We start from the raw sequence: 144179 nt of genomic DNA on the forward strand, positions 1-144179 counted from the left end.
AAGCAGCTGCAACACTGACTTCCTTTAAATCTCGACTAAAACCCACCTGTTGTATTTGAAACGTAATCAATTACAAATTTAATGATGGCACTTGACGTAATGTAATGTTTTGATTGTTAATTCTATGTTGCATGACTTTGTGTTTTTGTGTTTGTTATGCCTCGCTGCTGAAATGTGCTATACAAATAAAATTTGATTGATTGATAGGTCAAAATCAACCTTTTAGAATCAATATGTTGTCATTTAGGTTCAGAGTAATCAACCGGGCCAGACTTTATAAAAGACATAAGACAGCAGCCCAGGGCTCCAAAGGTTTCCTTCTATTGTCATGGTTAGTTGATATCTACTCATTGGTGCATCCACATCTGCTTTTAATCACCTTATTTTGAAAACACTTGCCATAATCAACCAAGTTTTAATAAAGACCGAAATAAATCCGGTTTTTATTGACGAGAATACATTCAACATTTTTTCAGTTTTCATCAATTTAGCTTTAAACAATAAGCTAACCGGATGGCTTTTGTTTAACAAGGTCTAGTTTATTGTTGAGCAGATTAAAAAAACTACATTTAGCTGATTTTAATTTTTAAAAAATTATATTTTTTCTGGTCCATGATAACTTTTGATTTTGGCTCAAGTGACAAAAAGATTGGACACCCCTGATGTAAACACACTGAACAGACCAACACTACAAAGTCTTTCATCTTCACTCTGCACTCATATCGCAGTCCATTCTGTGCAATATTTATATAAACAATAAGTCGGGTCACACTCTTCACATATTCTGCAATTCAAATTTAGATTTTATATGTAGGTGATTCATTAATATTCAGTTTATGTTGTGTTTAAATATTTTTAAACGATATATACTGGGGTATATTTTAATTACTGAGCTGCTGTACTACTATTCCATTGCATTTTTCAGTTGGATATGTGAGGATTAGGTTATGAAGGCGACTCCTCGGCTCCCAGTACTCCCAGTACTCCCAGTACTCAGCGCTAACGTTCTTACAGAAACATCGCCTCAGCTGTAAAAGTAAATCCAGATCAAATGTATGACATTAGAGAAACTCCCTCAGGGCACGGATGGTGAAATAAACACCCACTCTCTTCAATTTTCATTATGTCTTTTTTCTTTATTGAACAGAACAGAAAAAAAAATATACAAAATGAGAACGTGATATATTCTTTGAGTAGCCAATGAGCAGCCAGAACAGGAAGTAAACGTGTAGAAGAAGTGAAGAAAGGATGTGGCTGGATATGAAGACACACACACACAGAGGGGAGCTAAGCGTTGCTATCTGAAGTCTTCTTGTGTCTGACGAGAGAAAAACAGAGATAATGAAAATTTAAAAAAATAATCAATAAACCTCCTAGAACAGAACTGGGAACGTTATTTTGAAAATTGCTGCAATTTGCTGAAAACTTTTTCTTATTTTTGCTGTTACCCAAAAGAGAAGCGTGATCACCTTTTGGATCAGGCAGTGGTCAGGACGCCATGACTCAACATGTTCTGTGCATTTAACCTGGACCTTATTAAACCTTCAGCTGCCCTCAGATCTGTTTGCACCATCCAATCCAAACCCATGAGGTCAGCCGGCTATCCTCCCTGCGCCCATTAATCCGCCACAGCGCTTCAGCCTCGTGGAGAGACGATACGGTAAGGACCAAGGACCTAATTTGGTCATTGACACCTCATCAGTCTCGCCACACACAGCCGTTCACCCCGATAGAGGGAGACGGGCAGCGGACTGTCCAACACAAACACATCAAGCAGCCAGGAATCCTTATGGCGCTTGAAGACAGATGAGTTCATGAGAAGGTTTCTGCAGGATGAGGAGTTCATGTTCACCGTATTGAGCTTCAGACAGCCTTGATTCCTGTAGCTTTGTCAATATTTGACCAATGTCAAAAAAACATAATTTTGCAAATTACTGCGTGTCCATTAAATAAGAAACTCATTTAAAATCCCAACCCTAATTCCACCCTCGCCTCTTATCCTTTTTCTAGCCATCCTGTGTGCAACACAAGGTTAAAATCTTAAGCTAACCTGTTTTGATAGCAGTTTTCCTAACAAACTAATAATAGATTTCAGTTATTTTTGCTTTTTTTTTTTTTTAACCACAGGTGCCAGTAAATGTGGAAACTTTTTTTGGCCAACAGGAGAAGCAAAAACTGCAAGAAAAACATTCACAAGGCTCACGTGAACATACCATTCCTGTGGAAACATTTCTACTCGTCGATGTACTCGAAAGGCTCGGGAGGCTCAGGCTCCTGCTCTTCCTCTTCTATTTTGGGTCCATGAGCTGAGACGGGTTCCACCAGCTCCTCTTCCTCCTCGCTGGTGTCCTTCAGGATGATGATCCCCCCGGTGTGAAGCTGGTCAGAGAAGGATAAGAGCAATCAGTAACGCAGCGGGCTAACAGGTTAAATACTGAGTGATATTTTAAATCATCGGCGCCTCAGAAAGATGGTGGCTTGAAGCCAGCTCGATATGAACAAAATCAAAAAAGTCAAGCAAGAAAAAAATAATCTCCACCAAATTAAACAGGAAATCTCTTAATAAATGCTGTTACATTCAACAGATTTCAAGATAAGCCTGTAAAACCTCTCCACTTCCTAAACCCGACCGTTAAATCAAAAACAAACCCTTAAAAGGAAGGCGGCACAACTGAACCTCAGACGAGCGCAGACAACCTTTTGGCGCTTGACGCAGCGCTGCGTATAGCGCAATACTCTGAAGCTTTCCCTGCTGGACACAAGAATCAAACAGAGCTTCCTCTTTATGGGACTGGGGTGAGCTCCTATTGGGTGACTGCACGCTGTTCCTGCTATTTACTGCAGAGATGTCAACATTTACAGCAGGAACGCCGGATTCTGCTTTATAGCCACGGAGAGGAAGTTTCTAGACTTTTAGATACGAGTCAAAAGCTTAAGAACCCAACAAACCTAGCAGTTTGTTTTGGAGGATATGTCCTGTCTGAAATGTTTTAGGTAAGAAAATTATATGGGACGCATGTCATTATTAAAGTGAAGAATTGTTTAGATGTTTCTACACATGAACATGGAGGCTGTGGTTACCGGTTTGAAAGGCTGGTAGCGGCAGGTCTCCGGCATCATCAGGACCTTGAGCTGCGCCGGCATCACTCTGGCCGGGTTCTCCAACAGCTGGAAGTTTGGCTCCACCTCTTTCTTCTTCTCTTTTTCCTTCTCCTCATCCTTCTTCTCCTTTTCCTTCTCGCCCTCCTGGACTTCCTGTAACGGGAAAAATAAACAGAAAAATGGACTGACTTATTTCTCACGTAAATGCCTGGAGAGAGTAATGATATCCCTTGAGCTTTTCTAAATCACATTGCAACCACAAATTAAAAGGTTTTTGGGGGATTTTATGTGACAGACAAAAACAAAGTAATGAAAGGAATCCATCGTCTCAAATTAGGAGGTTAATTTGCAAACCTACCAAGACATGGCTACCATTCTTACCATGGAAACATGGCAATCAAGAAAAATGTATTTCTGCACTAAATTTGCCAATTTTTATCACAGATGAAACTCATAGATAATTTGATCCATAGAAATCATATATATTTCCTCGATTTTTGTTTTTTCTGGTGGATATTTTCACCATGGCCACCATGGTTGTAATAGAGAACAGAGAAAATCGTTTGGTTCACTAACCACCAATTCATTTAACAATGCTAAATGGCTAAACACAAAAAAATGACCAGATGCTAAAGTTAAACAACCACAAAAAATTAGTGCGAACTAATGCTAAGCATTAAGACAACTTTCAGTTTGTGTCGCACATCTTCGCCTCCTTCCAGTTGACAACTGATGTGAGATTTGTAAAAAGCAAAGTCCTCAGTGGGCGTCGTATCTTGTGACATTTCATTACTTTAAAGTTGCATGAATAAGATGATCATTGTGGAAAACATACGATGTGACAAAGTTCATTCAATTAAAAATGGGTAACATTTTATGCTATTAAAAGGTCTAAGAGGCTCAGAAATGTCAGCCATCTTGAAAAATGGCCCCATGTGAAGTTAAAACTTGAATTCCGAAATTCAAGTTCAAATCCAGTCAAAACTCATAATTACTTCATAGTTATTTTCCGTTCCAAGTTGATCTATGGCATAAAAAAACAACAAATACATGACATTTCTGGTTGTAACTTGCCAAAATGTGCAACAATTTGGGTGGGATGAAAACTTTTGTGAGCAGAAAGGTCTCTGTTACATTCAGCCCAGCAGGAATTAAAAACCTCATGAGGTTAACGGCCCAGACATTTGCAAGCTTGTCTCTCAGCCCCAGAGCCGAGATTCGGAGTGGCAAAGCGAATCAAACATGCAGCACACACCCAAAGAAAACCCCAGAGTAAGTCTCTACCGGTTCTGGTCCATCTCAAAGATCAAGAAAGGCAGAAGAGAAATGAAGCGAGGTGTGTGTTCGGAGTCGGACTCGGAGAGCTTAAGTGGCTGAAGAATGAATGTGTGCTTCAAATACTCCAATAAAAGACCATTTAACAGTTATTTTATTAGAATACCAGAGGCATTCAGTAAAGGGTGTAATAAAGTTTCCCCATTAGCCAATAAAAACACAGAATACATTTGAACATTTAGTGTGAACCTCCCACAGGGGTAGAAATCTCCCAAAATGTTACAACATCAAAAGTATCCTATAAAACGTAAATGCAATTAGGTTTATTTACATCATGTTTAACCCAAACTGCAATAAAAGAATCCCTCTTTTAAAACCACAGCGATATAAACGCAGGACCAGTGAAAACGAAGGTGCTTATGGAGGCTTCCACTCACCACTTCCATCTTCTCCTCCTCCTTTTCCTTCTTCTCCTTCTCCTTCTTCTTGGCTTTGGCTGTGATGGAGAGAACAGCGGTGGAAACCTGCCACGCAAACAGATGGAGACATTTCCACGAGGTAAGACAACACCACAGACAGTTCAGACCTTCTACAAAAATTGCTTTAAAAGCACAAGAGCTAGCCGACCACAAAATAAACATCTGCCGCTACGTTCTCCACTACGTTCGGAGCAACCGAGAATAAACAGGCCAGAAGATGTTAGGCAAATAAACACTATGGGGGAAGGAAATGATGAGTTCTGCCAGTGGGTGTGTGAAATCATTAACAAATCAATATGAAGCGAGATCGTTTTTCCCGGAGTAAAAATTTCAGAAATGCGCCGTGGCGCCTTCGTTCTCACCTTCTCCTTCTCCTTCTCCTTGGGAACCTCTAGAGCCGGCGGGTAGGCGAAGGTGGAGGGCTTACAGTTGGAGCGGTACTGCACCTTCGGCATCTGAACAGAGGAAGCAGCAAAGATGACTTTTTAAGCGATAACAAGATTTTTATATCCTATAACAAATGTAGCATATCAGACTACTTTGAAATTCTTGTTTTGTTTTTTTTTATTAGTATTTTTATTTCCAAAACATGCCTTGGTGTTTGGAAACCTTTGTTGCCAGGCAGGCTAAGACGCTTCCTGCAGGAGGTCATTAGGATTGAAGACATATCAGGAGGAACTCCGGTCCGTTCCATTTACGTTTCTTTGCTGCTGCTTAAAAACCTGAAGCTTCACCGCAAACCAAAGATTTTCTGCAGGACTGAGATCTGGACACTGTCTGAGCCACTCTGTGACCTGCTATGATATGCTTCTTCTCCATCCACTGTTTTAAGTTACTCTTTACATCCAAGACCAATCTTGAGCAATCTAGCAGAGTGACAGTTCTCACCCAAGATATTAAGTGGTGAAGTCATCCAGACTGAGCAGAGTTACAACCCCAGACCTCAAAAACCTCCCAACTGTCAAGTCAGAATCAATGGGTTCTGTGCCGTTACCTAGCAACCCCACTCAAGTCCAGCCCTGTTACCTAGCAACCCAAGGAGCTCTAGAACATTTGGTCAACAGGTACAATGTCTGCTGGAAAAGTGTTTTGAAATCTCATTATCTAAGAATGATTTTGTGTAAGCAAATGTAATGGATCTGTTCTGTACAGTCCGTTGAACGATTCTAACCTGCCTAAAGAACAGTAGGTACACTGAAATTTGAATTGTTAAATAAATGGTTTTACTTAAAACCAAAAAGGAACAACCATACTAATGCTACAATAATACATTGGTTATTGTACTATGATATTTTAACCTTCATTTAGTGTTATTCTGATCTATTTATTGAGCAGGGATCTAAAATTTCAGTTCTCCAGTGTCTAGATGCATCTCTGGTCAAATGATTGAATGATCTCAGTACGAGTCCTACTAATGACTTAATCATTTAATTCAGATGAGGTGAAGCAGACAGACAGCTAAAAGTCCCAGAGGAATGGAGTTTGAGACCCCAGATATGCCATAATTACGTATAATTAGTAATTAGTCAGGCTATCTGGTCTGGTACAGCCTGCAGTCAGCTGCTCATCTAGAGGCTTAAATCAAGGTTGCTGCATTAGAAGCTCAAAGTGTCAGAAATGCACCAAGTCACCGTGTAGTTCTGTTGAGCTTTGACATAAACAAGTCATATTCAAATATATGTACGCTTTCAAACTGGTTTTCTCATATTATAATCAAAAACAAACGTTAAAAAAAAACAAAACAATCTTTTTTTCAATTATTGTAGCGAGTGTTGACAGGCATATTGTATATAGATTTCTAACCTGGCTTGGCCACCTGATTATTTTTTTAAATCAAATATTTCTTACTAATGCAATGACTAAAATGAAAGAAATAACTTTGCTCAAAAAAACATCTGATCCACTAAAACACTTCAAAATTAGTGAGAATGAAAGAGTATAGTGTGTGGCAAAGAATGACAATAACAGCATTCAGAGGAAAGAAATTTGAAGAAATATATAGATGCAAAAAAAATTTCTGGAAACCATTATTTTAAGTGGCCAAAGACCCAGGGATTTGATTTAGAAACTAATTTACAAAATAAAATCACATTTAAATAAAGATTAAAAATGAAATGCCTAATTTATGAAAAAATAAAGTGACATAAGAGGGATTTAAACTTTGGAGAATTAATATTCATTTCCTATGTTAAGAGCTGAAATTAATAATGGCAAAGTCATCCAAGGGACTGAGGTGAAGCAAAAATGAAGAGTTAAATCCATTTCTAACCAACTTTCTGAGACAATAGCTTAAACCTCAGTTATTCATTTCTTCTAACAGCAGCAGACTTTATCTTCTGTGAAACTGAACCAGGGTTCTGTCATGAAGCTGCAGCTGCTTCTGTTTAGTGTAAACCTCCAGATTAAGACCAGTTCACTAAAGCTAGATGATTTAAGCGACTCCAACAGCAGCGTTCTGCTGCAGTATGTGGAACCAGCAGGTTTTACTTCATCTTTGATGAAGTAAAACAAATCGATGATAACTTCATTTGTTATCGAATCAAAGAAATGATTTGATAACAAATGAAGTTATTTTTCAGTCTACTTGTGAGAGGTTTGTGCTTTGTGATTCAACCAAAACTATGCAGCGAGTTGATCTGACAGCCCAAACCTCCCGGCGTTCCTACATTCCTTCTGTATTATTTAAAGCAGATTCTCGTTCATATGCAGCTCATAAAGTGCCCTGGATATCAGGTGCTCTTGATTGGAGAAGCAAAGAGGAGATAAAGCCTATTTAATGTCAGCTTAAAGCTGCAGGATGTCACACTGATCTGTTGGCACCGCTGTTCGAATGGCTGGAGGCCAGAACAGGTCCACAGAGAGGACCGCCACAGACGTTCTGCACTAAATGCACAACGGGAAACAAAATCACACATAAAATGTTGTCAAAAGCGATTTTTAAAATAATTTTTACACCTTTAGATTGGTCACATTCTGTCAGGCTGTAACCAAAAACATCAACATAAAGCAATGCATAATTGTTAAGAGGGAAGGAAATGACGCATAACTTTTTACATAAAAAAAAAAATATGAAAAAAAATGAAAATGTGGTGAGCTTTGGTCCCTTCACTCCGATGCCCCCAAATTAAATCATATGAACTATGCGCCTTTAGAAATCTGCATAATATTAATATCCACCAAAAGTCCAGAAATTTAGACAATGGATTTTGATGAGGCTTACTGGTCAGACTAAAAGTAGTTTTTGCAGATAACGAAAAAATCCAGAATTAAATATACTTTGCCTTTAGCCCACATTTCTGCATTAAATGTGTGTTTATTGGTCTAATGTTATATTCTAATCTTATATGTCTTGTTTTCATTTTGTGGGAGCAGAAATTTGTCATATTTAACAGTAATAAAGACTTAAAACATCAGTCTGTGTTTAATTCATCTATAAATTGTTTCACTTTATAAATTGAGTTAAATAAATTTCAATAATATTTTAATTTAGTAAATGGGTTTGTATATGTACTAATTAGATACCTCTAACCCCCATAGATTATATTTAGGGACATCAGAGTTAAGGGGCTGACAAGAAATGTGTCACAGTTTTGAAAATCTGTTAAGAAAAGGTTTGTAATTTTTAACTATTTTGTGTTGGTCTATAGCAAAATATCTGAATAAATCATTTTGAATATTTCTCATTTGTATTTAGTTTTTGCTGATTTGCAAGCAGAACAGCAAGTCATGCAGCGGTCAGAGGCAGAGGTCAGAGGTCACTGTTTCAGTACCTTCAGATCCTTGTTGAGGCCGATGATGGCTGTCGGTGTGAAGGCCAACGACAGGAAGTGAGACAGAGGGAACCAGAACCAGAACTGAGTGAAGACCAGCAGGCCGACGACCGACGGCATGTGAGTGTGGCCGGTCCTGGACTGGAGAGAGATGCTCACGTTGCGTCCACCTGGACAAAGGAAGACGAGAGACATTTCAGGCTGAGCAGAGACACAAGTCAATATGACTGAGAATGGAATAAAATATCAGGTTGATTATGTGGAAAAGAATGATGTGAAGGTCTGTGAGAGATAGTCCAACATATCAATGTAATAAAGTCCATATAACAGAAGGATTCTTGTGATGGTCACACCAAATCATTGACTTTGTTATCCTTAAGCCACTTTATAACCACATTATCTTTATGCTGATGACTATTCTCCATTTGAAAAACAATCTGTGCCCAAAGTTTTACTTCTGATGACTTTAGATGTCGCTCCAATATTTCCACATAATGTTCTCATAATGTGCTTTCTCCAGTTGTTTAAAGAGACAGTAATAGTTCAGTATGTAAACTTCTGATTTTGAAGATATTAATAAATAAATCTTTGACATTCTTTCATTATTGTGGGATTTATTTAATGGAAATAATTTTGGAGATTCTAACTGATCAAAAACAAGAGAAATTTAGTCTTATTTGACTTCAGAAGTAGAAAAAAGGTGCATGTGTCTTTTTATTCGGTGCGCGTAAACTTCTGGTTTGAACTGGATATTGAGACTGACAGTCGGTGACCAAAAAAGTTCAACTTTTAAAACAGCTGTCTTCCGTCCTGAACCAGTTTATACCAGTCGTGCTCTAAATGATGAGATGAGGGACTGTGAGGTTAACAAGGGCTCATTCCAGGATGTTCACCACCCAAAGTTAGACGTGTTCTGGCTCCAATTTGGGATGTTTTGGTCATAATTAACAAAGAGGTTGTGTCAAGCCAAGTACACCCAGACAGGCACTGCCTCCTGCATCCTGTGATCAAACCAGATTCATTATCTTTATCTTAGCAAAACAGATTCATAATTCATCTACAAAGCAGTGATTGAGGACAACTGACTACTTTTAATTTTAGTTACATTTCTAGCTAAATAATTTGTCAGTCCAACACCTGGATAAGATGCAGGTGTTGGACTGACAAACCTCTCTGATGGCTGATAGATGATGAGCACTAACGATGCCAATAGGAATATATCTTTACATCCATCGTTACCATTTTTTTATATAATTTGGATTAAATTGAAGGGTGTGTAGCAGCTCAGCTGACCTTATTTGATGTCCATATATAGGAATATTAAAGATTATATTTAAGCAACATGTGAACCTTTTAATTGTTTAACAAGATGCTATATAATCATTTATAAATTAGGTATATTTACTAGTTTAGGTCAAAAGGAGCTTCATGTTCCAAACAAATTAGTAAGTCAGAAAAAGCATCTCAATTAATTTTCAGTCTGGTATTTTATTTAAACATGACAAAACTATTTTGTAATACTTAGGGGACAATTTTTCAGAACAGCATGACTCACAGTGTAACTGTGTGCTCGTCTAAAGTAGACAATGTCACATTTATCTTTGGTGTCAGCTGAAAAGGTGAACGACATGTCTGGCCAAAGTTGCAACAGAATCCAGTGTGTTTCTGTCCAGAACAAGCAAACAAAAACCAGAAGACAAAAGGAGGGGAAGAACAAGCAGATGAACTCGTCATCTCTGTGGGCGAGAGAAGAAGCGTATTTCACAGGGGAGTAGTTCTTCCAACTAAAAATGATTTCACAGGGGAGTAGTTCTTCCAACTAAAAATGAACTCATCTTAAACAATACCACTTAAATCACGTGCTGTCGTCTCCCATCCATTCTGGTCTGAGGTCGATGGGATGACTTCAACACAAGAGCTTTATCTTGACATCTGAACCTCCTTCCTCTGCAGCAGATTGAACGACGGCCAGAATCACTAACGAGCTCCGCTCGCCACGCCACAAGCCCGTACTTAAAAGTCTCTTAAATACTTAAGCGTATGAGTGGGCTTCACAAGGAGCCCCCACCATCTCCTCCTGCTGTTTTTGCCAACTCTCAGATTGGAGAGCCAATTTTCATTCCAGGGAGTTGTTATGGGGGGATGATGGGACAACGGCGATCCTTTAGAGGTGTAGCGTGACTGTATGAACAACCAAAGCACGTATTTGACAAGAGAATAAAGTCAGGGGTTGTTTTTCTGGGTAAAACGGCAAATTAATAGTCTATATCAGTAAAACTGAAGAGTGCCTGTGGACGCTCAAACTGCTGAGGTGAGAAAAAGAAGACTTGAATATGGAGAGTGAGGAAGGACGAGCTGGAGGCTGACATTTCCTGCTTAATGAGGACCAGTGATCATGAAACTGAGCTCTAATCGCTTCCTCCAGTGAAATTAAATACAATTTCCCTGCACCTCAAACACTACTAACGACCTGCAGGACCCAGAACACTTAAACATTTATGCTGCAAGAGCCTGAACATGCCTTATGTCTAGTACATATTCTCCATCAGAATATATTTTGGTATTATGCAGCAGAATATGATGTAGAGGAATTATGAAACCCACAAAAAAACACCAGCGATCAGAGTCTAGTCTGGGTTTATTCTGCTGATTTGACAAATAATGTAGGTCCTGAAACAAAATAACCATCCTGGGCTAAAGCTAGACAGATTGAGGAATTCAAAAGGAAATGTGGAAACTAGTAAAAAGAAAAAAAGAAAACAATCAGCAGCTTGAGCCATGTTTATGTGGGAGGCAGAAGTTGTTTGTTTCTCTTTTAGCAGGAATGCTAAACTGTTTGACTCTTTGTAAAATTACAAGATGGGATGCCCGACTGTGAAGTGATTCACTGCTTGATGTCTAACTGGATCCAGGACTGGTTTTATATTGAGCCTTAGCAGCGAGATACTTTCATCCAAACTGTTCAGTGCTGACAGGAAAACCAGTGACAGTGATCCCAGGCTGAAGGTAGGTACCAGCTGAACATCTTTTAAACTCTCTACATTTGGTCAGGCTGCATAACCACACACCTCAGTGGATCTCATCGAGATTTTATATGACAGACCGACACAAAGTAGGTCCAAATTAAGAACAGTGAGTGTTTTGGTGCATGTTTGTACTGCGCTAATGTGAATTTTTCACAAACTCTTTTTTGCAAAATAGCTAAAGCTCAGTGTGCTCAGATGAAGAGTATCTGGGAGTAACACTTTTCCAAGCTCAACTCGTTTTTGTGTGACATTCTGGCCATTCTGACATCTATATGCTCTGATCTTGCCTTCCTACTTTAAGGTGAACCTTCAGGCCAGCCTCTAACAAGTTTTCTTCCTGGTATATCCTGTATTAGGCTGCAATCGTTTCCCCAAAGAACTAAAGAAAAAATATCCTCCCACTTGAGCTTCTCGGAGGTTACCCTTAGGCTGCTTCTCTTAAAGGGGAAGTATTATGTAGAATCAACATTTTTGAGCTTTACATCATATTATAATGTTATTCCCTCATCATAAGCACACCTGGAATGTTGCTATAACTACAGTATTTCATGCATGTTGGAGAAATCCTTGAATCTCCGTTGGCAACCATTTGGGTTGCCAGGTCATACAAACCACTGCCTATTTCCACAAAGCACCCCTCCTCTATACCTCTCCCACTTATCTTCTCCAGACTAGCCAGCAGCAATTAGCGAACACCTGGTGGAACTACACATCTGCTGAGCTCATCATACTTACTTCTCAGTTTAACGCTCCTAAGAATAATGTTAAAGACTTGAAAGAGGGGCAAAGTTGTGATGGCATGTTGAAGGTGCAGTCAGAAAAAGCAGGAGATTCTTAAAGAGACAGAGGCCCAATTTCAAGGCTTTAAATTACAAAGTTGAATTTCTTTTAAGTTATGTTTGATATATGCTGCATTTTTATAACAACTGAGGTTAAAAGTTTCTTGACCGGCACTATTTGCATGGAAAATACATAATACTGCAATTTTAATAAATGCCCTTGTTGCCTGCCATTTTTTATTCCCTCCCCCCCCCATTTTAATTTTTTCCCTTACTTAACATCTGGATCAGAAACTGCTCACTTATCTCTTAATCTCTACATGAAGATATCTTCATAAAAGAAAAGCTTGTACAAAATATTTGGCCCCAGAAAATTGCATTTGTGGTTTTAGCAATCTTGGTCTCTCAAAACTTAACCCTGATATCTTTACATCTGTCGGTCTAATCAGAGAAAAGCTTTGATATGTGTGACATTTCCTCTAAATGCCCAGCTGCAACTACAGCCAGCTCCTCTGTCAAGGTTTGGAATAAGAGATGGTACAATCCACCTATTATCTACAGTCATCTGGACAAACCCTGCAGCACTGTTTGTTTGAGGCAGAGTAAAGATGGCTTTCTTTACTTACTTTGTCAAACTGAACTGAATAGTTTAATAAAGTCTTTGTTTGGGGGTTTTTTTTTTCAAATATTTCTTCATTTCATATGTGTGTTTTTGTCATGATTGCTTCTGTGGAAAAAGAAAAGTATTCTAAAAACTGAAATGGAAGCTTATTACAAATTTATTACAAATAAGTATTTTCCATCTGGAAACAAGTCAGCGAGAAAGCTGCTTTCTGTCAGTGTGAACTCACCAGTTCTTTTGTACATTGAGGGATTGTGGGATTTGTTTGAAGCCCTCTTTATATGATGATGTACAGCTCTCATGGACCTCACACACACACACACACACACACACACACCGACTGCTTGCTTATGTCCACAAACATTCACACAGACATACAAACACAGAGACTCTGAGGCAAACAATAATCACCAGGTGGAAGCCAACGAGAGCAGCGTAGAGCTGAGGTAGGACCCCCGGGTGCTAACACACCTTAGCCTGATCTGTTCCAGAAGCGGCACACACGGGTGGTCAGCACCCGGAGTTACTTTGTGTGGTGGAAAGGCGCAGAGAAACCACAAAGCGCAGTCAGCCTCGTGCATCGTGTAATTAAGCAATGCAGAGCTTTTTGTTCCCCCTGAGAGGTGAGACCACTTAGAGCATCTACAACCACCAACCGTTTTAACCTTTCGCTCAGTGAGAGGTGAAGGTAAACCCGCAGCCGCTCTGATTGGAGACTGACCTGCGTCGAGGATTCCCTGGGCCAGGATGGCGCCGAACTTCGCCATGACGTCGTCGTGCTTGTCGTTGATCACTTTGGCGTAAAGCTGCCTGAACTGATTCACCTAAAAAGAAAATATGTTCGTATATGTTTTCAAGGTTTATGCAGTTTTCCCACAGTAAAATTCAAGCACTCTCAAACTTTTACAGCACCACACTTTGGAAACAAAAACAATACAAAGGAACTCAAAAAGACAGTTTCAATTCACTATTACATTACATTTATTACTGTTAATGTTATAGTTTTCTACATAGCAGGGATCACATGAACTATTTTATGTTTTGAAATGTCTCTTTCACAAACAAATGCTAAATTAACAAAAAAAATCCTCCAATATCAATGACTTTATTATAAAATATAAGACAACCTTTATTTCAATTACAAAACTGTGTGGTTTGAATATCAAGCAGTTTCAAGGACTTTACACAAAAATCAAGCACTTTCTACAAACATCTAATTGAAATTCAAACATTTTCAAGGATTGCAAGCACCAGTATGAACAATGTGTTTTGATTTATGTCATAAAAAACATCTTTCCAAAAATGTTTTGTCTGACAAATTACATATTTTTCAGGCAAAGCAAAACTTGGATGTTTAGTCATTTGAAACTTAAAAGAAAAGTTTCAAACGACTAAACGTTTGAAAGAAAAGTGTTCCTAGCACAATCCTGCATACCAGCTCAAGCTTTTAGATCTGTTGCTGTGCAGATGAGAAGTCTTTGAAAATGTGTCTGGCATTTCTTAGCAGTCAGTGACAAAGGCCGGGGCGCCTCAAGGCCAAGTGTGTGCCATTATGCCAGCTACGTTCTCTGTTTTAGTCTTCCCAAATAGATTCTCTCCGCACAAATCTGATGTATTTTACTTTCTAAAGTTTTTCTTGATGAGGAACACAAAAGTCTAGATCAACTCACTGATCCAGGCTGCAGACAATAAAGCCAGCTTCCCGACTCACTCACCTTGGGACAGGTAACCTCAGTCTGCTGGATCATAATGAGGGCCGAGGCAATGAGGGCACCTTGTCTGACGTAGTTTACCGGGTCGTTAGTCATGGGCTCCAGCAGATTGATCGCTTCCTGTGAAGGAAAAATATAAAAGTAGAAAACAGAGAAGTAAGTTAAGCTGCATGTCATAAACCTTGAGGTGGGACATTATAAATCTATAATCAAAACATTTCCACGTGGGGGCTAAACGAATTGAATGATTAATGATAAATATTTCATTAATATAGTTTTTCCATGAAGGACTGTCAAGGATTATTTGACATAAATAAAGGATCACTTGGTACTTTTTCCATAATTTGTGTAGTTTGCTTTATCTTCTAAGCCAAGCAGTATTATTGCTGTGGTTTGGAGCTGCAGTTTAGAAACAACGGACCTGAGACCAGAGCAAACCGAGCCCAAGTCAAGACCAAAACTTTCAGGAAGGTGAGACCAATGCCAAACCAAATGAGATACCATTTTCAAAAACATTGTACTTGCAATAATTTCATTTTTGCTGCAATCATTTAATGAAAATATCCATGTTGCAGCAAGCTAACCTTTAAGATGGCTCCAGACTACATGGTTTCACTGGCTTAACTTCCTCAGTTTGGTGCATCACAACAAACCTGAACCAGAAGGGAAGCAGATTAACAACTACCTGCCGTTAGTCCAATAACTCCCACAGTCTGGTAACAACGACTCTGAAGAGCAAATGCAACCAGCCAAACAATAACCAATTTAGCTGCAGGTGGCGGACTTAACTCACTTAGCATTCTTTTTTCCATGTGGCACAGTCGGATAAACATTCAGTTATTTGCACTGCAAAATATTTCTTTCCTTTGTTTTACTCGTCCTCATTACATTTTCAAAGTGAAAAACTTTGCTGCATTTGCAGGAAGTCCAACAGATAAGAGACAGAAACAAGACTGAGTGGTTATATTTATCGCAGCTTTAAATAGTCAAAACAAAGTCCTTTGTGAATTAGCTTTAATTCACAAAGGACACAGCAAAAACTAAATCTTACCATCAATTTTTTGTCTAGCTTCTAGTGAAAATATCTCAGTACACTGTAAATAAGACAAAACTATCTTACAAGTAACTTTTCAGCAAGATATAGAAGGTTGTTGTAAGTCAATAATTCCTTAATATTGATATAAAATGAACTAGCTTTCTCATGTTACAAGTGAAAGTATCTGCCAGTGAAACTAGTACATTTTTTAAAATGCATTTTAAAGAATTATTGATCTAAAATCTTGCTGAAAGGTTACTTGTATGTTAGCACACTTGATACAAAGATATTTGTACTAGAAACTAGATGAAACAAAAATCCTTGCAAAGATTTTGTGTACCCAGGCTTTCACTTGTGCAAAAACAAGAATCACAGTTTTGCTTTACAGTTTGCTTTCAATCGTTTTCTTTGTCGACAAACAGATCACTCCAACAGTGCTACTTTTGTTTGGTTAAATACAGGAAAAGACATTATCAGCAGAGGCAAACAGACCTCACAAATTAATGACATTAGTGTCATCCATATCTGGTATCCCAGGACAACAGAGTTAACAATTACTCTCTTCCCATGAGTGGTGTGAATGAGGGAGTGAACGAGGGAGGACAACCTCTATGCTCTCCTCTGCTCTGCAGCAAGTCTATCATTGCAGCTTTTATGTCTCTTGAGTAGTTATGGCTGTAACTAACACCAGCAGGCCAGGCGGGAGGTGTCGGGCCCGCAGAGGAAAGAGCAACAAACCAGGATGATGACAGTGGAGGTAAAATAAACGATGTTTCATCAGTGCTCTCGGCCTAACTGGCTGAGACGGCTGCGCTGTGAGACGATAAGTCAGCGTGTAAAGCCAGCGCTCGTCTACCACATCCTGCCCACACTGCGTTGAGGGAGGGGGGTAATTAAAGGCATTTACTGTCTTATCCAATCAGCAACCCCGGTTGGCTGCTAAAGAACGCATTAATTAAACTGCTGGGCTGCTTCCTTCAGTTTTTGCTCCCAACATTAAAGTTCAATATTTCTAAAAGCTGTCTGGAAGCTTATAAACAACTGGATTGGAGCATAACTCATTCAACCACAAAATAATTTCTCTATTTATACAAATTTGCGAAAACAGTATCTTGTGACAGAGTGCAGAAACAATGAGAAATTTTCTTCCTATTTGCAAGAAAAGCTGAAAAATAGGTTGAAATTTTCCTAATGGCACAAAATTAGCATTTTTCCTGAGGCGACACTGATCCGGTCAGAAGAATATTCAAACGCTAAGATGTTGAAAAATAAACAGCTGATCACGTGCAAAACATTAACTTTAGTGCCTCGGTGCTGATCAGCCCTCATAATAAAACACGCCGTGAACTGGCAGCACCCCCTACATCTGCCTTCCTTGCTCTGGTTTCTGGACTTCAGAGAACCCGATCACAAGCACGGAGTAAAGCCGAATGACAGCGTGCCAGCTCAGATCACTTTAGAAGCTAATCTGCAATGAACTTTTCACATCTGAGTTTTTCTGTGCTGGCCTGCCATTATAACGCCAAGAAATGTCAACAAATCAAAAATCTAAATATTTTCCACCAGGTTGTAATAAGTAAAAGTATACAAAGCAAGGGGAAAGTCAGGAAGTTTTGGACAAGTTCCTTCCCTGCAGGGGTCAAAGAAGGATAGCCCAGGCTGAAATCTTCTGTTGTATTAATTTCATAAACAAGCCAACAACCAGCTGCTTCATTCAGCCCGGATTATCTTTACATCAGTGACGCACACTTTGTGCCAGGAGGAAAGAAAGATGGACTTGAAACATGAAGATAGCAAGGTGGACAAGCTGGACCTGTGATGTAAAAATTAGCAACAAAAAATACAGCTTTTTGAAAATAAGCAAAGATTCACTAATCATTTTTAATGTGTAGCTTTAATAATCAGCACCTAATCAAAACCTATGAAGAGGATCGAATAAACATGAAGAAACAAAGGATGAACTGACTTTGTTGCCTGTCCCAGCACAGCAAATGCCCAGAGCCATGGCCGCCCCACAGCGAACATGAGGGTTGTAGCTTTCTGACAGGAGAGATACCACACTGGGGCACTGCTCCGGAGTCCTGGTCAGAAAAACACAGGGGAAAGAAATGATTAGAGTCCACTTTCTTTTAAAAAAAAGATTCAGCTCAAAATAATCCGTTTCAAACCCGCACCCACACTATAACATGGCCCCCACTCAAAACAGAAGTGATTTCCATCATATTAAAGTCATTTAAATAATGATTTGACAAAAAACTAATAGCTTAGTTATTGTCTATTTTCTCTATCTTAAAACTCTGCCTTTGTGCAAACCTGAAAACGAGGTATTTACTGAAATGTTTCTAAAAACTGATAAAATGTTAGACTAAAGATGAAAATTACTTGCAAAAACGTCAACGAAAGAAACAATTGTCAATGACTTAAATTTTGTTTAACTAGTTCAGTGAGTGTTTTCGCTGTTGTTGCAAAAGGAAGCAGGAATACAAGCTGTTTAAATGATGATGCTGGGTAATGTGTAACAAACATCTAAAGAACACATCATTTGCTCGCCTGCGCCCATTACAAGCACTCATCTAAACACACAATAAAGAACGTGGGTTTTATTAGAAAGCCAATAAACTAGCAAGGATTTCCTTGTTGACACCTGGATTTAATTAAAGTTTAAGCCATGTCCAGGAAGTAAAAAGAAAAAAATCATAAATAGGGAGGATATATTCTGGATAGTATGCTCACATAAAAACAAACGAACAGACTGCCAGAATGTAAAAAAATCACCCCCCCCCCCCACAAAAACAAGGTTTCACGTCAAACTTTTCATGTCACAAAGCATGGTTTGGGAGTACAGTACACCAAATAAAAAGCAGAAAATGCTTTACAACACATTAAGAAAATACTTTACCAATTAAGGCATTTTAAACTCTATACTTTGTAATAAGAATATGTCCCTATCATATTTACAGAAATCTCAGTATTTCTTACCCATTTCTACAGTTTTTAAAGGTTCTGCGTCTCTTTGTACAAACAAGGAAATATATGCAAAAAAGTGGAAATAAAATACATTTATACATATTTGAATGTCTATTTGAGTGCAGTTATAAGCATATTGTAATCTTCAGATACTAATTTGGTTATTTGTGCAGCATAAATAATATTTTGGTATTTTATGTTTTCATTATTCAAAATGAAGCCAGCTACATCTAAATCTGTGTCTCCATGTGTCTCAACAATCAGAGGATTGGCTCAACCTCTCTTTGCTTGAACATCTGAGTCCAGTGGGGACAAAAAGGGGGAGAAAAGCTTTATAGTACAACCACAACAGAAAAAGGTTCCCCCCCATAAACCGCTGTGGCCTCCCCTGGGTCACTGCTCCTTTCCAATGGGGGACAGAACACAGAGTGGCAAATATAAACAGCGGGACGGCTGTGTTGAGGGAAATTACCTCCCTGAACCGCTGGCACGTGGCCAGCAAGAAGACATTCATCTGTTTCGTATAGAGTCTGGCTCGCGAGATGAAGGGGTGGGTGTAGTGGGGGGTGGATGAGACGGCGAATGAGACAGGACAGAGTGTGAGGCGATTGCAGACTGCGAAGCAGAGCCGGCGAGAGAGGGAGGCAGCGGGGCCACAACATCTGAAAGTTTTAAACCTGTGATCGCTTCAGGTGATGCAAAGCAAGCCTGGAGTTCCTTCCAGCATGTGGAGGGAAAGCCAAGTCGGCATCATGGATCGCTACAGTCTGGGACAGATTTAACTGCTGTGGCGGGGCGTTCAGCTTCATTCTTATGTGGAAAACGTTGCAGTAAAAGGAAGCAATAAAAGCTGTGGAAGAATATACATAGAAAGTTAAGATTGAAATGCATTTGGCTTTGAGCTGCAGCTTGGGAAGATACTTAAAGGACTGAGAAGCAAAAGGAGCTCATCAAGCACCAACCTGGGAAAAAGGTAAGAATTTGTTGAAGTTTTTGACATTTTCAGAAACAGCGGCATATTTTAGGAAATGGATTTATTCTAATAGACAGAAACTACACTGATGAATTAGATGTAAAACCAAGTAAGCCATATTCTTCTCCATAATATCAACATGGGGATACATTAAGGAACACAACGTAAAACTTTTTCTGCTGTTTTAAGTGGATGATGGGAGAATTAGCTGCGTGGGAAAGCGAGGACCTCTGTGTTCGTCTTGCTGTGGAAGTTCTGCTCGTGATGGGATTATTCCAGATCTGGAGTTTCCTGCAGTGGCCCTGCTAACTTTGCACCCTAAATCTTTCAGCCATCGTAATTTCAAAGACTTGTCATTCTGCTCACGGGACGATGCATGTTGTGCACCGGCCCTGAGCGGCCCCAGCAGACCCTGCGCCTTCGCCTGCGGGACCCAGTGACCATGCTGACCGAGCGTCTGACAGCACAGAGATCAGAGCCACCGCCCACGCTTAGGCCCGCCGCGGCATCAGCAGCAACATGTTTCACCCGCTCAATAACAGTTCAGATGCAGACGAGGAGCCCGAGGCTCAGCTGAGATGGGCCGCCCTCCTCATCGTCATGGTGATTATCCCCACCATAGGAGGAAACATTCTGGTTATTCTGGCCGTGTCGCTGGAGAGAAAGTTGCAAAATGCCACCAACTACTTCTTGATGTCGCTTGCGGTCGCCGACCTGCTGGTGGGACTCCTAGTGATGCCCATCGCACTCGTCACTATTCTCTATAGTGAGTATAACAAGATATATTATTTTATACCATAAAATGTGTCCTATTGAGACAAAGCAAAGTCTTCAAACGGAAAAGCTACATTTAAGTTTTCTTTTTCCAACTCAATTTAACTTGTCAATTAGAAAAACTGGCACTGAAAGTGGAAAATACCTCTAGGAAGCACCAAATACACTCAGTAAAGCACAGAAAAGTACTTGAGAGGAGCTAAAACAAAAGAAATTAAATTCCCTCTGTAGCTTAAGCAGTAAGGCCTGTACTGAGCCACTCAGCACAGGCACAAAATATGAAACAATATCTCCCATTTAAACTTGTTTACCATTCTGAATAAAAACAGCGGCATGTCCACAGACTTACAAATTTATTCCACGTCTTCTACACAACAACACAGTTCAGGGCGAAGTACTGCAGTGAAGCTGTTCTTCATTAATTCAATTAGAAGGTAATGGGCCACATAGTAATCGTGTATCTCTCTCTTTCTCTCTCTCACACACACACACACACACACACACACACACACAAGAGTGGAAGATGGTGTTACACAAGGCGTCCTCTATCATAATGGTTTTCAAAAGAACTGGATGTGTCTGCTGCCTCAACACAGACCCTGTTCAGTTTTTCCTTTTTGACATTTTGAGAAAGAATGGAAAAGATGAAAGTCAACAAAGTTAATTTTAAGATTTTCTGAAACGCATGAAGCCTAAAAGAAATCAGGATGACAAGAGAAGTTTAAAGTATAATCCCCCCCCTCCCAAACAGCTATATGGAATTATGTTAAAGTAAACCAATAAATATGGTTTCAGTAATTTTCTTTAATTCCTTCACTGCTGTTTAGGTGCTTTTCACCTCTGCCATCAGTAAAGAGGAAGTCTCTTTAAACGCTGATGATCTTGACAGACAGCTGTCTTTAACCTCCAATCAGAGAAGATGCAGCACCAAGTGCTGAAATGTGCAGGAGGTCAAGGAGGCAAAAACAGGGACATATAACATGTACATGAGGCCGGGGTGAGGCATAGCAGAGCTGACTGATCAACATGAAGCTGCCAGGAGGACGTTAGCAACAAACAACATTTAGAAATATGTAAAAGATAATATAAAATAAGTGGAATCTCTGTAAATCAAACCTGCTTTTAAGTGGGCTGTCTTTTGAATATTTAAGCAATGCTAAAAGCGACGCTGGCCAAGTGGCCAGTATCGGTTGACCGATACTTTGTGTATGTGCAATGTAAATCCAGACAGGTATTCTAGAAATGTTCCTTAGCTTTGTGCTAAAACCAGAAACTAAACCAGAAACTCTGTTTAAACATTTAACCCAGTGGAAACTGCAGATCAAAACGATTTATATTCAAGTTTCTAAATGTTTTTAGAGTAAGAAAAGTGAAAAACTTTCTTACCTATTAACTTATATTCAACTTAGTAACAAAGGCACGTTAAAATGTGAACTTTATTAGCCTAAACAGACACTTTTTTGGCTTGTGGTTTACACATAAGTTACTAAATTTCATCCCTTAAAGCATATAATATTTAAGGGTTTTAGCAAGCTAATGTGATTACTGTTTTAATGGCAACTCTTTATAAATACACTCAAAAATGAAGAAGCTGGTGCTGAGCAATTTAAGGAGAACATTTTCATTTTAAATGCCTAATCTGAGGATAATTTCATTTCATCAGGATTTATTGCTTCAATGCATCATAGGTCTTGTAGTTTTGCCCCACCATAGTGCTGCATGGATTCCTCACTACAAAATTACAGAAGAGGCAAATACTGCCAGTACAATTGTCATGAAAAAGATAAATAAATGCAAACAAGAAACAATGAGTACACTTATAACTAAATTATTAATTGTTCATCTGTTTTATTTATTTTCTTGCATGTATACAAAGAGTAAAAAGACCAGTGTTGCCTAGAATCACCAAATTTAAGTTCTTCAGGCTTGCTACTTTTGTTAAGATCATTTAAGATGCTGCTATGCCATTTTGTATTTTTTCTAACAATAATAAGACACACAAAACTACACTGCAACGCTCAGAGCTCTGTAATTCTTAATGAGTACAAGTGAGGACCAGAAAATTCTGAAAATTATAATAACCAGTGATGTTTGGTTGAAAAACACATAAATGGACAAATGAAAGAAAATGAAGGCAGTTAAACTACTTTAAAATAAACTGAGAAGAAGATAGAATGCTTCTGTAAACTAAGTGACCACAACTGGGCAGCAGCCTGCTTACAAAGTTGAATATTATAACGAAGTTGTATGATTCATACGTTCCTGTTTCAGTTTAACGAAATGAAAAGCTCGCCTGTGGCTAGGTGACTTTCACAGCCTATTCTGTTTATTCTCAAGACAAATTTAATCAACATTTCAACAAAAAAAAAAAACTCTCCGGTGAGCATCCACTCAAGGAGAAAGAGAGCTGTTATTCATCAATGAAATCCTCCCAAACTGACCAAAACTGTGAGTCAAAAATCCCCCCCAGTATGAAACATAAGTGAACATAATCATAATAAGAGAAAAAAATACAAAATATTTCCACAAACAGGCTTTTGTAAAGTTAATGGAGTCAGAGACAAAAGCCAGAACAAATTTCTTGCCAGTTTTACGCCTGGAAGTCAAAATAAACACTACTGTTGAGCTGAGTCTAAGCCACAATCTACATGAAGCACTTTTAGCTCCATAAACAGGCAGTGAACCCTCAGTTTCCAGTAAAGACATTCCTCACACACATAAACAAACATCAATTTTTTTACATGACTGATGTTTGTAATCTCTTCAGCTGCCCTTAATCTCCCATAACAGTCAGAAAAGGGTTTCTTAATACAAGAAAACCTAACAAGCTCATTAATTTAGCTGCTAATTTTAGATATAATAAAATCAGTGATAGCTACTGTACGAGGAAATGGTTGATAAGATTAACCTTTATCTCGTCTTCTTCTCAGACTCTAGGTGGCCTCTTCCAGATTTTCTCTGCCCAATCTGGCTCTTCCTTGATGTGCTCTTCTCTACAGCGTCCATTATGCACCTCTGTGCCATCTCACTGGATCGCTACATCGCCATCAAGAAGCCGATTCAACACAGCCAATACAAATCCAGAGCCAAAGCCCTGGCCAAGATCGCACTCGTTTGGCTCATATCCATTTGTAAGCTTATTATTTATCCTTCCTCTAAGTAAAAAACTGGGTATTTTATTATCTCTGGACCATATCCTGTCTTTTAGGTGACCCATGAAGAGGCTTAGTGTTCGTGCTTGGGTTGCTATGTTAACTAGCTTTTAGAGAGCCGTGAAAAAGTTCTTTTTGTCACATTTAGATGTTTTAGATCAAAATATTATATTATCAGACAAAACAAACCTATAAAATGTCATTTTCAAATGATGATTTTATGTTATGTGAAAAAAACAAGAAAACCCACACCAACTTGATGACTGTTTGACCTAATGAATCAGAATCACCTAATATCTGTCTGGCACCTTGAAGTGAGCTGCAAGATTTCAAAAAGCAACTAGAACAGATGATGCCCATCATTCTAATATATATATATATATATATATATATGTATATATAAATAAAGTAGCAACCTTTTGCAGTGATTGCTGCTTTGCACACACTCTGCATTTTCTTGATGAGCTTGAAGAGGTAGTCACCTGAAATGGTTGACACTTCATAGCTGTGCCCTGTCAGGTTAATAAGTGGGATTTCTTGCCTTATAAATAGTCATGAAAACAAAGAAAACCCATTGAATTAGAAAGGTGTGTCCAAACTCTTGGTCTGTACTATATATATATATATATATATATTTTTTTTTTTTTTTTTTTTTTGTGGAGTGCATTGAGACAACAGTGGTTGTGAATGTGGCGCTTTACTAATACGCTGAATTCAACTGAATTGAAATGTAAAGCACAAAACAGGGAGCGTCTGGGGTTACAGTAAGGGTGGGTGATATGGACTTAAAGTCTAATTACAATATTTTGGGTTGCTATTGTGATAACAATAAAAGTGGCAACAAGAACCATTTATTACTTTTTTTTTAAGGTAACAGTATGACTGTGTCACAGCAATATGGCCCCACAAACATCAATTATGCTCTTGAAAAACATTCCCATTTGTAAATGCTTCTTTAGGACACAAGTCACGTAAAGAAGTGCAATTTATATTACTAAACTGCACACAAAAGCAGTATTTTCAAATTTATTGGTATTTATTGATCTCTTCATTGAACAGTGGAAAAAAATAGTAACACTATACTTTTACATTAGTTGGAATTTATCATGACAATAAATCTAAATTCTTGTAAGAAATTTCTCATGATACATGATAATAAAATAAATACCCACCCCTATATTACAGCTTATTTTAATGAGTTTGAAAAGACAAATATTTACAGTAAAACATTAAGCTATAGTTGTTAATAAAGTATATCAAACATTAGCTTCAGGAGCTTAATATCAAATATATAATTTGAACTATGAACCAATCCTAGTTTTTCATGTGGACTTTTAGGAAAACGAATTGCTCACCGCTGCACCAACCATTTGTCACACAAATCTCTGGAGTAGTCACATATTACTCATTAGTTTTCCCCATAAGAACCAAGTTTTTGATTTAGGATTTTTGGCAGCTCAGGTCAAGAGTCAAATATCTGTCAGCTGCTATAAATGAAAATCTTTCATCTGAGAAAGAGATTGGGTAGATGAGTAAACGGATGGAAGGTTGTATCGTGGCCAATTTATCCAGTAAAGTTTTTCCATCGTTCACTGGGTATTAACAATGAGCTGCCAACAAAAACAATAGTGTTGTACTTGACCAAACATACCATAATCTCCTAGATTGAAAATATATTTAAAAATGGCTTCAGAGTTTTTAGTGTTTATTTTTGCCAATATTAACAGTATTTTCCATTTTCCAGGTATTGCAATCCCAATCCCGATAAAAGGGCTGAAGAATCTTCACGACAAGAATATCACCTTCAACAGTAATCACACATGCCTGCTGAAACCAAACACTTTTTCAGAGTTCATCATCTTTGGCTCCCTGACAGCATTCTTCATCCCTTTGACAATCATGATGATCATCTACCTTCTCACCGTGCAAGTGTTGCGCAAAAAGGTTTATTTGCTGCGGTCAAAGGTGAGCCAGCGCTTTAGCTCCTCACCGATCTCCACAGTTTTCCAAAGCGACCCGGCTTTAGCTTCTCCTCAAGCTGAGCAAATGAACATGTTGGATATCAGACTTCCCAGGCATCCAGAAAAACCAAATGCGGAGATGATGACCGCTCCCACGGAGAATGAAATATCCTTCCGCAGAATGTCGACGATGGGCAAGAAGTCAATGCAGACTCTGAGCAACGAGCAGCGCGCCTCCAAAGTGCTGGGCATAGTCTTCCTCCTGTTTGTCGTCATGTGGTGCCCGTTCTTCATCACAAACATCACCTCTGCTCTGTGCTCCAGCTGTGTTGAGAAAGTTATTTCCCGTCTGATGGAGATCTTTGTCTGGGTTGGTTACGTGTCATCAGGGATCAATCCTCTGGTCTACACACTTTTCAATAAAACCTTCAGGGAAGCTTTCACGCGCTACATCACCTGCAACTACAAAACCTGCACGAGGGACAGGCTGGGACGGCAGCTTGGCTCGACTGCTGCAGACTGGAATCTTACAAGCATTTCGTTTAAATCTTCCATGGCAGAAAACTCAAAACTGTTCATGAAGCGGGGAATGAAGAACGGCATTGGACGAGTGAGCTACCAAAGTCCACTAAGGTGCCAGCAGGCTGTGCAGTCACCAGGTGGTGTTCTGCTAAACACAATTCTTTTGACTGAAAATGAAGATTTTAAGCAGGAAGAACATGTAAGCTGTGTATGAATAGAGACAAAGATGATGTGGTTTGGTTTGGTGCATATTCAAATTCAAAGACAAAGGCTTACAAACGATATGAAAAAAAAGAGACTAAGATTGGAGTCTGCACTTATGTGACATAATGATGAGGCAACAAAACCTACATTTCCTTGCAAAAGTTTTACAACCCCTTTAACATTTTCTCATAGAGTACTGGATAATTATGAAATGAAAGAAAAAAGTTTACATACTTTTACAAAATGTTTTACAAATTAGGATATAAAAAAGCTCTGGACATTGACAGGGGCATCCTAACAAACATAATTTGATCTAAACCTCAGTCTGTCTGTTCAGACATAGTTGAGTTCCTCTGGTTTATCCTGCAATTAGCACCATCTACTTTCAAATCCACATTCCTATTCCTAAGATGTTTCCCCAAAGCATGGTGCTACCACTACCATGTTTCACCCTGGGGATGGTGAGTTTGGGGTGATGTACCGTCTCTGGCATGAAAAGTCAACATTCGTCTCATTTGACCAGAGCGCCTTCTTCTCCATGGTTGTGTTGCGCCCCCTACAGGCAATTTGTTGCAATTTATTTCATTTAGGGGTATCATTTCTTTCAACTTTACAATAATCAAGGTAATCTTTATCACATTAAAAATCCTCAGTACAGTGCATTAATTTTGAGAATGTAATTTGACAAAAAAAATCTGAGGGCTTTCAAAACTTTTGCAAGTCAGTGTTTCTTGTTGCATCATCTTTGCAGTGGGCCTTTAAAAACATGTTATTTTTACCATGTAATTTGTTGATATACTTGAAGAGAAAGCTTCAGTTTCCAGACAGTATTCAGAAAAGAGCTGGAAAAAAAAAGCTGCAACTGTTTCACTAAACGAGCAGAATATGCTGAATAGGAACCCGTTTAGGCCAAAAGACGTGACAACCTGGGAAAAACTCTGAATGCTGTATATAATAATATATTCCTCTGCTGATCCTTAAATTTGGACTGTCTAAATATGCTGTAAACCCTCTCAGACCACATGCTTACATTTTAAAACAATATGAATCTCTTCTGTAAAGGGCAAATTCTTTGAACTCTTGATACTTTTTAAATTTGAGAATGATTGGGACGTTCTCCTGTATGTGTATTGCAGCCTGCTGGTTTGAAATGTTAAAAATGGTTTTGGAATGGCAGTCTGTACATATGAATGAACAAAGAGATAAAATGGATTCTGAATGTTCTTTAATAAAAAAAATACTTCGTTTTGCCATCTTCTAAAGCAAAAACTGTCCAAAGCACAACGAGATGCCAAGATGCTGCCTTCTGAAAAATGACTAAATAAATAAAAGTTTGAGGGGAATAGAGAAACAGTCTGGCAGCAATTCCAGCGTGTGTAGACTTAAAGTGCAACGGCATTAGGACTGGTCGATATTCGAGTGAGAAATGATGCTTATAGTGTTGGTACATATTGCGGTAAGGATATCAGTTGTGTCAGTTGTGACATTTGTACATTTTCTTCTTTCCTCTTTTTCTCATCTCTGCTTCCAGCACTCCGTGACCTTTAGCCTTTTGTGTCCTGTGAGAGCGCCTGCTGCTGTGAGGACGTCCAACTGATTAAATATTACATTAGCCTAAGAAAATGCATGTTCATAACACTTGGGATGTATTAGCCAAGCATTATTGCTCTCCAAACAGCATTATCCAGAATCAGTACTGCATACATTGATTTATCCGCAATGTACTGTGCAACCATACATGTATTCAACTGCAGCTAATTATTTGTATGCATACATCAGATGATGACATTTTTCAGGGGCAAAAATAATTCAAACACATAAACACTTCTAGTTTAGATTAAACTCAGCCTAACTGAGAAAATAGGATTAACGAGAAAGAAATGCCCAGTTTACACAGAGGTAAAAACGAAGCAGAAGAAGAAAGTGTGATCCTTGCTTAGACCTCCGACTCCTTTCAAGAGCTCCATTTATTTATAATGAAAGAGAGAAACACGGTAGACTCAAACTTGGAGTTGACCTGATTGCCTGGTTGTGCACATGACTAAATGAGTCATTGGGGTTGGAAAAGTGTGGACTAAGTGTAATCCTGTGGTTCATGAGTCTTTCTAAACAAAGGAGATTTATGGAGGTTTTTTCAAGCAGTAAATTGATTACATACACCATCCAGAACCTTTTTTGGACTTCAGTGTGTACACACTGATTTTTATTTGACATGCCATTAAACAATGCTTGGATTTAATGATAAAATTCATAATAATGTAAGAGAGAAAAGCACATATAAATACAATGCCTGGCAAAGATATTAAAGGTATTCACATACTTTATTGCTTCCACTTTTTTCTGCATTGCGACTGTCACAATGCAAACCCTGAATGTTTTTTATTGGGATTTTATGTGATAGATCAACAAAATCTCATTCGTAATTTTGAAGTGGAAGAAAAATTACAGCTTGTTTCCAAATTTCATCAAATAAATATCTGCAAACTGTGCTGAGCATAAATATTTATCTTCATAACAGCTGCAGGTCTTTAGCAGGACTTCTCAACCAGATTTCAACACCTATAGTCTATAAATGTATCCTTAATAAAATGACTGCAGCTCAGTTAGATGGAGAGCCTCCGAACTGCAGTTTTCATGCCTTTTCACACAGCATGATGCTGCCACCGCCAAGTTTTACCATAGGGATTATTTCTGTGCAAGTTTTCTGCAACATATAGCTTCTTGCAGGCAAGCCAGAAATTTTAATTCAGGTCTATCTGGTATAAAGAAGACATATATATTTGTTGCTGTGAAATAGCTCTACTTTCTGCAAACTGTAAAAATAAAAAGTAATGAAAACATAAAAATAAATCATAAATTGGTAACTTATTCTCACTCTGGTACCAATCACACCAAAAATACATTTTACTAAAGCAAACCTTAATGTGGTCTTAACTTTACAAGACAATGCATCACTTTGATTAAGCTGAAAAAGGCCTTTATGGAAAATAAAAAGCGTGCTGGTGAAAGCTGAAGGAATTAAAATGGGATCCTACCTGAAGAGGATGAAGCCAATGGACTCGACAGCAGCTCTTCTAACGTCATCGTTCACGTCACTCACCTTAATTAAAATAAGCAGAGTAATTAGATCAAGTGCAAAGAACTGACCTCTTCGGTTTTAGTTTTAATGATGTGGCTTCTCATAAAATAAGCAGCTCCACTGTCACACCCATGCACAAACTTAGCTTGCAGAGAGCACCCCCTACAGGGCAACCAATAAAACATCAGTGATTCAGTATAAAAACTTAGCAGCAGGAACAAATTTGATTTTTTTTCTGCTTTGAACATAAAGTTTCTGAACCTTCAAAAAGAATCGTGAAAATGTTTTTAGAAACGGTTTAGATCAAACAGAAATCAAAATATGGTTAATACAGTACAGTATTCTCTTTTAAAAAGCAACTTTGCATGTGTTTTACAGCCAGGTGGATAAACCCGTCCACCTGCCAGTAGGAGAGCTTTACAGATGAAACTCACAGCGACATGCAGCAGGCGTCGGATGGCCTTGTTGTTCCCAGAGCCGCAGTATGCCATTCCAACAGTGTACATACCAGATCGCCTCAAGATGGGGTCCTACCATAAACAATGACAGAAAGCAGAGAGTTGAGCTGTGTTTGTTTGGGTTTGAGTCCCTTCCCACCGCTAACTTTAACAGAATGAAACCTGGCACAGAGTACAAAGCCTCACGTGACATAAAGTAAACAGTCTGCTACAGAGTGCTCAATACATCAAACATATGTGCAGTGCATCAGCCTAATAAAGAATAATGGCTTTTAGTTTATTCTCAAATTGTTTAATGTCCTCCACATTTCCTCCTCCCATGATAAATCAAGCAAGTTTATATAAAATCTACTGGGCAATATGTATTGTTCTGTTTTAAACAACAAAAGTTAGTTATCCTCTTAGTGACTCGAAGTCAAACCTTGTCTCTGCAGAGGCTCTCGATGAGGGCGTCGGCCTCCTCCATGCGTCCGTACATGACCAGAGCAATCCCCACAGCAAGGCCACGCAGGATCTTCTCGTGCTGCGTCTCCTGAGCGTAGCCCACCATGTCCTCGATCGCCTGGGCCGACTTGGAGCCCAGCATGACCAGACCCAGAGCCAGGCCTGCAGCTTCGCCTGGAGTTCATATCAAAAAATCAGCATGCTTTGTTTTGAACTTCACCTCATTAAACACATTGGTATAAAAAATAAACAAGTTCTAGGGCTGCTGTGACTCACTGACATAATCAATGAGGTAGAGAAGAAAAATCTGTTGAAACATCATATGTATCGCGATATACTGTGCAGCCCTAGTTTGTACTGAATAATTTATGCGTTTCATTTTGTTGTAGCGTGAAATAGCCACCAAATTTTGATGTTAAAAAATAAACTAAAATATTTGGGTTTTTTGAGAACAAATTATTTAGAATTCACAAAAGTTCTTATAGTGCATTTGCTTCGCCAGAAATGACAACAGTGATTTGGTGATTTCAGCAGCTTACCAGTGACGGCGTCATCCTGGTAAAGGTTGGACTTCAGCAGGTCATAAACATCCTGTCTGGCTGTTCCCAGAGCAGCTAAACCTAATCCAAGGGCTCCGCCGTGACGGACAATCTACAAAAGAAAAATAATTAATCCAGACAATTAGGAAAAAATCTGTTTCTCAAGCAACATTATATATTAGATTCTGAAAGGAAATAAACAATATAAAAAGATGGGGGGAAAAACCTTACATCATTGCTGGCATTCTTGAGCTGACCGAGCAAATAATCAATGATGTCCCCACCATGATTGGCATGAATGAGGCCCAGAGCATACAGGCCTCCTCCCTCCTGGTAGGCGGAGCCGGGGGAAGTGTCTTTAGGCAAATAAGTGGCCATTAACTGGAGCGCCTCTTTCTCATGACCCTGAAATTCAAAGTCATATCACAAATTTAAAGGAGCTAACAGATTAGTTGTTTCAAATTTCACTTTATAATGATTCAGTCTTACCTTATGAATGACACCCAGACTTGCTGTGGCTGTAAACTTTGCCCAGTTAGTGGCTCTTGCTAACCACTCCAAGTTTTCTCTATAGGAGAAGAAAATTTAACTTGTTTAAAATGAAATGTGCTGCACATATTAAACTTTAGTGTCTTTTTATTTATGTATTTTTTTACCTGAGGAACTGATCACTTGTGGTTCCTGTGTGCATAAAGGAGTTGGCGATAACTGTAGCTGTGTGACACACCGAGTTTCGAACTGCGTCCTGCAGCACCAAAGAATTAAACATTAAGCAAACTTTAACAATGTGTCAATCATCTGAACAAGTTTGCAGCAGTTTCTGGGGTTCATCTCAGCATTTCCTACCTTTGTGTTTTTCAGAATCATCAGATCTGTGTTGTTATTTCGGATGAGAAACTGTAGGTGTAGCTCTATGGTCATCTCCCCGCTAAGAATTTTGATCATTTTGGCGTTCTGGTCTTTGGGTTCTTCCTTCTAGAATGATTCACAGAGGCCATGAGGAAAACTGAAGTAACAGTTTTCATTATTTAGACAGAAAAAAAGCCAGCATTGTTACACAACATGAAATGCTTACAGTTTCTGCAGCCTTTCCAGCTGGTGAGCTTCCAGCCTTTTCATCAGTCTCCATTGCTTCACTGGAATCCCATCAAGAAATATTTTAATTAATTTCAGTTAGTTTACAAGTTATTGGTCAAGCTGGCCAGAAAATGTGAACCTAAATATTTTTCAGCTCTTTGTACCTTTCCTTGTCTGCTGTGGGAACAGTGCCTGTGTTTGTGGAGCCAGGCACCGCAGGGATGGGCGTTCCTACGGTGTGCAGGTTCTGAATGACAGAGGACAGGAACTGCTGGCTGGCGCTTTCGTAGAGGTCGAAGCAGATCTGGTAGGCCATTAGCAGGTTGTCCTCTTTTACTAGCTTCTCCAGGATGTCGCTGACAGCCTGAGGGTCATCCAGGAAAATCAGGCACTAACGGGGAAGAAAGAAAGCAAAACATTAAACGTTGGGACTGTTCAGATGTTATGTATGGAACTAAATGGAGAAAAGATTAGTGTTTGATTGGGAGGCAATAAGGGATCTGGGTTTTATTTGTTGCTGTTTAAAAACAGTAAAATTGTGTTTGTATCACAATGTAAAATAGATCTCTAAAAGAACTATATATCAGGATATTTAGGTCATAGATTATTTTTGGACAATTTTTTCCAATTTTTCTACAACCTTGCCAAATATAACTAGACAAGAAAAAAAAACTCAAAATGTTTTTAATTACTTTTAAGAGGAGGGAGATAATAATACTGATGCATCTGTGCAAGAGCACAAAACAGCTATACACAGAGCGCATTTATATACAGTTATAACAAAAGACTTGCAGCAAAAAAGAAAAGAAAAAAAGAACAAGAAAACGCCTGGACAACTTGAGAAATGTACTCTGCTCGCCCCCTGGAGGTGTGCTGTGGTAACTGGAACCAATACCTGCAGATCCATTAACTACTATAAATTGTGATGTTGAGACCCCCTGTTTCAGAACTGTTCAATAAATTCCCCAGGGAGATTTGGAGGACAAATTAATACTTCAAACTCTTTGCTGTCAACAAAACATGTACATGGATGACAAGACCCAAGGCTTGACAGAAGAACATTACACAAAGCATCACACTGGTTCTACAGCAGGGGTCTCAAACTCCAGTCCTCGAGGGCCGCAGTCCTGCAACTTTTAGATGTGCCTCTGCTGCACCACACCTGAACAGAATAATTAGGTCATTAGCAAGGCTGGGAGAACTGATCTACACAAGGAGGAGGTAATTAAGCCATTTCATTCCAGTGTTTTGTGCCTGTGGCACATCTAAAAACTGCAGGACTGCGGCCCTTGAGGACTGGAGTTTGAGACCCCTGTTCTACAGCTTCTTCCCCGTCATCTACCTGCCGTTGTACGTCCCTCCCAGTAAGGGGTGCAAAAACACCCCACCATGTATATTAAGCCAAGAAAAGCACTGCTCACCAAACCAAAACAACTCTATACATTCCTGATGGATTTTATGGTTTTAAAATGCATCAGATTCACAACCTATTGTCAACAGAATGATAACAACCCTCCATCGAACCCCAAATTCCCAATTTTAGCTAACTCTGTCTTTTACATGTGTTTTTTCACACTGCATGGAGTATGCTGCTATAGGTCAAGATGCCTACAGTCCTAACCTACCAACTATATTAGCATTTCAGCTAGATTTCGGTTTTAGCTCATTTTAGCTTAGACACTGTTGTGACCATACAGTTTAGCTTTGTAAACTGTGTTCCGCACCAATTTCTAAATCTCTTCAGGTGGGATTTTTGCATTGACTGAAAGTGTTCACTGCTATTCTACAGTTTTTCTGTTTGCATTTTGCAGGCTTTTGCTTTATTCCGCTGCTCCTGTCTATTTTTTACATTTCTGCAGTTTACTTTAAATTGTTCTGCAATTTTCATTAAAAAAATATTCAGCTTGTAGCATTCATTCAGCATTTTTGCAACACTACAATTTTTTTGTAGTTGTTGTTAAGTTCAAGTTTAAAGACATTTTTACTGCAGTTACCTGACAAACGTTGATGAAATCTGGTTTCTCCAGATTCATGTACAACTTGACCAACACCCGCAGAACCTCGTTACGGAACTTCTTGTTCTGCATCAGGGACATGCAAACCTTCAGGCTGTAAGCAAGGAGGCCGCTCACATCATTCTGAAAAGGACAACCAAAATAATGAATTAATATTACCAACAAATCTAGACAACAACAAAAAAATACATACAAAACAACTATAATGTAATGTCACAAGACAGAGAGAGAGAAAAAGAGAGAGAGAGAAAACACTTTCACAAGTTAAATTTGATTAAATACATCAATATTTGCAGAACAAATCTGACCATTACTTGAATTTTTGATCTAAAAATGCAATATATTTCACAAGATATAGAGCTATTAGGAAAGGTTTAAATTTGTAGTAAATATTACCAACTGTATATGTGAATGACAAAGGTACTGACCGATTCAAGGATGGTCTTCTCAAAAATGTCAAGACGCCTGGTCTCCAAGGCGATGCCAATAGCCTGTTTGTATTTGTGATCATCTAAGCAACGCAGGAACATCTTGTTGACGATCCCCTCAAGGCGAGTGTCGATGTCCTTCTTCTCCTCATCCTCCGACAGCTCAGCATTTTCCACCCGCAGCTTGGTGTAGTGATCAATGCACTTGGCTGAACAGAATAAAGGGAATACATGCATTAACTCTGCCTGAGTAGGAGTAATATGACACAATATGATTTTCACTTCCACCAGAAAAACGACTGTGTAAACATTAACAAATAAAGATCATCATCTCACTATGTACTAAGTTTTACAGTAATAACAGAAGAATTCTTGTTTCATCACTCACCGATGATGGTCTCCACATATTCGGAGTCATCTGTAACACTGAAGAGATCCCCAGCTCCGAGGGCATAGTTCAGGGATTCTTCAAAGGCCCCAAGATGATAGAAAACCTTCGAGGCCACCAGGGCAGCAAATTCTCGGCTCCGAAAAGATTCATCCTCATACAAGACCTCACTGGACATATAAGAGAAGTAGTTTTATTTGACAGAAAAGGGAAACACTGAAATTCACATTTGTTTTTCTGTAAATGTTTACTCCGATTGTACACTTATGTTCTTGCTGTCCCGTTTTCATCACATTCAAACTTATTAGTTTATACTTACATTTTATCTACAGATCCTGAAATCTCAGCCCAGAAGTCGTTCACAACGGAGTCTAGTTTATGCAGAGCAAACTCCTGCAAATTAGACAAAAACATTGCTTACAACTTAATTCATATATTTTAAAGCTTTAACCAAAAAAGAAAGGAAAATCTTTTTCTACTAACTTTTTTATAAAAAGGTCTTATACTAAAACATGAACTGCAAAGATTTTCAGAAATGTTTACCATCTCAGTACGTCTGACAGATTACTGTGCAAATAATATTTACCTTTAGCTTTGGCTCCTCTTCGTCAAGGAGGGAAATAATCCCAGCTTTGTAAAAGACAAACACAAAGAAACTTTAACATCCTGAATTTCTGCAAATGGAAAAAATAAAAATAAAAAACACTCCACCTCCCCACGCCCTAAGCAACATTTAAGCACTTGGTTTCCTAGTATGAAATACAGAAATGTTTACTTTCCATAAGCAGTAAAATACAGAGAGGCAGTAGATTATTTCAGACAGCTAAAATATTTGGTGCCGCAACCCCCACACATGACTTTGGCAAGTAAAGGACAAATATTTCAATTCCACAAAATTTGTTGTTCATTATGATAGAAATGAACACAGCTGAGGAGTTTGTGACAGAGTGATTAGTTCTCATGTTTTGGGGGAAACAGATTATTTCAGACAGTTGAAATATTTGTTTCCCCAAAAATAAATATTTTACTCCGTTAAACCTATTTGAACCACATGAAGCCCTCCAGACGGCTTGTATTGTCCGCTGTCACCGGTTGCTAGTACCGTGTGACTCAGCTAATTCAATGGCAGCTAGCTAAAGTTAAAACTACAAAATTAAAAACCTTCTTCTGAGACTCACCGGCAGATGTTATCATGACTGCTTCTCGAATAAATCCCCGGATCCACTAATTAGATTTAAAAGGTGGACGTATTCACGGGTTCTTGGAGAGAAAATATAAGATTTGCTATATGTGTAAACGCTCTGAGCCAGCTACACTTCTTTTTGTCCAATAATATCGTAAGCCCCCGTTGGAAAGGACCTTTGTTAGCTGGCCTCCCTTTTGCCTGATCATAAATACACACGATAATATTACTTTATTTGTCATATGCTCATTATGTCCAATAATTATCAATAAATAAAAAAATTAATGAGGAAAAAATAATAGTTATTTTGTGTGTTTTTTTATTCAACTGAGTTTGAGTGTAATTGGTTTATAGAAAGGCATTTTTAAAGACGACCTCTTTCGTTTGACAAGACTCCTCCTCTCCTACATCAATCAATCAATCAAATTTTATTTGTATAGCACATTTCAGCAGCAAGGCATTTCAAAGTGCTTTACATCATTACAAACACTTATGTACATGCTACATAAGTTATGTTAATTTGCAGAAGGAGGAACTTTTAACCACAGATGTTAAAACATAATAACTACTTGCCATGTATGGTGGATTCCACAACAGATTCAGCACCTACAGAATATTTGTACTAAGCGAAAGGGGCAGGGGACTATGGAGCCACCATCCAAGATGAAACATCCAAGGTCCAAAGATACATCAGAAAGATGGCCCCAATTAAGAGACAAAGTGCTCTGTGAATGTCACATGACAATTAAAGTAGAAGAGACTTAGCTGGATGAACCATCATGGAGGAAAAAACTGTCTACGGAATCCACCACAGACAGATAGCTAAAGCAGCTGAAGTGACCACATTCTAATAATAGCTAGAAAGGGCAGGTCTGAAGAACAGTGCAGAATCACTGATCAATCAGTGCAGGAGGCGTTGAGCAGGTGAGCAGTACAGGTCTAATCTACCAGCTGTAGGCCACTGGGTTTGGCTTGTTCATTTAAGCTCAGCTTTCAAAAAGATGTAGTTTAATCACAGTTAATTCATAATGTAACATGGGGGACAATTACTTTTTCTTATATACTGTTCCATAAGATACAGTCATATTTGTCTCGTTTGTCTGACTAAAAATACCTCTAGAAAATAACAACCTCAAAGCGGGTATTAAACATATTTTTCATTATGCCTACATTTTGGTATGTAAAAAATATTTTTTATTGGTCTTATAATATTTTAACTTTAAATGTGAAGTTTTTATTGTCTGTAAGTGGAAAATTATCTTAGATAGCAGCACTGAAATATCTATCTATGTTTAATTATTCTACATAATGTGTTTCTACTTAGTGATAAGTTCCTAAAATAAACGGGCTTTTCAAATTATATATTTTTAATGGACCTAGTTCAACACAACAACTATATTTCACACACACAAAAATCCATATCGATCCATGTTAAAGTGTTTTTATTCATAAAGACAGTTAAACTGACATTCTAAATAAATACTTAAACTTTAAACAGTTGCATTTTGTTCCTGTGATAAACAATAGTTAAAACAGTACTTTGTCTAAGGCACAAAGTTCTACTAAAATAAAAGCAAAAGCATAAACAAAATCACATTACTTCACAGCATTTAAAAAAATGAGCCCTTTAAGATGTCTGGGTCATTTATTTTCTGTGCAACAGATGGAGCTCTTCTGGGTTCACAGTGTCACCTCAGACAGTGCAACAAATTAAACTTAAAAAAATGGAATAATATAGAGCCGTGCATCATTTAAGTGTTTAAATTAAAGTATCATGTAAAAAACAAAAGACTTCAAGAAGAAAGCTCACTTCGGTTCAAGGCTGTTAAAATAAGAGTTGACTTCGTTGTACTAACAACCAGCTATTCTGTTGCTCATTTCAACATGTGCTTATTTATGTATTACACCTCAGTTGATCTCATCAAATACCCTGTTAATGTGGTGTTACAGTAAAACTATACAGATACAGTAAATCATCTTGAGGTTATTTATTAAGAACAAGTTGTCAGGCAGCATCTTTCAGGGTAGAAGTCTGGTTGGCTCAGTGGTCATAGTTTCAGCATCATGTAATAACCAGGCTGTTACATGACATAATGTTTTTTTTGTTGAACTTCCACAGTGAGGATGTCCACAGTGATAGGTCTACAGCTGGCCACATGTATTAACATCAGTGGTCCACTGCAGCTTTCACATGAGGTTCAGCAGCGAAGACGCCAGTTTTCAGAGGGAGTCCTTCGTCTGGGCTCCCATCTTCGCCTGAAATGTTCAATTAAACCAAACAAGATTTGTTTTTAATTAAGTCACCATTTATGGCTTTAACAGTTTAGTCGTGAGAGTTTAGATGTAACTACACAGATGTATTTTCCATTTGTTTTAACTAATTCAGCTTCTCTGCTAGAAAGACCAGAATGAAAGCAAAAAACTATAAAAATAGACCAACACAACGCAGTGAATAATTGTAAAGTGGAAGGAAAATAATATGGTTCTAATTTCTATTTTACAAATATATATTAAAAAAATTTAGAATGCATTGTTATACTTTACTCTGATAGCCCTAAAAAAAAAACGTTATGGAGAAATTTAAGGCAAGCTTAGGTTGTGAAACAATGCTCCAAATTTTAAACATATTCCAAAGATTTGTACACTGTCTGAATAAAAGCGTGGTCCGACTGGAAACCTATAAAGATGTGATCACCCCTCTAAGCCATGCCATCTCTGAAGGAGCTGCAAAAACCCACAACTCACGGATGAGCACTTCACAAATGTGAAGGGCTGGCAAAAACAAATCCACTGTTTAAAAAAACAAGGAGAAGTTCTATTTATAGGTTGCCTTCAGTCATGCAAAACGTCTTCTATGTGAGGGAGAAAACAATCACACACACATTCTCAGGTAATGCTGCGCCACACCATGCTATACTTAGTGTTGGCAGCATAATGCTGTGAATATGTTTCCCCCCTGCAGGCTCAGGGAAGTAGGTTGCTGGAAACATGGATGGAGCTCAACACACAGCCAGAGCTGTAGCATGTCTGACAACAGCCCAGTAAAAGTCCAGGCCTAGCAGTAAATGAGAATATGTGCCAAGAATTGAAAATTCATTTTCACAGAAACTCTCTATCCAGTTTGGCTGACCTTGAAGCTACGCTACAAACAACAACGGGCAACAATTTCAGTCTCGGTTGCTGGAGACATTTCCATAAAGGCTTGCAGCTGTAACCGCAGGGGATTCCACCGAGAGTGGATTCAGTGAGTACAAATGCAGGTCACATTACGTTTTCATTCTTGCACCATGCCATTTTTTTCACTTCACAGTTATGTTCTCTTTTGTGTTGGTCTATGACAAAAGTTAATGACCATAAGTAATTAAGACAACCCTACATAGGTTAAGCTAACGAAAGGACATAATAAATAAAACATAATTTCATAAGTATAACGCTGCCACCTTTTGGTTTGCAGTTCGAAGATTTGTTGTTGGTCTGCCTTGTGACTTCTCCCACCTGAGGCCTGAAACAACACTGGATTGGCCACAAAGTCTGGCTCCTACTTTCCCCGGCATTATCTGAAAAGTAATAATAAGAATTTAATGGTCTGGCATCACATCCAAGAGCCTGATTGTTTTATGAATCCTGCCTTTGTTCGATGGACTTTGCAACTATGCCTGGGAGGGGAAAAGAATGTGTGCAAAAATGTGTGGTCTTGTGAATGTCACACATTGACCCACATGTCACGGTGCATGCTGGTCTGCTTTAGGACGATGTGGGGCCCCTCAGCTATGAGCAAGTCTTGGTCTCAACCCACAAAAGTTTCTTTAACAAATTGCAGCAGCCAGATAAAGACTCTTGGGTAAACAAACTCAGAGATTTTTTGGCCAGCTGTTGTGTGTTTGGCTTTGGACAGTCAGTCCAAGGGGCCATGATAATCTCTAACATTGTATAAATGAATTTCCAATAAATTTTAATAAATAAATTGATATAGGCTTATAAGTTTTCTTTGAAAATCTCTAAGAGAGAGAGAGAGAGAGAGAGAGAGAGAGAGAGAGAGAAACTGCTTTTAGACTCCACAAAACCTCATGGTCTGGGTAAAGTCCTGCCCAAAAGAGCCCTGCAAGAATGTGTCACTGTTATCCTAATCTTTAGTCAGTTTTAAGTCTCGAGTCAAACTAAAACCAAAACTTTTGTAGCTGTAACCAGCTACTAAGGTTTAAAATAAATTAAAAAAAATAATAAATGTTGTAGCTCAGTGACCTTCCCGTTTTTAATTACCCCAAAACACAGATGTATGTCTCTGTAAATAAATGCTTTCCAAGCACAGTATTTTATAGTTTGACAACATTTAGACCCACCTGGCTGTGAGGTGTTTAATTAACTGGATTTTGACATATAAAAGCAACATGCAACTATTTGAAAACAATAATGTCCTTCTAATTAAGCCTTTTATAGGAGGACTTTGTACAACAAATACTAAATTTCCCTAAAAGCAATTGATGCTTTAGGATATCTTTTTCATGCCTGTGTTAGTTTGGTCAGACTTTGTTATTATTTAGCCCAGAAAAATATGTTAAAAACTAGATTTTGTTACCCAAATCTCCTGTCCAAATTTAGCCAACACAGAAATATTCGAGGCAGGCTTGCCTAGCTCATACAGTATGATCAGCTCCAAACATATTTCAGCTGCATGAAAAAAAGTATTTTCACTGTTCAGGAAGCTCTGCTTTGTGAGAAAGGCCTAAAAGTCATATCCCATACAAAGAAAATCTAAATAACAACAAAACTGTGTAGCCATCAAAAACAAGCTGTTGCCCAGGGGGTCCACAATTTTCTAAATCCAGCCCTGGGGCCAGCAAATTAAGAGAGGTGGTCTCACTGCTAAAACTGGATTCCAGGCTTTGTAAAGCTAATTCCAGATATTTCACTTTTTTATGCTGCACTCAGAGGCTGTTCTTGCATGCATTGTGCCCAAGGCAAGACCTCCCGTCTGTATTCCCCATATTAAATTAAGAAAATTGAGTAATAAATTAACTTAATCTTAAATTAATTGATGTCTACACCTGCTGTTTGGGATGCAGCGTAAACAGCTTTGCACGTGTTTTTCTTGACGCTCAGGATTCTGTCTTCTGTCTTCGGGATAAAACAGCCGACCCAAATCGTGTCTGGTGAGTGTTTGCGGAACACGGAGCGCATCAAAAGCTCCAGGACTTGCGCGCAGCGCTGCGTCTCTGCGCTCTCCTGCGTGGTGTGTATTAATCCAATCAGAGCAGGCCGGGTGACCGGGCCACGCTTCGTGCGCGCCTTTACGTCCTTCAGGATCTCCAGCAGACACAGCTCGTTTGAAGTTCTGCTGATGAAGGTCTGTCTGAAGATGAAGACGATGACCGGGGAGTCTATAGCCCGCTTGGAGCTGTAAATATTAAACCTCCTGGTTGCGGTTCTCTGAGGGTTGCTCCTCGGTCGTTTCTCTTTCTCTCCCTCCTCCAAATCCTTGCGCTTCTCTGTTAAAGGTATGTCGCTGCTTTTTCCGGACTCTGCCTTGCCTTCAGTGTCGCCCCGATGATCCCTTGGCGCACAGCATGGGAGCTGTCCTTCGCCGATGTCAGGGCTGCTGTTGTGAAACATGTCACGTATGAACTCCTGAAATATCCCGACGTCATCTCCGTCCACCTCCTTACTTCCACAGACATCACTGACCAGATAAATCCTCTCCTTTCCTCCGATCTGAGCCACAGCCTTCTGAAACTCCTTCTCCTCCGCAGGCAGAGACTCCAAAACGGACATTTTACGCACGATCACGGCAGCGTGGATTTGCTTTTTATTATAATTTTGAACTAAAATAAGGCATTGAATCCGTGGAAACCTGCTCCACTGGCCGTCAGCAGAAACTTCCTCCGAGACCACAGCGAACACCAATGAGGAGGGATAGGGCGAAGGTTCGCTGCACGCTTCTATTGGCTAATATCATCGATGGGCGGGGCTAATAGTAAACGGGCTTGTTTGAAGGTGATTAGGTTAATCTTTAATGAACGGCCAAATGCAATTACTTAAGTTACATTTGCATTTAATGCTTCCTCTGTAATTCTCATGCTTTAATCACAAGTATATGCTGCATCTCAACATTTTTTTAGTATCATTGAAAAGGTTTTTTTTTGTATTTTATCGCCTTAACTCTATTACACATTTTACATCATTACAGATATTTTGAGCGCATATTTCTGTAAATTTTTACGTCTTATGAAAACCCCAAATTCAAATGAGGGGTTTCATGGCTCCATGTCTTTATTAGCTAGTATAGCTAAGAGGAAGTAGTTCAATCACTCAGCAAATCCAACTGGTTTTTCAGCTTTGAACTAAAACATGCTCTATGTCATTACTAGATCTAATCTGGGACTACAAAGGCAATATTCAAATGTTCAGGGTCTCTGAACATTTGAATATTATATAAAATCAAAACAAATTATTGAAACTTTTTAAATGTTTTAATGAAAAGGTTTTCCATGTGTTATATAGAAAATACTTTTGGTGTGGGCTCCTTTTACACAAGTTCCTGTGTTAATGCAGAGTTGCATTGAAATGGTCAGTTTGCTGCTCTGATGCAATGTAAAGGAAACCCATATTGCTCCACTACTGACCTTTAGCTCTTCTGTATTGTTGGTTCTGGGATTTCTCATTGTCCTCTTTACACCCCACTCCAGTGATGAATCAGTTTACTAGCCAGGCAGGAATAGTGGTCATTATATGGTTATAACCCCAGGTAATGGTGACTTTGGCAGTGTTGGTTTATGAACAGAGTGAAGAATGAAGAGCTCTAGGTTTTCCTAGATGATCAACAAGAACAGATGTCATGGCTCCATGTCTTTATTAGCTAATATAGCTAATAGGAAGCAGTTCAATCAGTCAGCAAATCCAACTGGTTTTTCAGCTTTGAACTAAAACATGCTCTATGTCATTACTAGATCTAATCTGGAACTACAAAGATAAATGAAACATTACAAAAGCAGCCATAAGCACTTCCTGGGTCACTACATCAATGGAAAAGATTCCAGTTATGTTTACATGGATTTCTGTGAAATTCTTTAATCTTGTGGGACGGCTGTTGGTGGATGATGAAATCTCCTGCCGCTCACTTTCTTTACTTTCACAACTCTCATGGTGAAGAGTCCCGACTTCTGCCCTATGTTGTAGATATCAGGGGTCTCAAAGGAAAGAAGAGACACACAAAACATGACAGTCACCGTAATGTAGACTTTAACCTGCTTTTGTTAAAACATCCTCAGAAATGTTTCACTTTCCTGCAAGATCAAAAAGCTGTTCGACCTGAAAGCCTGCTGAGTTCTCCTGACTCTAATCCTTTAATCCACTCACGCCAGGTCTGTAATTAAATGGACATGTCACTCTAAAATACAGCTGATTTCTTCATGTGGAAAACCAGATTAAGTTAGTGAAGCTTCAGATTTCACCCATGCGTCTGTTTCGTAATTGTTTACGAATGAACAAATGATAAACTGTATAGTTTGACTTTGACTAATACAAAGGAGCCGGTTTTTGGCCTTTGGACCTGTCAAACATTGACTGGGTGGGTGCTGCAAGGGCTGTCTCACAGTTCTTTCTGCAAAATCTTAACATGCTTACTTTATTACACCGAATAGGAGAGAGCAACAACAGTGCTGTGAAAAAAGTGTTTTTCCTTAGATATTTCATCTTTTTTTTTTACGTTTTGGTCACATTAAATGTTTCAGTATGTTGTTATGTTGTTGTTTTTTAGAGCCATTTGTAGGTGGACTTTAGATTACTGCTCTACTGCACAGCAAAAGAGTGCCTGTGCTTAAAGTTTTTATCTGATGATTAGATATTCTCCATTATTTACTGTTAGAGCAAGATTCATGGTTCCATCAATTGTAACAATTTTTTCTGGTCTTGAAGCAGCAAAGCAGCCCCAGATGATCACATTATCAGCATCATGTCTGATGACATGATGACATCAGAATTTGTTTGACAATCTGAATTATATAATTGTGACAAAAAAAAGTATAAACAGAAGAAATGTGAATGTGGCAAATACCTTTTCACATTGCTATTATGATAACCTTTTGCTGCAAGCATAAAAAAAATCTCCAGATACTTAGAAATAACCTCTAGACATACTGACCTCTTTGAGAAGAAGAAGCATCTGGGAGTCCAGAATCTCACTTTGTCCAATTAAAGAAACATGGAGGCTTAGGCAAACTGTAAAGAAGAACATTTGATGACTCAACAGAGAAGATGACTATCTGTCACTATGTCTGTGTTATTTTAGTCACAATAGTTAAAAAAAGAGAACAAATGTTGAAATTAAATGTTATCTTTTGACTGTCAAAGCTGATTAAATATTGGTCTTACTGAATCGACCTCTGTATTTGCTGGACTTTGTCAAATAACAAACATTTACCCTGTTATTTGGGACCACTGGGTTGTCACTTAATTGGCAAACATATGAGGTTTTTGAAATTGGGCAAAACCTCTTATGTATTTTGTTTTCTTTTGAAAATTAACTATGCTGATTACCCTTCACATCTGTCTTATTTCTTATTAAAGCACATAAAGTGAAAAGTATCAAAAAGAGCACTTTGACCAACCAATATAAATTTAAATAAGAAGTTTTATTTTGGCAATGCTAACCAACAAGACAACCATTAGTTTTGCACTCTAAAAACGGGCATTTATGAAATAGGGGTATGGAAAGGTGCTCTGGTCAGATGAGATCAAAATGAAATGCATTGGAATAAATGGAGAGCGCTAGGTTTGGAGGAAAACCCTGAAGTCGCCATCTGTGTCGGCTTAAAGGGCAATCTGAAATGTTGTGTTTTGCTGCCCTCTTGTGGTTATACTTTCACACCAACCCGATAGGAAAGAATCCATAGTTTATCCAGCTGAACTCTCAGTTTATTGGGAAATATTCAGATTATCAAATGTCAAATAGTGTGTAACATTACTCAAATATGCATTTAATTTTCCCTTCTTTTGTTGATTGTTAATTAATGTTGGTGCACCTAGATTTGAACTTGATTTAGGACACATTTTTTTTAATCACCTGTGATTTTTCTGTCTGATAATAGATCTCTGAGAGCAGAGAGATGAGAAGCTGTCAGAGTTCTCACAGAGTCTCCAGCACCAGCAGACCTTCTTGTTCTCTGATCATTATTCTCCATTATGATGTTCTGTGGAACCTGAAGTGGGGTGAGCATTGCTGTAAAGCGCATAAAAGAGAGGAAGGTTATCTATTTTTGCTTACGTTTTAAGAATCAGAAAAATTGATGCAAACATCATAGTGAGTGGGTGATATAATTCACCAGAACCTGCTTGGGTTACTTTTGTATAATAAAACTGAAAACAAAATCTTATTCCGAACTTTATCACCAAACAATAGCTTTTACTTTCACGTCGTCTGGAAACCGAGACTTGTTTTACAGATTTAATTGATACAGGCAGTTTGAACTCAAATGAGTCTGAATCACTTCCTATGATTTTGTCAATATTCAGTTCATTTAAAAGTGAGGATTACTTACTGAGAAACATGGCTCCAAAAATCAACAAAAACAACCAGTGTTTCAAATCCCTGAAGCTAAATGTGCTCTTTGTCATTGTGAGGAAAGCTAATGCAACTCCGGGAAGAAACACTGTGTTAGTGCCCCACTTTTAGACAAAACACTCTCTGACAATACTGGGTGTAACATTTCAACCTGGTTTTAACTCTTTTGAAAAAGGTTCAAAATTCTGGTTTGATTCAAAAAACACGGCTGAAAAGTGCAAGCAGTTTCTCTCAGAAGTCTCTCAATTATTAAATATTGTCCTCCCTTGTGTTATATAAACGGAAAATCTGTGCTAATAATTGCCTACATGGAAATTGATGTGCAGCACAAAACAGACACTGCACATCACCATTAAGACACCATGTAAACAAGGCTTCAGCAGGGGCAGGAAGCAGGTCAGAGTTGGTGGGCAACCAATTAGAGGCTAAAACAGAAACTTGAGTCGGGGTAAAGACTCGCCCTCCAGCAGCATAGCAAATCTAAACAAACAGCCTGAGCTTCAACTGTAGTGAATTACGCATCAGCCCACTTCTCAGTTATGATGGATTTTGTGTTTTCCAATAAAAGCCAATAAAGGTGTTAACAAAATGGGGAAAACTGATATATTTATTTTCTCAAGACAGTCATGGACTCCTTTCAGCTCAGTTGTCATTAAAACAGAAAGAACGGAAACAAATGTTTTCTTCCATTCTTTTGAATTATTTGTAAATTATTTGCTCTGCTTGATCTGCTACCCCCCACTCATGTTTCATGGTAGGCATTTTTTCTAATAAAAAAAAATCCCTTTAAGCAGTTAATGTAATTATTTTACAAGTTTAGTAAAACACGAAAGATTACAAGGTTATTTTATTTATAATAAAATTATAAATAAATTTAATGTTTAATGTTTTGTTATGTTTTTTTCCCCTGCATATCAAAGAAATGAACAAGTTTGGAAGAAATGCCTGTTGTCTTAAAAAAAAGCAAACGTTGCAGGAATCAGGAGCGGTACTAGAACTCAGGATTAAAGTCACAATCAAGATTAATATTAAGCATCAGACGACTGAACACAGATCGACCACTAGATGGAGCCATTTCTCTATTTAGAGTATGTTAGATCTGCCAGGCAAAGTCCCTGACAGATTAGAAACATCTACTACAGATTATTGCATTAATCTCAAACATTTCGGCCTTCTGTAGTGCTCAGTAAACTACAAAGTGGAACAAACAAATTATCGACCCTTTAAGTCCTTTAAAACAAAACAGGCGTGTCTTGAAGAGGAAATATTGAATATGAGTGAAACAGACTCCCAATGAGTATTTCAAGCCAGCTCATCTTTTTTTTGTGTGGTGTCATTACTACAGACTGAGTCATGAGTGTCAGAGAACATCCTGAGTGTGAGGACACCACAGCACCATCTGTGAAGGCTTTGGGACATGCGTTAGCTGGCCAAGCTGTTGATTTGTACTCTGATCGCCAGACGGAATTCAAACCGCACAGACGTCACTGAATTCCCCTCAAGAAATCTTCCTCAGTTTGAAAGTCTACCTCAAGTGTTGGCGACTCGTCTCCAGGTTGAAAGAGGGAACGTCCCATGTGCACATGGCTCGCTCTGATGAAAATACAGAGAGGTTTAAATCTTTTACAAGTGCTCATAGGTGTGTGTTGGGGCTGTGCTGCACATCAGTAGCTAAACAGATGAGAGAACTGATGCTGCACGCACACACAGGATTTGCTGAAATAAGAAATGAATTGACAATTCGGAGCTGATGGGAGGAGCATGTGGAGTTCAGTTCATGACGCCTCAAGCTGCACTGAAGTAAAAAGTAACATGAACTGCTATGATATACTTACAGTTTGATTAACCCCCCGCCCCCACAGTTTCACCATATTTACAAAGCAATAATTAAATAAAACTACTTAAGATATTGATCAGTGTGTTATATAATGTCAACACCAGATTAATTTAGTAGTAGCTTTCAGAAACATATTGTGCAGAGTGTTAATCATTTTTGTGGGTTTGCAATTTATATAGTATTACCAGCTGGTTTAGTGCTTGTCTTGCTTGCTGTCAGCCTCATAACAGACCTGCTTTTTGCAGATTGTCAACTACAGTTTTAAATTAGTGTTACTGTAATAATTTAAATTTAGTGAGTCAAGTTTATTCATATACTTTTTATAAATGAAGTACACATAAATTAAAGGTTTAAGTTTTTCTATACAAAAACTCCATCAAGTGGTTTGGAAAGGAAATAATAGTGAATAAATAGAATTAATCTTTTAGGTCTTCAGCTCTGCCATCTCCAGCTCCAGCGCTTGTCCTTTTCTCAATATCTTTTAATAATATTCTTTCCATTTCCACCATCCTGTAAATATTGTTTTTATTCTTCAAGCTACAGCATCTTGAACTTTTCCACATTTTGGTCAAGTTACAATCACAAGTCTCAATGTATTTCATTGAGAGTTTTAAGTGATAAACCAACTTAGTGCATGGCTGTTAAAAAGCACAATTTACAAATAAAAATATGAGAAGTGTGGTGTACATGCGCATTTAACCCCCTTTTACTCTCAGACTCCTAAATAAAGAGTGTAAGATTTTTGAAAACAGGCGCCTTCTTTCAGCTAGCTGAGGAGCAATGCACAGAAAGAAAACTCTGCTTGCTCCATCATTTCTCTGGCATTTGATTAAAACCTCATTAAAATTGTCACAAAATAATAAGCCATAAAATACAAAAGTCTTCCTCCCTAAATTAATTATATTGGTAAACTAAAGAGTTGATAAACTATTACAACACACAGACTTCTTCCCCAACTGATGTTCCAGTTTTAATACAAGAATATCTATGGTCAAAGTAAAGAAGCATGTCTTTAAGTGCCTGCGAGTTTCACAGCACAAAGTCTTTAAACAAAGCTTGTTTTGTTTGGACCCAGCCTCAGAGGTCATTGTGTTAAAAGTTGTAGAAGGACAGAGCTGCAGTTCACTGGAGCAATGCTCATCAGAAAAGAAAGAACCAGTGTCCTCCAGGCGTCCCTCTCTTCCAGCAAACCTCCTGGGGTTAGACGTTTACAAAGCACAACAAACAGTCCACTGGAAGCAACTTTTCCAGCCCAGCGGGCCCGGACATGGAGAGCTGGAGGGTTGGGGACGAAGGAAGGCACAGATGATTACACCTTGAATATGCGAGAATAAACCCACAGTGCGTAAAAAGTCAGGGACAGTGAGAACGTCAGAGAAAAGTGCGCAAACTGGAGTAGCCAAAAAAGATCTCTATGGAATAAGGAGCAACTAAAACTTGAAAAAAATGTAAAGAGTTCATTAAGGAGAAGAAAATGCTTGAGATGCACCAGTCAGTTAGTCAGAGTGCAGAATTACCATGTTCTTCTAATTAGCTCTGTATAAATATAATACATCACTATAGTGACAATAAATACATTAAGTAATTAATTCATGATCTGGTAACATATCAAAAATCAGTTTTGTTTTCTCTTAAAAATGTCCAATTTCCTACAGTTAACCTAAATAACTGCCTCAATATGTACTGTGATGTGGTGCACTTTTTGAGTTTAATAAAATTCAAATAAGAGTTAAAGACAAATGTTTTGATGGCTCTGTGAGGATAAACTTGTAATTTTTTTCATATTCTGTTAAAGGTATCTGCCTCTATCAGTGCAACTCAATATTTTATTTTATACTTCACAGAAAACCAGATATCAGAAAAAAAACTAACCTAAGCTTCTCTGGAGAATATGTAATGTTTGCAGATAGCAATGAGTAACTTAATGGAATGAAAACACGTAAATTACCAACGTATTTTAATATTGTAGGACTAAAAACCTAAATGTTGACCAACCAGCTTTTCCTCCAAACTTACAAATATATTGCCATTAAAAACATCCTTGAAAGCCACAAACTGCAGCTTTTCCATAAGCAGATATATTTTTTAAAGATACATAAGAGATCATTAGTGATTGGTTGGCTGCTGCAATGCATTATTTTCAGGATTTTGATTGTTCTAGGCAATGCATCGTCATCATCATCAGCAATTCTCGTAAAATGAATTTTGCAGAATGAACATTTAACTCTCTGGGGGGTCATTCCTTTTTGTGCTCCACTTGTGCTTTTTTTATTTTTTAATTTCTATACAATATGCTATTTTTTTAAACTGGAAACCACTATTCAACATGATTGAAAATATCCTCAATTTCTGGCATCTAGGGGGATGTAGGCTTTCATATCACATCGCATTGGTAGTGTTTTCAATAAATGTATAATAAACAGGAGTCAGATATTTACAGGGATATTACTGACCTAAAAACTGAAAAATTGATGTTGGTAGGGCTTTAGGCAAGCTGAAAACAACAAAACAAGGGTAACAAAGTCTTTAGTTCACAATTAATACAAAATGACTTTCAACGTATAAGCAAATAACCTCACATCAGACTTACTCTATATGCTCCTATTTGTGAGACCAAGTTTTAGAGTTGAAAAATCCTGACAGATGAGCTGACGTTGAGCTGTCATGAACCATTTCCATGAGAACACAATGACGACGGCGTGCTGTCGAGGTAATGGCCTTGTCTGAAAATGCTGCCGTCCTAATATTTTTTAAAAGTCTAAAACATCGGAGGACCTTCGGCTGTCTGGTGACGTTTTATAATGCAAATTTTGTAGATGAAAGGCCAGGTTTTGAATTGCTGGCCTTGGCCACATTAATTGAATTATATCCTCAAAACTCCAGGCATGCAGTCACATAAAAGAAAGCAACAGAAAGACATAGAAAAGGCCCCAATCATTGTCAACCTTCTCATCTGCAAGAAGTAACTTTGTATTCTCACAGCGGGCGCAACGATTTCGACAAAGCAAAAGTAATACACTCAGATGCAGGTCTTTATTGTCTTGGCTTCGGTTCCACCCGCAAGCCACAGAAAGTGAGAGGAAGCAGGGAAAACGTCTAGCAATGTGCCTAATTCACCAATTACTACCTCTAATTGCTGCCTCCTGAGGAGAGGTTAAAGAGACGAGCCAGTGGCTCCCTGGGTGCGGCTGACTGGCTTTCTGCCAAAACGTCATCCATCCCGAGGCCTAATCGAGTTATCATATCAACAAATCTCCCACCAGGGGCCCCACAGTTGACACTCCCAAAGAGACACCCGGAGGGAGGCTACAAATTTCTAGCAGTGGGACACTGGAGGAGACGTCAGTGAAAACTACCTGCAGCTCCAGATCGGACGCCCCTCTGAGGGACACTAACTGGACACTCAGTGAACAAGTGGATGAAGAACGCATAAAATTTAGTGAAGAGGTGGGGGGTGGATGCACTGTGGCATGTTGCAGAGTTTAGAGGTGAAAGAAGCCCCATGTGGTGGTGTCGGAGGACAGGGGTCAGATTTTAAGAGCCAGTCTGGCCTTGCCTGGGGAGTTGGTTAATCTACTGTTGGCGTGGGGTCAGAGATGCCCCTCTGCTCTCATACATCTTCACTGACAGCACCGAACTGTCAGAAAAGCTCCGCATTTGCTCTGTTCATGGGAGAGCAAATCTCCACCCTCACTGACTCAGGCCGGTGTTGTAGCAACTATCTAAGAACCGATGATGGGTTCCATCAATCTGTGTATATTTTTTTTGTCTCATTTTGGAATTACAGCAGGGATCTAGCTTGTCATAAAAGTTCAATTTAATTACCCGCTGACATAGAGGAGGGGATTTTGTTTAATTTTCAACAATAGTAATTGCTGTTTATGTTGAGAATGTGTGTACAGTTTAGCAGAAAACCATCATGTGAAATAAAGAGGTTGGATTAACTTGGTTTGTGTTTAATGGTGCCTGCTTATGAAATCTCAGGCAATATAAAACCACCTTTATTCATATGAATCATTAATTGTATTTTATTCCACATTCATTAAAGTTTCCCACAAATGGTGCATCAAGATTCACACCCCCCTTGAACTTTGTTCTTTTTGCATTTTGTCCCATCCCAATCAAAAACTATATTTTATTAGGATTATATGCAATAAAGCAACTCTAAGAAATACACAGTTGTGACATGAAACGGTTTTATTCTGGCAAATAAAAAACTGAAAAGTGTGCCATGCATTTCCACGGAGTCGAGGCGTCTTAGAGTCACCTTTCACTACAAATCTGACAATTTATTTTTTTTTGGTATATGCGTCTATCATCTGTGAACATGTAGACACTGGTTTCTATATATTGCTGGTGGCAAAATAGTTCAACCTAAGTCAAATTGAATGACAAGTTTTTCAGTGTTGCTTCACATTCTCTAATTTGTATTGAATTCTGGACTTTGCCTGGACTATTTTAACATGTTAAAATGCTTTGACCAAAACAATTGACTCTTAAAGTTTAGTGACATCTCAGAAAACGTCTCAAGGAATCAAGATCCTGGACAAGGATGATGGCCTCTGTATATAAAACGACCACTCTACCACTACGCCACACAACCACCGTGTTTTAATCTTTTTTAAAGGGCAAAAAAAGAAAAAGACATAAACGCTGAACTTATTACTTGGAACTACATGATGAGTTGACGTGTGATTTTTAAAAAATAATCAAGAAATGAGCTGAAATGGAAATGCATGTTTAAATCATTGTTCTGTTGGAACATGATCACTTTTTGCTGGGTTTTTTTTCATCCATCTTCCATTCATCTCAGTTTTCTGACCCTGGTCAATGAAAAGGATTTCCATAGCCTGATGTTGCCACCACAATGTTTCACAGCGGGACTGGTGGGTTCATGTGGGTGTGCAGTGTCACTTTTCATCTGCATATATCATAAGGTGCATCAGTAGATGGCTCAACAGGGTATTCTTTTATACTTACTTCACAGTTATGTGTTGGTCTGTTCAGGTAAAGTCTCAATAAAACAAGCAGAAGTCTGTTGCTGCAACTTGATAAAATGTGGAGTGTTGATATTTGGCAAAACTGGACATCTATGTGCTGATGGAGCGTACAGGCCTGAACATTCCCTGAATCCACAAGGATTTTAAAACAAAGCAATGGGGGTGAAGCCTGGCTCAGCAGACTCTCCGCACACACACAGCCACCCGCACACACGTACACCACCTTTATGATCTTCACCCGCATTCGCGATGCTGATAGTGGAGATGTAATCAGATGGGCTTTTGTTTTGAGTGCACGATAAGATTCCTATCACACTTGAGTGCTGAGATGAGGCCCTGTGAAGTGCAAAGAGGGCCTCTAATCGCCCTGACCTGCTTCGCTTGTTACTCTCTCTCTCATGTGCTCATTAATCGAATTAACTATTCATCGACAAGTGGGAAGTGCACTGAATTAGTCTCTTCGCTCTGCTACCTCTCAGCCCTAAGAGTCTCCGCAGTAGCATGATGACTGGTTTCCATTGTTTGAGCCTCCGTCTCTTCAGTGGAAGTGGGGGATTGGCCAGGGCAGGTATGGAGCAACCACAGGGGGGCTAACCTTTGACCCTGTTTGGGAGAGGAACTTGGGTCTATCCAGCCACACAATACTTCCAGCATATAGCCTTCTGTGGCTGCCTGCTGCTACCCACAATTAAGTCCTTTGCTGGGGTCTCACTGGGCAGAAAGGCCCCCTGGAGCGCTGACTGCTATCCGGAGGTCTTTCACCACTTTCCCCCTGATCCAGCTCCGGCTGCCATCTATGAGGAGAGGAAAAAACTCAATAACGGAGAAGACACAAGGGAAACAATGGTCTTTAGAGGGGCATCTTAACCCGCAGCAAACAGTGTCAACATCTGTGAGGAAGCCCACGGATAGATGGACTCTGTGTCCGCCACAGCCAAGAAAAAGGTCTTTCCTTGTGGGCAGTCAAAGTGAAAAGGCTACAGTGTTGTTCTGTCACATATGAGAGGGATTTGGTACCCTGTCTTCTTTCAGCTGGAGTTGATGCCGGAGAAGCAATTTGGTCTCGGTGGAGAGCCGGGGCAGAAGATGAAGCAAAAGCCTGGAGAGCAAGGGCCTTTCTTCCCATGGCCTGCTCCTTCTGAGGGGTGAAAAAGATTATTGTCAAACACATTGAGCAATGAAATGCATCAAAGTCGGTGGGGAGCGTGGCCCGGATTGGGAAAGTGAAGGGTTGATGTTACGAGGAGGGGAAGAACACGGACACATGTAGCGTGTTTGCATGTGTGTGTGGAGGCCACACACCAGCAGAGACGCGTGGGAGTGGATTGGATTCTCATGTGCCGTCTGGGAAAGACACTGTCCCTCTCTCTGCTCCTCTATCTGCTTCCTTCTGAAATGTGCAGTCTGCTCTCATGTGAACACACAGCTAGGATAAAGAGTCTCTTCATCTCCCTTTGCAGCCTCTCTCTTCCATCCCGAAGTGAAAAGGATTCTTTCACTCAGGCCCCGCGGTCTAATTCCCACTCATCCCAATTTATCAGTTACTGCCAATTGGAGCTAACTGGGAGCTTGTGGGAATCCAGGTGCTTATCATTAATGCTGCGCTTTTGTGGTTTGTGAGGATACGCTGCAGGAACTGTGTGTCATGTTCCTGCACGCCGGCAATGGGGGGCTTCGTCAGACTGTGCTTCCCATGGAGACTCAGCATCCAGACACACACACGCCCACACATGCAGATGCATAGAGACATGCCTGCGGTGACTGTTGTCAAGCCGAAACATTCAGTAGCACTTTATCTGAAATATCTTTGGAGTGTGTAACTTACACTTCCTCTGCATGCGGATCCATCAGTCTCCTGCTTCGCTCACATGTGCTTCTGCTCAACTTCTACTAATATTATTATATCAATATATGCTTTTAACTTTCCTGGGGTAAGCATTCAGTTTCACATCGAAACGTGAAAAGGGCACCACGTTTGAAACCCATCAAAGAAAACGGGCCTAATGACGAACAAAGACAGGCTGTGGCTAGCTGTCTCATCTGAGATCCAAATCTCCCTGAAAAGCCACATCCTGAAAAGTCATGGCGGCAACAAATGTATAACCCGGCTTAGATTTCCTGCAGGAAGTTTTAGAAGTGACACAACTAGACACATTCATGCAGAGATCAAAGCTCAAGTTGTATGAATGTCGGAGGAATTTTCTTGTACGTTCAGCATCTTGGTGGTGGGGTGACTTTTCACAGCTTAAGCTCCTACACAATCAAATAACAGACATGCTGCTTTGTGCTTGATTTATTTATCTGTTACTAAAGAGACTTTGATGTCATCTTTATTATGATGTTGATCAACAGTCTTCTGTATTTTCTGAACTGAATAGAAATTAAAAATACTGTTTCTGTCCAAAGAAAACTTGTATAAATTCTTAAGAAATTTGGGACTATTAATCAGAATATTTTACAGAACTAATTGAAAGTAAAGAAATTATACAATGCCTTACAACAGTATTCATATCTGTATGCTTTTGCGTTCATTCTCCTTGAGTCAATGCTTTGTCGAGTCACATTTTGCAGTGATTACAGCTGAAGTCTTTTGGGGTAAAAAAACTTACACTTTACCCATTGTTTTTTGTAAAATACATCAAACTTTGTAAGATTTGAGCTTTAAGTCTTGCCAACTCACTTTCTAAGCGCTAGCTGATTAAAAAAAGTATATCTCATAGCATTTAGGGTGATGTACAGCAGCATGAAGCATTCTGGATGCAATTTTGGGTAGATTTGTTGTCTGTCTAGTAGCTGTCCTGTCAACAGATTTTCACTCCTGAATTATGGTTCTCTGCAGCTCTTCCAGAGTTTGTGAGGCTGTTAATTTATGTTCTTTAACAAAGCTGATATATCTATGTACTAAACATAGCAGTATTCCATGACCAAATTAGGTTCTGAAAGCAATTGGTTGCACTATATTTTTATTCAGGGGTGTCAGAGTAAATGAGGCAGAATCCATGTTAACCAAATTTTTCAGACATTTATCTTTGTAAACGATGTTGGAAACTAAACATGTTAATTTTCTTCTTCTTCACAGTTGGCTTGCCATATAAAAATTCTTATTAAATACACTAGTTGCCAAACACACACACATCAAGAACAGTTATTTCCTGTCCTCTGGCGAAAAAAAGCACATACCTAAAAAGTGAAAGGCCCGTAAAAGAAAACACTTTCCATGAGGTTTTTCAGCCCACTGGGAAACTGCAGGGGCCGGGGAAGGATGAATGCCAACAGCTAGTGTCTTCAGCCTTTCAGTGAACCACTCGGTAATGTTCATTAGCGCACCTAGAGTGCAGGCTGCATGAATGGAGAGGTGCACCTTTATGTTCTAGCTCTGTGTCAGGAAGGGTCCGGTAGCATTAGATATGGATGACCTGAGACGAATGTTGGCATTGGTTTGGGGCGAGAGAGTGCCAAAGCAGAGGATGACGAGAAAAGGAGAGGGAACACACTCCAAACTGATAATCTTTTGTATTCCTTCCCCCTTGCTGCTCCTTATTTCCAGCACGCCGCTCCCTTTCCATCTCCTTACTGGTTAAGCTACTTAAGGCCAAATTACAATTATTGCATGTGAAGGTGGTCCCCCCAGCTCAACGTTCTCGTCATCACAAGATCCACTCTGCCTCATACACACATCTAATCAGTTGTTTGTTGATTGTCTGCATTAACTATGATTCACTCATGTGACTCAGTTGATTTTTCTCACTGTGGCTCACAGAATTAAGAGATTATTTAAAGAAAAGAAAAAAGCAAGGCAGCATGACAGAGCAGCATCCTCCTCTTCTAATCATCCAAGAATTCAAGGCGATAGATTTCACAACCGCAATGTATCCTATTGGGACTTTATGTGATGGACTAACACGAAGTATTGCACCATTGTTAAATAACAGGAAAGGGATACATGTTGATGTTTTTAAATGAAAACCTGAAAAGTGTGCTGTAAATTTCTAATTCCATGAAGAAACACAAGGGAAACCAGTCTGCTTCAGAAGTCACCCAATTAGTAAACTAAATTTACATGTAAGTGATTTAATCTTGTTATGAATGCAGCCGTTCTGTGAAAGCCTCAGGGGTTTGATGGAGAGATAGTTAAACAGACATCATAAAAACCATGGAAACCAGTGGACAGGTTAGGGATTACTTTATGAAATTTAAAGCATGGTTAAGTTTTACAACGATATATTGAATGGTGAACTTACCGAGACCTGGTCGTCCACCAAAACAGGCAGGATGGACAAGAAAAGCATTGATCAGTTCAAGAGGCTCTTCAAACGTAACTTTTGAGGAGCTGCAGAGATCCACAGCTCAGGTAGGAGAATCTGTTGGCAAGACAACCACTAATTGTGCACTTCAGTAGTCTGACCGTTTTTTGAAGAGCGGCAATAACATAAAAATGTCAAAAGAAAGATATTAAAAGTCCCACCCAGGTTAGAAGCACATTAACATTGATGTGCACAGATGCTCTCCGTCCAATCTAACAAAGATAAATGGAAAACACATTTAGTTTTTACATGTGCAAAGCTGGTGGAGACATTCCCCAAAACCAATGCATGCCTTTCAAATCCACGTCTTCTCTTCAGATTATTATTTGCACTATTTTTGAGAATCAAATATTAAAATTGTGACGGTTGTAATAAAATCAGTAGAATAAATGGGAATGCTTTTCCCATTAATTTTAGGCACTACAAATTTCACACATGACTGTGAAACACATTTTAAAAATATGTTCCTCACACCTGAGAACATAATGGATGCTGTTTTGGAAGAAATTAAGAAAACAGCGCAGCGGTAAAACCTCACTCGCTGAGGAACACTAAATTGCTTCCTGCATCTACTCCAAACACTTGACTGCAACAAGTTTAGCGTTGGGAAGACGAGCTATAAACATAGGAAGTTATTTCTGGAGAGTCATTTTTACACATGCAACAATAAACGGCAATTTAAATGCCTGAACAAGACATCTAACTAAATCAGTGCCTCCTGTCCTGTTCATACAACCCGCAGTTCAAAACCACAGAGCTGGTCTGACCAACCTTAATGAGGCTTGAGGTATGTGTGCACATGTGTGTTTGCAGAAGCTAACACCTGGTCCAGCTGCTGCCTATAAAGCTGGGGCGCTGTCAGGGACTATTAAAGCACCTCGTGGGCAGCCATCGCTCTTCCTTCCTCTCAATCTCCAGCGAAGCCTCTAAAATCACTTAACAGCATCCTCCATTAATGGGCCTCCATAAATTGGGAGCTCACATTTTAACATAAACATGTGCATTCTCCCACACTGTCATATAAAACAGCATACTCTCACGCACTCACCCTCAGGTGAGTCCAACTTTGCAAAAGCACATAGTTTTTTTTTTGGTTCTTTTTCCATTTATAGCCTCTCACAGCAGAAGCAGGCAGCGGGCGCTTCTCTGTCTCTGTGTGTACGTAGATGTGTGTGTGTGTGTGTTGGAGACAGGGTGAGGAAGCCGGCTTATCTGGCTCAGCATCAGCACTGAGATGATTTGTTCACAGCTAGCCTCGTGCGGGTGCAGAGATAGCGCCTTTGTGCTCCTGGAAAAAAGGGCGGGCGGGATCGTGCCTCAACAACCACCAGCTCCCAGAAACAAAATCATCTCATTACCCAGAATAATGTTAAGGAATTAGCCTCGACGGTGTTTGCACAGGTGTGAAAAGACAATGAACGGAAAGGCTTTAGTCGTCCTCTTTTCAGAGCTGACGACATCCTGCTGTAGATGTGCTGTCAGAAAGGCAGTCCAGAATCACTGTCTTAAACATGGTTCACTAAAAAACTCATTAGTTTCTTGCACTGCCTCTAATCTGAAACATTTAAATAAAACTCTGTGGAACTAATTGCCTATAGGATTAATCTAGGTAGAAACTACTTGTCTGTAATTTAATCCCAGTATGAATCCATCTGTTGTGTTACAGCCTCAGAGGTTTGTTAGAGAACGAGAGGACAAACGGCATCATGACGACCGAGAAACGCAGCAGACAGGTCAGGGGGAAAGTTGTGGAGAGGTTTATGCAGTAACTATGGTGGTGACAGAGCAATTTTACATTGGATCTGTTTGCTCAGAAGGGAAATGACAGAACCAATGGGAAGATAGATGGCAGATGGATGAATCGTTTTCCAATCCTGGAAGAAAACCTGTAGCAAAACCTACAATGGAATAGTTTAGATTAGAGATTAGAGCATATTTGTGTATTAGAATGGCCCAGTTAAAGGCCTAAATCCAGACCTAAACCTAGATCAGAATATGTAGCAAGACTTAAAATCTGATGTTCTCAAACATTTTCCATCCAACCTGACTGAGCTGAAAAAAAAAAGAACGTTCAGTGTAACAGCAAAGATTGGCTGTTAGTGCCGTGAAAAATTACTGAGTCTAAACGCAAAAGCATAATTTTCTTAGTAAAATTTTTTTAAAACTATGCCACTTCACAATTTGGGAGGGTAACACTTTATTTACATAAGACTGACATGACACAGTCATAAACATGACATAGCATGTCATGAAGACGTCCTCATAGATGTTTATGACTGTTGTCAAAGTAAAGATTCTGTCTTTATTCGATAAATAAAGACACTTTAAAGGACAAGTTGACACAAGTTTTAATAGAACATTGCATTAAAAATAGTCATTATTTACCAAATGACACTTAATGTTAACAGTAGTAAAGATTTATTCATGTTCATGACAGGTCATGTCAGTCTTATGCACACCCCTTCAAATAAAGTGTTACCTTAGGAAGGATTTTGTTTTGAAAAAAACTTCAAAACTGAGATCTAAAAACTTTTCTTCTGTTGTCTGACACTTGACCTCAACTGAAACGTGGTAAACCCCCGCACCTGGCTCTCCATTAGGAGAAAAACAAACAACGAGAAGCATTTGCAAATGTTATTTGACTCGGATCTGCTCAGCAGCTCAGCTGGGTGTACGCCATCCACAAGTGCGTGTCATCATCAGGAAGATTTACAGCCTCCGAGCCGGGGGCCCGTTACGCCTAGGAGTGAGACGCTGATTGAGTGAGTATGTGCTGAGAAAAAGGACGTGGGCGCTTTAGTGCATGTGCATCTGAGACAGAGAACACGAGTAAGAGGGAGTCTGCTGATGACGTGACAATTGCATGTGCACTTGGACTGTTTTGCCTCTCAGCAGATGCATGCGTTCCTCTGAGAGTGAGAGATCGCAAGTATTTGTGTTTTCTTGGAAGCCAAACAGCAGAGGTTACTTTGGAGTCTTTTGGGCTGCTGCAGAGTTAACAGCTCATTAACGCCGAGTCATTTCAGTTTCCCTCCTGGTGCTCTGCAGAGAAAACAGTCACCCATCATCTTTCACACACATCACAGAGACTTAACTCAGTAGTAAAGGACGGGCAGCAGAGTACGCTATGTATGAACTCTTCCACTTGTTACCTTGTGGTTTATTTACATCTGCAGGAAAATTTGGGCCTCAGGAAAGCAGCACATGCTGTTGAAAACACACACACACACACACACACACACTCCTGCACACGCCCCTACACACACACATCTTTTACACCTCAATGTCTGTCTATTGTGTCAAACAAGAGAACAGTGTGTTCAAGATATGGCCTTAAAACACATCCACACGTGTGCCTCTGATTAACTCAAATGTGTCAGATTAGCTGTCATCCAAAGCCAGGAGGTCATCATCTGGGCTTTTCCTCATTGTTTGCATAGAAAGTAAAGATTCTGTATGTAAAATTCTGATTTTAAAGACATTAATAAATAAAGCTAACATATTCTTTTTCTAATTATTGTGACATTTAAAAAAAAAAATGTTTTGATAAGTCTGACGGGCCTAAAACAAGTTTGGTCGGATTTAACTTTGACTTTAAAGAAGGAGAAAAAAAGAACCTGTCTGTGTCTTTTTATTCAGCTGTACATTATATCAAACCAAATGTAATTTTGTTACTTTGCTGCAGAGGTGTAAAGCTCATGAGACGAAATGAAAAGTAGCACAATACTGGGTTCATGGAAACATGAAGAGGGAAGATTTTTGCAACATTTTTGGGAAACAATGGCCACTGAAAGGTCACAAATCCATATATTTTGTACAATAATTGACCCATATCTGACTTTAATGACAGTCTGACCGACATAAATCTTTACTGAATTTTCAAATAAGACCAGGTTACTTTCATATGTGGTCCTTAATCAGATAAACATCTTTTTCTTTTTTAAGATCAATCTCAGTCTGCATTTTATCCTCCATTTACAAAATTAAAACATGACAGCTTCACATTTCATGCTGAAGGAAGAGGAAAACTCCGATGTCAGATATGATTTTGTCAGCATAACGTTTCAGTATTTGATACATAGCATATGTGGCATCCATTTTTACATCCAAAAATACAGCATGCCCTGTGTGACATCACGTCTTATTCTGGAAATGCAGGTCACTTCGGGGTCACAGGCAGTTCACACTGAAGTCTGAAGGCAGTCAATGTTGAAATTATAATATGAACTGCCACACAGATCACAGTGAAACAACTGAATTGAGATTTTACTCTCCACAACAGAACAGATCTAAGCTTCCTCAAGAATCTTCCTCTGTCCTTTCCTGTAAACGGCTTCACTGTTCAGACTCCAGTCTGGTCCTTGGTCTTCATCATTTGTACAGATGAACACCTGGGTATTTATGCTCCTCAACCAGCTCCACTTCTTCTCTCCCATGATGGAAATGGGGTTCGATCTAACCCCGTTTCTCTTAAAATCTATAATCCTCTCCTTTGTTTTGTTCACATTCAAGATGAGATGATAAAATGGAGCAGCTGCAGGGGTGCAGAAGCGCTCAGGGAGTATCTCCGTCGATCTGTGCATCAGATATTCTGACCCTCTCACCACCTTCATTTGTAACACCGGACAGGTCCATGCTCAGACTAAAGATCAAAGAGGCAGACAAGAGTATCAGATGCACAGACACACAAGCAGGCTGCAAGACCATGACCTTTGACCCTACTGAGGCTGCACTTTTACATGTTAAACAAAGAGACAATAATCTGAACGTAGTTTGCAGATGCATAGTTATTTGGCTTAATTTCTTTAGAGAACGCAATCCTCAGGAAAGACCGATCAGAGGTCAACCTCGGGAAAACGTTTCGACTTCTTCCACACAATCTGCTTGGAGCTTTGTACTTCTGTCATTGCTCCTAAATTTCAGGACATCCCTCAGTTACAATGGCATCTGATGGCCCTCTTGAGGACTATCATCTGTCCTGCTTCAAACGCTGCTCTATTGTGGAGAAAGGGAAGAAGAAAAAAAACACAATCCTTTTATTATGGCCCAAATAAACAGCAGCATATGGACTTGCCACTCACAATCCGTTCCTAGCTTCTTTATAACTGGCTTTGGGGGCAGTTTTAGAGCAAAACGTATTTAGACTTTAGCGGAAGGGTTGATGAGGTGAGGGATCGTTACCTCCTAGGGTTTTATTTTTTTTCTTTTTCTTTTGAAGCCTCCATTTCCTTGACCTCTAAAATGGGAAAGAAGAAAAGCCATAAAACCTATTTTCCATTACGTCCCTTTAAAGTGGTGCCCACCAGTGAAGGGATGGAGGAACAGAGAGAAAAGAAAATTGGCTTCCAGATACAGTTTACATCACTCACATGTCAATGCAAATAAGGCGATCTGGTCGCTCAGGACTGTGTTTTACCCCCAAAAACAGAGACCATCAACAAGGTTCTTTGTATCTCAGATGGTGTGATGAATGTGTCTGCCCATATATCTCCTTCCCTTCTTAATTACAATAAGTTGGTGCCATAATAGGATTGTCAACGACCAAGGAGTGACAGCTTAAAAGAAATGCTCTCCAGTTGAAATGTGCCTTTGAGGACCGATTTTCCAGAGCTTTCTTGCTTCACTTTAAAGCTCCATCCAGTTCGGCAGTCCTTTCAGTGTAGCTGGGATACAAATCCACGCTGCTGCAGCTATCAGAGGCCCAGAATGAGCATAAAAAAGCTGCATTACATCTTGCTTCATTTTTAAAGGTTCCCTTTGGCTCCTCGAGTGCAAAGCGCCCCACTTTGGTCTGCCAAGTGTCTGTGTTACTGGGATTCGTCATAGGGAAGTCAAAGAATTGCTGTGTAGACAATGCTTGCGGCCATCTCTTCTCTCCACAGAGCAGTCTCTCTATCTTGGTTCAGAAACGCCACTGTCATCTAGCTGGTTGCCAGATTTCCATCGCTTTGCCAGCAACCAATCAGCCATCTGCAGGGTGATTTCTTTTCTCAGTTAACCATTGTGTGTTTAAAGTTCTTAACTATTACCTCATCTTCATCAACAACTTGACAGGTTCCAGGAGCGTGTGTGTGTTTTTTTTAAGGCCCATGTGGCTACAAAGGCAGTGGTGGCAAGCGATAACCATCCACAGCCAAGGGCTACTGCTCCGCTTTCAATGCCTTTGTGGTTGATTTCAAAGCATGCGATGCTGCGCCATCCACCAGCTTTAAGGAAAGGGACACATTTTGCAACTTTCAGCCAAAACTTTAATGAAAGAAGAGGGGGGAAAGCAGACCTGCTGATGATTTGCACTTGTTTGGTGATAGACTGTGTCAAAGCAGAAACAGATGTAGGTAAGGAGAGGAAACATGCCCTGTAGCCCTTCATGGTGCCAACTATGCAAGTGCAGAAGAGAGAGACCATACTCTGGTCTCTCTTGGAAGAACGTAAATGTTTAAATACATATACGTTATATACATACACCCATGCCCCATGAACTCATTTTTGTCATGTACAATCACTTCAGTGTGTTTTATTGGATTGACCAACACTAAGATTTGACATATTGTGAAGCAGAAGTGGTTTTTAAATTTCCTCACTCACTCCATCCAAGTCAATGCAGCTTCAAGTCTTGGATTTTGTCTTTACCAGCTGGAACAACTGACCATTCTTCTCCAAAATTTGTCCATCTTATTAAACAAAAAGCCTGTATGAACAACAAATATCAAGTATGGCCACTGAATAGAATTCAGGCTTGGACTTTGACTAGGCCATTCTAACACACAAATATGCTCTGATGTAAGCCTTCCTATAGTAATTATTGCAGTTAGGGTTGTAGTTATGCTAGAGACAGTACTACCCTGTATCTAGCTCAACTTCCCACTTACCGATACACCAAATAGTGAAAAAGTGTCCTTAACTAATGTTTTTAAACAAGAAATAGTATTGCATTGCCATGATGGCATTTTTGTGAGCTTAAGATCTTTGAAAACATCAAGGAAAACCATCTTTATTCTAAGAGTAATCCACAAACTGTGCAAAGAAACAACATGCACTTGCCATATGCTTCAAATTATATGTTTTTCTCCAGTGCCTGCACAATAACACCAACAGAGGTTTTTGAGAGAGAAAGTTCCCAGCACCTCATTTACCTCCTGCTCCCCTCCGGCTTCCTAATCCACAGGGCTGATAAAGTTTGGAGGCCCCCACAGCCATGCGCTACTAGACGTGGGAATGAGAGGGCAACTCGTAAAGTATAATTGCGCTTTATGAGGGCCCTTCAAGTGGTCTGTTGAAGGAATGGCTATTTCTGAATTTGCTGTTCAGCCCTAATCTAATGGGGAGATAGAGATTAGAGAGCATAAAATTATTGCAACCTGGAATGGAAGATGACAGCAGGGAAAATGTTTTCTATATAAGAAAAAATTGGAATTGTTTTTCACAGCTATTTCCTTCCTTCCTCAATTCAAGGATTTGAGATATTTTGCATTTGCACAACTCAATTTAATTTCTGTTGCGTCTCCAAATAAAATTTAAAGACACTTCCAGAAACAAAAACCAAAAGTATTATTTTAATGTTGTTTGAGTAGCAATATTTCTATTTAGGAAGTGGTCCTCCCTACTGTTGTGCCTTTTATTATGAGCTGCTTTACTCCCAATTAATGGCCTGTGAAAAGCTTTCTCATTATCAGACACAGAGCATTTCATGGTAGGCATTCCAAGCAAGAAAGAGAGTTGTCTAAGAGACGAATACGGCTTGTAGAAATCTTCAGAAAGATTAGCAGGTGTGAAGTTTTTCCATGAAAACAATATTTGATGCACTTAACAGCAAAGACATCTATGCACCCTCATTGCACAAAACTCTCCTACTGACGAAAAAACAAGTTTGCTTAAATTTTGATGCCCAACATTTGGGCAAGACAATCAAATACTCGCAGAATAATTCCGCTTTAATAAATAAACTTATTTTCTTGAATAGTTTGTTGTGATTTCTTTAAATGCGTGGATCATTTGGGTTGTTGCTGAGATCTGGAGTAAATTTCATCTCAATAACTTCATGATAAATATATTTACTAAAAAAACATACAGTAGATGTATTCCATGATTATTTTCTCCATTTTATTATTTGCTGTTGCTTTGGATCCTCTATCAGCTGACCTGCCTCCTCAGTGGTCGACTATGTAGCATCTCTTCCACGGCAAATTTAGAAATGTTACCAGGTAAAATGTACAGATATACAGTACAGTACATATACAGTACACAACTGTGTGTCCAAACGTTTGGTCTGTACTGTACATCTAAATGTAAATGTACTGATTTACATTTAGATTCAGATCTAAATGTAAATCAGGTGTCAATTTTTGGCTAGTCAATAAAGCACTTTCAGTGCAAAAAAAACCAAAAAAACTGTAACATTTTATTCACTTCAGAGTTCCTGAAATAAAAATATAAAGTGAAATTAATTTCCAACTTAATAAAATTTTATGTCTTTGATTCAGTCTTTTGGCTCTACTGTATTTCTATGGTTTTATAGTCATTTAGAGGCAAATTAAAAACAGGACTTAAAATTCACTTTCCTTTAAAGAAATTGCTTTTGGCGGCACAAAACTTGCAACAATCCAGACGACCGTATTTGCATTTGAAACAGACCTTGTGCACGCCTAATCAAGATTAATAAAAAAGAGACAAAAGATAAAAGAAGCAGGCGGGTGAACACGAAAGGCAAGATGCTGAAAGAAAGGATGGCAAATAGAAAAGAGGTGGACATATGTGAGGGAGAAGTAAACAAAGACGGGGAAAAAAAACCCTCTGTGTAAGTGGGTTGGTGGCGCTAAGGAGGAGCCAAGCCCCTCAGCCATCACCTCATCCACATCACAGACTCGTCCAGCCTCTGGCGCTGCAATAAATACATTTTCAATTACAAGTACTGGGCAACAAAAAAGAGGAGAAAAAGGTGAGGAAGGGTAAGAGCCCTGAAGCCTCCCAGAAACTCCTTTGGAAAACACCTCAGGCCCTTGACTTAGATGTGCTGCAGAGAAAGACCCCACCAACATGCCTTGGCACACAAGAGCACTTTAATCACTGGTTAGCTCTCTGCAACCAGTCAGGCGCTTAACAAAGCCCAGAGGTGCGCACTCGCCAGCATTTTGATGGGACACCTGCAGTGAACTGAGGTCTTTAGTGGACAGACTGAAACCTGAACCTCACGCAGACGTTTGGTTTAAAGGACAAGTAACAGGGTCATGATCTCATGGACTCGGCGACAACACGGCCAAAAGGTTATGAAGACTATTACAAATGCCTGTCGTATTGGTAGAGTGATATAATGCTGACGTTAGCTCCACTCAATATGAGGGTGACATCAGAAACTTGAGACAGTGTGGCTGTACATGCCCACACCCCGAGAGCAACTACTATATCTGAGTCAATGTTTGATTTTTTAACACAAGGTTTTGTCTGAGAGAGTCAGTAAAGGCAGGTTAGATTGGATAACTTACAGGAGGTTATTAGGTAAAATAAACTTTTTGATTTTTATATTTTTTTTATGTGATTATTCCCTAATCAAAAACACATTTGGAGTGCTACTTCAATTCATTCATGCATGTTTGAAGAATCCTTAAATCTCCAGTGGTGACCAGTCAGAGGTGAGGGTTAGCTTTACACACTCGGCTCCTGCAGCCTAGCCGCAGCAACAATTAGTACTCACTTGGTGGAACTGTGCAGCAGTTGAACTCTTCATAGGAAATGCTTTTCAATCCAGCACTTCTCACAATGGCTGTAAACAACATAATGGAGAAGCATTATTGCGATGATGTGTGGAAAGAGACAGATGCCAATTTTTCAAGGTATCAAATTGTATACTCAAATTTCAAATTTATAACAAATGAAAGTAATATAGTTACTTGATTGTGCTATAAAATGGCACAAAGTCTATCCATCCATCCATTTTCTAACATGCTTACCATTGCAGAGTCACAAGGGGGGGGGGGGGGTAGTGTATATCTCCAATGGGCGAGAGAGGCAGAGTACACCCTGCACAGGTCACCAGTCCATCACAGGACTGCCCCTTTAATAAATAATAATATATTTTTTATCTAGTTAGTTATATTGCGTAAATAATTATTTTTGATGATCTGAGTCATTTATGAGGGGATTGGGTGGGTGCTGGAAAGGTGGTTCACCAAGGGCACCAAACAGATTAAGACCGCCTCTGTATTTACATGTGGCAAAAACTAAAAAATAAACAACAAAAAGCTGTAATGAGGCAAATCCTTTATATCAGACTGTAGGTAAAAAAAAAAAGTGAAGGAAAGAAAGGTGGCTGGGAGAAGTTAATGCAATCAGATGACAGCAGCAGTCAGTCTCTCGTTCACGTGGCTCGTACTCTCAGAAAAAATTACTCGCTGCTGCAGCTAATTATCGTCATTAAAGCCATGAAGTGGAACGGACACCACTAGATATTTTATATTCACATAGGGTACATAAAAAGAAAGAACACAGTGAAACATTTTGTTACCCAAGAAACTTCACTCTTCCACACAACCAACCAGTCGCCTCAATGGACTCTCTGATGGAACTATTTGTGGTAAACCTTGCTATAAACTGTGCTGTGTCCTTGTTCCTCAGTCTTATGTTGTTTGTTTCCTTGAAGTCAAGATTCTGCCCACAAATGAAGTGTTGTGCAGGAAACAACTCTACCAAAATAACAGAAAAACGCTGTTTGCTTGTTTGGTGGTGGTTGAAGAGAAGTTCACCATTGTTTGCCTATTTGCTTTTATAAACCTTACCTTGACTTTATTGACTTCTTCATTCTTTTCTCTGTTCAAAGGCTTCCATTGTGTCCCAGAAATTTAATAACTGCTTAGAAAACAGTGTGAATGATGTAGTGCTGTCAAGATTTGTAAATTAAAACATAAAGAATCATGCTATTTAATAGAAAAGCCCCTTTTCACCAGCCTGATGTTTTAAACAAATTCTAACCTGACAGTGTCCATAAGGTGTTTATGGAGGATCCAAATATGAGCTGAGCCCTTTGTGTGAAAAACATTAGCTACGAACAAATAACAGGCCTGTTTGTTTAGATCCTGATGAGCCAGCAAAGATGCAGAAGATACTGTGGTGGTTCACACCTGGAGGCAAAAACAAACAGGTTGGTTGAGCTGCATAGATGTAGCACTTTTGTGCTGTACAATGACAGCCTATAAGCAAAGAAATAAAAATAATAACAACTGGAACAAACTCTGTCAAATGTAAATTGACAGAAGTTTTTAAAGTTGGCTGCATCTTAGAAACCAAAGCAAACATCTACACAGGACATTTTAAGAAAATATGTTGACTGAAAATATTATCAGGGCCTGTCTTTCATGCATTTAAACGTTCACCAGTGTTTTTCCTAGATTTGGCAAAACTTTTATGTTGAAAATTTTGTCTCAATGCTGGTGATACATGTCAAGTTTTTTTTTTTTAGAATTTTAATTTGTTAATTTAAAAAAAACCTCAATCTTTGGAAATAAATCATGATTAATTGTAACTTTAATTATTCATTATTGTTGATTTCTTAAGCCTGTGCCAATCAGTGGAACCAATATTTTGCATATAAATCATGTGAAACTAGCGTGTGACTATTAACCAGAGTAAAAATGAAAGTTTTTCATTTGAAATGTGAGACTCAGAGAAATCTGTGATGCATGGTTTGCAAGAGTGTACAGTATTTGAAAGTGTTGTAATGGACATTTATAAATAAACAACCAACCCTTTTAACACTGATCATAAGGAATGATGTAGACTCTATAGAAATGTTGGGTATCCACCATTTGACACAATGTACCAGTCAGCAGTCATTAATCCGGCCAAATACGGGCTGCTGTGGAGGAGTCAGTGATGAATTTGTCGGCAGGTCTGGTTTCGGCAGCACAATACAGGGTGCCGCCTCAGATACTCGGAGCCTGTCACTTCGTACCGCCCAGGGTCACGGTCTCTGCTCCGAGCACCGTGACCGCCACGGCAATTACCTAAATTGGTGAAGAAGGAGGAAAAAAAAAGCCGTTAGCATTCCACGAGTGTCAGATGGGGCTGGGTTTGTGTGGGCAGAAAGTGAGTGGGATTCTCTGATTCCAGGATAAATGTGAAGGGGGTTTAAGCACTCAGGAATTTTCTTCTTTTCCTTGTGCTCCTCCTGTCACCACACCAACCATCACCCCATCCATCCCTTGATCTCCCTCTGCTTCCCAACACGGGGAGAAAAAGAAGGTAGGAGGGGAGAGATGCACTGGAGGTCAAATAAATTATATGTCCGGCCCACCCTGGCCAGTAAAGGTCAATATAAGTTTATCTTGGCTTTTGTTACAGTAAGAAATGAAAACCTAGGTAGAAATTAGCAACTAGTAGTTAAAATAATGAAAGAAATCAGCAAATTAGCTCCAATCATTGACCTCAAACCTAGTTATGTTTCCCTGCCTCCTGGCAGCAGCAGCAGAGGAGTGTGCTCCTCAGGGATGACAGGGGCGTTAGCGTCATCAGCGCTAACAAGGACCACGCTTTTTCCATTTTCACCAGGCAGCAGGCTGGTTAACTGTTCCCAGACAGGGCTCCCATTTCATGCTCAAGGTGTGTGACCAAGCATGGGCCCCAGGCTTGGTTGGGGGTATGAGAAAAGAATAATGTGTATTTCTGTACATAACATATGTGCATGTGTCAACTATTCTGACTTATGAGGGTACTGTAGCTCATTTTTGGACTACAACTGATCTATTTGTAGGTTTCATACTGGTAACTTTCATGTCATTTCCTCTTTATCCAATCAGGAGCTCCAGAGGGAATGGGAGGCACCAGTCTCGCCATGCTGGGGGTTGTGGGAAACACTGACTGACTGCAGGAGTTGATATAGGCCTTACTTAAAAACACAAAAACAAAAACAAAAAACAAGCTATTCTAACAGAGGTAGTAGGTCTCCTGCGTAGACTGAGGTCTGCAATTACACAGGACATGAACGCTGTGTGCCAGACTGGAACAGGAGAAGCTGGCGCTCTAAGGGCCCCTGGGAACCAGCAACTTTGTGGAGTCTGGCAGTCATGGTCATCACATGTCTGTGGTAGAGAGAGATGCCCATACAGTAGAGAGTATCACAGAGAAACTGCACTGTGAACATTTCTGCCCTGTGAATTAGATAAAGGTGGTCCTTTGCAGTAATGCATGTTGTTTCGAACACAAATTATTCAGAACACATTGTATGCAGAAATGTTTCCATTTACAAAAAAATAACAGAGTTCATGTTTGTGACCAAATGTATGTCTTATATCCATGTTGTTCACCCTTGCAGGACATAAACTGTATATATATTTTTAGAAAACTAAGTTCTCTACTTTATATAAATTTTTATAAATATGTAATTCTTTGGATTAAATATTAATCAAAGATAAAATTATGTGTTTATGCTGGTGGGATTAAATTTTTGTAATTTTTGAATGTTAGGCTTCATTGTTGGATCTGTTTTTTTACGCACACAAATGTAATTTTCTTAATTACCTCCATGGGTAATATTATAAGTAAGATCAAACTTAAATGTATGTAATTGAATTGGACTATGTAATCAGATTCTGTGGTATTGATCTAATTGTTTATATGTGGATATGAATTGGACCTGCTGATATTTGGTGTCAACAGACACAGAAGATTTCAGCATTTGAAGTTTAAGCTGATTTGCAATGCTTGTTCCTAGATGAACTTTTGATAGTGTACAATAATAAAAACAACTACTGAAATATACAATATTATTTTAAAAAATGTCAAAATAGTTTGTCACATTTGTGTTTTTTTGATAATCAACTGCTTTCATCGACCTTCACATCATTCTGTGTGTTTAGTAGAAGTGTCTTTAAGAACATATTACTGCAGTGTAAATTTACATTAAAGTAGTTAGATATGTATAATTTTCTTAAGTTATATTTTTCAAGATGCAAAGTTTCTGTCCCACAGCAAGAAAATACAAAAGTAAAATTCACACCATAAATAAAAAAAAAATCCCTTTTTATAAGGAATTATCCAAAGGGAAGAATATATGTACAAAAGAAAATTTGCCCAAGCACTGAGTCCTGTGGTACTCAATCACAAATTATGTCAATTATAATCCAGGCCAGTTTAGTGCTGTTACCTTAATCCCTACATGTGTTGAGCAATTTCCCATTTTAAGTTAAAATGTGCTCTGGAATACTCTCTGGCGTCTGCATTCATAACCTGCAGTGAGTTCCAAACTATTTTCCATTTAAATTGACTAAACAAACTTCATTTGTGGATAGAATGCACTGTCTGCCTCATTATTAGCAGTAATGAACGAAGCGTGGGTCTCTTCTGGGACTTTTCACTGAAGAAGGCTGAACACAAATACTCCCTGAATGGATGTCAGGCTGCAAAAAGGTTTTTGAGCTGCAGTGAGAGTGTTTCCTTGAGGATGAAAAGGAGTGATGCTGAGATCATATTCATGCATCATTCAGCCTGCTTTATGTAGGCCCATCATAAACATCCTATACAGATAAATCAGGGACAGAAGTAGAGGTCGGCAGACCTGAGCATGTTCTACACAGTCATTTCAGACTGGGATCTGACACAAGCATGGAAAAGCAAATAACCTCTTCAAACGCTGCGTCCTTTCAAAGATGGGAGTAGGAGGAGAAGACAAAGGTTTACACACACAGAAAGGTGAAGATGGGCATTAGAGCTCACCCTGCATAGGTGTGGTTTTAATTGCTTCTTTTCCATTTCATTGTTATATTAAATATCAAGGACATTAGAGTGTGTGTGTGTGCGTGTGTGTATGAGGGTTCTGGGTGGAGAGGATGGTGGTAGAATGAGGTCTGCGTGTTGAGGCTTTCCCTCACCTGCCTGACGTGTTAGTCTTACGCTCAGTCGGGCTCAGCCAGGCTCCCCCGATCAGCCCTGCATGGTGTTTGTGCACGTGCAGCTCTGTGCATGGAAATGCTGCATCCCTTCTGAGTGCATCTAAAGTTCAACAAAGGATGTCTGTGTTTCATTAAAACCGTGAATGTGCCTCCACTGCTAACAAACAACGATGATTATAGATCTAGTCCCAACCCCCTGAAACGTGAGAGAATTTGACTGCTGAGACTTCTAAGAGCTTTTTGTGGCAATTTTTAATGTACACAGAGTTTATCAGCCCTCGCAATGCAGTATTTGAAACCACAAGATTATTAATGATGCAGCGGGCTAATTTCCATGTGATGGAGTTGTTAGCAGCATCATGAAATCCTGTTCCACACATGGGCTGCATACCTCTGTGCTCAGCCTTTAATACAGACATGACGTGCACTCAGCGGCAGGAATGTTCCCAGCTGTGTTTACGTGTGCGTGCGCATGGGGGGGTTGGAGGGACGGGGGTGTGCGGGGGGGGGGGGGGGGGGGGGGTGCGTGCATGCGTGCATGTGTGTGGGGGTATGTGTGTGTTTAATATGGGCTTCAGAGTCATTTCCTCCACTTTCCATCCCTCAGTGCATCTTCACTCCTTATCTTTTCATATCAAAATACTCACGCTCCATTCCCAAGAATCATGGTAGCCTTCCATTTACAAGTGAACACACACACTTTCATGCACAGAGGAATGCAGAAGGCACAGCCACACACCCCCACACGCCCACCCCCACACACACATGTTTGCGCAGCTATCTTTGCGGGACTTTCCATTGACTTCCATTCATTTCTACAGCCTAAACCTTACCCTAACCCTAACCAAAACTCAATTCACACTTTAGTCCTAAATCTGACCCCTGACCCAAAAACAGCATTTCCCCTTGTGGGGACCAGGCTTCAATCTCCACAAAGAGCAGTGTGTCCCCACAACGTAGTATATGTCAGGAAAATGGTCCCCAGAAGGTATTAGAAACAAACGCACACACACACCCATGCGCACGCCCACACACGCATGCACACACATGGGCATGCTGCACCCCATTGCCTTCGGCGGTCTGGTTGTAAGATGATACTTCATCCCAAAGCATTTCGCACATGCCTTCCCGGACAGTTCCCACACTCCGGCTGCCTCAGCCTGTCTGACCTTTGCCAAGCCAGCCACCCTCCCTTCTGCCCCCCTGAGCTTTCTTCCTCCTTCCCTGCTCTTTCCCTCCGCCTCTTCCTCATCTTCTCCCAGGGCCTGCGGTTTGGACAGCTGTGGCCAAGCTGGCTGCTCAGCTTGTGGAAAACATCCGCTGCACATGGAGGACTGTGGTGATGTTTCTTGGACTCCACTGGCTTGATGGCTGGTTGGGTAACTGGCTGCGGGGTTGGCTGCCTGCTTCCCAATCAACACATCATTCGAGTCTTGCACCCTTCCATGTATCCCACTGCCTTATTCCACAAAAGCCTAAAAATACAGAATCTTGTAAAAGAAGCCGGAATTTCAAAAGCTGTTAAAAAAGTTCACAAGTCTTGATTTTATTTAATAAGTCCCACGTCAAATTAAAGTTGCTTTGAATAACCTCTGGAATTAGCATAATATTATTTATTGTTTTTATATATATTCATATTCCTTGTTGAAATGTTGCCATTTCTGAAATTGGCATAATCAAGTAACTTCAAGTAACTATATTCCCTTTGATTATTATAAAAATGCTGTATATATCAAACATGACTTAAAAAATTGACTTCCCAACTTAGTCCATTGAAATTCGGGCTCTGTCTCTTTAAGGTGCTGTTTCTGACACGCCACCTTCAGTATGTTATCACAACATCAGTCCTCTATAAGTGTTTAACAACATTATTACCAACTTTTCACTGAGTACTAGTTCCTATGACAAGCTCAACAGATGCACAGTTCACCAGATGTTTGCTAATTGCTGCTGGCTAGTCTGAAGGAGCTGTGTGGAAAAGGCTGTGCTTGCTTTACCACTCGTTTTCTGCCTACAGAATGGCTACCAGGGGATATTAAAGGATTTCTCAAACAAGTATGAAATAATCAAGTAACATTCCAGGCTCAAGAACAATAACAAGCTCAAAAACATCAATGTTACATAATACTGTCCCTTTAAATGGTGGCTCAAAGTTCTTTTAATTAGCATCAGATTAGGTAATGCTATTATTCGGTCTTTACTGGTCATTATTGGGTAGTTTGAGTTGCAGTCTAAGTTGTTGCCATAACAGTGTTGCATAATGTGTGACATACTTGGTGTGTATGGTCAGACTGGATCAACTTGTGATCAATTTCCTCTGGTTGTAGTATTAAATGTGGTAGGTGATGTGGGACCACTATTTTCTTCCCTCACAACTGAAACCAGGGACTTATATGCGGTAGTGTGCCAAGGGTAACATTAAAACAAATGTTGTTAATTACCAGAATCAATTGTGGTTGCTTCCAAAAGACTTAACAAAAAAGCTGATAAGTTTATTACTAGAAAGTAAATGCTACCAGTCCTGCCCTCTGAAATGTTCCAGGCATTTATTTTGTGAAAAATTGTTTCTAAAGACTGGATGCAAGTCAAAGTGCTTTCTCAAGGCTGATATGTGCAGCAGTAAATATCTAATGGCCTTCAGCATACGCTCAGTTTAAGGCCTCAGGATTAACAAAGCACACTGGCGAGACCCTCAGTCACACAGCACATATATACTGGGACCCCCTATCACCACCACCTCTCACAGCATTCACATATGAAACTCATTTTGTTTTGGATCCATTTTCTGACCATTGCTCAACATATTTTCCCTTGTGCGCATACACTAAAGCTAAACAGGCAAACACACAAACGCAGATAGATATTCCATTGCCTGTGCATATGAAGTAAAGCTAACATAAGGGTTGTAGAGCATATTGCTGGAGCACTCCACCAAACTGTAAAGACTAAATATCTATATTGCATTGGCAGATATAGACCCAAGCTCACTTTGAGCCCCTTCCACCGACATGCTGCTGGCGACATCCTCTTTGTGGCTCATGCAGACACAATGAAGACTTTCCTCCAGTTTCCTCACCTTCCTTTCTTCACACAGGGATGAAAAATGAGGTGTGATGAATAGAGGGAGTTGTGTAAGAAGGAGGATTACACCCCTGGATGGAATTTTGAAGGGAGTAGCTTTACAGTAAAGACTGAAAAATGCAATCTTGATGGTGTTGCCGACACCTTGCATCACATTTTTTCCCTGTTTGAGAAAGGATTATATTGGGGAACTGGATTCTTTGCAGGGCGCACACAGCCTGGCCTGAGAATAAGACTGAATTCAGCCACCATTTAAAAGCACCCGCTCCGTCTATTAGGTGACTAATTACTGGGAAATTTATTCTATGTAAAGACTTATTCAATTTTCATCATTTTTATTTTGCTTTTGCAAACAGGAGTTGTGAATCAAGGTTCTGACTAAAAGAATTATTGCACTAGAAACCTCTGACGAGTTCTAAACTGAGTGCAGGGGACAGTTTGCGGCTCTGCTTAGCTCAGCACAACAGACGAAGATCCAAACAGAAACAGTGGTGGAATTTTTTTATGGTGGTTAAAACAAAGGGTGTTTATAGTTTTCACAACAGACCCCATTGTTGCTTGTTCTTTAGTTGGATGGTCATCAGGGTAACACAAAATGCACAAATAAAATAACTTATTTTAACTTGAACAATGTACCGACTATGCAAATGAAAATGCCAAAGTTTGTATCAATGGGGGTCTGGAAAAACAAAGACTCCACCTTATTTAGAATAGAAAAACTGAAATAATGGTGGACAGACTATCCAAAGAAATGTCAAAATATGTGATAAAATATATTACAAACGCAAAACAATTGCTGTGTGTGGACAAAACATAAAGAAAAGGCTATTCTCCTCATTCATAAACTGTGCTTTTCTTTGAAAATCAGAGTGTTTAGCTCTGTGGCAGACAGTGTCTGAACCTGCTGTGTAACTCATATTAAATAACACAAAACAGCAGCAGCCAATAAAATCTGTTTCAGTGAAAAGAGTTTAAGGACTCTCACAGGAAGATCAAATTTGTTAGAAAGATCATGCATCTGGTTTTTAAAAATTATGTAGTGAATATTAAAAACTGGCAGCACATTGACCTGCTTAACAGCTTTGGCTGAGGAAAGAGCAAAATGACAATACAACAGCAGAGTGCGAAAGCCAAGATTTGGCAGCATCATGCTGGGGGAATATACAGCGAAACTGTTTAGAGTTGAAGAGGAGACGTATGGCTGGAGAGGACTCTTCCACTTCACTCTACTTCAATTGTACGCTACTTTGAGTTTATTGTGTACATAAAATCTTAATAAAATACACAAAGATTTCTGAAAAATTTCAAGCTATATGGATACTTTTGCGAGATGTAGTAACTGGAAAAAAACCCTAACTTTTAAAGTCAAGGATGAAGTAAAGCCAGGTCTGTGTTGTCTTTGGATCTTTTGTTGCCAACCAAACCATTTAATAAAAATCTGAGTGACCTTGCCTTTTGTGTTGAAGAGCAATGTTTCTTACAATCGTTCCCTATTTAATTTGTTTAATCAAATCTTTAACTGCCTTTCATTCAGTGAATCCCATAAAAAATTTAAAAAATCAGAGGAAAATACTAGGCTGTTATTGAATGAAAAGATCTACAGTAGATGACTGCCTTTAAACACAGATTAAATACTGAGATGGTCCAACAGAATAAAAAAAGCCCCTGCACACCTACGTTCAGGCTGCTACCCTTCAACATTCACAAACAGACACTCAGACCCACATCTCTGTGCCCTCCTCCTCTTCAGTGCCTCCATTCGTCCACCCGTCTCCCACGAGGAACTCTCGCTCCAAGGCTGTGGTGCCTGAGAAAAAAAGAGCTTTCCCTGACAATGGAAAACTGATATAAAAAAGGATAAGAAAAAAGCGTGTAGAAAAGAAACGTAGAAGGAAAAAAGTGTTATGTTGAAAAGCGAGCATTTTTCTCTTGCTCTGAGCTCTTGGTCCAGGCGCTGAGCATCCCTGGATGCCAGAGTCTTTCATCATTTGGCAGCCTGGCTCTGCAGTTCAGTTTTACCTCTTGGCTGGAGGCAAGAGAGGCATCGTTCGAAACAAAAAAAAAGAGGGAGAGATAAACACAAAGGAAGAGTGGGTAAAAAACAACCTTTCATGCAAAAACAACCTCTGGAGTCATCCTCGGCCCCGGTCTTTTTTGTTCGACTGCTTCTCCATCTCGCTTCCGCTTTCTGATGTGCTTTTGCACCAGAAGTAAAATGCTTATCATTATATAATGTTCAGCAGCGGATTGCTCCAAGTGATGGATCTGTTGAAAGCAGTGAGGGGGAGGGAGACGGCAGTGAAGCTGAGCAGTGTGACCTCTGCTGCGCTCCCCTCCTTTTCGGATGGAGGCAGAGTCTCGCTGGTACCATCGCTAAAACACCAAAAAAGAAAACAGCCAAGTTTGAGGGCTTGAAGACTGCATAATCTGTTCAAAGCCCACCTGCCACCCCGCTTTTTGCCTGCTGTGTTTCTCTGAAACCAAAACTCAATTTGAGTCCTCCAGGCTGCTTCATCTCGACTCAGTCGAACTGAGCTGCAACCAAACCCACAGCAGCAGTTAATGCAGCCCTGGTCAGATGGTTTCAGCAAAACTGATTAGAAGTAAAAAGGACAAATGAGCAACTGTGCATGCATGGGAGGGAAACAATGCGAAGGGAAATAAGATCACAACCTCCCGCCAAGCGAGTAAATGGCGCCAACTGCGCTGATCAGCGTTTAAATGCCTTCTGCCGCTGAGAGCGAACACAGGTTCCCACAGGGCTTCATAAAGCACCCCTACCACACGCATTCTTCCACCACGGATATGCCACCATGAACAAGACGTCCGGGCATGTCAGGCCGGGCTGAGAGGAAAGATGGATGCATCTCATCGTTGTTCCCTGATGGCCTTCCCCTGTGGAGAAGATGTATGTTTCCACTGTGACCCAGCGGGACCTAACTGGCACCCCGCTAAGGCCTCTGGGAGTGAAGGCATCTGGTTGAAAACACATGCCTCTCATGCAGACATAATTATTCTTACGCATGTGTCCTGAGATCTTCATTTAGGAATGCATATATACATATGCAGACACACAGACAAAGGCCTGGTGCAAAACGGGTGCAATGTGGCCCCCGGGGAGCCTACCCGCTGCCCACGGCCCCTGCTGAGCTTGCCCAGTGGGAGCTCCGGAGCTCGCTGCGAGATGCACAGTGGGGTGTCTGGGAGATGGTATCCAGGAGACTTAAAGCCTAGGACTGGTGTTGTGACCATAAAGGCCCTGTCCCTTAAGCTGAACGTTTCTCAGATGCAGACATATACTCCTAGACGTGAACGATTGTGTCGACGTCTCTGCACCCGCTGTTCCCATGGCCTTATACCGAAGGGTCCTGAGAAATTATTTCACTGTTGTTAATCACGATTTTTGTCTCTAGAGGTCCATGAATAAAACAAAAAAAAAAAACGGAATCAACTCTCAACATACTTCACATGTGCCAAAGCAGCTGTTGGTTGTCTGTGTCATCTCTGATGAGAGTTTAGACAATGCGTTTAAATCCACAGTCACAGTGATTTTAAAGTGTAGGGAGGGCAAAGAGCTTTCTCATTTCATTTACTCTTTGGGCTTAACATCGCTTTGACATGTAACAATATCATTAAGCGCATAAAGATCCCCAAAATTAACCGTAAAAGATCAGAACTGGGAGGAAGATTAAGAAGAAGACAGTGTGAAGCATGTGTGTCTATGGATAGCAAACCGATGAAAATGTAGGGCAGAATATACTGTATGTATATGTTGAGTCAAACTCAGAAAATGAGAATTGTTTCATCATTAAACAGTTGTTCTCGATGCTTTTACTGCCAATGATTTCACGTTCTTCCTCCTTCACAGCTGTTTTACAGGACTCTGCTGGGCTTCCTACATGCTGACCAGTCTTGTAGAGATGTCTAAAATGCCTTAAATTATATTAATCTTTTATTGTAGTTGTATAATATCTGAAAGATTTAGGAAAATTCTACCTTTAATTGGAGTGCATGTCTTCACATTTTCAACAAAAACGTCTGGTGATGACCAGTTTCAGTTTAATGGGAGAGCCCACCAGAATTACACACACAATATACTTATAAAATTACCTAACGTTTTTGAAAATATGAACCAAGTTAATCACATAAAGCATCAACCTCCTAAACCCTGGGGTTTTAGGATATATGCTTTAGGATATATGCTTGTAAAGTTAAAATATTTAACAAAATGTGTGCTCTGAGAGTCTCTGAAAGTCTCCCATAATTATGAATCTTTAACAAATGTAAAAGTTTAAAAGTAGCCAACATGCTATTCGCAGCTCAAACCTGCACTTTGTTACGAAGAGGCAATCTACAAAAACAGTCCCGCTTTAGACCAGGCAATGAAAACAAGAAACAGCCGTAATGTTTAAAATGGTTCCAGGAAATGACAAAGACTGAAACACGATTTTAGATTTATCTGATTGAATCGCACAGTTCCAGGGAAAGTGACAATATTGTTTAACAACCCCACATGTTCATGTTATTGATGGTAGAAAAGATTATGTATTTTTCTGGCATGTATCTCATTTCAGTTGTCTTTCAGATTGTGTCTAATGGTTGTCACGGAGACTTGATGGGCAACCACTTTGTTGTAGTTCTCTAAATGAGAAGGTGGTAGATCTGAAGAAAACAAACTTGGAAGCACTTCTAGGACTCGTTTACAAACACATTGCTGCTCATTGTATCCTTCAGGTATCTTGGTTTTTCTCAGTCAAGCTTCCCACTCCTCCCATTTTACGTTTCCAGTTTCCAGTCAGTCCAGAGAAAGTGGTCGAACAAGGAGAAAAGCACAAGCCGGTTGCACTGGATTTTAATTACAGAAATTAGAGTAAAGGGGTTTTAATACAAACACATGCAACCCTTTTCAGAGTTTTATCAATAAAAACTAAATTAAAAACTATGAATAATTTCTTTTCACTTCCTTCTGATTCTGCACTAATTCGTACTAATTTACCCCATGAAAGTCAGATAAAACACAATAAAATTGATTTGAAACTCCCTGCCCCTCGAATCAATAATCCAGGAGGATGTATTCAGTTTTTTTCTGTCATTGTTTTGGATTTCACAAAATTCTCAATATTTTTTTTGCTTTTATGCCAAATTATTTCTTGTTGAATTTGTTGAAGATGAGCATCTGTAAACTAGTTGCAACATTTGCAAGTCTTTAGCGTTTGCGTCGTATCTCCAGTGAGGTTTGGCCAGAGACTGATGATCCACTTCATCACAGTTACCTGCCACTGTTTAGAGAGAACAAAACCAATGGGCTGGGCCAGAACTAACTTAATTCTTGTCATCCGCCCCTTTGCAAGGTATGGGAAAAATGGCCTGAACTGAGGAGCTTGGGAGATGAGAGAAGTGGGGCTTGAATGGAGCAAAAAGGAGAAAAGAACCAAAAGGAGAAGAAACTTGGTGAATGGAAAGGGGACAGCGAAGGCTGAATGCTCCATTCCCTGGTCCACAGTGTTGATATTTCCCTTTATGGTCTCTCTAAAGTGAATGTTTTAAACCACCTCGACACACTAAATTTGCCCTTTGTGCACCAGGAGGCCCCTATATGCAGTGATGCAAGGTGAGGAGGCACTGGGGGCAGATGGAACCTGCTTGTCACCTCAATGGTCTCTATTCTCCCCCCTGTATGCCCTCTGTGGCCCACCACGCCCATCAGAACCATTCACCCAGCACTCCAGTGGGAACGTCCAGAGATCGGGCGTTTTAGGACGGCCCCATATAATGAGCCCCTCTGGATGGCTTGAATGTGGCGCTATTGTTCTACCCGGGGCCATTAAACCACCTCCTGGGCAAACAAGAGCGTCCCTCTTCCTTTATGGGGCCTGAGGAGGCAACAAAGAGAGGAGTCATTGAGACACAGTGGGGCCGCCCTTTGTTTGGTGTCCTTTTTGCTGCTCCTCAATGCCTGGGCTGGGAAGGGGAGGCTCCTGTTGGTCTTTAGCGTTCCTCATTTCGCTACAATCCCTTGTTTGGCCAAAGTGGAGATGTGAACTTAATTGACTTGAGTGGCCCCTGTGCACCATGTTGCGAATAACCTGGAGGAGATACAGAGAAGGTATTGTGCATATGAAAGTATCTTTGGCTGCTCAACTAGTGATGAAAACCTGTGAGGAAAGTTTTATGGCCTGAGTCGTTCCAGCTAATGAAACCCTGGAGAGTTTCATGCCACCTGATTTTGGCAGGGAAATGTAGCTAAACAGCAGTCGATGACAGCACTTTAGAGGCGATGACATGATTGGGAGGATCACAGGATTTTTTTTTTAAAGATGTTCTTCAATTCAAAGGGTGGCAGTTTCATTTGTGTTTACTGTATTGCAAATTTCTGATAAAAGTACCTCATGCAATGAACAATTACAGCGTCATTAAGTTTTATAAAAAACAAACGAAATTATTAACTAAGCAAGTGAATATTTATTGCCCTTTTAATGAAGAGCATGTCAAAGGACACATCAAATGCTTCACATGCTTTCAGTTTGTCACTCTGGAGAGAAATTGCAGCCAATAACAGAATGTAAATAGGGAGAAGTGAGAGCTTTGAAACTGGAATTCCCCTTTCTGGAACCTTCTTCAGCTTTCTCCTGGAAACATTTTTAAGGCAATTATTCTGTTTGAGAGTGAGTAGCCCATCATCAAAGGTAAAGTAGTTCCTGCCCTGTAAGCTAGAAAAATAATACTTTTTTTTATTTCTGAAGGATGTTGAAAGGCATTGAAATGTTGAAACTGAGTGTCTAGATTGTTTCTAGTCTTGATGGTTCATGCTGCTTCCTGTCTCACATTTCACAGCGTTTGTGTGAAAGTTTGGAAAAGTATTGAATTTGATTAAAGTATTTCTCAAGTTTGGATAAGTATAAAAGAGTCAGTCCGTCCGTCCGTCCATCCCTCCCTCTGTCCCTCCGTCCGTCCATCAGTCCCTCCCTCTTTCCCTCCGTCCGTCCATCAGTCCCTCCCTCTTTCCCTCCGTCCGTCCATCAGTCCCTCCCTCCCTCCCTCCCTCCCTCCGTCTGTCCGTCCATATGGAATTTTTGTTAAGAAAAATGTGCATTACTCTAGTTTTCAAACCTGCAGTTTATGCATTATTTTTGAGTCAGTACACTGGATCTACATGTTTCTTACAAGTGAAAAAGTCCAGATGATTTTCAGAATTGATTAAAAAGCAATCACTTAGCTGCTTTTTCAAAAGCATTTTACAGATGCATTTCAGAATACTTTTACCCAGGCTTTTAAAATCAGTGCTAAGTGACTCCACCTTCCTGTCGGGTTTCATCATTCCTCATGTTCAAGCAGGCCTTCACTTGTCCTCTGGGCTCTGATCTGGGCGGAGAGGCTTATTAGCCGAGGGCAGGTGCAGAGCGCCAGGCTCCTGAAGAGAGGTTAAAGAGAGGAGTCATTGCCTTCCCTGTGTGCTGCTGACTGGCCTGCTGCCACCGTGTCATCCATCCTGTAGTCTAATCGAGTTATCATATCAACAAATCTCCCATCAGGGGCCCCACGGATGACACTGTGAGAAAGAGAACTAGAGGGGGCCGACAAATTTCTAGCAGCAGGACTCTATGGAGAGGAGCTGGCTCGGCAGACTGGGATGAAAAGTACCTGCAGTCTCTGGTCAAACTCCCCTCTGGGGACAGCACTCACACTGGGCGCCATGCTGAGGCAGTTATTCGATAAGGCCGCGTGCAACACGGACAGCTCCATTCTGCAGCCCTTTGGCGGCGAGAACCACCCACTAGGAAAAATGTTCATGTTTCCATGGAAGAAAGAAAGAAAACACTCCAGGAAGAAAAAGCATCAAATTCTTAGAGCTATAATATGAAACTCATGGTGACTGTGACTGAAGATGTATGGTGCAAAATAAACACAGCTTTGTTATGCTTCGTGGAGTACAATGGTATATTTCTCAGGACAGTTAAAACATATCTTTAATTTCATTTTGTCTGTTTTATTTAGACAGTCCAGGTGTTATAATACAGGATTAACAAAAACCTATTTAAAAACTAAATTAAGAAAGACTATTTTTCTTCCTTTTTAAATTTCGGATTTGTATGAATTTTGTACATTTATGTCACACTCCTGTGCACAATATCACCCTTTTACTCATGCAGAGAAAATCTCAGCAGGGGTCAGCGGGAGAAAGGGGGTTTTTGGTGCGGGGCCGGGAGTCGACCTGCCACTTCGCTGCTACCTGCTGCTTCAGCACAAAGGAGCCCCTCAGCGAGCCAAAGAATGAGTCAACTCCAGCTCAGCAGAGAAGAAGACCCTCGTCTATCCTCCATGACCACTCTGTCATCCATGAATACCGTTTACGCCACAGGAAGTCTTTCCTCCAATAGAACCCCCCCACCCAAACCCCTTCAGCCCCCCGCCTGCACCACCACCATCACTTCATTCACAGGAACCCTTCTTATCTTCTATGTTCTGTCTCATCCTTTTCTCTCACTCATTCCTCTTTTTTTTTTTTTTACAGGCTGAATCAAGAGAGATGCTCCCTAAGCATTGCAAATTGATTAAAGCACTGAACATTTATTACATGACAGCTGGGGGTCTGCCGGGTGGAGATGCACGAGAAGCGGAGTGCGCTAGGGAGAGGAATGTGAGCTCACCCACGGGGACATGAGCGTGATCCCACGCTTTATCAGCGCCGCAGATGACAACGGCTGCATGCACGCTTTGCAGAAGAGACAGTGAAAAAGTTAGACAAACGATTTAGACACACTCATGTCTCATCCTGTCTCTATCAATGCATTGGTGTACGAGGGGTGTAGTAGATACTGCTATCCAGTTGAATACATTATGCGTCAGAAGATTAGTGCTTGAACCTTGAAGTTTCAAACTACGTTTGCTGTAAGAAACCACATAGATTTTGAGTTGACAGGCTTGTTAAATGTTGACTATTACCAGTTTATCCTTTATACAAAGCTTTGAAGAAGGCTCTACCTCAAGTAAATCATTCACGTAGCATTTTAGAGAGTCAGCAGCAAGAATATGCAATGACTGAGAGACAAACGACTAGCAAGCACGGGGAGGATAGCAGACCTTAACTGTTAGCCACTGACAATAATATTGTTTTTCTTAGTGTCTTTCTATAAACATAAAAATATTTACAGCATTTTAGATGTTTTGTCAATGAGCCTAAGCAACATTTGACAATCAAAATCCAAAATCTTCACATGGTTCAAGCTAAACAGAAAATCTTGAAAACACCAAAGTTTCCAAAATTTGGGAGGAACCTGGAGTGAATCCAGGTTTGCAAGTGGGCTCAGTGTGTAAAAGTTTGGATCCATATCCTCAAAGAATCCTGAGACTAAAGGTAGCTCCTAGAGACATAATTCTGGGAAAAATCTTAGATTTTTCTTAGAATTTTACAATGGTAAAATAAAAATAATTCACAAAGTACCTTATGCTTTAGAGAACTCATAAAGTGACAAAATGAGTGTATTTAGAAGGGGAGATGTGTCATCAGACACTAGTGATCACCAGAATGGAGATATATTCTCTGAATAGCCTAATAATTAAAGATCTGCTAACAGCAGGTACTGCTCCTGACCTGCCTGCCTTTTAATTCCTTTACTCCCGATTTCCTGTTGGTCATCTTGCCAGATCAAACCAGTTTAAGCAAGCAGCCAATCATAGTGAATTGCTGACAGCTGAGTGTCCACAATAATATGAAATAGATAACATAGCAAAATGACCAGCATGGCGAGAAGCCGTGACAAATAAAGCAAATAATAACAATAAATAATATTATTGTTCTATTCACTTTGGAACCTGATGCTTTAAATAAGCAAATAAACCAAAGATGTGGATCAAACTCTATTCTACGCTGATTACAGATTGTTCAAAGCACAGTTTGTAGTTTGTGAAACTTGTACTTGTTTTTAATTAGCATTTTGTTCAGATAAATCCAGTATTTTGTATGTTATGTTGTGAATACTTTGCTATATAATTCCACAAAACACATCTGTCCTACAAATAAATGACGAATTTAATGTTTTTTGATAATAAAAATCCCTCTGAACCGTTATAAGGATATCAGTTGTGCATTTCAAAATGAAAACGTTAAACTTTAAGGATGAAACCTTCTCATTTATAGTTGTTATGACATGAACCGACATCCTCTCAGTAGTTATTTCAACTTCCTGTCTCTCAGGTGGGAAGTTTGACAACAGCAATGTAATAATGTCATCATGCCATGGTTTCACCTGATACTTTTCATGACTCCTCTAAGCAAAGACTAAAGGCAGCGTGGGTGGAGAACTGCAGCATATTCTCTGGGGTCTCTCACTCACACAGCAGTCTGCGGCTGCCATTCAATGCAATGTAATGTCACATTAAAGGGACTGTCTGCAAGACTTTGTTAAGTGTTAAATGTTTTCACATCATAATTTGATAAAAGTGTCAGTTCACTATAATGCTCAACGTCAGCCTGGAAGTCACATATCCTCTCTATTTGGATGTTTCTCAGACAGGTACACTTATGGTGCAAACTAAAACCACAGTCTTATTGCTAAGAATTTGTTATCAGAATAAAATTATGATCTGGATCTCCCAGGTCTTAAACTATCTGGTTTTATTTATGACGGTGCCAAAATAAAAATTAGGGATGATAAGAAACTGATCCACTTTACAGACAAGCTTTTAGAACAAAGCAAATATTTAGTTTTGTTCTGGTAGAGTTGAATCAGGATGTACTCAGGAAAACAGAAATCTCATATTGAAGGTGGTAATTTAAAGAACAACTTAAAATTGTGAATGGAAAATCTGGGAAGGACAACCAACTAGTGAAACTAGTGAAACAGGAGAGCATGAAACCTGGCATGGTACCAGAATGATCTGAAGAGGAATAAAGAAACCCGACTGGCTCATATCTGCTAGGGAGAAGATCAAAGACGTGGAATCAGGTGAGCAAAATCAACAGAATATAGCAAAGGGCTTGAAACAAGAATTTATGGGAGAATGGAAAATTAACCCAGAAATACATAATTAGGGATATAAAAAGGTCATAATTGGATCTACAGTAAATCGACTAAAGTTAAAGACCAAAAAAAAAGAAAAACGAGAATCTAAACCAATAGTTGAAGAACAGATTAAAAGTAAAAAGTAAACCCTATGAAATCAAAACAAAATGAATGAAAATACAAAACAAAATGAATAAAAATACAAAACTAAATTGACTAATAAAACACAAAGATCCACAGATCATGACAGTTAAATGCTTGCTTGTACAATGTGTCACCTATTTACTCAAAGCTCTTTCTTGGAGCTGAAGTCTCCAGCCAAGAGTCCGCCTCACAGAACATTGTTCCCCCTCACCTTCAGCTCCAACAGACTAGTGGCAGCAGCAATTATTTAATATCAGGTGGAGCTGTGTGTTTGATTATCGTACGAACTTCATCTCAGGGCAAAACTATTTAGAACGGTTGTAAATGGCGTCAAGGATGAGTATTGTTGTCATGATGTGCTGAAGGCAGAATGTCAGAAAAAAGAGATTCTTAAAGAGACAGTGACCAATTTCAAGGCGTCAATTATTGGAGTCAAATATATTTTTAACATATGCAGCAATTTATAAGAACTGAAGATAACGTAGTTACTTGATTGTGCTATAAAATGTCACCATGTGTTTGGAAAATATATAACATCCTCCATTTAAGCTTTAACTAAAAAAAACAGTGGATTACTTTCATGATAAAAATCACAGTCTTGCAAAAACACAGAGGTATTTGAAGAAATTATTATTTAAAAATTGGTATTTGGTTTGGGAGCTAATATTGAGCCCATCTTCAACCAGAAATGGATCAGTGGGTTCATCTTTAAGAATGCCAGTCCATACTTATCAGTGTCTTAATTGAAGTTGACCTTTGTCCCCTTTTCTGGTTCGGCCATGGACCCATTCATTTGATTCATCAATAGTCACTCTCATCTCTATCAGTCCATAAAAACCTTATCATCAAAAATTCTTGGCCAAATCTTGATGTTTCAACTCATATTCAAGAACTGTGCCGCCCAGAAATACAAGGTGTTCAGTACCAAGATGTAACCTCTGCTTACTGAAAGGTTGAAACCCAACAAGACAGATAACAGCACTGGGTTAGAGTTCAATTTATGACTTTTCAGAAACAGTTAAAGGCCATGTTCTGGCCTAATTTGGCCACCTTGGCATCAGATGTACAATAAATCTCCTTAAGCCACATTCTTAGGCAGAATTACACAAATACACATCAGCTGATATGATTGCATTCAAAGAGCCTTCAAGTTTATAGAGCTTATCACTGAAAAACATGCAGAAAATTATATGGTTAAAATTCTCACTAGTGTAATAATTGTGCACAGTGTATATTTGTACCAAATTGAATTAAATGGAAATATGAAATTGTATTCGTTACTCTACACATGGGCAAAAGTATTATTATTTATCAGGAAGTCAAAATCAGGATTAAAGTAAAATCTGTAGTCTTCAGTAAACTCAGCCTATTGGTACACTGACAGCATCGTGTGCAATCATAGAAATACAAGCTGACAGCCATAGAGGACACATTACTGGACCAAATAGTCTGCCTAAGATTAATCTTTAATATTTTAGATTAAAAACTTTTCATGAATAAGAAAAATGAAACACCTGCTTCCTCATTTGAGTGTAAAAATGCCTTCCGAGGTTAATTGAAATGTAAAACGTATTAAAAAAAAACAACTTTGCTATCATTGGCCTACCGCTCATTGGCCTCCACAGACAAAACACCCAAATGAGAGCGCAGAGAGATTTTTTAGGAGACCTTCATTGTAGATGGTTTTAATCCTAGCTGTGGCACCTTCTAGTGGGGACAATGGCATAGTGAGCGGCAGGCTGCCAGTCTCCAGTTCTCCCAGTGATAAGAACATCAGTGTGTCCTGCAGAGCTCTCGCTGGGTAGGACGCAAGATTAGACCCAAGCCAAGCCAGGGCCCCGACGGTACTTTGAAGAATAGAGAGTGGGTGAAAGAGAGGGCAACAATGAATACCAAAGAACCCCCATTCAGGGAGACCTTGAGAAGCACAGGTTGCCTCTGTGGTCGGTCCTCCTCTCTTCTCTCGCTCCTTCTGTTCTCTTCTTCACCTTGGGCTGAGAATTTTTGCAGAGGTCTGCAGCTTCCAGAGAACCCTTTGAAATGGAAAGAAGGACTACAAGACGGGGGGCTAACTTCTACAGAAAGGCTTTGTCAAAACTGGCGCGACCCAGACCTGGCCCAAGATGCTCGAGCTGCTTCTCTAACAGCCCGCATCAGCAAAAAGACAAAAGGAGCTCAGCAATGATTCGATTGAAGGGCCGGTTGCTGTGAACTGGGAGGCGTAAACAGATGGAGGGGTTGGGGGGTTAGCTGAGGTTCATCAACAGACGAATACCCATGGCTGAAATAATTAACCAGAAAGTGCTTTCAGGCTAAATGACGGAGCCTGAATTAATGGATATGGTTCAATCATTGAGCTCAGGTCCGCAGTGGAAAATCTGGGCTTACAGTTATGTGGCCATCCATGACACAGGGGAACAGACGCCAAAGTGATTAAACCACAATGAACCATCTTTACTGAGTACAAAGTACAGTGACGGATGAAGTGAAGCTCTGTGAGCACACAGAGTGAACACCAATGGGACAGAATAACGGGTAATCTGACAGTGCAGTTTACTTGCTTTTTGGACACACAGGAATTATTATAACAAGTAACAAATGTACCAGAAACAAAGAGGGGAAAGTAATCACCAAAATTAGTATCTTATAATGGTTGCGTTTATCTGTTTTATCCTGCCTGCTTGTGGTTTTTGATACATGAAAACACCATAAATCACCTGGGTACACTGATTTACACAGTGCCCAGATTTTGTTTGGATTTTGGTGTTAGACCTACACGAAGTGGACAAAAATAAATCCAAACAGTACTGCATACTTTTGTGCTTTGTGACCCTGAGTCAATACTGTGTAAACCACATCTTGCAATAACAGCTGCAAGTTCAAGTCACCCGGAATATGTCTCTACTTGCTTAATTCAAATAGTGGCTGAAATTTTCTTCCATTCTTCATTGCAAAACAGCTCAACCTCAATCAACTCAATGATTAAGAGAGTCTGTGAATTTTAGTTTTGCAAGACTTGTTGCAGATTCTTAGTTGGATTAAGGTTTGGACCTTGTCTGGGCCACTCTAACACATGCATATGCTTTTACCTAAATTAGGGCTGAAATGATTATTTGGGTTAATAGCGATGAATCGATTATTGAAATAATGGACAACTAATTTAGTAATCAATTAATTGTTAACCGGAAGTTTAAATTCATTAAAAGAATGCTGTGTTTTTGCATTTTTGGTAACAAAATGTTTATTTTCTTACTTTAAAAGGGAAATTAATTTAATTATTTGTTTATTTGCATATTTTCATGTATTTCTAACATTGCATAAAGAAAATGTTAGGTAATTAAATTAAAAAAATATGTAGAATGTGACAATTATTCTATCTATTAATCATCAGAATAATCAGTAGAATAATCAATTACTAAGATAATCCTTAGATGCAGCACTGGTCTAAACCATTCCTTTGTCAATCCAGTACATAAAAAGGCTAATAGTGGGATTAGAAGTGTTTTCAAATTCAATTCCAATTGAAATAAAGATGTGCAGCCAGAATACAAATTCATCCTCGCCCCTACAAGCAGGAGTTCACATAAGATATGAAGAAAATACAAAAAATTACTTGAAAAACTATGTAATAAAAACATGTGTATCTACAACCTTAAGGAATTTGAAAAAAAAAAAAGCATTTAAATAAAATGTTCAAATTAAAATCCTTCCTGTTTTCTCCTACTACATTTCTACACAGCTCAGCGGTGTGAATCAACTTGTTGTTTTATCTATGTGAGTGGGGAGGGGGCAGAGGGAGGACAGGGAGATACAATGAACACATTTTAAGGGGCAGTTGTGGGGATGTGGTACAGTGGCAGACCCCTGGCACACACGCCACCTCCACTTTCCACGCCGCTCACTCTCCTGACGCAGCGCTCACCCCGTGCCCCTGCCCTCCTCTCGGCACCGCTTTGTGTGCCCGCATAATCTCCGAGCAAAGGAGGCGACACAGGTGGTCCCATCTCAGTGAGGGCTCAGCTCCCCCCTCCGCCCTCTACCACGCTTTTTCTCTCGCTGGCTGCCTCTTCTTGTGTCTCCTGGCTGCCTGCATCCTCTCTGGCTTCAGCCCTCAGCATGGCGACACAATGAGACACCTCCGCGGTGGAGATAAACCTATTTCAGAGATGCTGAGAGGGATGGGGGTGGTGGTGGTGGGAGGGAACCGATGCTCCCCCACCTCCTCTTCTCCGTCACCTCTCGCTCTCTTGCTCCGAGGGAGAACTGAGCTGCTTTGGGCTTCAAGCACCATTAGCGCCACAATGTGTGTGTGTATTTTTGTGTTTATGTCTGTTTGTGTTTTCGGTGTATGTTAAGAAAGATCAAAGGGTTGTGGCTACTGAACCTGATCCATAGGATTTTAGGAAAGTGGGGGGATGGGGAAAGGGGAGTGTTTACTCTGGAAACAAGACTTTGAAACAATGAAACCCCTTAAGTAAAATACAATACAGTACATTTCTTTATACTTTGTAAGTGTTTAAAATGGCCTAGATCACACATCTTCTATCTCGTACATGACCATTTTCAGAAGAGGTGTTTGCGTCTTAAACTCTGACCTATGAGGTCAACGGATAACTTATATTTTGCCACCTTTTTCCCCATGTAGCCACGGACTCTCACCGGGTACTCCAACGTTATCTCACATTACAAAAAACATGAGTGTTAGGTTAATTGGACTCTCTAAATTGCCCTCACATATGAGTACATAGCTGCATGGGTGTCTTGTCTGACGCTGTTGCCCTGTGATAGACTAACATATAGGTACCAGCACCCCCAAAACCCACTACACACACACGAAAGGATACATAAGTATAGACAAATGGATGAGTAGCTTAAAAGATGAAAAATAGAAAAACAATGTGGTTTGTGGTGAAAACCTGCTCAATGGATCAGTTGAATTGGATAAAGCATCTTATATCTGTTGCTGGATTCTCCTGTTTTCTAAAGATGCAACTTTCATAAAGTTCATCTGCCTTAGATAGTTATATAGAACTATACTTTTTTTGTCACGCATTTGCTATGTTTCTCAATTTGGTTAATAATTGAGAAACATACACACGGTACGATTAGTTTCAAGGACTGGACAGAAAATGAAAGATCCAGAGAAAAATGGAAAGACCTTCAGAAAACCAGGATAAATATTATAGAAAACTATAATAAAAGACTGTAAAACACTCTGGCTTATTGCAAGAAGTCCATCTGTCCATCTCCCTGCTTATCCATCCAGGATGCCTGGTGTGAGGGGTTACCTAGTTCTTACATGCTAACACATGTCAGCAGTGGATTCAGACTGTGTAAGAGAGAGACAGGGACTTTCAACAGATAACATGAAGGAAGAGTTTCTCTCTCTGATCCCTTTTAGCTTTCAGTCCATCAAGAAACATGTTGGATCTGGAAAATTTTGCATCTCTCCCAGTGGGAACGTAAGCATGTATGTTCTCCAGCAAATACACATAGAAACTGCCGTTTTAGCAATGCTAGCACCCTCATTGCTATTTTAAGATGCTAAAAAATGTGAAAATGTTAACTGTAATTATTTTGTCTTTGTTTTAGCACAGTGAAACCTTTTATAGTCTATAATAATATATTAATAAATTAAAATGCAAACATCATGTTAAGTTCACTCAGAGGACAAAATATGATATCAGTGTAAAGTTGAAAATTCCTTACTTTATTTTCAGCAAAAATGCTTCAAATTTAAAAATACCCAAAAGGTTAGAAATCAAAGCAGCAATACATTTGTGAGGAAAGAAAGATAAACTCCATCACAGCGCCACCACTGCCTGTTCTCAACCTCAGAGAGCCACACAACTCAAATTTAACATAAAACTGTGAGCAGTAATTAACTCCGCCAAGGATATAAAAACACAGTCCATTTTACTTAGTGGGAAAAACACCGCCATTGTTTCGGTTTGCCCTTACATCATTATCACACACAGCAGCCCTTCAAATCAGACATAGAAAATTGTCTGGTATTCCCCCTTGGGTGCTCCCAATCACAGCATCAAAGACGTGACGCAAGGCCAGAACAAAATGGTAGCCATTATGGCTAATTAGCCGGTGCCCTTTTAAAGCACAAGGACCTGCCTGCTGCTGGAACTCTGTGTGTCAGAGTGAACGCCACCGACAGCTCCCACGCTACAGAGGACGGCCAGGGGAGGAGGGAAGGATTAGAGGGAAGGTAGAAAAGGGAAAACTCATCTCATTTAGTTCTGAAAACTGCATGGAAGAAGGTCCACAGGAGAGAGAGAGTGGGGTCACAGGTAGATGGAGCAGAAAAATCTGGGGTGGAGTTAGGAACGCTGAGATACATGTGATGAAAGAAGCTCCTTCTTTCCCTGCCAGGATCTACCTGGGCATTCTTCAAGCTCATCCAAGCAGAACTCTACACACACACACACCCACCCCACCCACTTGCATGAAATTCACTCCACTTATGCCCCAATGCATCCTTTCCATCCCACCTCGCCTTTATCACACACCTGAAGCTCTGCATGCCTGCCTGCCGCCCCATTAGCCAGGCCACCCTCCCTTCTCCCTGTCTGTCATCGCGCTCCTACAGTTACAACGCTAAACCCCACACACACATACGCACACCCCCACTGATGGGAGCCGATAGGCGAGGGACACACATGGTTAAACACACAAACACACACTGCAAATCAAACACATGCCCAGTTAGTTAAACACTGCATGCCTGCACCCAGGCTGGCAGCTCGTCTCAGCCTGCACTTACAGGTATTACAAAGTATTCACTTCTTCATACATCAGTCCTTTTCTATCTGGTTCCTGTTTAGAATTTGTGAAGCAACACCAGGATATTTTTAGTTGAACTTTTGCAACAAATACGGCATCAAGAGTGTTCACATAAAAAACTAAATAGCCTTTAAAGCTTGTAAAAAATCGCAGTGTTCAAAATTCCAAATGTGATTTAGTTGTAAAACAAGATGTTGAAAAATGAAACAAAATACTTAAAATGTAATTAACAGAAACATATCACTGAATCACGCAGCTGCATGCACACAGACTTGGTAGATGTTTTACGCTGGATGCGCTTCTTGATGCAATCCCACCAGATTATCCCCGTCTCATTAAAATATTGCATGTTTAATTTACTGCTGAAAATGTAAAATAAGAAAAAAAAGCACTACAAAATTATTTTATGTTTATCAAAAAAAGAAATCTGAGTACTTTTACTCAGTAAACACCATCACTTCAGACAAGGCCTCGTCTTGTCCTTTTTTTTATTTTTCCTATTATTGGACATTTAAGACATCAGCACCTGATTGAAGTCATTTCATTCCCACTTTGATCCAGACTTAAGATTTCCTCAAACATAATAGCCACGCCGTTTCACGTAGCTGAGAACCTTCTGAAGAACAGAAGCCAAGGCCTCGTTTCCCCAAGCTGTCCTTCTCAATCGAGCGTCGACGGATGACTTCCTGCGAGCTGAAATCCTGATCGTTGAATTCTCAGCAACCAGGCAGGAAGGAGACTTGAAAGTGTGGGGGTTAGAGGTCCGGCATCTTTTCACACATCTTTGTAAAAATAAAGAGCAAACAAACCTTGGGTCTTTATCGCTGAAATCTAATGCCCCCCTGGCTGATTTCATGTCTGTGGGTTGAGGCTGGGGATGGGGGGGAAGCAGCGATGACCACCTGTTCTCTGTTTCTTCTCGAAGGCGCTTTTGTCACGGGCTTTACATTCTTTCAAACCATTCCAAGCCAAGGATGAAACTTAAGCTTTTGCCTAATTTCTCCCTCTCTGTCTTCATCTATGGGAACCTAGGAAGGCCACTTTCAGAGGCTCCTCATGCGTCTGTCTCCATCTGAAGGAAATTAAACACAAACAAAAAGGATAGTCTTACATGTTTCTTACAGTTTCAGGGCGAGTTTCACAATAGTCACTTCTGCTGGATGATACCGGAGGGAAGTTTCCTTCCAACAAATGCACAGATTTATAGATTTATAGGGGCTCTCCCTTAGGGGCCAGATAATTCAAATAAACTGAGCCAAGGTAGCATTTACTGAACATCAGCGGTTTAATAGTAGACAGTGAAAGGGGTTCCTCATGCATGCAGATTCCTGTACCCAGCTATAAAATCTGGGGGAAGAAGAGTCTCATTTATAGGGTAACATGGTTACATTTAACTGGACTGAAGCACCGAGGCTGAGCAGGAAGAGAGGACGCCTCCTTTGTCTGCGGCGACCATGCTGCAGACAATGACTGAAACGTGCGGAGTGCAGGAATGTCCTTACTGTAGACACTCTCGGAAGATGGGTTCGAGTGCGCGTCTGTCTGTGGCTTTGTCCACGAGTCAGTGTGTGTCCATTTTCATGACAAACAGGACTGTGGGAAAAATGTCCTTACAAACAGCTTCCATTGTCTGCCAGCTATTTATTTGGAGAGCAGTAAGTGATGGAGAGAACCGTAGATGAGACAAATTCAATCCAATGCATGAATCACTTCTGATTAGCCTCAATCCGGCACGGCCGAGCCAATCGCGCCGAGGTCCCGCAGAAAGCAGGACTCCTCATCCCATTGAGCGCCAGTCACTTCTCTGTCTCCCTGCCGAGGCGTTTGTCAGCCGCAGTCAGGCCTCACTGTCACTGTCATCACTTTGAGAGCCATTATGGACTCTGACTATTATTAATACAGAGCTTGAAGCACTCGCAGCCACATCCAAGAGCTGGCCATAAAATATGTTAATAAAATCTGGCCCCCGGGGGCCCGCTCAAAGGGAACTTTAGCACAAACTGAATATCACTGATGGCTCTGTAGGAGGGGCTGCTTTCCAAAAGGGGGAGGCTCTAACCCTGTTAGTCACACGGGTCGAGGCTCAATGATGCTGCATATTTCCAGTCACTGTCAATTACCCTGATATGGTCTGTGGAGGGTCGCATGCAGCCTGCACCGCAGGAAGGGAGGGAGGGCGCTCACCACTGGAGCTGTGGAGGATGTGGGAAAATCAGAGGTGCAACTGTGTGTGCATGGGAGAGAGATTGTTGCTCCACAGCACAATGTCAGCAAAGGATCACACACTCTGATAGCCCCACTGTCTGCTGGCTGAGTGGAGGACGAACAAAACTTTGCTGTTTTATTTTTAGATTAGTTTATCAAATAATTTTATTAGGCATGATGGGATAATAAGGATGGTTGTAAAAGTTTCATCTTGGATTTCAATCAAGCGGTGGTAAACAATTTCTACTGGTTACAATAAGAGAAACGGCAACCCAACATAACAAACCTGAGACACACAACTGCATTAAAAAAAGATGAAGCTTTGCAGTTTTCTGCTTTAATTTTGACCTAATTACAATGAACACCAATCTTTGTCATAGTAGATCTTGATATCCCACTTCGGTAACACTTTATTTGAAGGTGTGTGAGCAAGACTGACATAATACTGTGAAAACACAACATAACAGCTTAAATGAACATGAAGGAGTCTTCATGAATGTCTATGAGTGTTGTCATGAAGTGTCATTCGATAAATAATTACACCTTTAGTGCAAAGTTGACTCTGTTAATGGACTTTTGTTGCAAGTTTTAGAAAACATAAAAAAAAAAAATTTCAACATTTACAAGATAATGCAAAGTTGGCTATTTTAATGGACTTTTAATGCAACATTTAGTACAATTTTGTATTAAAAGTGTCATTATTTATCGGGTGGCACTTCATGATAACAGTCTTAAACATTCATAGACTCCTTCATGTGTTATTTTACAAATTTATGTCTCATTTCCTATCAGAAATAAACTTCTTGGTTGAGTGAAACAAATTTTAAACCAAAGTCTGCCAAGGGGGTGAATAATTTTGGGCTTAATTGTACAATTTACTGTTCACTTCTCAATTATGTACAACTTGGTGTTGGTATAACACATAAATTCCCAAAAAAATGCATTGAGGTCAGTGGTTATAACTTGTTGAAATGTGAAGAGTTTAAGTTGGAAGGCACTGCAAGTGCTGAGTGGAGGTGTGAGGGGGACGTTATTTAGATGACATAACAAAACCCATAGCGTGAGGCATCTTGTAGATTTATTCAATTTTCTTCAGGATAAACTAAAAAGACATCAAGAAAAGTTGCTGTTGCCAAAGTAAAAACTAAAGAAAACTCGAATTTTTTTAAATATTTGATCAAACAACGCAGCAACATCACAAAACTGCAACTTTATTCTCCTGAGGTTTAATTTCCTGTGCCCACACTTTCTGGTTTCGTTACAGCTTCTAGAATAACCACCTTGGACACATTTTCCTGAGACACCAGGATTTACAAGGAAGGACGCCATGGACAACTTGCAAGGCAACAAAAGTTGAACATGGTGACCACGTACACACAGGCATTAGTCTCATTTATGATGCAAACTAAAGCTGAGGTAACAGGGTCTTGTAGGAGTTTTTGGAAGCATGCTCAGCAGAGTTGAAGTTGCACAGACAAATGAAGTGGGAGGTAAAGGGCACACACACAGAGGAAAAACACCCTCTGTCTTTTATAAATTCACACTCTGGCTTCTTTAGTGTATTCAGAAAGAAAGATCAACATCCAAACACACTCTGCATCATCCACTCACACCTTCTAAACGACACAGACTTACTCTTTATTCTGCAGACCTTCAAACACTCACACGCTCACGGGCTCCTTTGTTTACACTGCGTCTTGTGGTCATATCTCTACGACCAGCTCCTCTGTGGTTCCTGCCACTGCATCCAAAATGGGAAAGAGGATTAAGCTCTGGACCACGTCACCAGTTCTGCTGCTTTTGTACAGATGGGAAAGAAGGAAGTGGGATAATGCCATTTCATGTCTCTGAATACCAACATGATGCAATATGCCCCAACGCTGGCGCACACCAAACAATCAGCAACCAAACTGAAGCACACAGAAAACAACAAAAAAAGTCAAGTTTCAGCAGACATAAAATAAGAACAGGGTCGCAATCAGGAAGAAGTTGGTAAAATTTGGGTTCAAAGGGTTTCAGAACATCTGGACCTCCTATAATCTCTGGGTCTGCGTTACCCTGCAACCTCGGCTGGCTGAGGGTAATGTAGTAGATGATCTTCCCTCAACGTGTGATGCTGCGATATAGAAAAGACGAGACACACAAGTTGAGCTCCTTTTACCTTCAACAGGAAGATTTATTCTTCTGATGACCGTACTCCATATACAACACTACATATGCAATACTTCATATCAAACACTTCAGGTAACACTGTATAGCTTCAACAAATAACCCTTCGATTCAGTACATTACAAATGACTGCAATATCCCTTTAAACCGAACGAGAATTATTTTAACATGCTCCATCATGAATTTTATTGAATGACAAAATATTTTAGATAGCTTTTAATTCTCCAAACCAATTAGCTTTGTTTTAACTCGTATATCTTGTCCCTTTTCCTCAGACCTTTTGTATTTTTAACTGTGAAAATAAAAATATATGGATTTGCTTTTAACTATTTTAATAGCTTTTACAATTTTTATTCTGCACAAAATATACTTTAATATTTAAGCAATGTAGCTTTTAACTGTATCCACCGTTTTAACAACATTACAGTATTTTATCTCTTACACCAAAAAACTACAAACTGCTCCGTTAATACTGTCTCTTCATGCAACCATTTCCTCATTGAGTTTGACAACATTGTTTCTGTGTTATTGAAATAACCCATAAAGAAACGACACCAGAAAAATGTCTTTTACCATTTCAAAAGTGAAAAATACAATAAGTTCAAAATGAATTCAATCTCTAGTCCTTCAACTGTTTCTCAGCTCAACACGTGTACAATGTCCGCTCGCATTAGCATAAGTTAGCCTCCCGAAATACGTCCCGTTTTCTACACATTATCAATCCAAAGCTGCACAAAGTGACCCACCAGTTAACTCTCGAGTCTATAACCTCTTAACTCTTAAAGGACACCACATTTATGCATCAAAATACATTTTTACTGACCTGCGATATAGAAAAGACGAGACACACGCGTTAAGCTCCTTTTACCTTCAACAGGAAGATTTATTCTTCTGGTGTGCTCAATCTTTTCTTGGTCACTAACGCGTCAGCGCCCCTAGCGGCCATGTGCAGAATTGCACGGACTAACTGAAATAACACTACAGAACTTATTACGATGAGAAATTAAAGATACAAAATGAAAAATTATGTTGGGGTGCCTATTTTCTTACGTCTTGGTTTTGTTTACTAACAACTTGTTTTTCACCCTTCTACATCTGCAATATTTTCAAACTGTATGATTCTTGCTTTATAACTTAACCATCTTTTAAGCTTCTCTACAACTTTATTTCTTACCTGTCTCTTCCCTTCAAACTGTACACTAGGTCCTGTTGGTCTGTAAAATCCCAATAAAATAACTTTGTACTTGTCACAATATCAAGAAGAAAAGATTTATGAATAGTGTTGCAGAGCACTTTATAATTAGAATATAATAGTTTTTGAAAGACTTGGCACTTTATTTTTTAAATGTGCATAAGTAAACATGAAAGTTAACAAGTCAGTTAGTAAGTAGATGGTGTTCTGGTATTATTCTGGTCAGACTGAACAGTGTTGAGGTCACAGGCATAGTTTAGCTCCCTTTGCCCTGTAGGAGTGGAGGTGTAAGGTTGCGGTTAATTTTGAACACTCAGTGATGTTCTAGTTTTTATGGTCAAGGGCAACCTCCAGATGTTTTTAAAGGAACAACCAGATGAGAGAGATTTATGATGCTGTTGTCATCACATACAGGGAGCCAGACCTGAGAATGAAAGGATAAGTGGGATGGTCAGCAAGTTTGTAGGTGTGGCTATTAATGCCCCAATGCTGGATCACCTACAGATTATTGATTTTCTATTTGAGAGGAAGTATGGGAAACTGGAGGCTGTTCTAGTTATTTTGCCCACTGATTTCATGGAATGTAGCAGCAACTAAACATACACTCAACATAATGCTGTCACCACCATGATTTATAATTGAGATGGTGTTCTTAGGTTTGAAAACCTCACCTGGCTCTTTTGTTATTTGATCCTAAAATGTTTCTAAGAAAGCAATTGTCCTGCTACATATTTCAGCCAAGTTCAGTGACTGAAATTTGGTTGATATCAGTCTTGAAGTATTGGCATCTTTCTTGGTCCATAATGATGGTGAAAATATCACTTCACCATTCAAGTTTATGATAGAGTTACTGGTAGTGGCTAGTTTGTTCTTGAGCATGGATTGGATTTCTTTTCATCTGAAGGTGACAGTTTGGGTCAGGTGGTTCATAATTGGACGTAACTGGGTGCTGGGGCATGAAAATGACCCCCCAAAAAAGAACTTGCATTAGGATGGATACAGCAAGGAAAGCTCTGACATCAACAGGACTAAGAATTGTACTTATACTATATGCATTTTATAATCTGTGTTTTCGAACCTGAGAAAAGAGTTTGGGGGTCTCAGTGCACCATAGAAAACCTTGGCTTTGAGAGATCAAAGCAGGTCCCCCGAGTGGTCCGTGAAGAACCTCTTTGTGGGTTATCACAACCAACCCAACTGTCACCGTTGGCAGTTGTTTGGATGGTAGTGTGGTGGGAACTTGTTTGCCTGTTCTATTTGTTTGTTGTGATGGCCTCTGAGGGAGGGAGACCTCCCACTCAATTTGCCTTGGGTCCCAGAGTAGCTGGAGGAGAAGGTCAAACAAAGGCGCAGTTTGATAGGGTCATCACTGTCACCACTCAGACTTGAGGGATGTGCCAACTTTTCAACTGACAGCCACATATGGTTGCCATGTCAGGCTCTCCTCAAGTCACTCTGCTGTTAAACTACAGACCACAAACAAGAAGAAAAGAGATATTTACTAATTAAAACTCAGAGGATAGGCTAGAGGGATGAAAGAAAGCCTTCTAAGGAGTGGAGAACATAAAAGAAGCTATCATCTAGCATCACAGGACCACCTTTTGCCTGCACTCTTGTTCTGGAGTGCATGTGAGCGGTGAGAAACACCGTGGATTTACATAGTGGCCTGCGACTTCAAACGGCACGGCTGACATTTGAATGGGCTGGCAGTGGGAGCCTCTGGTGGGGGTTTTGTTGTCATGCAGGGTGAGCCAAGAGGAGTGGGCACACAGCTTGTCCTGTTTACTGGGCCCGCAGGTTACCATAGGAGCTCGGCACCAACCGGGCTTGTAAGAGACAAAGACAGTATGGGAAAGAACGACAGGAACTCTGGGAAACAGCAGCACGAAGGGGGGTGAGGCATGTTGTCTGGAGTTAAACGGGGACTGAGTCATTATAGGTGGACAACTAAAGGGACAAAATAACTTTTATGACTGATACACTAATAATAGTGGAGTGAAGATTAAATCCATGTGATCTGGATGCCCTTTTGCAAGCAACCAGACTTCATTTCAAGCTCCCTCTCTCTGTCCCTGACAACATCAGCTTTAATAGACGAGTGTCAAATGTGAGCCAAATGGAACATGTTATTTATTATTAGCCATAAGTAAGTGCATAGGCTTCCAGTTTAGAATCAAGAAGTCCTGCATTTAGGGCATGGAAAATAAGTCTAATGTAAACATTTAATCTAATTGGTTCCGAGTTCCAGTTTTCCTGTGTAGCTGTCCAGAATTTGGAGAGTCTGAATGAGTACTGGAAAATAAAAGACTAAAGTACTAATATAATTTCTGCTTCCAAGCCTTTCTGCTTTCCATTTTCCAAATGATAATAATCTAAATGTCTAAAAATAAAATGCTTTTAAACAGCACAGTACCTTCCAACCTGACTGACACCAACACAGATGGACAATGTCTTGGTTGGTTCACCAAGACCACAAACACACATAATTTTCAAATTGCTTTTCTTGTGTGATGGGTGGTTGCTAAAAAGGTTTTTAGTGTAGTTTAAGTTTTTAACCGTTTTTAGATTATCTTCTCACCTGAATGACATCATGGATGACGTTACTGCTGCATTTAATTCAGTGGACTCTGCTTTTCCACTTTTCCTTTAGATAGTTTTTTACTGACACCATTTGTTGAAATAAAAAATTACGAATTTTGTCTGAAACGTTCTGTCATCTGAAAAAGGGTGTCCATTTACCGGACTTCAATCTGTCTGAATAAGAACAATTAGTGAACTGCAACAGTACAAATGTATGACCAGCCACCTGAACTTGCAGGCCTTAAAGTAAAGCATTAATCAGAGAAGTAGCCAAGAGGTCCTTACTGCTGAGATTCACAACTCAGGACAAAAGTCTAAAAAAGAAACCTATTGTTGAATCAAGGACCATTTTCAAAGTTTTTCCTAAGTCATGTAGTGGACATAGTCAACATGAGGAAGAATGCACTCAGGTGAGATGAGACTTAAGTTGAACGTTTTGACCAACATGCAAAACTAACATTCCAGATCACCCTGAACACACCATCCACAGGCTGAAATATGGCAGTGGCAGCATGAGGCTGCAGGGATCATTTTCTTCAGCGGGTACGAGGAAGATAAACAGAGTTGATATGATGCTATGAAGGTCTGGATCGAAATCCAAATGGGAATTTATGGTTATACTTGAAGATTAATATTCACAGTCTAACTGAGCTCATCCTGTCTGACTGAACTTTAGCCATATTGCAAAGGAAAAATGGGCAAAAAAAAGAAAATGTTTAATCCTTTTTCACTTCACTTTACAAATATGTGGAACTTTGTGTTGAGTTGCAGCAAAAGGTTGCAAAGGTTTACATTAAAGTTAGTTGTTGTACACTTCAAAAATGTTGAAAACATACAAACTCTTAAAATGTTTGTAAGGAATTACACATCTGTGTCCAGTCCATTTCTGGCTTCCTACAATAAATATGCATGCAGACTCATTTTTACACTGTATATCAAAATTACTTATCACCACTACACACTCCTGGTCTGGGCCGACAGACATGATCCTCTACATCTGTTACACTTGGAAACAAAAGAGCTGGTCTTCGCTCGATATTGAGTTAATCAGAGCAAGTCATGCGGATGCAGAGCAATGATTAAAAAAAGATCTTGGAATATTTCTGGACAGCTGTAATTAAACTTCTGACCACATCCAATAACAGTGTCAGCCTCAGGAGGGGTAAATGTTAGTTCAGCACACAGAGAACCAAAGAGAGAACCATTTTCCTTTGACAGAGAACACCTGTCCTGACTGGAATGAGAGTGAGCATCTGGGAGAGAGAAGAGCGTCTGTGAGCAAGTGTGCACATGTGCACACTTGCTCTGTCTGCAAACAAAATCTGTGTAAATGGAACATAAATGAGTTGAAACCAAGGAAAGTAAAGCTGCAGACCTAACTATGCAGTGTTATGCGTGCTTGGGTCAGGATTCTCAGTGCAAACACACAACTAGATCCACTTCTGCCCACACAAGTCCAACACTTCATCCTCCCCTCCCACAGCTTTCCCTTTCCCTGCCTGGCTGGCTGACGAAGCCGAGCCGCCTGCCTCGGTGGCGGTTGCCCCGTCTGTCAGTCTATTTCCAGGCTCGGGGCCCAGCGCTGAGGCAGGCGGGCAGGCAGTCAGTCAGGCGGTGTGGTGGAGGGCAGAGGGGTTGATGCGTGTGTCAGAGAGGCGCTCTCCCACATTCCCCCGGCGGCTGGCAGCAAGCCGGGCCTGCGGAGGGGGGTTCGCCTCTTTCTCACGACCTCTCAGGTTCCTGCGCTCATCTGGGAGCTATTCATTTCCTGCCAGAAAACAGCCTTCCCTTGCAACTGCAGGAGAAGGCGGGGGCTGCAAGGGAACTGGGAAAAAGAGGGGAGGGAGAAGAGTTTGGCTTCAATGCGAGTCCAGGGCTTGGTACAGCAAGCTCTGGGCTTAAATCATAAAGCTCTCGCTTGTCTGGGCTGCAATCAAAGCCAGCCGCAGTGATGGGCTGGGAGAGAGATGTAGAGACAGAAAGGAGGACTGTGTGAGAGAGAGAAGCAGAGTGGACCATATGGTAGCACTTACGGAGCCAAGGAGGAAGCAGAGGGTTTTTTCTCCCCCTATTTTCGCTCCCTGAATGCACACGGAGTGTGGGAAAACTTAATGGACATGCATGGCAGCTAACCTCTTGGTCGTGTTGTGACATGTGTGCGGTCACTCCAGCAGCTCGGCCACTGCACTGGGTAATTGGAGAGGCTCGTAAAGCTGCTTCCAGGAGGGGGGAGAGCGACCACTGAAGATGTCGATGGGTTGGGGAGGGGCGAGGAATTGGTTGAAAGGCAGCGAGGCAGGGTGGGAGGGCTCAGCAGCTGGGTGTTGTCCAGGTCACACCACGTGCCTCCCAGACGTCCCGTGTCCAGCTGTGGCCCCAGGGGCCGGGAGCAGGAAGCTCGACACCAGCGCGAGCGCAGCTGGAATGCTGTGGGAACGCTTCATCCAGGCGTGTGTGTGAGGGCCTAAAAACACAGGATGCTGACTGTTAGCCTCCGCAGCATGCAGGCCTCTCCTTGAACTCCCCTCATCCCATTTAACCCCCCAGTGCCTCACCTCCCTCGTGCCCTTTAGCCAGGCACGTCCACACCCTGTACAGAAAGCATGCACACACGGACATGAGCACACACATGGCTTCAATCACACCGGGTGCATGCCCCCCTTCCTCTGTAAAAAGGTGTGATGGAAATTCAAAATGATGGCACTTATCCACACTTTGTGCCTCTTAGCACAGTGATAATTGCAAACACCTGCACCCACCTCCTTACCCCCCCATACCCTCTTCAAAGAAGGGCCACACTCGGATAGCTGGAGGGGGCACACACACCTGGGCAGAGCAGAGCGCTACCACATGCTCAGTGACGATGTGTTTATCGTGTCATTCCTCCGTCAGGCCCCCTGGCATCGAGGAACTGAGCCCTGATTAAAGACGCAGCCCGAGGCTCCTCTCTGTGCTTCCCCTCCACGAGATTAATGTTGCTGCTCAAGAGAAAACTGCAGAGATCCCCATTATGATGATGCTTTATCGGCGCTTGATCTTTTTAAGATTGTTAGAGTAAATCTTTGGCTGTTTGCCGAACACAAAACACCCAAAACATTCAAACACTGCCAATATGGTACCTTGCAAAATGTATTTATATCTCTTGAGGTTTTTATATATATATATATATATTTTTTTTTTTTTTTTATCACAAACTTTACTGTATTTATTGGAATTTTAAGTGATAGACAATGACAATATGACACTGTGCAATGTGGTGGGAAGTAAAAGATGACACAGTTATTCTTTTTTTTTTTACAGATGTTCTGTGAAGGCAAGAGATGTTTGTTAGAGAACATTAGTGAACAATCAGCATCACAACGATGAAGGAGCTCACGCAGAAAGCTCAGGGATGAGGAGAATAAAAAAGCAGTTTTTGTTCTTTAAACAATATCCTGAGATTTGAAAATGTCATGGAGAACTCATCAATCCACCGTCTGAATATGACAATACTATGATACAGCTGAAAACCTACTGATTAAGCATAGAAACAGTCAGAAGGTCCATAGTAACTATCTAGGAGCTGCAGTGATCCACAGCTTACATAGGAGAATCCAGTGATAGAAAAACTAAAATTGATATTCTATAAAGCTGTCCTCTATGACAGCTAGAGAGGCAAGAAGAAAGCCACTATTAAAGAAACACAAGCTAGAGTTTTTGGAACTGATTAAGTGAAATCCAGCAAACAAAACAAATGTCTTGTAGCCAACATGGAAAACCATCACCATCTCCTTGGTGAAACATGGTAGTGGCAGCTTCATTCTGCAGGAATGCTTTATTCAACAGCAACTAGCACGGAAACCTGGTAAGAGGTGTGAATGTAAGGTAGTCATGAAAAACCATTCATTTTCCAGCGGGACAAACAAACCTAATACAGCCAGAGCTACAGGGACATTATGTGTCTGAATGTCTGAGTCCCAGTCCAGACCTACATCCAATTAAGCATCTTTGGAGCAATTTCCATATCACTCTGTTCATATTTAAACTCATTTTGTTTTTAAAACTATGTATCATTTTCCTTCCGTTTCACAATGGAAGGAAAATGCTGCTTTGCAAAGGGACATATAGCACTAAAGACTTGTGGCTGTAACAGAACGGAAAGGTGGTTGTACAAAGTATTGACCTCATTTGTAAAAATGTCATCAGCACTGCTCTGTCATAGTCAATCCATGTCAAAAAGAAAAATCCAGAAAATACACTGAGGTTTGCGGTTGTGTAACCTCAACATATTTCAAGAATACTTTGCCAGGCATTGCACCGGTTGCTTTCAACAACTTTTGAATATTAATATTGAACATACTGAATTAAAATCCCCCATCCATAATTTCTAAAAACAGTGAGCAGTTAGTCTCCCACTCTCTCTCTAACATCCAAGTCTCTTTAACTTATCACACCAGCAGCCACTTATTGTGCTTGACTCTATCGATCCTACTGTGCCAATCAGACTGCAGTGTCGTTTTCTGCTGCTAGATGGCGTGAGTGACCTCTGCTAAGCTGCAGAGCTTCTTCAAGAAAGTCCCAACAGCTGGAGAACCTGCGCGTAACACCACAAACAGATGATCTTGCACCCCTCCTCACTCCCATCCCAGCCCATCCCCCACAACTTGTTCAGCTTATTGATCTCTAATCGGACCTTCGTTGGTTGATAACTTTTCCGCAACGCCACTCACAACCCACTTTAAATTAGAATTATATATATATATACAGTAGGCCTATATCAAATATTTGGTGCATTCTCATAAAATGCAAAGTCTGATGGTTGAAACAACGTGTAGTTACAATTCCAACACAGCTGCTGTTCCTATAATTATGTCTAAATGTACACATTTTAACCAACTTCTGGCTCTTAAAAGTGCGTTTATACGGCAAACAATTATTTAATTAGAAACCTAATAGACCTAAAGAAAGTTCAACTTGTTGGCGCAGCTGAAGTGAGCTTTCACCCACAGAAACTTAGTCAAGCAAACTCCCGACAAGTTAAAAACCTTTCTTCTACAAGAAGCAACGCTTAGACCAGTTTTTCCGTATCTTTACAAATTTATTTGTCTTCCAAAACGAAGAACAGCATAAGAGCATTGAACATATCTTTGGCGTCACACAGTAAAAAAGACAACTCAAATATATATATAAAAAAATGCAGTGAACGGACTTCCACGATACAAATCTCATTTCAATATGAACTTTACTCCCTTGTTAGCTGTACAAATATAGTGCATACTCTTTCCATTTTACAAGAAAAATAAAAACAGGTTTGAAACAACTTTCTATTGACCAAAGATTTAAAACTAATAAGTGTATAGCTAGTCTTTTTTCCCCTCCTGGTGCTTCTTTTTTCACCAGGGTCGCCACACTGAGTCTGTGTTGGCGGATGGGGCTCCGGGGGACACTGCGGCAGGAACAGGCACCGACGTGCTCATGTTGTTTGCGTACACGGGGATAACGGGGCCGTTCGGCGCAAATGCCGCGTTGGGTATGAGGAAAGCGAACTGTCCGTCTGTGGCAGGTACGATCTGGAAGCCGCCGTACACTTTGGTCGCGTCTGACGGTAAGCTGGCCGGCGGGGAGCCCCCTTTACAGGACGCGGGGTTCATTGGGAGCACCTGCGGGGAGGAACTGGGGATCTGAACCATGGACTGAGCGAAGGAGGGGTGCGTCGACCCGGCGGCTGGGGGGAGCTGGTGCTGGTGCTGATGCTGGCTGGGGTAGTTCATGGCGTTGATCTGCGTCATGCAGCTGGCCAAGTGGCCCAGGAGCCGCGTCCTGACTTCGGTGTTGACGCCCTCGCAGGTGGAAAGGAATCGGGTGACTTCATTCATGCATTCACTGAATCCTGCGCGATATTTTCCCAATATGGAGGGGTCGGTGTTCAGAGCAGCTAAAGAGAAACAGACAGGGGGGGGAGCACGAGGATATTATTAGGAAAAGTTCGGAAATGTTGAAACAAGAGGGACTTTTATAGATGCGTTCAAAGTTAAGAAATAAATCAGAGTGGGATGTTGAACTTACCGGTCATCTGAGCTCTCTGCAGGTTCCGGAGGTGCTTCACTGTCATCTCCAGGATGTCTGCCTTCTCCAGTTTGGAGTGTCTGGAGCTCTGCGGGGGCGCAAAGCGCACCTGGTTAGCGTTACGCGCACAGTTTTCCCATGGCTGACACAGACTGTTTGGACGTTTATTAATATCCACGAGGACGGCTGAGTACTTACATCTTTTTTGAGCGCATCCAGAATGAGAGTCTTTAGCTGACCCAAGCTCTCGTTTATTCTGGCTCGTCTCCTCTTCTCCATGATCGGCTTTGATGACTAAAAAGTGAAAGCAAGCTATTGAAATCACCACTTCCCGCACAGAGCTCAGAATTCCACCATAATTTTTATTGTTAACAATAATATGATTGCTTTTATTATTTTGCAAATACCAACCTTTCTGTGTTCAGATGCTGTCTTGGGCTTGTCAGGAGTTGTGTTCATGCTCGCCGGCGTCGCAGCGACCGGAGAGGATGAGGATTTTTCCATCATATCGGCAGGCATCTTTTCTTTCTTATTAGAAAAATCCAACAAAATCACAGCAAACTTCCATCCACTTGTGTAGAAAAATGCAGCTGATATTGTCAGCTAGTATTTTAAAGTCCGTCTCTGTCGGAAGCAAATCCCGGGATGAGTTAGAATCCGTCAGTGATGCGCAGCAGCAGCAGGAGCGGACGCAGTTTCTCTCTCTCTCTGTCGGGCTCTCCGCGTGTGCCTTGTATTTATATCTTTCACTGCACGCGAACGGCTCGTGTGAAACTTCCCAAACTTTCTTTCCCACAGTAACTTTCAACCAATCAGGGCGAGGGACACGAGGCCCGAGGGAGGACGGCTCGTGGTCGGCGCCCTCCCATTGGCTGTTTGGCCCTGCTGGAGCTGGCGGCCAATGGCGCACGGCCCGGGCTGAGGGCGCAGCCGGGGAAACTGTCTGCAGTCTTCAATCATCGTAGCGTTTACATATTAACAGCGGAGCCGCTGACTGAGAGAGGCGCAAGGACCTCCTATCTGCCAGGCACGAGTTAGCAGCAAAGAATTAAAATAAGAGAAACGGCAACAACTCTGTCTTCGCACATTTTCGTGTTTCTCATTAAACGTAACAGCGTTTGAAACCCCGTTCAGAGGAAATCTCTGGGGTGCCTCCAGAAAGTTTTATGAGGGGTGACCAGATGGGGGCCACTAATAATCTCAATGTGGACCACCAAATCCAAAACCCATAACAGAATTTCAGTTTTGTTTAAAAAATGGCTAGCAAAATTTCTGTAAGTGAAGGATATGAAGTAGCCATGTACCAAAATCAACTGAACAGAATTTACCCCCCAAAATGGTCTTTTCTTCTCTTAAATTCAGACATAAAGAAGATTATGCACATAAGGCTATGAAGAGATGATCCAAGCTTACATCCCCAAACTGTTGACCTGGACTGGGTTTCTTGTGACTGCTGAAGAAAAGCTTCCCTATTGCATGATGCTGCCACCACCATGCTCTTCTTTAGGATGACACGTTCAGGGTGTGTTAGTTTTTCTCCACATCTAATGCTTTTTGTGTTAGCCATTAAATTGAATCTTGGTCCCATTTGACAGAACCACTTTCTTCCACATGTTCAACTATATATTCTTGAAATAATTTAATAGAAAATTTCCATTAATTTCCATCTGCTTTTGACAGTTTGTTGTTGACTGTCATTAGTTGAAGAGAAGTGCAGATGACGACAATATATTGTGTTATTGGAAAATATATATATGAAAAGTTACAAAAATCCTTTTTATGTTTTATTCATACTGATAGCCACATGTTAAAGCCATTAACCCATGGGTGCCTCCATAAAATTTTCATAGGAGTCAACATGTATTCTTTGGAATGTCACCCCAACAACCAGAGTTTCATTATACCGTCATCATACATAAAGGGATTTGGAGACGGGCAAATGCTTTAAAGTCAACTTTAAAGCACAAAAATGACCCATATACATCAGGTAATAAATATTGAGCAGTTTCAGGAATAGTCGTTGGCCAGCTTAGTGGTTTTTATATAAAAGGATTCAGATATTTAAGAGTAGTCGTAACCCTGACCAGGCAATCTTGTGCGCATTTTTAAAATTGTCAGGCTAAGACGAGTTAGAATGACCACCTTCTTGTCCCCATATACTGTATATGACTACAATACATAAAAGTCAGGAAATTCTATAATGTTTTTTTTTGATTTGATTTGCTAACTCAAAATTATCAAAGGGCCCAATATGGCCGCCTCTATGCAATCTTGATACACCAGATTTCTGCACAATAACAATACTACAATCTGACACCACAAAACATTATTTTAAAACTAGAGTTGATCAAATGTCTTCTCAACTCATCAGAAAAAACAACTTTAAGATAGGACTCAAACTTGGAAGGTCTGTTAGGCTCGTGCTTCACCTAAATTCACTTATAGGAACAGCCGCATGCCCACTTCCACCTCAGGTCAGCCCTTTGCAACAGAATCACAGGAGGGCCGAGTTTTGGGTTCTTTCCAACCAACTGGAATAATTACATTTGTAAAGGGACCAACTTGGGATGACAACTCATGACGAGTTTAAAACCTCATGAGAGGAACACATGAGAGGCTGACCTCTGCCTCGAGTCTTCCTTTCGTAGACGAGCGTGACCCTGAGCGCGCGCATCACTTCGTTTCCACGTTACACTGCAGCTTCTATAGGTCTGTGGTGCAGAATCTGCCACTTAATCATCCGCCGGTGCTGTGAATGTGGAGCACGTGCCAGGATGTTTTATGAGCGCGCGCTGGTTGGAGGTTTTGGCCGCCGGGCTGCAGGAGGCGGAGGAGGGTGCATGCGCGGTGAGGGGAGGGTATGTGGCGGCGGCGGTGGTTTACATTAGAGGGGAAGGTAAATAGCAGCTGCTGTTTTAAAAGCCTGGGAAAACCACGCCCACAGAGCGAGCTGGATCGGGCTTCCTTATCGGAATGTGAGCCAGAGCAGAGATATTTCTGAGCCTGCAGAGCTCACACCGATGCCTCCTCCTCTTTCTCCTCCTCCTCCTCCTTTCCGCCTGTGGCCGTCCCACGGCGTTCAAGGCTTTTGTAGATATCAGGTCATAATTTCATTTCCTTATCTTTATTGTAGTTAGATAGGCGAAAGAGCAGACGGACATAAAGAGAGGAACACGATGCCAACTATCGCCCTTTGGGGTTTATAGAGGAGCAGCAGCTCTTAAGGTTGTGCAACTTCACAAACAAGAACGCTTTTAAACTTGCGCTGTCTGTCATTGCCTACACTAAAATCTTATCTATAAAGATGTTACTCCCGAGCCTTAAACTTACCCGGTCGTTAATAAAATACAGAGAAACGAGAAGAGAAATGGAACGTTGCTTAATTGCATTTTGTTTAGTTTTTATAAAGCTGAAAACACCGTGCGTGATGTTCGACAAAGATAAAAAAAAAAAAAGTGATTAAATCAACATGAAAGAAGTCAGACTGACACGCACAAGTTAAACCGAGCCTCACACACTTCCAGCTGGTGCACAGACCGCGACACGTGGCGCGCAGGCGACGGGGGAAGGCGCTGCTCTCGCCGGCTTGCCGCCTGGATCTGCGGGGCGTCGCCAGCGGTTCGCCGCAAGATACTGAATTTGAAGGGCAACCAGGAGGGGGCTGCGCGGGTATTTAGACAGTCGACTGAGCAGGAGCGACGCTTCTGAAACAGTTTAGCTACTTTATTTGTCACATTTTCTTGTTGAGTGACCAAATACGTACGTTTTTCAGCTCAGACCTTGAGGTGAGAGTGGTGCGTGCAACTAAACACACAAGCAGTAAAACTGATTCACACACAAAAAATAACTTTTTATAACTTACCTAATCAGAAATATTAATAAGAAAAACAGTAGGGTAGATAGGGATTGTGTGTGTTTTTTTTTTAAATCAAACAATAATAATTTATTGAATCTTTAACAGTCTCCAGTAAATAATCCAAACTTTTAAGTGTGAATACTTGCTATTTTGCCCTAGAAATGATCAAATCCAAACCAGACTATAAGGAAGGCTTATTTTGCATTGTTCTTTGTTTTCATACAGTGCATGTACTGTGCTCACAAGGAGGATGTACAAGTGAATAAGGAGAAATCATAATTGCAGATGTTTTTATCGTGCCATCCTGAGCAGAATGCCACATTGACCAAATTTAAAAAAACAACAACAAAAAAAACATCGTTTGACCTTTAAGAGTTTAGTGAATATAGTTTTGAAAAAGTATATTTCACAACATGATTTGCAACAGCTTTTTAAATTTTCTTTCAATGTCATTTTGATGGTTCTTTAAGGAATGCCCACAATCACTCTCCTATACAACATATAATATTACAAAAGTCCATAATGTTCAAAATTTAAATGTACCCAGTAAAGTTGCCCTCATTCGAAAACTTCCCACAGTCACCCCTGCCAGGTTTTCCTCTAAAATCTAACAATGTGGTCAGTGTTGTATAGTAACGAAGTAAAAATACTTCACTACTTTACTTAAGTATATTTTGGAGTACTTCATACTTTCCTGGAGTATGAAAATTTTTGATGACTTTCACTTTTACTTCACTATATTTCCGAACTTAATTGCGTACTTTTACTCCGATACATTTTCAATGTGTGGTTTAGTTACTCGTTACAAAAAAGCGAGAGAGAGAAACAAAGTGTTTTGACCCCACCTACTGATTAGCAAGTAGCAAGCAGGCTACCGAACAAAGTCTGTAGCCTACTTGCTGGGCTTGTTCATCACCACCAATAGGATACTTCTTCTTCTTCTTCTTTTCTATTATGGCGGATCACAAGCAACTTTAAGGTGCATACCGCCACCTACTGTACATGAGTGTGTAGAAGCATTACTTCATATCTATTAAATTCTACTTTTTAATTTTGTATTCTTAAGATAAATAAACAATGCTTTCCTTAATTTGTGAATATCTGTTATGTTTCCTTCATTTCCTAATATACCTTTAAGATTCCATTCATGCCCCATATTTCTAACTATTCTCTTTAATTCTTCCCTTTCGAGTTCATTTGACTTACATTTCATCAAGATGTGTTCTACATTTTCTTTCTCTCCACATCTCTCACATTTATCATTATTTTTCCTCCCTATTTTATAAAGCATGTCATTTAAGTAGGTATGACCTACTCTTAATCTACTAATTATTATTTCTTCTCTTCTGTTTCGTTCATTAATGCTTCGAATTCAAACTGACTTTTGTACTTCATATAATCTTCTTCCTTTCTTATCTTCATTCCACATTTTTTGCCATTTCTTGATTTCTTTACTTTTAATTAGGATACACCTGTTTCGCTTCTCCCATTAAACACAAAGCAAGTCTCGCAATCAGTAGCGGTCACATGGAAATTCTATCTTACAAAAACTCCCCGTCCAACTTGAAGAAACACATCAAGGTAACTTCTTATGAAATGGTTATAATCCTCCTGTTTCAGTAACTATAGCTTGGTCACTAGGCACTACTGTATTGTGAAACGTTGACCATAAATGAACTTTGTTTGGCATTGTTTCAGTTCCATACGTGGTGTATTTAGCTTAGACCTAATGTTGACTGTAGCAGGCTACCTAGACTCCTCTGTTCAAGGGGGACAGAAGCCATAGCGATAGCAATTTAGACTAAATTTAACGAATATAGGAAAGGCATGCAAGTTCAAAACCAGGTTTACAGATGCCAATAAGCTACATTTCCCTCCCAATTCTTTTTTTCTTTTGCATAATGACCAGTTGTGTGCACCACCTACTGACTGTAGCATTGACTGATTCACTGATTTGTGAAGTAGAGTAATCGTAACATGCCCTGCGACAGACTGGCGACCTGTCCAGGGTGTACCCCGCCTCTCGCCCGGAACGTAGCTGGAGATAGGCACCAGCAACCCTCCCGACCCCATTAGGGACAAGGGTGAACAGAAAATGGATGGATGGATGGATGGAGTAATCGTAACAGCTCTTTTTCTTCATGTTGGCCGCATTTTCTGTACTATTTATTTTTCTCATTTTCAGCACTGACCTTACTTGAAGGGAAAACTTAAGGCTTACAAAAACTTTGTATTTTCTGTCCTGGAGGGTTTACTAAGAAGCTGGTTCAGTTGTAAAGCAGGTTAAGTTAACCTTGTGCTATAGGTAAAGCACCTAATTTTCTTAACTAAATGATGCCTGCAGGTATATCTATTAGCAGGTTTAATTTTGCCTGCACTTGGTTGGGTACATTATTTTAAGTGTATTTGACAAGTTTACCAAAATATAAAAAATGTCATTCAAACTGCATTTGCTTTGTTTTACTTTTTACTTGTACTTTTCATTACATTACTTGAGTACATCCATTTTTACAGTAATTTCCATACTTAAGTACAAGAAGTTTCAGATACTTTAAGACTTTAACTCAAGTAACATTTCAGTCAGTGACTTGGACTTTTACCAAAGTCATATTTTGGAGAGGTACTTATACTTTTACTTGACTCTGAGATTTCAGTACTTTATACAACACTGAATGTGGTTATAGTAAGAAGAGATATTTCCTATTGAACTACTGCAGAGTCACACACGTCTTGTCTGCGTAATTGACAAAGTGATGCTGGTGCGTACATGAGGCCGTAAGCCAGCTTTAATCCCACATGTAAGCTACCTACTGTGCGCTGCCTCTGTCAAACACATCATCAACATCTCCTATTGTTGCGAGCTGGGCACCTGACTCATTCTTTTCCCCTTGCACACAATGGCACTGACAGAGCTGCTAAACAAACGTCTTGGTGCTCGGCAGACAGGGTAGGTTTTGAAACACTCTCCGCCTGAATGACTTTCTCACGCTCATGTTGCAAGAGGTCTCCGGCTGTGAACTGAGTCACGGAGTCCTGGCTCTGTCAGGCCCTCCCACTTTTCCCCCCTTGCAGGCTGAAAGTCTTATCGGGCACACCTGGCCGCTCTGTCGGTCCCCGGAGTGTTACCTGCGCACCAATCTGTGGGAAACGGGCGGAATCACAGCGAACCGTGAATCTCTTTTGTGAAAACCTTTGAGAGCGTATTGCTTTGAGAAAATTGGCTTTTTTAAAAAAAAAAACATCACATCTCTGACAAGAAGCAGTCAGAAAAACAAAGAGGAACTAAATCTGAATGGTTTCCTCCAACCCTGATCCTTTTTTATCATTACTGCTCTTATTTCTTGTTTTATATCAGCTCTCTCTCCATTTATCTCCCTCTTCCTCTTTTCATACCTCTGCTCACATTTTCCCAGGACTCATATCTTTATTGGCCTCTCTTGTGTAAGGACCGCCACATACTGCAATATTGTACTCAGCCAAGGACCTTCGGAGTATATATGAGTGAAAATGTGTCTCACTGCCACACAGCGCCTTAATGTGTAAGCTTTGGCTGCCAGATGTGGCTGAGAAAGGTTGGATTAGAGCTAAATGGCAGATTGTGGCTAGAAATCTGTAGCGATAATGTGGCTGCTGCATACAAACTGAGGATGGCACTGGTTGGAAACAGTATCCTGTCCCAAGAGGGATGCCAGAAACAGTGTTTGACCTGACTTATCCAAGAGCCTACAATGTGATTAACACAGTCAACAAGACCTGCTTTCATTTCCTAGAAGAAGTTAGCAGTGAATGTGCAGTCGGCTGCAGACTGGATTTTGCAGTTTTGTTTGTAAATGCAAAAAATAAAAAGCTCTAAGTTCTGAGGCATTGGAGGGTTTGTACTCATCTCTTCATTTTCACAAGTTTTATGGACCAGATTTCCATCAAGTGATGAATCAGAAAGAAATTCCATTGGTAAAAGTAGAAAAAAAAACAATGAATTTAAGAAGAATAAAAATAGTTTTAGGTTAATTACTTCGCATGAGAAGAAGCAAAACAAACTGTCAGTTAACTGACAGGTGACATAAGGTACTGTGCCAACTAATTTATTTTTCTTTGCTTTTGAAGTCTTTAAAAGTCATCTTGATAAAAAGCCTCTCTTCTGTGAAGGTTTTTCAAAGTTTTGTGTTTGTCTACTTTTAGTCCAGACTTCAAGAAGCATCTCAGAAAGCTGTTTCATCTGTCACATGAAAATAGAAATCAAAGCACAACTATAAACATTTCAAAACATGGCGGTCTGCTTACATTAACATTGACATTGATTGGAAAGTTCAGGAAGAATCTGAGAAGCAGCCAAGAGGCCCATGGTGACTCTGGAGGAGCTGCAGAGATCTACAGCTCAAGTGGGAGAATCTTTTAACAGAACAACTACTATGACACATTTCCAGTAGCAACAACTCAGCGCTTTGTAGCAATAATGGGCTTAGCATCCTTTTTTTCATACCTAATACCCTGCAGTTGGGCTAAAAATGCAATGCCAGAAGACTGCTGACCACTGATCACGTGCCGTCACTCTCTAGCCAAAAGCGACACAAACAGTCACTTTTGTCTACAAAAGCAACTATTTACAATACTACGACCACCATTTGAAAAAACTCACAGCAGCCACTGAGTCTGACAAAAAGCCACAGATCATGTCATACTACTTTTCAGACTCTGGGGCTGCCCAGGACCACCTCACCCACTGGAGCTGTTACTCAGTTGTAATGGAAAAAGAAACTGTATAGAGTAGAATAGAGCTGAGTCAAGCTGTGCTTCTAGGTGCTAGTGGCAAAGGGCCATTAGTTGTACGCTCTATGACACTCATCTTCTTGTGATGAAAGAAAGCTACAAGAAATACCATTTTCAGGTTGGAACAATCTATGTAGAGGTTACAGCAAACATGTGAGGGATGGTTCTCTGCTGAGATGAGACCAAAAGTGAAGCTTTTGGAATACATGTGGAGAAAACCTTACTATCTCTATAGTGAAACATGGTTCTAAAAGTGTCGTGCCATGGGGTTGCTTTTCATTAGCAAGGATAGGAAAGGCAGACATAGTTGATGAAAAGATGGACAGAGCTAAAAGCAGGACAATCCTGGAAGAAAAACCTGAGACTGATGTAGAGCATGGAATAGCTTGGATCAAAGCTTCAGTCTCTACATGTACAAAGCTCACATACCTCGAAATATTTTTTAAATTTTTTAAACTGTGTACTATTTTGTGTTGATAATTACATTAAATCCCAAAAAAGGTTCATGATTGTGACAAAATTTGAAACACTAAATATACAACCTTGCATAATGACACAATACTGAAGGTACGTTGACCCATTTCTACTGACTTTTATACTTGTTGACGCTTAAAGGCTATCCAGAAAGAGCAATGAAAGGGACATAAATGTAAACATATACAAATCTATATATTCATCTATCTTTCTATATATATGTATATAGATATGTATATCTATCTATAATGGAGAAGTGGATTATGCAGAAGCTCTTAAAGTCTACAAAGGTTATGTTTGCATGAAAGCCAAATGCACCACCATTTCCCATCATGTTTAAGTCATGATGTTAAAATAATCTGCCAGCTTCTGTATGGCTGCAGTCGTGCAGAAGCAGTAATCAAATCTGCAAATTATAGACTCCTTACACTTTGAAAACAACACACTTTATATAAACACAATGCCCAAGAGAAGCTTTTCTTAGCAGAAGTATCACCCATAATCAGCCAGAGTGACCCATCACCCAGGGAGCTCGAGGTGTGAATGTCTGGTTACAGTTTACAGTTCGCCGTGCGAAAGCGATTAGCGTCGACAACTTACACAAGATGATAGCAGAGTCTGTTATTACTGATTCTGGAGTGTGCTACCGAGGGCTAAGTGAAGCAGCGAGTGAAAGTGTGTAGGTGTGTGTGTGTGTGTGTGTGTGCGCTCTGGCGCTTCATCCCAGTGCGGAATGAATATGTGTTGTTATAGTGGGAGTGAAGCAGGACCTGTGCTCAGCTGCTGTTAGCGAGGCCAGCCAAGGCTTGGAGAGCAGGATCAAAGCAGGGACAAAGAGAGAGGAGGAGAACTGACAGATCCTCCGAGCAGAGAGAACAGAAAGAGGAGAGACGGGAGGAGATGAGGGTTGTTGTTGTTGGGTTTTTTTTTTTTGGAGGCTCTCCAGATGCAGCCGCACACATCGCCTGCCTCCCCTCAGACACACAAACCGAAGAGCCCGAAGCAGCCTGGGAGCAAGGAAAACATTAAGTACAGTAAAGGTGCTCGTTTTCCCCCGTACGAGCCAGCGCATGCACGAACAACAACACACAGAGAGAGATCAGGATGGGTCACTGAAAGCCTCGCAGACACAGGAGCTGGGATCCGTTTTGGCTGGCTTCAGCAGGGAGATGTTTTGAGGCCTCAGTGTAGGGCTGCAGAGCAGAGGTTCCCCAGACAGCTGCCATGGCCTCCTTCCACTTCAGAGACCAAGAAGCTTCCTTTAGGGGTCCTGCTTCTCCTCCTCACCAGCCTCAGCTCCCTGAGCTTCCATCCATCCACACCGCTCCTTCTGCTTGTTCTCGTTTCTTTCCTTCCGTCTTTTTCTTTTTTTTTTAATGCCTCCTGGAGCAGACCGGCGCTATTTGCATGTGTGGGGGAGGCGGTGTAGCGTCGAAGGTTAGAGGTCATGGTGAGCCAAACCCGGCAGCAGTGAAGAGGAAGTGGTTAGGGAGAGGACCAGTGAGTTGGCCTCTGTCTCTGGTTAGCATGCCTGAGGCAGGAGCAAACTGGGAATATATCTTCTGTTGCTTCTTTGTGATGCGAGAGTGGGGGTGAGGGCCACTCATGCAAATGAACCGCAGTTTACTGGATGCTCTGACCGCGGACGTATTTTTGAACAATTGAGCAAAAGGAGAGATTAAAGATTTTAGAATAGATTCCAGCTAGATGTTCACAATCTCAGTTTCTTTGTTTATATATAAAAAACGTTTCTGCCCAATTGATGCAACACTGCATGAGTGAGTGAATAAATGAAGTAACACAATAGGAGCAGGTACAAACACTGCACCCACTTAAAATAAGGTCTACACTTCATTTTATTTTGGGGTGTTCCCAGAGTTGCTCTTATAGCATTTTCAATTTCTTTTATTCTGGTCAGAAATACTGTATAACTTCATGCACACGGTGTGTTGAAAATTGTTCTATTCTATTAAGATTTTATGTAAAAGACCAACACAAAATTGTGCTTGGTAAGTGGAAGGTTGTTTGAAATTTGGTTTTCAAAATGTTTTCCAAATAAAAACCTATCAAAGTCTAGCATGCATTCATATTGATTCTTCTTTGCACATGATTCATGCTCAGTACACCACAAATTTCAAGTCTTATCAGAGATTCTTCCTTGATGTAGATTTGGACTTTGACTGGACCATTTTTTCACATTAATATACTTAGATTTAAATAATTTAACTGTTTCTCTGACAGTATGTTTAAGGTCAATGTCCTATTGGAAGGACATTGACCATCCATCTAATCCTCTATAAAGTTTTATTGATCATTCTGCATGTAGATGCAGAAGGATCAGCTTTCCTGTTCCTGCTATTTTTTATGTGGGCCAAGAATTTCAATTTTGCTCTGATGTTCTCAAAGTGCTTTCTTCCATAGGTTTTTTGAGTCTCCTACCAGACGTGTGACAAACTGCTAACAGGGCTTTCCTTCAGTGTCTGCTTTCTTCTTGCCATCTATCAATAAATATTAGATTTGAAGATTGCAGAACTAATAGTTTTACTGTCAACAACCTATCCTACCAGAGCTGTGGATCTTTTCAGATCCTCCACAGTCACCGCCAGGCACTTCTCCTCTTTTCTCATTAATTCTTTCATTACCTGGATGTTCAGTTTAAGTTAACACCCATTTCCTGGAAAGTTTGGCATTAAATTACAGGTGGTTGAATCCAAATGTATTGCACAGTTTTAAAATTTTTACCTGTAAAAATCCTAGAAAATCCTGCATCATTTCCTTCCTTCCCATAATTATGCTACTTTTTATACAGCTATGATATAAAATCTCAATAATATACTATTTTGTGGTTGTAAAGTGACAAACTTGAAATGTCAGTAGGTATGAATATTTTTACAAGGCACTACATTTTTACATTCCTGTTACCCAGCATATTTCACTTGTGCTGTTTTTCCTTAAAATGCTTTCAAACACATCTATTGCTTTCCCAGATTTACTGCTCGCAGCTGAATCAATGTTTAGTCAGGATTAATGTATTTAAATGTGTTCGTACAAAATCATGTTGACTTGTCTCAAAGCTTGCAGCTAAGAGGGGGGAAGGCCACTTAGGCCTTTTTGTTAGTGATTCAAACATTTCACAGTTCTTCTCCATTATCCCATCAATTATGATCAGATCCACATTAAATGAGTGAGAGAGGAGTTCCCCTTGTTTACTCTCAGCACATTTGAATTACAGGTTAACGAGGCTTCCCAGTCTACTTCTGAGCAGACTGTTTGTTGACTGACGGTAGGAAGGCCAGCCTTTGAAGATCCAGCTAGCATACACACAACTGACAGCTTGGAGCCGTGAATCAATTATCTCTAATAAGCCAACTTTGGTGTCAACAAATACAGCCAATATCAACAAACATCTCTTTGTGACTCTAAAACACTGATTCAATCACACGTTGAAGATGGGTTTTGTTACTTCACAGGAGAATGAAGAAATGTTGGGTTAATTAGTGGTGGACTTCACAAACCTGACCTGCAGAAATGGCAGGAAGTCAGACATTGTTGAAAAAGAGAGCCAGAGAAACTTCGCTTAACAGTTTGAAAGTCAGTCCTAGAAGGAAAGCTTCTAGAAGTTGCAAAAAGTCCTGCTGGGTGAAGGTTCACCTTCCAGCAACACTAAACATAGAGCCAGAACTACAACAGAAGTTTTTAATCGGAACATATCTATGTGTTAGAATGCCCTAGTCAAAGTCCAGACCAAAAAGTGGTCTCTGGAAAGCCTTGAAAACTGATGTTCTCCCTCTAATCTGACAGAGGTGGAGCTATTTTGCCAAGAAGGATGGGGCAAAAACTAAGAGAGCTGCAGCTATAACTGCAATGAAAAGTGATTAAAAATTACAACAACTGCATCCCAAACTTTTCTAAAATTTTATTGAGAACAGTTCTCCTTTAATTAGCCAGTTTTGCATCACATTGCATTTGTCTGTCATAAACATGCAGAAGTTTGTGGTTATAAGTAACAAATGATCAAATATAAACTATCAATTAGTATGAGTCATTTTTGCAAGGCACTGCATTTATAGATAAAGCATTAGTCCAAAATATTTTCACAGTGGAAATCAGCTGAAAATGACTTCATCACCTTGTTTTGCTTGTAATGACTCCAGTTAACTTTTATGAAATTTTTTCGTTTCGCTCCTGTGCAGCAGAGATGCCCTGGGAAGCCCCAGAGCCATTTATTCACCTCCTCCTCCTACCTGGGCCAAGGCCAACCTTATCATACAAGCGGGTCTGAGGATTACTCTCCCCCTCTGAGCAACAGCCTCCCTCCAGTAGAAAAAGGGCAGGTTTCTCTCCCTCCTCCGTTTCACCTCCAGCCCTCACCCCGTCCCTCCCCCCGGCCCTCGGCACTCCACCTTTCCCGTGGGAGTTTGGAAAGCCAGGATAACCTTGAGACCTCAGCTGGTATGCTGCCAGAAACATTAAAGTAATTCCCTTCTTTTCTCTTTCTATCCTCACCTCTCCTGTACACCCCTCACCCCATCTCACCTCCTCGCCCTCCCTCTCTCCTGATCATCAGCAAATTACTCAAACTGCAATTTTTCCCTCCCTCCTTTTCGCTCGTCGTCTTCTTCCCATCAGTTTAAGTTCCTCTTTTTTTTTTTTTGCCTTCTCAGCCTCCTCTGATTGTTGCTAAGATTATCCCTTTTCCTCGCCTTCGACGGGAGAGAAAGGGCGGGGGCTCGGGCAAAATGAAAGAAAAGGCTTGTCACATGATCTTCTGCGTAGCTGACTATTATCTGTAGATTGTCGAGCTGCCAATTTCAATTTAGCCAGCCCTGTTATCAGGCCAAAAATAAACGCCTCATTTGAAAAGTGAAAATCAAACTGTCCCGACAGGGGGGATGACTGACGTTGATTGCAAACTAACTGTTTTGGTGGCAGCCTGCACTTTGTGTGGCTTTTGTCTCTCGCTCACGTCTCCCCTCCTTATGCCCCCATCACGTTTCTCTCTGTCGGCTTCACGGCTGTCATATTCCTTTAGTGCTGGAAAGGTCAAGTGCCGCTTGCTGCATGCAAGATCTGAGAGAGCTGGGAAATTTAGCCACCCCTCCTCTTCTCCACCTTACTTTGAGCCATCCATGCGTCTCGCTGCGCGTCCCCTGCCCTGCCACCGGCCAGCAGCAGCAGCGGTGGTAGCAGGTCGAGTTGCACAGGAATGCGTTTATCCCCTGTAGTTAGTTCGCTCCTTTCATGTTCCCAGGTCCTCCAAGTTGATCTGTTTTTCAGCACTAAAAGGGGAGGGCCCCCGTGCTCCAGCAGGACAGCAGCAGGGATCTGTTCACAGAGTTTATGGACAAGGGAAATGATAAGTAGTGAAGACAAGAGGGAGATGGGCGAGCGAGAGGAAGAGACGGGAAGAACATCAAAGGAAGGAGTAATGATTTACATCTTGTCCAAGCTGGAGTACATTTCCACTTGCCTGCTTCAGCGCAGTAATGTTACAGTAGACTCCTTTCAGACACGATGGGGGGGTTTTGTTCAGGAGTTCAGACCTGGGCCTTTAATGTGGCCGGCAGATTCCTGCAAGGAATCAGAAAGAGTTTACAAACAGCCAAGGTGGGCTGAAGAGTTTCCCATGACATCATTACTGATGGGGCGTCGAGACGCTGTGAACCAAATCTTCTCTGAGGCTTCACACACAAACACACACAGGTATGACCTCATCAGCAGCACATTCCAGGTTTCACGTTACTGCTCCACCAAAGGTTTTGCTCCAGTCACATTAACACACTGCTTAGTCTCCCCACTACCACACCCAGCTCAGGTCCAGACTGACCTTTTGTTCAAGAGGTGAAGAGTCAGGTACCTGTTAGCTCTACTCTTGTGATTTGAAAATATAATTATTTTCTTGGTTGGGCCAATTTTTACTGGGACTGTTTCTCATCATAAAAACTTTAAATGTAGCTTTCAACATATTTTTTTTTCATTTATTAAGAGAAAAAAAGTTATCCAAATATGCCTATTAACTGATAATACCACGTTTTGGCTGCAATACTCACCACCATGTGTTTTACAATATCTGCCGATGAGTCTTTTACATCACTATCCTATTTTTTTCATAATCTTTTAAGTCAAGCAGGTGATTTTGCAGGCACAAATCAATCAATCCACAGCATCTCAATCAATTTTATATTCAGAAATAAATTTTCAGAAGTCTACTTGTTGATGTGCCTTGGAATATTGCTCTGTTAAATAAAATTATGCTTGAAGTCATGAACTCAAGGAGAGATGTTCTCCTTCAGAATTTTGTGGTTGAGAGCTGCATTATGGGAAATTGTGCTGGCCCTAATGTTTTTCACCCCAATGTTTTTCTGAAATACTGTCTTAGTTTGAACGGGGAACATATTTTCTAAGAAGTTTCTATTTTTGTTTTGTTATTTAGACAGCAGGATATTTTCTGAAACGTCTAGGTGATCATCAGGGCGGGTAAAAGTTTTGAGTTATTTTTGGCCTCTGGTGGTTCTTGAACTGAAAGTCCCCCGCAGAGGCCATTTTGTCCAATTTCGTAGTGTTGGTCACAAACATTGACCTTAACTGAGGTTGATGAGGCCTACAGAGCTTCAGATGTTGTTCTGGGTTCTTTAATGACCTCCGGGTTGAGTCAGATATTTGCTCGTAAGGAAATTTGCTGTTTCCGTAGACTGACCACTGCTGAGGAGGTTCCCCACTGTTCCATGTTTTTGTCATTTGTGGTTAATGACTCTTAATGTGGTTCAAAGTTACCAAATCAATTACTAATTGGGCTTTGGAGTACCAGGCAGGTAATTTAATCCAATAAATAAAAAATAAAAAATTAAGTTTAACTTAAGTCAGGTGTTGGTCTCTAAGGGGTAAATGTCAGCACTACAAGAAAGAACTGTTTATTCTAACAAGAATGGAAATAACTCCCAGTTTGCATAATATTAAGTTATGCAAAACAGAGCCACAGTGTGTTGACTACTTCACAAATGCATAGAAAAATATATTCAGATTTGTTGATAAATTCTTTCTACATTGCTTAAATGAAAAGCTTACGTGGGTAACATGACCCAAAGGATCAATAAATGGAATAACTTATTTGAGGCTTTGTTTAAGATACACCAACATATTCATGAGAAGCAGATAGCATCTAACTCCTAATGCATTGCATACAGTATTCTAGTTCTTTGCTTCATGATCCAACCTTTTACCAAAGTAAGGTGCTGTGAAGGAGGATATTTTAAGTAATGAGTAATTAGGTTAGTAATTACACTTTTTCAACCCAATCATAGTTTTTAGTGTCTTACAGACAGTGCCTATCCTCACCTCTCCTGTACACCCCAATAGGCATAACCAAAAATGTTATAGCAAATTTAAAATCCATATGTTCTCCCTCAAACATCCCACCATCCCTCCTAACTCTTAATAAACCTGAATAATGCATTTTAAGGTACCATAACCTTTAAGTCACTCATTATTTGACCACGAATGCCTGCGAGTTTAATGATATCTTTAACTTTTATGGTTTGTAAGCCACTACTTGCATTGACACTCGAAATATTTACTTGATAGTGGAAGCTAATCAAAAACGACACTGACCACAGGATTTTCTCTGGAGGTAGAGAGGAAACACACACAAACTCCACACTCCCTCTTGCAGGGTATCTAGGGTATTAAAAATAAGAGCAACAAAGAAAGCAGTAATTTTATTCCAAGGTCTTGTTTACAATTTTAAAACGTTTCGGTGGAGCGAGGCACTACCTGTCCTTGCTTTCTTTACCAAGTGAGAAGACATTACCATTTCTTGTTGTGTAGTTTCTTTTGCCTGTGGCACAGTTGGCGTGGATCGTAGGGGGTGCAGCTACTTCTCTACTGCCTCCAACTTTCTGCCTTGTCCTCTGACTTTAATGTCAGGACATCCACGTCTTGCTATGCTGCACTGAAACAACTGATGAGATGAGGGTCAGTAAACCAACATGCTCTGGTTATTGTAGTGAAAAGAGCAAAATACAAACTTTTACTTCTGGGGAAGTAGAAGTTCACCTATTCAGACTTGTACTTGTGCATTGTGAAAAAAAAAGCACCATTTCAGATTTCTTCTGTTGCGTTTCCTGTTTTTTTAGGTTATAAGATTACATTGACTTCACTCATTCGGATTTGGATGAAATCATTCAATTTATCCCACTGGTTTTCCATCTGGAAACTGACATGGTCATGAAAAAAGGTTGATTTTATGTCTAATGATGTGTTTTGTTGATTCAACTAATTTCCTTTTTTGTTGGCAGAGACTATCCGACTTAGATTCGAAATATTGCGATATGTCAAATAGCTCATGTTGCCTTTCACTCTAACAAAGTTTCAAAGATGTTTGGAAAAAAATACCCACAGCATGACAGGTCCTCCACCCAATGCAGCAGCTTCTTTTCCACATATTTTCCCTTTTTTTCCATGCCAGACATTCTTGGATGTTTTGTCATAGAACTCAATTTTAGTCTCATCTGACTGAAACACACAAGTCTTACTAGTGTTTGGGAAAGTCCATGTTTATATATTTTTTCTCGCATTCAAGCAACAATGGGTTGCTTGAATCTAAAGGCAGTCATAGAGATTTTGCCATTCAAAAATTATAATTATCAGTCAGTACTGCAAGATTGTTGAATTAGCAAGAAACAATGTCATCATTCGATCCCAAAAGCAATCGTTACTCTGACTCAGAGTGATTGTGTTTGTTCTGCCAAGAGTTCATAAAAAGGGCGTCTCTGTGGAAGCCAATGTCCTGAAGGAAGGTGCTTCTGAAGGATTAAACACCAGCCTATCAGATCCATTTGAGATAACATCTGTCAAATGAACCACTTTACCGGCTTGCCTGACAAACTGCTCTGGCCCCAGTTATCTCGAATTCAATCCTCATGTAGCGCACAGATCCCGAGCAACTTGAAAGAGTTTGCCTTTGGCACAGTAAGCCACATAAGAGCAGTCGTCTCAAAGCAGAAAGGCAAAGTGCAGGGCAGGGACACAGGTTGTTTGCCACGTCACTGCCGAATATTTGACGTCTTTGCCCCACCCCCACCTGTTGAAGGCCAGTGCAGAGCGTTGCAGGTGTTCTCAGTGGAGCAAGTCACACATGGTAGGAAATAAAAATTTAAAAAAGCCAGTGATATAGGATTTTGTGATTTGGTGGCCTGGTAAAGGTCAGCGAACAGTGGGGAAGACTTTCAGGCAATTATAACATACCACTAAAAAAAATACAGCAAAGATGCAGCAAAGACGGTGATTTAAACTTCTAAACAAATGCTTTATATCTTACACTTTTTTTTAACATTTTGTTGGCATTTATTAATTATTATTTAATTATTATATGATGTCACTCATGTGCATACAAATGCCTGACAGTATAAATGCAACTATTCTGTGGATCCCTCAGAGGTTTGGAGGAGAACAATGGTGCATGACGAGCATCATGGAGACAATAGTCTAAGCTGCTTATAGACTGCTGTTCAATGCATCATCCAAAGGAATGCATATGATACAGCTGCAAATCTAACGAGACAAGGCCATCTATCCAATCGGACAGATTGGACAAGGATAACGTGTCTCTCAGAAACGGCTTAGAATAGCCCACAGTAACTCTGGAGGAGCTGCATAGATTCACAGCTCAGGTGGGAGAATCTGTAGACACATCTGACCATTACAGTGGACAGAAATAAGATATTGTTGATGGAAAGCCCCGAGACGTCCTGAGTGGAGTTTATCACATGTAAAAGTCAAGGAAAACATGTAAGAGCAGGTACTCAGTTCAGATTTGGCTAAACAGAAAATTAACACTTTCTGTTTGTCATGCATTATTGATCCTTGTAAAGCACGTCATGATTTCATATCTTGAAAGGTGCTACATAAAGAAAGTTTTATTCCTGTACTTAGAGTAAAACTGAAAGTCTTTGCTGAAAGACTTTCAGTAAAGTTTCATAAAGTGCTTGCTTTTGAAAAATTCTATATAAAAATATATTGTTATAAACAATGAATCATTTTCCTTCTACTTTGTGTTGGCATATCATTTAAAATCTCAATATACAGTAACACGCTATAGTTTATTGGCAGAATAAAAAGAAGGTCAAGGAGAAAGTATATTCATTTCAAAAGTATTCCATTACTTCTGTTTGCATTGATGTGTAGCACTAGAACTGGCTTTTGTTTCCCACACATCAGCAGAAGACTCCCCTGAGATGGCCGTTAATCCGCCTCCACCCCCACTCGGCATTTGCCCACCTAGCCATTCCCTGTTCAACCTTCGACAGAGGGGCCACAGCTTATGGTAAAATCCTCACTTATGCAGCAAAGTAAAAGGCTCCAGTACCTTTGCCTTATCCCTTTCTGAGCTGAATGTAGACACTCTGTACACCCTGCCCAAAACTCCCACTCCCATCTCAACCAATGAATTATTTCTGCGCTTTTAGACACAATTCCAGTCCAATTCTCTGACTCCATCCTTGGTCCTCCCCTCTTGGTCCTCTTACTAAGTAACTTTAATTGTCCTGAGAAAGTCACGGTTGGTCCACAGGACACAAAGCACCAGTTTATAATTAATGTTACAGAGGAGGGATTACAGGAAGCGCTGCACAGACTGATCTAAGAGGCTGTGACGGGGAGAGTGTGTGATCTTCCTGCTTCAGCCAGACTCACGGGGTTTGTGTGCAATCCATCAGAACAATTGAGGGGGGATCCCCCTTTTGTGCTCAGGCTAATTTATGCCTTCATCTCTTAGACCATCAGACATAAAGCACATCCTCTCTAAACAGCACAGGAATGTGGGCAACAGGTTTAATTTAGACCCAACAGTTTAGATTGTGTGTCAGAAGAAGCGAAGAGGGGTCCCACTGTCTATCCCTCTGCTGGGTGAGGGTTAGTGGGTGGCTGTGGAGGTGGGAGTCGCTGGATGAGAGGTGGAACCAGAACTCCCATCCTGCCAGGTGTGAGGCTAGCGGCTATGCATGTAAAAACAAGAAGCACTGCACAGCTGAGACATTATATTGACCATGGAATATTCATGAGACAATCATTTAGTTTCTGTAAAGAAAACAACAGTTTTTAACTCATTTTTTCATAAAAATATTATAAACCCTGAACCCTTGACCTCTTTAGCCCTGCTGATCACAGCTGCCTTCTGCAATCCAATCAGATAACTGAAAGTCATTTGAAATAAATATAAGTGCAGCAAAAAGGTGGAAAAATTCAAATGACGCCGATGCCGATGAAGACGGAGGAGGCAGAGGTGGAGGATGAAGAATCAGCGCTCTCTGATCGGGTCCCGCTCTCTGGCACCAAGACAGGAGCCCGGCTGCCTGTCTTTCATCATCAGGTTGCAGGATCAGAGCGTGTCTCACACACAGCTCCACTGTTTGCCCGGGAGTGTGTGTGAATACATCTGTGTGTGTAACGAGAGGGCACGTAAGGGCCCAGACTGCCTGCAGGCCTCCCCCCCACGCAGATGAGCCAGGGCACAGGAGCACTTGGCAAGCTGAGGGAGTGTGTTCATAAGTGTGGGTCGGTGCATGTTTGTGTGTGTTCTCAGGGGAGCCATGGTATGTGTGGTTGAGAGTAACGGAGGGATGTAAAGGAGAGAATGAGTCAGCCAGGGAAGATGTTTCATGCTTCTCCCACCCTACCTCTCTTTTCTTCATCCTCACCTTGCATTTTGTTTCCTCATCTCTCCCCTGATACGCACTCATTCCCTCCATCCGTCCTCCCAATCAGACACATCCCTCCGCCTCTCACTCTCAGACGGCAGCAGCCGGGGGGCCAGGAGCCTGCTGGCGGAGCACTGCATCGATTGGTTTCCATCTGTGGGGGTGGCTGCAAGCACACACCAGCTTCTGAACCTGGAAGTGGTGGCAGCACATGTACAGTAATTGGCTCAGGGCTCCACCTGGTGCGAGTCACCAAAATATGCAAAAGACTGAATACAAATTGCAGGTAACTCCTGGTCACACACAAATTCACACAAAACAAATGTAACTGTTCAATAAAAGGCAACAGTTTATTAAATTGCAATGCAGTATGTCGCAAAAAATATGAAATACCCAACTTTATTGCATATTCACTAAGAAAAATCCTGAAAGTGTGATAAAGTATGAAAACCCCATTAATTTTACTATTTTGTAAAAGTACTTTTTGCAGGAAGTGAAGCTGTAATTCTCTTGCTCCGTCTTTATGGCAGATGTTCACAGCTTCAGGCTGAAAGTTTTTGCAAATACTTCTTTCCGCTCTATTATTGAGAGTGGAAAGTGTCTGACATTGATTTTTAAGCCCCATTGCAGATGTTGGTCTGGACTTTGACTGGTCCTTTGTAACACATGTATAAGCTTTGATCTGATCAACTTCATGGTAACTCTGTCTGCTGGAAGATAAACCCCTCACAATTAGTATACCTTGATACTCATAAGTATCTAATACTTGCAGTCTACATGACTCTTTATATGCTAGGTTGGTTTTGAGAGAGATAAGATGGAAACTATTTATAATCAGGCAGAAAAATAATTCAGCTCATGTTGTTGCAGTTGGCATCTGACCTTTAACAAAAAAATATTATAAGATGCAGAATGGTAAATGCAATAACTGTGTTACTACATTCTCAGGTTTAAATAGTCTAAATGGCACCAAGCCACCCAAATCACCTGTCGGACGCCTCAGACCATGATGATGTCGGACTGTGAAAGAATGACAATCAAAGACACTGTACTTCAGATTAGATCATAGAACAAACCTTTAAGAAAGATGTGTGCACATATCTATGTGCTTTTTAAAAAAATTCTGCAGAATTTGGTCTGGAGAGAGTTTCTATTAACAAAGCTGCCAACATCATAACCTAATCTCTGCAATATGCCCTGTAATGGTTCAATGCTTCTCATTCATTGGATGCAGCAAAAGAAAAGCGAGACACATTGGGAATGGTTGGGGGCTAAGGAGGGGGTTTAATCCTACCAAAGCCCCAATCAAAGTGCAAGACATAGTCAAGGGGGGACCGAAAGGGGAGGAATGGAGGCTTTTAGAAAAAAAAATGCGGGCAGTGATGAAAAGCCAAATATGCGACATTCACAGAAAAGGAGGCCCGTCGTCGGTGAGCGGAACCTTTGAAGAAGAAAGAGTGGAGTAGAGGGGGTATGTGTGTGAATTTTGAGGCAGTGGGGAGGGGGTCACTGTATTGAGGCACATTATGTCATGGCAGTCAAAACAGCGTAAGTTGACAGGACGGGACCCCTGCCGGCATAACACATACACACACATGACCATAAGTCCTCCCCTCCTCCCCAGCCCTACTGGCAGTGGAGCATGCAGAGTGTGGGAAACAGCGGCCAAGGCACGCGCCAGATAAGATCTCGCCTCTCCGGGCCTCTCTGGAGATGCAAACAGAACCCTGTTGGCATGCAGCAGTGCTTCCCCCCCTCCACCCCCACCCTGCAACCTCCACACACACACACACACGCACACACCAGAACACCCACCCTCTTTGACCACTGTAACCCCCACTGACCCAGCACTGCCATGCCACAGAGTGCGTGTCCTCCACTTCCTCTCTTGTCTATGTTTATGAAATCACTCAGCCCACAGATTGCTCTTTTCCGACATCCTTGCCTCCTCAAAGACCACCCAGTCAAAAATGAATGAGCTGATGGTGAAATGTTCACGTAAATGAGGTGTAAAATGTGTTTACTAGGAGCTGACTCTTTTCAGGACAGTAACACCTATACCACTTACAACAGTATATGATCTAATGTTGTTAGTCAGATCTGATCTGATGGGTTTTTTTATTATTTCCAGAGGATTTATTTACTCGACAAGGATAAGTGTGTAAGATAATGGATGAAGAGATTTATTTCCTTTTGTTCGAGAAAATGTAGGTCTTAGCTATACCAACAGAGAAATAAATAGATGAAAACAATTCTGAAATAACTTAAATCTTTCTTTGTTAAAAATTGGATTTTTACACATCATTACCTTTTCAATAACAAGACAGTCATTTTAGATAGAATGTCTTGCATTGGTATGCAAAATAAGTTCCAAGAAGGTAAAAAAAAAAAAAAGAACAAAAAAACACCGTGGTTAGCTTGACTCGCCTACTAGAACGTCTCCCAGATTCTCCAAAATTGGAACTGCTCAGCCCTGCAACCCTGAAAGGATAATCACGTACAGAAGGATGGTTGAAACTGGCAGAAATATGATTACTGAGAAGTACTACACACAATACTCCTAAAATACATCTATTTTTTAAATAAGAATTACCCTCATTTGCAGTTTGAGAGTTTAGCAGTATAAGCAGATGCTTGGGTTTAAAATGTGACTTGTACCTGTAATGTCACCTGATCCATCCTTCAGAGGGAGAAGCTGACATCACAGCTTGCCAGTATTGTCATGATTTGGGGGCAGACAGCTTGCTGATGAATGAGGCTTTCAGTCTGGTTTTGAGCTTCAGGTAGACAGTGTCTACAATCAGACGGAAATATCAATGTCTGTGTTAATCAAATAAACACAAAACTCCTATAATATAGCAATCAAACTAAAATAGAAAGGAAACTATCAATTTGAGTTTGTGAAGGGATAGTTGGGTTTTACTTCAAAGGAAAGTTCTTGCAGTCTAGTTTTTAGATGAAAGATTTTACAATGCATTTCTGATTTTTTAATCAATGAAGCAAGTCACTACTAAACCACACACAGAGGAAGTGGTTATTTTATGGCGAAAGTGCAGCGCTACCGGTCTAAAGCTCAGTTATTTATGACCCAGCAGTGGAATGAGGCTGTTGGTTAACTGCAGTGCAGTGGTAATCCTTCATTCTTTTAGGAAAACATTCTATGTACACAGACACACATGCACACGCACGCACACTCACACAAACCCTGCAGAAATATGTGTATATTTTTACTCACACTAATACTCACACACTCCTCTTGTACAAACAATATTGGCACGGAACACACAGCCAGACGTCCTCTCACACTTTACATGTTCACTAACAAATTCAACCTCTTCCCTTCCCACAAACCAAATATTTACTCCTCGTTCAGATACGGGCCAAAACGATGGGGAGGCATTTCAGCACTCTCTTTTAGTTTTCACTCTCTCTTATACTTGTTTTTAGCAAACTGCTGATTTTTAAAGGTTTGTTTTTGCACATATTTGCATAGCATTGAAAAGCTCCTCTTTCTCTTTTCTAAAAAAAACCAGTGGCTATGACATTTTATGAATATTTATTCAAAATCATACCTAGCAAAGGTGTTAGTTATGGTGACTTGAATGTCTGTATTGTCCATCCATCTATTCTGAATAGCTGGCAAATAGGCCCATGGTAACTTAGGAGGAGCTGAAGATATCCACAGCTCAGGTGGATGCTGCCCAGTGATTATACCCTTTATTGTTTATTGACAATTTAATTATATAAAAATGCAGTAATCTATCATCTGTTTTGGCTGCTGCTCAGCAAAAAGATCTTTTTCAATATGCCAACTAATTTGGGATTTTTACCAGCAGCAATGGTCTATACACAGTTGACATCTACACTGAGATACTTCCTGACTCCATGTAAAGCCCTATTTCTATTATATATTCTGATCCTGTCTTTACATTTCAGGCTTATCAACATGCACATCTGAAAACCGGCAGTAAAGACAATCAGACATCGAGTGTTAATGAGAGCTAAAGGTGGATAGCGAGGTCATTTGGGTTGTCGCAGTGGATGGAGCCCTTCCAACACGAACGCACACCCCACCCTCTCTCTAAGCTCCCCTGTGGTAATTGGGCCCTCACATCAAAAAGGCTTCATTAGAAGGACTCCAGAAACCACTAATCCTGTGGCTTCACAAACACGGGACAGAATGGTTTTGTGGTTCACGGCATCCACCAAGCTAAACAAAACATCATAAGGAAACATCAAAGCCAACAGCATCCAAGTTGCACAAACTTTAAGACTCGATTGTATGCGAGTCATTGTACTTCTGCTATCTGCTCATGGTGACGGCTGAGTGAGGCAGACATTTTCTTTGCTGGGAAGTCATCTGGAAACAAAGGAGCTCTTCGACTAGCTCTGAGAACATCAGACTTCAATGGAGAGCAGATGCCACTTGTTCACCGCAAGGTCATAAATTCACACTTTGGAACAACCCCATTACAAAAACAACCTGCTTCACAATCGCAAGCGCAGCTAATGCCAAATTCAGCTGTCTGTGGAGAAAAAAACAATAATTATCTGAGATATTTCATGTGAGGTTTTTCCTCACCTCACCTTTTATATATAGTGTTAAAAAAGGCTAATGTATATGTTTTTCAACGTCAACATCAAAGAAAGATTCCTAGAGTTAATGCACCTTTTTTTAAAATATGATTTTAGTAATAAAGGGAAATTAAACACTGAACCTTTGAGAAAATCACTTGCCCTCAAAACCATATTTGAGTGTCTGTGCCAATCGTGGATGCAACAGCTCCATCATTCATTCACAATACCTGCCATGAGTCTTTTACATCATTGTGGAAAAAGTTTGATCTGCTCTTTGAAGAACTGTTGAGCCACAGTGGAGGGTTTTCAAGCATAAACAGCGTATTTAAGATCAAGTTACAGCATCTCAACTGGATCTCGGTTCAAACTTTCACCTTTTTTTGTTTAAACCATTCAAAAATGGACTTGATGATGTACTTTGGTTCATCGTCCTGCTGCACAACCCAAGTACAACTGAGGTTAAGATCATGAAGTGATGGCTGGACATTGTCCTTCAGGGTTTTCTACTTGAGAGCAGAAAATGGTTTCATCCAGGTCCTAAGGAAGTGAAGCAGTTCCAGAGCAGCACGTCATCACCACTGTGTTTGTCTATCTGTCTGTATGATTTTCTTTCATGCAATGAAAATTTCTTGTCTTGTCAATCCACAAAACATTTTTCTGAAAGTTCTGGTCAATAACAGTCAATTGACAATTTGGGGAAGGGAGAGTATATTTTTAAATGGCACCAGGTTGAATTAATATTTCCTCAAATTAATGCCCAAATCAATCTGAAAAATATCTTTGACTGATATTAAATTGTGTTTAAAAAAAAAAAAAAGAAGTCTGGGCAAACACTTTTTCATGACATTGTACAGTAAATATTTTCAATGCACTAAGCTGTTTGCCAGCTGGTTTCCTGATGCCTGTACATACATAAACAGACACAAAGAAGCTGGCAAAAGATGAGAGATGAAACCACACCTACAGGTCAGCCACTACCCCTGCAAACCTCCTCATACTCGTACATCTAAACAGAAATGTTCATTCCCACCCATCCCTTCCTATCTCGACTGCCCCAGCCACAATGAGGCCACAGCAGTCCAGCTGACCTCTCCAGCCTCTGACACAATCACACACACACAAACACAGAAGGACTGAGGATGTGCTGAGAGGCAAGAGACCTCCAGCTCTTAATTAGCAGGAAGTTGCTGTGTCAAAGAGTCACGGGCATGCAGTGCTAAATGCAGGGAACCAAAGAGGCTTGTCCCTCTTTGGTTCTCTGCAGGGATGCTTTGTTGTCATCTTCCTACAATCAAATCTTTGTGCAGCCTGGATTGCAGAGGTTTTCCTCCCAGCTGTGTTGATGCTCTGGTAAATAAAAAACACGTAAACCATGAGGTTCACATGCTGACCCCAAAGCAAGAAGAGGAAGGGCTAGAAAAGAAGAGCGGTAGGACATCCTAATTGGCACTTTGGGAAACTCCAAAGCAGCGAAGGAAAAGATGTGGCAGGCGTCTCTTCATCCTCTTCTTATGCCACCTCCCTTCATGCCAGGATATTTTGTGACCATTTCCTCTCCTGAAAGGCAGTAACAAAGTCAGGCATGAATATGTGCATGAGATCAACTGTGGTGGCTTCAGAAAGCATCTCTAATATTTATAAAGATTTAATTTAATTTGGTAGGGACAATGCACAGTATTTGACATATCTGTAAATGTGCCTGATTTAGCCAAAAGGCTAAATTGCACTCATAAAAATCAAGTCTATAAATGCAGCCTGCACAGTGCCTCTGTTGAATTGCAATAAGAAGGTCCTGGGTTCAAATCCTGGCCTGAAGTCTTTCTGCACATGCTCCTTGTACATTTGAGGGTTCTCTCTGGGTACTCCGGTTTCTTCCCAACAGCATGCCTGTTAGGTTTACCTGTGTGTGTCTATATTGCCCTGTGATGACTGTCAACTGGGCCAGGGTGTGCCCTGCCACTCGTTCAATGACTGCCGGAGATAGGCACCCTGCCAGATGAGTAACTACTCTTCAGTTTCCTGAGATTCTGCTTACAATGTCATGTTTCGTGGCTGGCTATCAGACGGCATGCATGAGTCAAGAACCACTGAAGCAGAACACTCAAACTCAAACACAATAAAACCGTCACTGTAGATTATGTTTCACCTTGTGTCATCTTAGGTTATTTATCAGATTAAACCAAGTTCAATGTGTATTCTTCTATGTATAATGATTGCTTGTGCATTCATAGACAAAGTAGATAATGACAATTTTATTTCTAACTGGATTGTCCAAACAAAAACAGAGAAAAGAACAGGAACAGAGGGCAAAATGAGCTGAAAAAAGTTTTAGTGCCCCAGGAATTAGCTTTAGTTAGATACCTTGATATCTGACATTTTCTCTGATCAGTATAGAATATTCCAATATATTTGGGATTTTTAAGCACCTTAACAACACCCTTTCTCCTTCAACAGATGTATTTTTTGTGTGTCCTGACCACAGTATAAAATATACAGTGAAATGATTGTAAGGAAGTAGACAATCAAACAGCACTTGGGAGTATATCAGCTGTAAAAAGCATGGGAGATTGGCTAAAAATCAGTGGGATCAGAAACACTAATTCACCAGTCCATGTTTAGCTTCCATGGTAACCTCCTGTTGTACTGGTTAATAGGTGGTGGAAGTACCCACAAATTTTTTTGATCACAACTTTTGACCATAAATTTATTTCCGTAATTCTAATTTGCACAATTTTATGGTTAGTGGAAACACAGTTTGTAAGTTTGAAAAGTCATTCATGTTGCTTTGCTGTGTACCTGCGGGCTGCACCCTGCACACGGCAGCGGGTGAGGGTCAGGAAACCTCCTGGCTGCTGTCTGTTCGGTGGCTGTCAGAATGACAGGGTTAAACACCGGGAAGCACATGTTAAAGACACACAAATGTGGAACACATCTGAGCATGCTCCCTCTCCTCCAAAAGCATGGGGTCTGTTTCTCCCTCTCCCTGCTTCCCTGAGTGCTTGTGCTCGGCCGGCGGCAGGACTGAGGAATGTGTGAGAGCCATGTGTCAAATCCCCAGGCTGTGGGAAAGTGCTGCTCTCTGCTGAACTCCCCCCTCCTACCCTTCCTCCCTCTCTCCTCCCTCGCTCTCTCATTTCGTTGGACGACTCCAGGCGAGCGCTCTGGCCTGCTCCGTCGCTGTGTGAGTACGTGTCTGCGTGTGTGTGTTTATGCATGTGGCTGTCTGCCTCCCAGCACACAGGAAGTGAGCTGAGAATGTCTGCCAGTGGCATGGAGCTGCAGCTTCCTGCAGACAGCTTCAATGCCAACACCAAGTTCTCAACACACACACAGACACACGCCTTCAAACTCAATCAGGGAACTTACTCGACTTCTCATCAGGAGATGAAAAACTAGAAGGGAACCTGTTCTCTCTCTCTGTTTATCTGTATCCCGTTTCCCTTACTTTGCCTTTTCCTGCCAAATACAAACACTGACATCTTTCACTGTGTGCTTGCACCATACTCGTTGTTTAGAGTTTCTCTGTATCTTGCCAAAAAAGTAAGTTAAATAATGATGACGAGAGAAGATCGGCTGTTTCCTGTCTGTAAAATCAGTGAACAACAGCAGACCTCAGCTCAGTTCTCACAGCCTTAAATCTAAAACATGGTACCCCAATCACCCAACTTAACCTCAGTAATGGGAATTATCATCTGGGTTTTTTTTTTTTTTACCAAACTTTAGCCATGGTTTTTGGATTTAACATTTGTTCCCTAGTAAGTGCCACCAAGTATTTAAGCTTCAGTCTGCAGACAGGAACTCCTGAGAATGTTATTCTTACATTATCATGGATGGATGCATCTCTCTTTTTTTTTTTTTGCATAAATCTTAACTTTAAACAACTGTATGAGAATGAGATATGATGATAGGAGATGAAAACATAACAGAAAATCTCAGCTTAGCAAAATATCTTATAGTGTTTATAGGACTCTAGACATCTATGTTTTTTCATTTCATGTTTGTTAGTTACCTTATCCTGCACATGATCAAACTGTAATGATAATTAGGGAAAAAAAAATTTTTTTGCTGAGCTACAAATGATGTGGTTGTTTTTTAAACCAATTAAACAAAGGATCAGGTACTGTAGATGAAAAACCAGTGTGTGTATTCTGGTTTGTCAAGGGAGGAAGTTTCCATACAGTGTCAGTACAACAGCTTTCCTGAATCCAAGTTAGGGGCCAAACGCAGATCTTAAATTACAGTGGACCACTGCCTATTCCCTGTTCATTTTTCATGGATTTTACTGTGGAATGTCACTCCAAATTATTCATAGAAAACCTGCTTATTTGTGGATTTTTCTGTAGAGTGTATCTAAAATATTCGAAAGCAAGTGTAGCTTGGGAAGCTTAAATATCTAGGTGCATTTCTGCACGACATACTTTGTCCTGGTATTTGCAAAGCAGCCAATCTAGGAGAGCCATTCGTTTTCCTCTGAATTGATTAAATGAACCCATAACAGCAGAAATGAGTGCTAAAATGGTTTTCACTCTGCATATTAAGCATATTGGCATTTATTTGAACTAATAAAATAGGCAACTCTAAGCATTTTAGAGTCTCAATTATTTGTTTATTTTAGCAGGCAGTTGTGGAGCCTAAAGCCCCAAATGCCAGCCATCTACTATATTCCAGAGATCTGTGATAGAGCATCTATCTATTTGTCACACAAATATTTGTGACAGGCACTTTTTAAAATAAGGATGGATGGATTTGTGTGTGACTTCTTCTTTTTCTTTTTTTTAGGATAGGTGTTTTATATCACTACCAATATGGAAGATGAGTGGCCAAGGATTTCACACTCACACAAACAGAGATCCCTGGCTTCCTCTACTAGATGAATAAGCTGTCTCTGTGCTGCATTGGCTGGTTTGGGCCTCCCCCTCCTTGCTGGGCTACCAGCCCTCAGTCTCATTCCCACACTTCCATATCTGGCTCTGGGACTGGTGCTGGGAATCCCCACCATCACAGTCACACACTCCCACAAACACACAACCTTCCATCAGAGACAAATGGGGGTGGTCACTGAGTCTCTTCAGCTTTGCTCAGCTCATGTTGTCCCCTCCTACATGTTGGCATTTAATCAGCACAAAGTAAAGTAGATGTAGTTGCGGGTGCCTTTGTGGTTCTTTAATCATGCATTCTTGTTCTCTAGAAATTATCCCACATTCCCAAATTGTTTGTGGCTGACGTTTTGTCTGCTGTTCCCTCCAAAGTGCAGAGCCTATGAATTAAATCCAAGGCACATACAGTTCTGGTCAGAGGTTTACATGGGCTCATCATTGCTATAAATGTCATCTTGATTTTAATCTTTTAACAATTTATTTAAACCATTCTTTTTCCTTTGTGAATTGATTGTACATCTGCTATGATTTTAAAAAAAGAAGGATTGGTGCACAAGTTTGAATGTTATGTGGATTTTCCCTTTTCCAAACTTGGTCAAAATTGTTCAGATTCAAATAAAGTAATTTTCAAAAGCAACAAACTTCATTCCAACACCAGGTCTTTGTGATGCAAATAAAGCATGAGACCATCTTGTAAAATGTTCTTTTACAAGATCTAACAGATCTTACAGATTAGGTTTGAAAACCTAATCTTTATTCATCCAATTCCATCAATTATTATTATAAGGATTATTCCAAGATGCATGCCTAAGTAAGCTGGTTTTCCATTTTCTTCGCAGATCTTTGGTGCTGCAATGCTAGGTGAACTAAAAATGCCCCCCCCCCCCCCAAAATTTAGTTCATTTCATTTTTAGAGTAACTGTTTACTTTTAGAAATTATTCAAGACAAAATCTAATTTTTACTTCCAAATTACCAACATAAGTCTTAAGTATTTAAGTTTTACTCTTCATCCCTGTTTTAATTTTGACATCTATTTTATTTATTTTGCTTAAATGGTACAACTTCTTGACCTTGAAAAGTTGACCGGTTAGGTAACATACTGCAGACTTAATGCTTGGTAATCATAAGTCGCTCTAAAGAAATAATCTTGATATCCACTTGTCATCTTTGGTCTGAGCAGAAATCAGATGTCATAAATAACATTTATGAGTTTTAGTGGTCTGCAAAATGCAACCCAACAGTGCGTGACATGGAAAAAATGCCAAAGACTAAAAGACGTTAAAATAAAATTACAGCTGTAATTGATATTTGATTGGGAGGCCTTGTTCTAAGATAATCCACTGTCCACAGCTGTTTAGTAGGCTTGGAGGTTGTGTGGGTGTGAAAATGTGACCTTCATTAATAATAGTATAACATTGTTTCTTTCTTTTCCTTCTAGGTCTGTATTTGACTGATAGGAAGCTACACGCCACACATACCACAGAGAAATGGCATCAGTGTTTACACTTCAACTTACCAAAATGCATGCTGGTGATCCAGAATGAGAAATGCTTCTGGTTTTAGAAGAGATGAAGACAGATAATATTTCTGAGCTACTAATTATGTTTATTTTAGATAGTCCAAACTATCAGTTAGAACCAAGTGGATAGCTGAATGCAAATGTTGTGGCTCGGATTTCTAGTTGTTTTGCATCTGTTACAAGTCGAAGTTTAGCATCAGCCTTTCTTTGTCTCTACCTTATGTTTAATGTTCCACTTTAGCACAAGAAAACTATAGAAGTCACTCTTGTTCTTTAACGCACAACATTTGAGTCTACGCTAATTTGGCAGGCTTTTCACCATGCCTCAGAAGTCACTTCTACTGTGTGTCCAAAAGCTAGCTGTGGATGCCAAGGTAGACATTCATCCTTTTTAAGATATTGAATCTGTCTAAAAGACTGATCAGAAAAGCAAAGAGCAGAAAAATCTGTTTGATGCCTGCAAAAGAACAAAGCGTCCATCTGTTTAGAACACGTGTGTCAAATCCTTCCCAACATAAAGTAGGGCTGCATAAAACATAACAGTTTAGTGCTTGAATAGTATTTTATCAATCAAATCAAAGATTTCATCTATATATTGCCAAACTACATCAATGTAAAAAATATGTTCAGTATTTAAATTTAAGTAGCATCAATCAAGTGCAGAGATGACCATTTATTAGCATTTTAACGTTTGTTAATGGGTTTTATCAATACATTCTGCAACAACTGACCCGTTAAGGATATTCATTTTCTTTATATGGCCCAAAATGAGAATGAGTTTGACACCCCCGATTTAAGGAAAGAAAATATATTTTTTATATGCAAGTCAAGTGCAGCAAGACGTTTCTAGATTTGCTGCCTTAAGGTGTGGAATTTGCATATTCTCCCCCTGCATTCGTGGGTTGTCTCACACATTCCCTAAAACAATCCTAGGTTAATTAGTCACTCTAATTGACGCCTAGGTGTGAGCGTGTTTGGGAAAGGCAGTTTGTCATGTCTTTGCCTGTGTTGCCCTGTGATCAGCTGATGCACTTCTCTCAACCTTTGACCTCCTTCCAATCCTTAAAAGATTAAGGGAGATTTGGAAATTAATAAATTGAGAGATTTAATATTATATTGGAGATTGGAGTACAGGTAATCCTGACTTCTTCTTCTCTTTGGTTTATTCCCTAAATTGACTTATTGAAATGCCTATTATTTAACTTCATAACTGGTTAAGATGAAAATGAACTGCATGAACAAGAAACTTTCTGCTGACCTCAAAACCAGGACTGACATGGCAACAGTTACATGTCAACACAAGTGACAGGATGATTATTTACCATGGACACGTCTGTTCATCAACTGTCCATGCATGTCTCTGCTTAAGGTGTGAAACTGACGACTGAGTATAAAGTTACTGAAGTTAATGACAGACTGTTGTGTCATCATAGCTTTGACAAATATTTCTTAACAGGTTTCAAACTGCCCTCAAAGAACAATAAACAGATGTACAGAATAAACTCCTGATTGTCAGAAATAAAAACAAATCCGTCCTGAATCTGCAAACTGCTGGTAGCCAATATTTCCTGTAGCAATACAGCATGTTTCTACACCTTTAAATTTTTCACATTAAAAACAAAAACTGTAATGCATTTTTGTGAGCTGATAAGACATGCCAACACAAAGGCTTGGAAAGCTGAAATGAAAGAAAGGGGAGATGAAGCTTTTGAGTTTTTACAAATAAAACTAATAATAGGTGTGACATACATTTGTGGTCACCCCCCTTTACTCTGATATAAACAAAATCTGTTGCAATTGTTTTCAGAGGTGACCTAACGAAAAGAGTCCACTTATTTGTAAGGTAATCATAGTATAAATCCAGTTTCTCTATAAAGATCTCACAGGTTGTTCAAGAAGATTAGTGACCAAACATCATCATGAAGTTTGGTCATGATGGCGTTTACCACAACAGACACGTAAGGGATACAGCTAAGGTGAAGTTTAGAGATTTAATTTATGCAATAATATTTCAAGCTTTGAACATCTCACTGAGGCAAATTGTATCTTTCTTTGTACAAAGCTGGTAGAGACACAGACTTTTTATTGCTAAAAACTTGGAAACTCTTTTGGATCTTCTCCCATTTCACAGTTCTATCAATTGGAACTCCAATAAAATTTGTAGTTGCAATAAAATTTTAAAATATGCTTAAGTGGTATGGTTATGCTAACATGTATTAATTAACTCTAAACATCAGCAAATAATTTACATTTACTGCAGCTTGTGTTAGAAAAACTAAAATATTTCAATCTGTTCAGGCTGAAACTTGCAGGCTCTAATAAACACCACTTAGCAGTCCTCCCAGACGAAGAGCGGCTTTATTGTAAGGGTCAAGAGAGGGGCAATGATTTACAGCCAGCAAAGGGCTGGGCAAGCTGAAGCGCCAGTAAATAATTTGCTGAACTGGGCTTAAACAGTCTCAGTTTCCAGCTTTATCCATTAATTGGACATTAAATCATGACGACATGGAAATAGCCAAGATAACTTCAAAATCTTCTCTGGAAAGGTCAATGGAGGTATACTGAGGAGAGAAGCTTACTGTATTTTGTCTAAGGTTGAGGTTATAATGGTGTTGTGACAAAAGGATTAGTTATATCTTGCTATGAAAGGTTTTATATTTACAGTTCATAAAACTAACTTGATGATGTCTGACCTGGAAGATGCTTTTGCTGTGACTCTTGTAGCGCAGATGAATCCCTAGCATGACAGAGCTCGGACAGATCAAATAAGTCAGGAGGCTGACGAGGCAGAAGGATGAAGAGAAGCAGTGAAGGAAGGAGCGGCCGGTGGGGGAGTTAAAGGGAGGCACCTCTGTCGTCTTATCAGCTCCGTGAGCTGTAAGTGATCCAAGCAGGCTGAGAGAGGAGAGGAGGGCCTCTGCTCTGCCCAGCAAGACTGTGCTTTTATGGCATACTCCTGATCTCTATCAGTGTGGGAAAAGACTGGGAGGCCGGAGAAAGCGTGTGTGTTTATGTGCATGTGGGGGTGAACATGTTTGTTTAGTTAGAGTGCGGTTTCTGCCACTAAAGCAATCAAGAGGGCAGAGGCCTGTGTGCACAAAAGTGGAGTGTCTACGAGGGTGTGTCGTATCTCAGTTTCTGCCACTAAAGCAATCAAGAGGGCAGAGGCCTGTGTGTTTAGACCATGTGTGTGTGTGCACTTGGCTGCTGTGGAGACTGATAAGGACTATAAACATGATCCAACAGCAGGCGGGCAGGCTCTCCAACACTAAACAATAAGACAGAACTTTGACCACTTTCAGGAGTGTAACCGACCATTTAATTCACACACACAGAAACACACACGCAGAGCTGATATCAGGCCATAAAGTGAAATATGTTTCTGTGTGCCCTCCATTTAATCTAGCGTCACTCCCATTCCATTGCTCCAAGCGCCCGGGTCGTTGTGAGTCCCAGTCATCTGAGCGTCTTGCCGCCAGATGGCTGTAAAACAGAATGATCACTCATTAGTAATGTCCTGTGATGAAGGCTCCAGACTACTAGTGATCATTCATGTCTGCAGGCTTTAACTGCCATTCAGAGATGATCGTGCTGATTATATGGCGTAGGCCCACTTCCACTTGGCCAAAAAATGTGTGCATTGGTCCGTGGACAGGCTCGCCTACTCAGCACCCACTGCTCAATAGATGCCAGCTGAGTGAAGCATACTCTGTCGGGCCTAAATAAATGCACACCAGGGCCTGGGTGCAGGGTGAAGAGGCCACGGCTAAATCGGTACCCTGTTCAGCTCTTAGTTGAGTCACAGATGAGTTCATTAGAAATAGGGTCAGTTGGTAAATCATGCTAGATTTCACTGATGCATTTAGGAGTGCTGACGTAACACAGAGCCAGACCCAAACAGACACCAGACTCCGCGGTGACACACTCCATCATGGCAGCAGTGAGTCACCTGTGCAGGCCGGTAGACAGGCTGCAGGAGGCGAGGCGAGTGTGTGCGCTGCACGCCTGGCTCCAGTGATATCATCTCCAGGAGACGGCGAGGCCCGGGCAGTCTGATGGACGGCACACTCCAAGCCCCCCCGACTTTCACCCAAAATGAGCGTCTTCACACTACCTCATAAAATAATGACAGGACAAAGAAAGGGGTTAAAGAAGATGAAGGGAGCTGTATGGGTAGGAGAAGTGGGCTCCAGCAGCCAGGTCTTGGCCCTGTGTTAGACAAGTGCTTGATGTGTCCATGGGGAACAGACCTGAGCTGCATTTGGCAATCAGCAACCATTTAGACATTAAACCTAGAGTGGACATAGACATTAAACAGCCATTACATCAATGCAGAAAAGAGCCTTACTATAATGGTGTTTTTATCATTTCTTTATGACCAACCATAACTAGGATGAATAGCAGATAGATTCAGATAAAAGCTGCAAGTAGGTATGAAATCACCTTCAGCACAATACAGAAAAGACAAAACCTTTTCAAATAACTTTAGAAGTTTCTCAGTTAATAAAAATATATGTAGTGTCTTGAAAAAAACATTCAGACCCTTTGAACTTTTTCCATAATTAGAGACTTTTTGTCCTTGTTTGCAAAACAGCCCGTCTTGCCACAGTTTCTCAGTTGGATTTAGATTTGTAATTTGACGATTCAATTGAATTCAGTAGAATAATATAAGCAGCAATTCACAACAAATGTCTCAAGGTACATGTTCTTGTGTGATTTTAAAAAGGTGTGATACAAATAGATCAATACTTCATGCATGCTCCATAATGTCACAGCACCATATAACTGAGTTTTTCCACTATACTATGGCTAGCACTCCACCATTATTAATCAGAAATAAAGTGTAACTTAAAATATTTAATGCTATTTAGTTGTTCAAATCCAGCTTCAGTTTGTTTCTTTCAAAAAAACACCACACTGTTTGAAATGCTGCACAGCGTGTAAGGACAGGCAGATACTTAGGTGAGGTCTAATTGCTGCAGGTGCATCCCATTGCCTCCATCCTTGTTGCTCTCTCATTAACATATGTCTAGCTTAAGCCTGCTGCAAGTTTAGCGGTGCAATTAGGGTGGGAAACTGCAAGGCAGCAGCGAGAGCGGACATTAGATGAGATGGTGAAGGTGCAGAGCTACTTCATATATTGTTTCTAAGATATTCTAGCTGCTTCTCTTATATCCTCCAGTTTTTAGGCTTGTAATAATCTCTTCAAATATTTTGTGCACCCAGTATTAAATAGAATATACAATGTCAACAGTCATAATATTTACCATTTTTGCTTAAGATAGGCAAAAACGATAAAAAATTCTATCTGTTTGCAAGCCCTAAGGCTTGTAAAAGAATGAATCTTTCGTGGCTCTGACCTTGCTATCTGTAATAAAGTTGATCAAGTTAAATGGTACCACAAAGTGGGTCATCAGCTTTGGATTTTTATCCATCTTTTACAATTCTGAACTGAGTTTGCTCGTGTTGAACGGCTTGAGCTTCATAAGTACAAATCATGAACGTGAAGAGAAACCTGGTCCAAAAAGTAAGATTAAATTAAAAAACTCCAAATATTTATGTGTAAATTATGATGCCCATCTATACAGTAGTAGTCAACAGTTGGGAGCCAGGGCCCACTCTGGACAGTTTCCCGGAAGACGGATATAGTTTCTTCAAAAAC

At 40.3% G+C, this 144179-nt stretch overlaps 4 protein-coding genes and 2 long non-coding RNA genes across 10 annotated transcripts; 2 read left to right on the forward strand and 4 right to left on the reverse strand.

The window, feature by feature from the left end:
- Window positions 1-1110: 1110 nt before the first annotated feature.
- psmd1 (proteasome 26S subunit, non-ATPase 1) lies at window positions 1111-36144 on the reverse strand. 2 transcript variants are annotated; one of them, XM_028028020.1, is made up of 25 exons: window positions 35961-36144; window positions 35369-35412; window positions 35102-35175; window positions 34783-34952; window positions 34395-34603; window positions 33946-34089; window positions 32116-32342; window positions 31950-32010; window positions 31721-31846; window positions 31531-31619; window positions 31364-31442; window positions 31106-31279; window positions 30875-30986; window positions 30313-30509; window positions 29868-29963; window positions 29390-29454; window positions 17768-17882; window positions 14769-14885; window positions 13775-13877; window positions 8627-8796; window positions 5219-5311; window positions 4815-4901; window positions 3082-3255; window positions 2214-2379; window positions 1111-1318 (listed from the first exon to the last, which is right to left on the reverse strand). In XM_028028020.1, the coding sequence occupies exons 1-24, from the start codon at window positions 35974-35976 to the stop codon at window positions 2233-2235; spliced, it is 2889 nt and encodes a 962-aa protein (XP_027883821.1). In that variant the 5' UTR covers window positions 35977-36144; the 3' UTR covers window positions 1111-1318; window positions 2214-2232. The 2 variants fall into 2 exon arrangements, with proteins under 2 accessions (XP_027883821.1, XP_027883819.1); XM_028028018.1 differs by having other exon boundaries at window positions 31721-31849.
- Window positions 17925-27605, forward strand: htr2b (5-hydroxytryptamine (serotonin) receptor 2B, G protein-coupled). Of its 2 annotated transcripts, none has more exons than XM_028028021.1 (4): window positions 17925-19741; window positions 19931-20507; window positions 23446-23646; window positions 25412-27605. In XM_028028021.1, exons 2-4 carry the CDS (start codon window positions 20261-20263, stop codon window positions 26362-26364), a joined length of 1401 nt encoding a protein of 466 aa, XP_027883822.1. In that variant the 5' UTR covers window positions 17925-19741; window positions 19931-20260; the 3' UTR covers window positions 26365-27605. The 2 variants fall into 2 exon arrangements, with proteins under 2 accessions (XP_027883822.1, XP_027883823.1); XM_028028022.1 differs by having other exon boundaries at window positions 20073-20507.
- A 1246-nt stretch (window positions 36145-37390) lies between the features above and the next one.
- On the reverse strand, window positions 37391-41865 carry LOC114151454 (uncharacterized protein C2orf72). Of its 2 annotated transcripts, XM_028028670.1 has the most exons (3): window positions 41011-41865; window positions 39406-39522; window positions 37391-38221 (listed from the first exon to the last, which is right to left on the reverse strand). In XM_028028670.1, exons 1-3 carry the CDS (start codon window positions 41732-41734, stop codon window positions 38133-38135), a joined length of 930 nt encoding a protein of 309 aa, XP_027884471.1. In that variant the 5' UTR covers window positions 41735-41865; the 3' UTR covers window positions 37391-38132. The 2 variants fall into 2 exon arrangements, with proteins under 2 accessions (XP_027884471.1, XP_027884472.1); XM_028028671.1 differs by lacking the exon at window positions 39406-39522.
- On the forward strand, window positions 41801-48107 carry LOC114151455 (uncharacterized). The gene is made up of 3 exons (XR_003596946.1): window positions 41801-41886; window positions 45049-45169; window positions 46867-48107. It is a non-coding gene; the product is annotated as an uncharacterized LOC114151455 (long non-coding RNA).
- A 12169-nt stretch (window positions 48108-60276) lies between these two features.
- LOC114150453 (uncharacterized) lies at window positions 60277-71963 on the reverse strand. 2 transcript variants are annotated; one of them, XR_003596752.1, is made up of 5 exons: window positions 68397-71963; window positions 67236-67773; window positions 66607-66710; window positions 66351-66419; window positions 60277-61657 (listed from the first exon to the last, which is right to left on the reverse strand). It is a non-coding gene; the product is annotated as an uncharacterized LOC114150453 (long non-coding RNA). The 2 variants fall into 2 exon arrangements; XR_003596751.1 differs by having other exon boundaries at window positions 67236-71963.
- Window positions 71964-105763: 33800 nt separating this feature from the next.
- Window positions 105764-107478, reverse strand: her6 (hairy-related 6). The gene is made up of 4 exons (XM_028028935.1): window positions 107164-107478; window positions 106951-107046; window positions 106753-106840; window positions 105764-106621 (listed from the first exon to the last, which is right to left on the reverse strand). Exons 1-4 carry the CDS (start codon window positions 107269-107271, stop codon window positions 106080-106082), a joined length of 834 nt encoding a protein of 277 aa, XP_027884736.1. The 5' UTR covers window positions 107272-107478; the 3' UTR covers window positions 105764-106079.
- Window positions 107479-144179: the final 36701 nt, after the last annotated feature.

The sequence above is a fragment of the Xiphophorus couchianus genome, chromosome 9, assembly GCF_001444195.1.
Source record: "Xiphophorus couchianus chromosome 9, X_couchianus-1.0, whole genome shotgun sequence".
NCBI lineage: Eukaryota > Metazoa > Chordata > Actinopteri > Cyprinodontiformes > Poeciliidae > Xiphophorus > Xiphophorus couchianus.

Bases quoted from the DNA above. Each gene is read 5' to 3' on its own strand.
- htr2b (XM_028028021.1), top strand. From the start codon at position 20,261: ATGTTTCACCCGCTCAATAACAGTTCAGATGCAGACGAGGAGCCCGAG. The intron at 20,508-23,445 runs GTGAGTATAACA...TCTTCTTCTCAG, and splicing joins ACTCGTCACTATTCTCTATA to ACTCTAGGTGGCCTCTTCCA. The intron at 23,647-25,411 runs GTAAGCTTATTA...TCCATTTTCCAG, and splicing joins CGTTTGGCTCATATCCATTT to GTATTGCAATCCCAATCCCG.
- LOC114151454 (XM_028028670.1), bottom strand. From the start codon at position 41,734: ATGTCCGTTTTGGAGTCTCTGCCTGCGGAGGAGAAGGAGTTTCAGAAG. The intron at 39,523-41,010 runs GTGTAGACATCA...ATTACTTTTCAG, and splicing joins CGCTGCATCCCAAACAGCAG to ATAATGCCGGGGAAAGTAGG. The intron at 38,222-39,405 runs GTGGCAGCGTTA...TGAACATTTCAG, and splicing joins TTCGAACTGCAAACCAAAAG to GCGAAGATGGGAGCCCAGAC.
- psmd1 (XM_028028018.1), bottom strand. The intron at 32,011-32,115 runs GTACAAAGAGCT...ATGGGATTCCAG, and splicing joins CCCACAGCAGACAAGGAAAG to TGAAGCAATGGAGACTGATG. The intron at 31,280-31,363 runs GTAAGACTGAAT...TTTGAATTTCAG, and splicing joins GTCTGGGTGTCATTCATAAG to GGTCATGAGAAAGAGGCGCT.
- her6 (XM_028028935.1), bottom strand. From the start codon at position 107,271: ATGCCTGCCGATATGATGGAAAAATCCTCATCCTCTCCGGTCGCTGCG. The intron at 107,047-107,163 runs GTTGGTATTTGC...TTCACTTTTTAG, and splicing joins CAGCATCTGAACACAGAAAG to TCATCAAAGCCGATCATGGA. The intron at 106,841-106,950 runs GTAAGTACTCAG...GCGCCCCCGCAG, and splicing joins TGGATGCGCTCAAAAAAGAT to AGCTCCAGACACTCCAAACT.